This window comes from Coregonus clupeaformis, chromosome 18, assembly GCF_020615455.1.
Source record: "Coregonus clupeaformis isolate EN_2021a chromosome 18, ASM2061545v1, whole genome shotgun sequence".
Classification (NCBI taxonomy): domain Eukaryota; kingdom Metazoa; phylum Chordata; class Actinopteri; order Salmoniformes; family Salmonidae; genus Coregonus; species Coregonus clupeaformis.
The window spans coordinates 13304524-13448702 of NC_059209.1; the positions used below are offsets into that span (position 1 = coordinate 13304524).

Genomic DNA, 144179 nt, shown 5'->3' on the forward strand with positions numbered 1-144179 from the left:
TGTGGGTGTTTGAGGGAGAAAAACACAGAGGAGAGCCAACCAGTAAAAGCACAGCCCCCTTCATTATTGACACATTGTGCCGGCAACATCAAAGAGCCATTCCAGACTGAGGTCAGGAGGACTTCGAGAGTTAGGTGTTAGCCAGACTAATTATTAACTGCAATGGAAAAGCAATTGTTTGTCTGCTTTACTACAGATTGCCCAGGACCTCTCAATTTTAAACCCAGACTGCTTGGGGAAACTGAGAACTCGATCGCGGTCATCAAGGACAAACATTTTTGCTTTGCCAGCTGAGAAAAGCAGGCCCAAGATCTTCTCTTCGAAGTGCAGGTATAGTTTGAAATGACCCTGCCTCAGATGCTCATTTATTTTTTGCTTGAAACAATCAAGTTATTGACTAATAAGTAACATCGCTTTAAGACTTCTGCCAGTGGTCCTGCCAACACCAGTCTACAAGATTGTCAGGAAGACATTCTGACCCACCTTTGAAGAGTCCAGAAATACCTTCATTGACTTGCAGCCTGTAAGTTTAAATAGTGGATAGGCATAGGGAGATTGATGAGGAAATTAGATAACATTTGTAAACCTTGAATGAAAGGAACAGCATTCCAAAATTGGTTAACTGCACACTCCAATACATTGTTGTGTAAATGAACCTATGAGCCTCAGCCCCAAATGAATGGAAGATGTAGGCATCAAACAGGGATTGTGTGTTTATATTGATGTAAATGGCTATAAAATATACAAAATAAAGTGTGTGTGATGGCATTGTCAGTGTGCCTCCATGCTTTGCACAAGTCCTCATATTCTAAAATCGAATGATTTATATCTAACAGGTTGGGACCAACATGGTTGAGTACCTGCGCCAGGCGAAGGTGACCAGAACCTACCCATTTGTGTTGGCTCTTGGGGACTGCTCACAGGTGTTTACAGTCATTAGTGAAGAGGCATTGGAGCAAGGTACATTGCTTGGGGCACTGGATGTGTGTTTCAAGTCCTATTACAGTGCATTCGGAAAGTATTCAGACCCCTTGACTTTTTCCACATTTTGTTACGTTACAGCCTTATTCTAAAATTGATTAAATAGTTTTTTCCTCATCAATCTACACACAATACCCTATAATGACAAATCAAAAAATCAAAAACTCTCCAGAGATGTTAGATCGGGTTCATGTCCGGGCTCTGGCTGGGCAAATCAAGGACATTCAGAGACTTGTCCTGAAGCCACTCCTGCGTTGTCTTGGCTGTGTGCTTAGGATCGTTGTCCTGTTGGAAGGTGAAACTTCGTCCCAGTCTGAGGTCCTGAGCGGTCTGGAGCAGGTTTTCATCAAGGAATCTCTCTGTACTTTGCTCCATTCACCTTTCCCTCTCCTGACTAGTCTCTCAGTCCCTACCGCTGAAAAACATCCTCACAGCATGATGCTGCCACCACCATGCTTCACCGTAGGGATGGTGCCAGGTTTCCTCCAGACATGACGCTTGGCATTCAGGCCAAGGAGTTTCATCTTGGTCAATTGAATTTACCACAGGTACCACTGAACAATGGTGGATAAGTATCTGCTCTTATATGTAGTTAGAATTAATAGATCAATGGATGGATAAGCCATGAGTGTTTCTCTGATTCAGAGGGGTTGGGTTAAATGCAGTAGACACATTTCAGTAGAATGCATTCAGTTTTGCGACTGACTAGGCATCCCCTTTACCCTTCCCCATCATATTACAATGCTAATATGCTCTTAAGGTACTATTTATAGCCCTGTTAAATTGACTTTGTTTGTTTTTGTGCCTGCTTTTTGCCTACTGTAGCGAATGTGCTTGTTTGCCTTTAGTTCAACTACTGTTGCACATACATCTTTGTATATTTGTATGATTAATATATAATGACATTTGTTGTTCAAGCTGGGCTGAAGCGCATTCCGCTATACTTTTATTCTATTACAACAATTTATTTTAAATACAAATGTTATATTTCGGGAACTGTGAAAAGTGCTTTTTGAATTAAGTATAGTTATTACTTAAGTAATGACAGTCATTAGTCCATGTCCTTAGTAGAGTGACCTTCAAACGTTATATTTTGCACTTGTTCTCTGTGTAACAATGTTTTGATACGACCCAAATGTAGACCATTATTGTATGGCAAAGCAGTGTGATTTGTATGTGCTGTCACCTAAGATAGCTGAAGTGTGTCAGTGAATGTGAATATCTATTGATTTGCACTGGCACTGTCTGATGACAGATCTGAGTTAAAACCACTTCAGAAACACATTGTCACACGCACGCATGCTTTGTTTTTATGAGATTGCAATCTGAGTGTGCACATGAAGTTCAGCTGAGGCTTTATTCTGATGTTTGGACTGTTTGGTTCATGAAATAATATAAATCAATCATACTTTATGAAATCTTATTATGAAATAATACATACTTAGAAAATAGGGATTTGTTTCAATGTGTTGTTTAAAAAAAGTATATATTCTTGTACATTGCGGACAATTCTCTGACGTGCTGTGATGTATGTTCTGAAATGTAAGCAATACTAATTATTAGAAATTCAACATTCAATTCCATTGAAAATTACATAGGGCTGTGAATAATGTAGCTTGTTCCTGAGCTCGCGGACGAATGGTTATTGCCTCTTTTCCTGCTGGAGGTACTGCATGTTGGTTCCAACCTTAAAGTAACAACAAAGAAAGTTAGCAGGTCTGTTAGAAAATGCCTTTGTCAAACCATCTGGATAAGGGCATTTCTGTGCTGCACCAGAAACTCTAAATGGGAAGATGGGAAACTCCATTCAATTCATATTATTATATTCCTCTTTCATTTACAAATCTCATGACGTGACTATGAGACATGGTTGTATCTAGGGTGATTTGTATTTATCTGAGCCTGCTGGTTGAAATAACGATTGAGGTAGCTACAGAATGTAATCTAACTGAACACTTATCTACTACAAACTCATTTAAATTACAATAAATAAAGGTTAACTTACTTGTTTGTCGCTGTCCATTGGCAGCACAAGTGGGCATTTGATTTGCAAATTCATCACATGATCAGTGTCTCGTCAGCAACACAAAAAAGTACTTCCTGGGTCACGGAATTTCTGAAATGTTTAAAATAAAAGTCCCCCACGTTACAGTAGGAAAATGTCAACCATTCATGATGTATGAAAAATAACTGTGTAAACATTAACAATGATTCATATTTGTTTTGTTCATATTGAAGTGTCATTTGCATAAAATGTGGGTTTTAAGACATGTTCCAAGGTCAAATAAATGCCCCCCAATGCGAATCACTGTATATGGAATACATATTGGCTTGGTGTGAGAACTATACTGGGTGCCACTGTAAGAGTATTGTAGGGAATACTCAGTAGGGTCTGTAGAATGTATATATAGGTGTCATTTCACGGGGCTCTGAATAATACGGAGTGTTGCTGGCCTTTTACTCCACCCATTCCCTTGGCGGCTGAATCACATCACATGTGCGCTACTTACTGAACTACAGAAAACCCGCTAACCAAACAACAGTGCAGGGCATGCTCTCAAGGGCAACTACACTCAAAAATCAATGTTTCTTAGATTTTTCCCAGACCTCAAAAGTCATCCTCTAACATGGTTTAAGCATTGTTGTGAAGTTTTTGCTATTTTCTTCATTACCGTGCTGATGATTTTAAGTTTATTTTTCTGTTAAGACATGTTGTTTAGTTTTTTTCTCTGAGAAATAAGTTAATTTCAAGTTATGTGATCTAATTTGCATATTCATACTGAGTTTCAGAGAATTGTTCCCAAAAGTTCAGAAGTTACCGCAAATTTACCACAACAGTTTGCCCCAAAAATTATTAGCATGTTAAAAAATATGAGCTTGCTGCAAATTTGTGACAAATTGACCAAAGCTTTGACAGAAATGTTTGACAGAAGCCTGTTTTTTCAGTAAGGGGAGTGGCATCCTTAAGGAACGTATTAGGGAAAATCTGTGGAGAGTTAATATATTAATAAAAACATCCTTAAAGCAGTTAAATGTAATGTGAAAATGTAGATTTCCACCCAAATAGACATACCTAAATAGACATACCCAAAATTATTTATCATGAGAGGGCCATAAACAATACCTAGTAATGCTTATACTGCCATTCTGGTAAAATACAATTATAAATTGCAGAGGTGTAGTCACTTTTGAGCACACAAGTACACAGTACAAATATGAAAATTCATACAGTGCTGTGAAAAAGTATTTGTCCCCTTTTTTTCTTTGCTCCTTTGTCCATGAGCTGAAGCTGAACCGCAGCTGGGTCATGCAGCAAGACAATGATCCAAAACACACAAGCAATTCTACATCAGAATGGCTGAAAAGCAACAAATATACCCTTTTGGAATGGCCTAGTCAAAGTCCAGAACTAAACCCAATGGAGATGATGTAGCACAGGGGTGTCAAACTCATTCCACGGAGGGCAGAGTGTCTGTGGGTTTTTGGTTTTTCCTTTAAATGAAGATCTATACAACCAGGTGAGGGGAGTTCCTTACTAATTATTGACCTTAATTCATCAATCAAGTACAAGGGAGGAGCGAAAACCCGCAGAAACTCTGCCCTCCATGGAATGGGTTTGACACGTGTTGAAGCAGACCTGAAACAAGCAGTTCATGCTCGAAAACCCACAAATGTTTCTGACTTAAAGCAGTTCTGCATGGAAGAGTGTGCCAAAATTTCTCCACAGCGATGTGAGACTGATCAACAACTACAAGAAAGCGTTTGGTTGCAGTCATTGCAGCTAAAGGTGGTGCAACCAGTTATTGAGTGTAATGGGGTAATTACTTTTTCACACAGGGGCATTGGGTGTTGCATAACTTTGCTAAGTAAATCAATGAAATAAGTATACAAATGTTGTTGTTCACTCATGTTCCCTTTATCTAATATTAGGTTTTGGTTGAAGATCTGATAACATTCAGTGTAACAAATACAGTGGGGGAAAAAAAGTATTTAGTTAGCCACCAATTGTGCAAGTTCTCCCACTTAAAAAGATGAGAGAGGCCTGTAATTTTCATCATAGGTACACGTCAACTATGACAGACAAATTTAGATTATTTTTTCCAGAAAATCACATTGTAGGATTTTTAATGAATTTATTTGCAAATGATGGTGGAAAATATGTATTTGGTCACCTACAAACAAGCAAGATTTCTGGCTCTCACAGACCTGTAACTTCTTCTTTAAGAGGCTCCTCTGTCCTCCACTCGTTACCTGTATTAATGGCACCTGTTTGAACTTGTTATCAGTATAAAAGACACCTGTCCACAACCTCAAACAGTCACACTCCAAACTCCACTATGGCCAAGACCAAAGAGCTGTCAAAGGACACCAGAAACAAAATTGTAGACCTGCACCAGGCTGGGAAGACTGAATCTGCAATAGGTAAGCAGCTTGGTTTGAAGAAATCAACTGTGGGAGCAATTATTAGGAAATGGAAGACATACAAGACCACTGATAATATTCCTCGATCTGGGGCTCCACGCAAGATCTCACCCCGTGGGGTCAAAATGATCACAAGAACGGTGAGCAAAAATCCCAGAACCACACGGGGGACCTAGTGAATGACCTGCAGAGAGCTGGGACCAAAGTAACAAAGCCTACCATCAGTAACACACTACGCCGCCAGGGACTCAAATCCTGCAGTGCTAGACGTGTCTCCCTACTTAAGCCAGTACATGTCCAGGCCCGTCTGAAGTTTGCTAGAGTGCATTTGGATGATCCAGAAGAGGATTGACTCCTGAGTGGCGCAGTGGTCTAAGGCACTGCATCGCAGTGCTAACTGTGCCACTAGAGATCCTGGTTCGAATCCAGGCTCTGTCGCAGCCGGCCATGACCGGGAGACTCATGGGCGGTGCACAATTGGCCCAGCGTCGTCCAGGGTAGGGGAGGGAATGGCCGGCAGGGATGTAGCTCAGTTGATAGAGCATGGCGTTTGCAACGCCAGGGTTGTGGGTTCAATTCCCACGGGGGGCCAGTATAAAGAAAATATGTATTCACTAACTGTAAGTCGCTCTGGATAAGAGCGTCTGCTAAATGATTAAAATGTAAATGTAAAATGATTGGGAGAATGTCAGATGAAACCAAAATATAACTTTTTGGTAAAAACTCAACTCGTCGTGTTTGGAGGACAAAGAATGCTGAGTTGCAGCCAAAGAACACCATACCTACTGTGAAGCATGGGGGTGGAAACATCATGCTTTGGGGCTGTTTTTCTGCAAAGGGACCAGGACGACTGATCCGTGTAAAGGAAAGAATGAATGGGGCCATGTATCGTGAGATTTTGAGTGAAAACCTCCTTCCATCAGCAAGGGCATTGAAGATGAAACGTGGCTGGGTCTTTCAGCATGACAATGATCCCAAACACACCGCCCGGGCAACGAAGGAGTGGCTTCGTAAGAAGCATTTCAAGGTCCTGGAGTGGCCTAGCCAGTATCCAGATCTCAACCCCATAGAAAATCTTTGGAGGGAGTTGAAAGTCCGTGTTGCCCAGCGACAGCCCCAAAACATCACTGCTCTAGAGGAGATCTGCATGGAGGAATGGGCCAAAATACCAGCAACAGTGTGTGAAAACCTTGTGAAGACTTACAGAAAACATTTGACCTGTGTCAAAATGCCGGCCATTTTGTATACATCTGGCCCTTCATTGGACACTGTGTTAACAAACCTCCAAACGAGCTTCAATGCCATACAACAATCCTTCAGTAGCCTTCAACTGCTCTTAAACACTAGTAAAACTAAATGCATGCTTTTCAATCGAACGCTGCTAGCACCCGCCCACCCGACTAGAATCACCACTCTCGACGGGTCTGACCTAGAGTATGTGGACAACTACAAATATCTAGGTGTCTGGTTAGACTGTAAACTCAACTTCCAGACTCACATAAAGAATCTCCAATCCAAAGTTAAATCTAGAATCGGCTTCCTATTTCGCAACAAAGCCTCCTTCACTCATGCTGCCAAACATGCCCTCGTAAAACTGACTATCCTACCGATCCTTGACTTCGGCGATGTCATTTACAAAATAGCCTCCAACACTCTACTCAGCAAATTGGATGTAGTCTATCACAGTGCCATCCGTTTTGTCTCCAAAGCCCCATACACTACCCACCACTGTGACCTGTACGCTCTTGTTGGCTGGTCCTCACTACATGTTCGTCGTCAAACCCACTGGCTCCAGGCCATCTATAAATCACTGCTAGGCAAATCCCCGCCTTATCTTAGCTCATTGGTCACCATAGCAGCACCCACCCGTAGTCTGCGCTCCAGCAGGTATATCTCACTGGTCATTCCCAAAGCCAACACCTCCTTTGGCCGCCATTCCTTCCAGTTCTCTGCTGCCAATGACTGGAACGAATTGCAAAAATCTCTGAAGCTGGAGACTCTTATCTCCCTCAATAACTTTAAGCATCAGTTGTCAGAGCACCTTACCGATCACTGCACCTGTACACAGCCCATCTGAAATTAGCCCACCCAACTACCTCATCCCTATATTGTTATTTATTTTGCTCTTTTGCACCCCAGTATCTCTATTTGCACATCATCTCTTGCACATCTAGCATTCCAGTGTTAATACTATTGTAATTATTCTGCACTATAGCCTATTTATTGCCTTACCTCCATAACTTGCTACATTTGCACACACTGTATATATATTTTCTGTTGTATTTCTGACTTTATGTTTTTTTTTTACCCCATATGTAACTCTGTGTTGTTTTTATTGCACTACTTTGCTTTATCTTGGCCAGGTCGCAGTTGTAAATGAGAACCTGTTCTCAACTGGCTTACCTGGTTAAATAAAGGTGAAATAAAAAAATAAAAAATTGCCAACAAAGGGTATATAACAAAGTATTGAGAAACTTTTGTTATTGACCAAATACTTATTTTCCACCATAATTTGCAAATAAATTCATAAAAAATCTGGATTTTTTTTCCTCAATTTGTCTGTTATAGTTGACGTGTACCTATGATGAAAATTACAGGCCTCTCTCATCTTTTTAAGTGGGAGTACTTGCACAATTGGTGGCTGACTAAATACTTTTTTTCCCCCACTGTATATTTACCAGTTGTACACTCATTCTCCGAGAGTCGGGGTTTTTGTTTGGGGGATGTGTGTTGGCACGAGTCGAGGGATGTAAAAAAAAAAAAAAATCCCACTGTCAGCGACATCTCTCTGCCACTTGCTGAGGTAGATGTCATGGGCGGAGTTTCCCATTCGTCAGAGTGGTGAGTGAATGCGCTGCTAAGGCAGCAAATCCGTGGGAGCAGGCGAACATAATGAGCATACATGAATCATTCATGATTGCACTCATTCATAGAGGTAGGTGCGATTAGAACTCGGATCAAGAAGCTTTCTAAGCGTTGATCAAAGCTGGGAACGCAATAATAAGTGGGTCAACGATAATTAACCAAATAGAAAAGGTGAGTAAACGCTATTTCACAAATAAAAAGGAGCGTAAACTGAGTTTACCCTCTACTACATCCCTGGATTGGTCTGGCAAAACCATATATAAACATCAAAATCCTGCCAGGCAGGTTTGAATCTACATTTGCCCGGCATTTTAGCTATCGATGTGACGTTTGGCAGCGCCTAATCAGTCAGTTCTGTACCTGCCTGGGTAAGTGGCAGTGTGGGTGAAATGAGCGAGCTTGCCTGGCAACCAGAGTGCGAAACACGTGAGGAAATAAAACTCAGTAGTCTGCCTGGAAATTAATTCACAAGACCAATAAAGGTTTCTAATCTTTTTTATATTAACATATTTGATCATTTTCTGTTCTCCTCTCATTGTAATTCAAGTACTTTTCAAGTACCAACTTGAGAAAGTGTCTGATTTTCAAGGTATTCCAGTACTTGAATTTCAGAGTGCCAAATTCAAGTACTTTAAGCACCTCAAGCACCTTGTGCGAACCCTGCCTCCAGCAACAGTTAAATCTTAAATCTGTGTCAGCTACTTTAGGGGTACACAAAATAAATGCTGGCTCATCCTTATTTACAATGTTTTGCCTCGCGGGCAAAACATTTTAGTGGCCTCCCTCTTGACAGCGGAGAGAATAAAACATACTTTTTGAAGTTAATTTCCTGCAATTATACACATTTTGCCATGGGGCTGAAATAATTTTAAAATTGTATAACTAGAGGACTCCTGATAACTCCAGGAGTGATACGTATACTTGTTTTTGTCTTTATCTGTTGTGGTCTAGTACTGTCTTTTTGCTAGCTAGGGCCATCTACTTTAAGTGCTGCCTGTCTTCCCTGTGGCCTACTTGGTGTATGAACTGCTGACTGCTCACAATTTGCAGACAGTTGTTGACACATCAACCAGGATTAAGGGGCAATTTGTGACTTGTTTTGGTAATCAGTGGCTGTATTGGAGGGGGAGTGGTTTCATCTCTCCTAGGCAATCAGCAATTAGTGTTAGTAATTCAGTCTCGCCTGGTTTCTCAGCGGCAGCTGTAAGTGGCGGTCGCGTCGCAAAACTCAGACCGTCACCGAAAGAAAGACTGATCTGCCAAGTTATTTGAGGAAGGCTCCACACCACTCTCTCACTTGAGTATCTTACCTAGTTATTTTCAGATCTCATCTTTGCTGTTTTTGTAGCTTTGGCAACTATGTGTGTGTTTTCCATCCCAGTTCGCTCCTCTCCCTGTAGGCTTTACAGACGCTCCCCACCCCTTGGCTGCTCCTCTCCCTGTAGGCTTTACAGACGCTCCCCACCCCTTGGCTGCTCCTCTCCCTGTAGGCTTAACAGACGCTCCCCACCCCTTGGCTGCTCCTCTCCCTGTAGGCTTTACAGACGCTCCCCACCCCTTGGCTGCAACCCTTCTAATAGTGTACACTGCGCACACAACTCATGCGGTCAAGAACGCTGAGTTCATCTCAGCCTATGCTGCCCTTCAGTCCCTTGACTTTTTGGCCCTGACGGAGACATGGATCACCCTAGAGAACACTGCTACTCCAGCTGCTCTTTCTTCATCTGACTACGTTTTCTCTCATTGAGAAATCTGGTCGTTGCGGTGGTGGCACAGGTCTACTAATTTCTCCTGGAGATTTTCTCTTTTCTCCCTCTCTCACCTGTCCATCTCCTCATTTGAATTCCATGCGGTCACTGTCACTTGTCCGCTCAAGCTTAACATTGTCATCGATCGCCCACCAGGTGCCCTCGAAGAGTTCCTCAATGAGCTTGACACCTTGATAAGCTCATTTCCTGACAATGGCTTTTCCTTTTATGTCTACCTTTCCTCCAACCCTAACCATTCAGCCCCTACCCAGATGGTCATGCGTAGGGCTGTTACGGTTACCGTATTACCGCCACACCGGCAGTCACGAGTCATGAGGAAAGTCAAATTCCACGTGACCGTTTAGTCAATTAATGATTCATTAGGTTTCTCTAAGCTCTGATGCTGCTGATGGTCATTAGTAGCCTACCAAACTTGCTAACTGCCTGGTAGTCAGCACTCTATTGTCCCTCTAATCCCTCTGACATCAATGCAAATGCCATCAAAAATCTAATCAAACACCTCATGACAGCCCATGAGCTGATGTTGTGCAAAATTTCTATAGGCTATGCAATTGCACGACAAACAGAGTGATGGCCTCTATTTAAAAGAGGATGCCATCAGCTTTCTATAGGCTAGACCTACTATATTTATTTCTCAACTTTCCTAATATTAAGCAATTGCTTCTCTTTACAACAGGAATATATAGCCTACCTGGCTGGCATGAAAATGAACCATGGGAAAAGCATCCTCCATTCGCTATTTAAGTGCATAGATTACGTTTTTTTTTGTACCCTGTCCCTGTTTCAATACAGTTGCATGATAGTGGTCCATTCTAAGTCAAAACAAATTTCACACATATATTATTTAGTATATGTAACCTGGCCTATAGGTTTGTATCACAACTAAAGTGGCCAAATAAATTCTTAAAATTAATTACATTAATCCACTTTACAACGGGTGTAGAGCCTAACTGGAATACATACGCAGCGTGTGGGTTTCAAGTTTGGGGAAGATAATTTACCATAAAAATGCACCTTTATAATAAAAGCATTACATGCATTACAAGGTGTTTTCCCGCTAATTGTTTGCATTTTGGAACATTCGCGCTTATAGCCTATGGCCGTGTGCGCATTGCTGCGCATATAATTTGAAGAAATAGCCTAATAGTTTATCAACATTTTAAGCTAAACGTTCTGATCTGTTGCATCAGCCTCAATGCTTTTAAAAGGTTTTTTGATGCTAGTGGTTGTACTAATTTGGGATCTATCACATCCCACAACTGTACCAGACTATGCCTGGAATATTTCTCTCTCGCACAGAATAGGTCAACTTTTGTAATACGGGGTATAGTAGATTGACATAGGCTAGTGCTTTTGCTGTTTGTTAGGCCTACTCATCTTGTTGGCTGACGAAAAGTAAATGTGGACAGTTCTTCCAACATATTCAATATGCGCTTCGGAATTAGATAAGTTGCGTCCCCGATGTGTCTGTCTTCACTTTTAGCCTGTGAGAAGGACCCGATCACGTGACGGGCATTGGCTAATAAGAATTGAGATATCTGAGAGAGCCATGTGAGTTAGAGGTGTTTCGGGGACACGCAGCCGGGAGAAAGGAATAATAATTACTATATTCAGCCCAAGGGCACAACGGCCACTGGCCGCAAAAGGCATGGATTTTTTTAGGGGGCATTACGGCCACACAAAGGGGATGCCGCCAGGAAATTCATGTCAAATTGTGAATGAGAGACTGATGAAGTGTGTGCAGCCTGCGCAAAAAACGAATCGGAGTTCATGCCTCTCATGCGACTTTTTTCAAATCATCATTAGAGTCATGCAGCCTTAGAATATATTAAAAATCAAAACATAGCCCAACGTTTGTATCACAACTTAAGTTGCATAAATAACTAATTAAGCAAATAGGAGGACCTGTTTATTTGTTAACCACTCAACACAGAATAGCCGCATATGCTCACTCCCTCAAATCGTTTAGAGAATTATATTCTTCATACTATAAAATAATATAAAATAATGCCACCTAATTCTAAGCAAATCTTGTCTGCTAAATGAACTAGTGTAGCCCAGAGCCATATGGCATAGCCAGATCAGGGCCTAACATAAGCACAACTCAGAGTATGCTATTCTGTTCTTCTGAAAAAGGTCTAAAGAAAATGTAGTCTGTGTAGGCTATATTAAATGGATTTATTTGACTTTCTAAACTGTAGATGTTCCAAAGGTCTGCATCAGTGGCTTGTAGGCTATGTGTGGAAGCCAGGAGATGCTAAATGTGTTTATGTTAATTAACGGTCAATTACAGTGAGACCGGCAGTTATTTGCTTGACAATCACCGGCTGACAAAATGTAATGACCGCCACAGGCCTCGTCATGCGCCATCGCAATCTTCTCTCTCTCTCTATCATCATCCTATCATCTCTCCCTTCTGCTAAATCCTTCTCCCTCCTGTCTCCTGATTCTGCCTCTTCGACCCTACTCTCCTCCCTTTCCGCATCCTATGACTCGCACTGTCCCCTTTCCTCCCGGCCGGCTCGGCCCTCCCCTCCTGCTCCGTGGCTTAGTGACGCATTGCGAGCTTACAGAACAGGGCTGCGGGCAGCTGAGCGAAAATGGAGGAAAACAAAATTTCCGGAGGACCTATCATCCTTTCCCTCCCTCCTCTCTACCTTCTCATCCTCTGTATTCGCTGCTAAAGCCACGTTCTACCACTCTAAATTTCAAGCTTCTGCCTCTAACCCTAGGAAACACCATCACCTTCTCCTCCCTCCTTAATCCTCCAACCCCTCCCCCTCTGCGGACGACTTTGTCAACCACTTTGAAAAGAAGGTTGACGACATCTGCTCCTCATTCCCTATTGAGTCCACTGGTCTCATTCACGCAGAACTACCATACGCCTTGACCTCTTTCTCCCCTCTCTCTCCAGATGAAATCCTGCGACTAGTGAGGTCTGTCCGCCCGACAACCTGCCTGCTCGACCCCATCCCATCCTCCAGACCATTTCTGGAGACCTCCCATTCCTCACTTCCCTCATCAACTCACGCTTGACCACTGGCTGTGTCCCCTCTGACTTCAAAATGGCCCGAGTCGCTCCCCTCCTCAAGAAACCAACACTCGACTCATCTGACATCAAAAACTATAGACCTGTATCCCTTCTTTCTTTCCTTTCCAAAACACTTGAGCGTGCGGTCTCTGATCAAATTTCTCGATTTCTCTCTCAGAACGATGTTCTTGACCCTAACCAGTCAGGCTTCAAGACGGGTCACTCAACCAAGACAGCTCTTATCTGTGTCACGTAGGCTCTCCGCCCTGCCAAAGTTGACTCTCTCTCCTCTGTTCTCATCCTCCTAGATCTATCTGCTGCATTCGACACCGTGAACCATCAGACCCTCCTCTCCACCTTCTCAAGGCTGGGCGTCTCAGGCTCTGCACACTCTTGGATTGTATACTACCTGGCAGGCCGCTCCTACCAGGTGACGTGGAGAGGATCTGTGTCTGCACCACATACTCTGACTACTGGTGTCCCCCAGGGCTCAGTTCTAGGCCCTCTCCTCTTCTCTCTATACACCAAGTCACTTGGCTCCGTCATATCCTTACATGGTCTCTCCTGTCATTGTTATGACACTCAACTTCTCCTTCCCACTTTCTGACACCAATCTCTGCATGCCTGGCAGATATCTCAACTTGGATATCGGCCCACCACTTCAAGCTCAACAAGACGGAGCTGCTCTTCCTCCCGGGGAAGGCCTGCCCGCTCAAAGACCTCTCCATCATAGTTGAGAACACAATGTTGCCCTCCCAGAGTGCAAAGAACCTTGGCTTGACCCTGGACAACACCCTGTCGTTCTCTGCAAATATCAAAGCAGTGACTCGCTCCTGCAGCTTCATGCTCTACTACATCTGTAGAGTTCGACAGTACCTCTAACAGGAAGCGGCGCAGGTCCTAATCCAGACACGTGTCCTCTCCTGTCTGGACTCCTGCAACTCACTGTTGGCTGGGCTCCCCGCTTGTGCCATCAAACCCCTGCAACTTATCCAGAACACTGCAGCTGCCTGGTTTTCAACCTTCCCACGTTCTCTCATGTCACCCCGCTCTTCTGCACACTCCACTGGCTTCCAGTCAAAGCTTGCATCCACTACAAGACCATGGTGCTTACCTACAGAAATGCAAGAGGAACAGCCCCTACCTTCAGGCTATGCTCAAACCCTACACCCCAACACGAGCACTCCGTTCTGCCACCTCAGTACTCTTGGCCCTCCCACCCCTACGAGAGCGCAGCTCCCGCTCAGCCCAGTCCAAGCTCTTCTCTGTCCTGGCAACCCAAAGGTGGAACCAGCTTCCCCCTGAAGCTAGGACAGCAGAGTCCCTGCCCATCTTGCAAAAATCTTCCCTATCTTTTCAAACAGTACCTTAAATTATCCTCCACCTCACCTCGAACCCCCCCCCCCAAAATAAAAATAAAAATAATAATGAACCAGCACTTGCCCCCCCCCTTTCTAGCGCTGACTCTACTGATAGCTACTTCACTGAGGAAACATGTATTTTCTATGCCTGTGATATATGGTTGTCCCAACTAGCTATCTTAAGATGAACGCACTGTAAGTAGCTCTGGAGCGTTTGCGAAATGACTAAAACATTTTTTTTTAAAGATAATTAATTTCCTGCAATTCCACACATTTTGCCATGACTTATGCCATGTCAATAAGATATCTGAGTGAGTAACAAAATAAACGGGGGCACGTGCCCTTCGTGAGCAGTTGGTAATTTGGTCATGATTACTACAAGTATAGATACACTATACAGTGCATTCGGACAGTATTCAGACCCCTGGACTTTTTCCACATTTTATTATATTACAGCCTTATTCTAAAATGTATGAAAATGTCCCCCCCCCCCCTCTACACACAATACCCCATAATGGCAAAAACTGGTTTTTATACATTTTTGCAAATGTATTACAAACAAACTGAAATATAACTTTTACATAACTATTGAGACCCTTTACTCAGTACTTTGTTGAAGCACCTTTGGCAGCGATTACAGCCTCGAGTCGTCATTCTTCTCTGCAGATCCTCTCAAGCTCTGTCAGGGTGGATGGGGAGCGCCGCTGCACAGCTATTTTCAGGTCTCTCCAGTGATGTTAGATCGGGTTCAAGTCCGGGCTCTAGCTGGGCCACTCAAGGATATTCAGAGACTTGTCCTGAAGCCACTCCTGCGTTGTCGTGGCTGTGTGCTTAGGGTCGTTGTCCTGTTGGAAGGTGAGCCTTCGCCCCAGTCGGAGGTCCTGAGTGCTCTGGAGAAGGTTTTCATCAAGGAACTCTGTACTTTGCTCCGTTCATCTTTCCCTTGATCCTGACTAGTCTCCCAGTCCCTGCCACTGAAAAACCTCCCCACAGCATGATGCTGCCACCACCATGCTTCACTGTAGGGATTGTGCCTAGTTTCCTCCAGACGTGACGGTTGGCATTCACATCAAAGAGTTCAATCTTGGTTTCATCAGACCAGAGAATCTTGTTTCTCATGGTCTGAGAGTCCTTTAGGTGCCTTTTGGCAAACTCCAAGCGGGCTGTCATGTTCCTTTTACTGAGGAGTGGCTTCTGTCTGGCCACTCTACCATAAAGGCCTGATTGGTGGAGTGCTGCAGAGATGGTTGTCCTTCTGGAAGGTTCTCCCATCTCCACAGAGGAACTTTGGAGCTCTGTCAGAGTGACCATCGGGTTCTTGGTCACCTCCCTGACCAAGGCCCTTCTCCCATGATTGCTCAGTTTGGCCGGGCGGCCAGCTCTAGGAAGAGTCTTGGTGGTTCGAAACTTCTTCCATTTAAGAATGATGGAGGCCAGTGTGTTCTTGGGGACTTTCAATAGTGCAGAAATGTTTTGGTACCCATCCCCAGATCTGTGCCTCGACAAGATCCTGTTTTGGAGCTCTACGGACAATTCCTTCGACCTCATGAATTGGTTTTTATATAGACAGGTGTGTGCCTTTCCAAATCATGTCCAATCAATTGAATTTACCACAGTTGGACTCCAATCAAGTTGTAGAAACATCTCAAGGATGATCAATGGAAACAGGATGCACCGGAGATCAATTTCGAGTCTCATAGCAAAGGGTTTGAATACTTATGTACAGTGGGGAGAACAAGTATTTGATACACGGCCGATTTTGCAGGTTTTCCTACTTACAAACCACGTAGAGGTCTGTCATTTTTATCATAGGTACACTTCAACTGTGAGAGACGGAATCTAAAACAAAAATCCAGAAAATCACATTGTATGATTTTTAAGTAATTCATTTGCATTTTATTGCATGACATAAGTATTTGATACATCAGAAAAGCAGAACTTAATATTTGGTACAGAAACCTTTGTTTGCAATTACAGAGATCATACGTTTCCTGTAGGTCTTGACCAGGTTTGCACACACTGCAGCAGGGATTTTGGCCCACTCCTCCATACAGACCTTCTCCAGATCCTTCAGGTTTTCGGGGCTGTCGCTGGGCAATACAGACTTTCAGCTCCCTCCAAAGATTTTCTATTGAGTTCAGGTCTGGAGACTGGCTAGGCCACTCCAGGACCTTGAGAAGCTTCTTACAGAGCCACTCCTTAGTTGCCCTGGCTGTGTGTTTCGGGTCGTTGTCATGCTGGAAGACCCAGCCACGACCCATCTTCAATGCTCTTACTGAGGGAAGGAGGTTGTTGGCCAAGATCTCGCGATACATGGCCCCATCCATCCTCCCCTCAATACGGTGCAGTCGTCCTGTCCCCTTTGCAGAAAAGCATACCCAAAGAATTATGTTTCCAACTCCATGCTTCACGGTTGGGATGGTGTTCTTGGGGTTGTACTCATCCTTCTTCTTCCTCCAAACACGGCGAGTGGAGTTTAGACCAAAAAGCTCTATTTCTGTCTCATCAGACCACATGACCTTCTCCCATTCCTCCTCTGGATCATCCAGATGGTCATTGGCAAACTTCAGACGGGCCTGGACATGCGCTGGCTTGAGCAGGGGGACCTTGCGTGTGCTGCAGGATTTTAATCCATGACGGCGTAGTGTGTTACTAATGGTTTTCTTTGAGACTGTGGTCCCAGCTCTCTTCAGGTCATTGACCAGGTCCTGCCGTGTAGTTCTGGGCTGATCCCTCACCTTCCTCATGATCATTGATGCCCCACGAGGTGAGATCTTGCATGGAGCCCCAGACTGAGGGTGATTGACCATTATCTTGAATTTCTTCCATTTTCTAATAATTGCGCCAACAGTTGTTGCCTTCTCACCAAGCTGCTTGCCTATTGTCCTGTAGCCCATCCCAGCCTTGTGCAGGTCTACAATTTTATCCCTGATGTCCTTACACAGCTCTCTGGTCTTGGCCATTGTGGAGAGGTTGGAGTCTGTTTGATTGAGTGTGTGGACAGGTGTCTTTTATACAGGTAACGAGTTCATACAGGTGCTGTTAATACAGGTAATAAGTGGAGAACAGGAGGGCTTCTTAAAGAAAAACTAACAGGTCTGTGAGAGCCGGAATTCTTACTGGTTGGTAGGTGATCAAATACTTATGTCATGCAATAAAATGCAAATTAATTACTTAAAAATCATACAATGTGATTTTCTGGATTTTTGTTTTAGATTCCGTCTCTCACAGTTGAAGTGTACCTATGATAAAAATGACAGACCTCTACATGGTTTGTAAGTAGGAAAACCTGCAAAATCGGCAGTGTATCAAATACTTGTTCTCCCCACTGTAAATAAGGTATTTCTAAAAAATAAAAAAAATATCCTCAGTTGCAACACTCACTACCGAGTCCCAAACTGCCTCTGGAAGCAACGTCAGCACAAGAACTGTTCGTCGGGACCTTCATGAAATGGGTTTCCAAGCATAAGATCACCATGCGCAATGCCAAGCGTCTGCTGGAGTGGGTTAAAGCTCGCCGCCATTGGACTTTGGACCAGTGGAAACGCATTCTCTGGAGTGATGAATCTGTGTTTGGCGGATGCCAGTTGCATAGTGGCCACTGTAAAGTTTGGTGGAGGAGGAATAATGGTCTGGGGCTGTTTTTCATGGTTCGGACTAGGCCCCTTAGTTCCAGTAAAGGGAGATCTTAACCCTACAACATACAATGACATTCTAGACGATTCTGTGCTTCCAACTTTGTGGCAACAGTTTGAGCAAGGCCCTTTCCTGTTTCAGCATGACAATGCCCCCTTGCACAAAGCAAGGTCCATACAGAAATGGTTTTCTAGATCGGTGTGGAAGAAGTTGACTGGCCTGCACAGAGCCCTGACCTGAACCCAATCGCTAGGCCACTGAACCCAATCGAACACCTTTGGGATGAATTGGAACGCCAACTGTGAGCCAGGCCTAATCGCCCAACATCAGTGCCCAACACTCACTAATGCTCTTGCGGCTGAATGGAAGCAAGTTCCCGCAGCAATGTTCCAACATCTAGTGGAAAGCCTTCCCAGAAGAGTGGAGGCTGTTATATACAGTGCCTTCAGTAAGTATTCACACCCAATGACTTTTCCCACATGTTATGTTACAGACAGAATTTATAATGGATTAAATCAATATTTAATAGTATACACACACACACACAATACCCCATAATGTCATTTAAAGTGGAATTATGTTTTTCAAAATTAATAAAAAGCATTCAACCCCTTTGTTATTACTGTGTGTAATATTAGTGTTGAATTTTTTTTGACTTTCATCTCAGTCAAGCAGTGAATTTTAAACACAGATTCAACCACAAAGACGACAGAGGTTTTCCAATGCCTAGGAAAGAAGGGCACCTATTTGTAGATGGGTCAAATTTTTTAAAGCAGACATTACATATCCATTTGAGCATAGTGAAGTTATTAATTACACTTTGGATGGTGTATCAATACACCCACTCACTACAAAGACACATGCGTCCTTCCTAAAAAGGCATCCTGGTTCAGTCTGCTTTCCATCAGACACTGGGAGATGAATTCACCTTTCAGCAGGACAATAACCTAAAACAGAAGGCCAAATCTACACTTGAGTTGCTTACCAAGACAGTGAATGTTCCTGGTCGAATTACAGTTTTGACTTAAATCTACTTGAAAATCTTTAATTTTTAATGGCAAATGTTGCACAATCCAGGTGTGGAAAGCTCTTAGAGACTTACCCATATTCTACAAAGTATGGACTCAGGGGTGTGAATACTTATGTAAATTAGATATTTCTGCATTTCATTATCAATAAATAAGCAACAAAACCATGTTTTCACTTAGTCATTATGGGGTATTGTGTGTAGATGGGTGAGAGAAAAAAATCTATTGAATCAATTTTGAATTCAGGCTGTCAATGGGTATGGATACTTTCTGAAGGCACTATGATGTTTTTTTGGGGACCCAGAGCGACCGGGGGCCCTAAGCGTCCGCTTATGCCCAGGGCCGGCCAAGTGCACTACTTTTGACCAGAGCCTTATGGTCAAAAGTAGTGCACTATGTAGGGAATAGGCTGGCATTTCGGACACACCCATTCTCTTTCGAAACACATGACCATCTGCCGCAATTCGACAGACTTCTACAACTTTTTTTGCTAATGTGTTTTAATGCACGAGTGAGTGAATGAGGGCATGCATTTCGCTAATTGATTAATTTAAGAATGACAGACCTGTAAACACATAACACTTATGCTTTTTTTTTTCTGGCAGAAAATGTGTCATTACATTTGCTGTCCACATCATCATGTCCTTTCATATCTGGAAAAAATAAAATAATGCTTCTGAAAGAAGAGGTAAATTCATACTCAATCTTGGAGTTTAGATTTAATTGAAGCAGGGTACACAGCAACAAAGAAAACGGGTAGGGAGATTGACAAATCATTATACTTCATACCGGTGCAGTTAACTTTTTAACAGTACAAAAATAAAGATTCTATATTTTCACCACAAAAGCTTTTGTGGCAAATTACTTTGAGTCAAAGAGTAGAGAAAGCATAGAAATAAACTAGTGAGAATATATATTGCCTCTATTCATGTTTATGGCATATAAAACTTTACACTTAAGGTATCTAAATCACACTGTATGCTACAGAACGATGAACTTGTTAGTCCAGTGATATGGCTCTCTGGGTATCTCTGCAGTTAAGCTAATTTGCCATTGAAAAGGCAGCAAACATTTCAAAACAGGAATGTGCTTTACAATAGCCCAAATGGTATCAACTGCCCCAGAAACAAAAAAATTACTCTACTTTTAAATACATCATTAGCTGTGCATATGAGAAAACATTTCTAAAAAAATCTGAGGATACAGTATGCCTTGTCATTAGAAAATATAGTAGAGACAGTAATCATGTAACAAATCATAGCATACATTCTTGCTCACACAAAAACAATCATGTTAGCGAGTAACAGAGTGTACTGGTTGGGATATTGTGGAAGCTAGCGGGTACACACTTACATTTGCCATACAAAAACAAGCATTTTTAACAAGTAGAATGAAAGAGAGGCTTAGCAGTCTTGAGCACAGAGCGTATACTGGGTTTATATTTGCACTTGGTGAGAGATGCAACATCAAATTTCGAAACATATTTACCATATTTGAGCAGTGAATACAGAAAATTGGGAGAGCATCCATGTGAAAACTACACAAACAATCCTTATTCAACAAATATACTTAAATACCCATGTACATAAGGATACTACATACATAAGATTAAATCAAACTCATAATAATAACCCCACTAACAGATCAATTTGATAAGCATTTATTACACTTAGGCTTAAACCTAAGATTTCTAATGTAGGAATAAGAACTCATATTTGTCAACATATTTGTCTCCAAACCGAAATGAGATATTGCACCTCCCTGAACAGAAAACAAAACAATAACACAGAAGAATAACAGGATTAAATAAGAAATTAGACACCATACCAGGAATTTAGTACAAAAGAAAACCTATTTTCCAACAATAATACATTACATTTCAATCTCTAAACATAAAACAATTTCTACGTAAAAACACAAATCAACAGAAGCACAAACACATGCTTAAAACATTATAGTTCACAAAAACAAAAACTGCCATTACAATCAATACTCAAGACTGCTAAGCCAATACCATTTTATTGCTAAAACTAGACAAAATAGATTATACTGCATTTTGTTCAAAGCCACATCGATACATTTTAAGTTCAAGTTTGATAAAAAAAAAAAAATTGTTAATCTCAAGACCAGAGGGTATTCCAAATTGCCCAGTAAAATATCAGTTTTTTCAGGTAAAAAAAAAAGAAAAAAATATGTTAATTATTTTTTGTTATTCTATAGCTAGTACATTACAAAAAGGAAAGGTAAGCCGCAAAGTGTTGAAAATATACTTTAGAAACCTCAATAGTACTGTTAATAGTTCTGTTTTCATCATCTCAATGATTCCAAAATCTTCATTAGATGGGCGTCCACTCTAATGCTCCTGAAAGATATTACAAAGAGGAAAATGTTATGTAGTTTACCATGCATTAATTCATGCAACAGCACACACCAATGTAAACTTTTCAAGACTTGGCTTTAACATATACAGTGCCAAGAGGAAGCGGCGGCATTACAGAGGCAAGAAGGGGGGATCCTGGCGAGATTAAGGCAAAGGGAAAACCGGCCACCTCCCCTCCATTCTACTGGCCTCGATAATAAGACGGATGACCTCCGATTGCCGATTTGCTAACAACAGGACTCTCGAAACTGCAATATTCTTTGCTTTTCTGAAACATGGCTCTTGGACAAGATACCCCCCATGGATATCCAACTCAATGGATTCTCCATTCACTTGGCAGACAGGACAGTGGAGTCGGGGAAATCGAGGCGGGGAGGGGTTTGCCTCTACATCAACTCCAACTCCAGTGTGGTGGAAGTGTCGACCACTGTTCACCGGTCTTGGAATACCTGATGGTCAAATGCCGACCCTTCTACCCACCGAGGGAGTTTTCAGCTGTTATCGTGACTGTTGTATACATTCCACCTGAGGATAAGATAAATAACAAGCTGGCACTTAACGAACAACCAGAGGCTGCTTTTCTAGCTGCCTGCGATTTTAATTCTGCGTCACTAAAACACGTGATGCTCAACTTTCATCAACATGTCTCCAACGCCACTAGGGGCGATAAAGTCCTAGACCACTGTTATTCTACCCACAAGCAAGCATACAAGGCCCTCCCTCGTCCGCCATTCGGCAAATCAGATCATGACTCCGTACTCCTGCTTATGAGAAGAAATTCAAACAGGAAGTACCCGTGACTCACTCCGTTGAGGAATGGTCACCAGAATAAGAGATTATGCTACAGGACTGCTTTACTAGAGCTGACTGGAATATGTTTCGAGACGCCGCCGATAACATTGACGAGCTAACCACCTCAGTTACTGGCTTCATTAGAAAATTTATTGGCGACGTTGTCCCCACGGTGAGGGTTCGCTGCTTCCCCAATCAAAAACCCTGGATTAACACGGAGGTTGGCGCTAAACTAAAGGACAGGGCTACCGCACACAGAGCTATCATAGACAACTCTGAGGCTACCACCGTGGACAGGAAAAAGTACAATAAGTCCCGCTATGACCTCCGCAGAGTCATCAAACGAGCAAAAGGACAATATAGGAATAAGGTCGAATCATATTACACAGGCTCCGACACCCGCTGTATGTGGCAGGGGCTACAGTCCATTACGGATTACAAAGGAAGACCCAACCGTGAGCTGCCCAACGATGCCTCTCTACCAGACAAACTCAATGCATTTTATGCACGCTTTGACAACAAAATCGTGCCGGGTGTGAGGGCCGTCACCGACCCAGAGGATTGGGTGATGTCGCACGCCGAGGCCGACGTGAAAAAGTTATTTAATCAGGTCAACACCCGCAAGGCCGCAGGGACCGACGGTATTCCAGGGCACGTTCTCAGAGCATGCGCAGAAAAGCTGGCAGGCATATTCACAGTAATACTCAACCTCTCCTTGTCCCAGTCTGTAATCACCACATGTTTTAAGATGACCAGCATCATTCCTGTCCACAAGAACTCTAAGGCTTCATGCCACAATGACTACCACCCTGTAGCACTAACTTCTGTAATCATTAAGTGCTTTGAGAGGCTGGTTATGGCACACATTAACTCCACCATCCCAGACCCACTCCAATTTGCATACTGCCCCAACAGATCCATCTCTGGCCTGCTGGCTCCCCTTCCTCTGCGGAAGCATAGCTCCCGCTCAGCCCAGTCAAAGCTGTTCGCTGCTCTGGCACCCCAATGGTGGAACAAGCTCCCTCACGACGCCAGGACAGCGGAGTCACTCACCACCTTCCGGAGACATTTGAAACCCCACCTCTTTAAGGAACACCTGGGATAGGATAAAGTAATCCTTCTACCCCCCCCAAAAAAAAATAAATAAAAATAAATTAAAAAAAAGTATAATTGTAAAGTGGTTATCCCACTGGCTATAGGGTGAATGCACCAATTTGTAGTCGCTCTGGATAAGAGCGTCTGCTAAATGACGTAAATGTGCCCTTGAGCAAGGCACTTAACCCTAATTGCTCCTGTAAGTCGCTCTGGATAAGAGCGTCTGCTAAATGACTAAAATGTAAATGTAAATGAAATGTAAAAATCCATAGATGACGCAATCTCAATTGCTCTCCACACTGCCCTCACCCACCTAGATATGAGGAATACTTATGTGAGAATGCTTTTCATTGACTACAGCTCAGCGTTCAACACCATTGTCCCCTCCAAGCTCATCACCAAGCTTAGGACTCTGGGTATGAACACCTCCCTCTGCAACTGGATACTGGACTTCCTGAAAGGCCAACCCCAGGTGGTGAAGGTAGGCAACATCACCTCCGCCATGCTGACCCTCAAGACAGGGGCCCCACAGGGGTATGTGCTTAGTCCCCTCCTGTACTCCCTCCTGTTCACCCACGACTGTGTGGCCACGCATGGCTCCAACACCATCATCAAGTTTGCTGACGACTCGACGGTGGGAGGCCTGATCACCGGCGAAGATGAGTCAGCCTACAGGGAGGAGGTCAGTGACCTGAACAACAACCTTTCCCTCAACGTCAGTAAGAGCAAGGAGCTGATCGTGGATTACAGGAAAGGGGGGGGCGAGCACGCCCCCATCCACATCGACAGGGCCGCAGCGGAGCAGGTCTAGAGCGTCAAGTTCCTTGGTGTTCAAATCACTAAAGACTTAAAATGGCATGACAGCGCCTCTTCCCCATCAGGAGGTTGAAAAAGTTTGGCATGGGGCCTCAAATCCTCAAAAAGTTCTACAGCATTGAAAGCATTTTGACTGGCTCATCACTGCCTGATATGGCAACAGCACCGCCCTCAATCCCATGGCGCTACATAGGGTGGTGCGGACAGCCCAGTACATAACTTGGGCCGAGCTCCCTGCCATCCAGGACATCAACATCAGGCGGTGTGGTAGGATGGCCTGGAAAATCGTTAAAGACTCCAACCACCCAAGCCATACACTATTCTCTCTGCTTCCGCACGGCAAGCGGTACCGGGTGTATCAAGTCTGGCACCAACAGGCTCTTGAACAGCTTCTATCCCCAAGCAATAAGACTGATAAATAGCTAACAAAATAGCTGCATGGACTATCAGAGTTAACCCTGTATCCTCACTGACCTTTAATTTTTGTCTCTATGCACAATCACAGGGCCCTACACACTCACTCATTCCATCATCTGCTCACTTTACCACAGGTGGACTCCAATCAACATGCACATACATTTATACTGACTCTACACACACCCACTCACATACAAGCTGCTGCTACTCTGTTTATCTTATATTCTGATGCCTAGTCACCTTACCCCTATACATATCTACAGTGCATTCGGAAAGTATTCAGACCCCTTCCCTTTTTCCACGAAAACAAGTTAATACATTTTTGCAAAGGTATAAAAAAAAAAACTGAAATAGCTTATTTACATAAGTATTCAGACCCCTTTGCTATGAGACTCAAAATTGAGCTCAGGTGCATCATGTTTCCATTGATCATTCTTGAGATGTTTCTACAACTTGATTGGAGTCCACCTGTGGTACATTCAATTGACTGGACATGATTTGGAAAGGCATACACCTGTCTATATAAGGTCCCACAGTTGACAGCGCATGTCAGAGCAAAAACCAAGTCATGAGGTCGAAGGAATTCTCGAGGCACAGATCTGGGGAAGGATACCAAAACATTTCTGCAGCATTGAAGGTCCCCAAGAACACAGTGGCCTCCATCATTCTTAAATGGAAGAAGTTTGGAACCACCAAGACTCTTCCTAGAGCTGGCCGCCCGGCCAAACTGAGCAATCGGGGGAGAAGGGCCTTGGTCAGGGAGGTGACCATCTCTGCAGCACTCCACTAATCAGACCTTTATGGTAGAGTCGCCAGACGGAAGTCACTCCTCAGTAAAAGGCACATGACAGCCCGCTTGGAGTTTGCCAAAAGGCACCTAAATGACTCTCAAACCATGAGAAACAAGATTCTCTGGTCTGATGAAACCAAGATTGAACTATTTGGCTTGAATGCCAAGCGTCACGTCTGGAGGAAACCTGGCACAATTCCTACGGTGAAGCATGGTGGTGGCAGCATCATGCCGTGGGGATGTTTTTCAGCGGCAGGGACTGGGAGACTAGTCAGGATCGAGGGAAAGAGGAACGGAGCGAAGTACAGAGAGATCCTTGATGAAAACCTGCTCCAGAGCACTCTGGACCACAGACTGGGGCGAAGGTACACCTTCCAACAGGACAACAACACTAAGCACACAGCCACGACAACGCAGGAGTGGCTTCAGGACAAGTCTCTGAATGTCCTTGAGTGGTCCAGCCAGAGCCCGGACTTGAACCCGATCTAACATCTCTGGAGAGACCTGAAAATAGCTGTGCAGCGACGCTCCCCATCCAACCTGACAGAGCTTGAGAGGATCTGTAGAGAAGCGTGATTCACCACTCTAGCCAACGCTTGGCATCGCGCATGGTGATCTTAGGCTTGTGTGCGGCTGCTCGGTCATGGAAACCCATTTCATGAAGTTCCCGACGGACAGTTCTTGTGCTGACTGTTCTTGTGCTGACGTTGCTTCCAGAGGCAGTTTGGAACTCGGTAGTGAGTGTTGCAACCGAGGACAGACTATTTTTAAGCTTGTGAGGCCTACCACTTCGCGGCTGAACCGTTGTTGCTCCTAGATGTTTCCACTTCACAATAAGAGCACTTACAGTTGAACGGGGTAGCTCTAGCAGGGAGCTAGACGGTGCCACGTTGAAAGTCACTGAGCTCTACAGTACGGCCCATTCTACTACCAATGTTTGTTTACGGAGATTACATGGCTGTGTGCTTGATTTCATACGCCTGTCAGCAACGGGTGTGGCTGAAATAGCCAAATCCACTAATTTGAAGGGGTGTCCACATACTTTTGTATCTGGGGAAGGGTATAAAACTATTTCTAGAATGTTGGAAGTTTCCAAGAGAACAGTGGTCTCTATAATTGGAAAAGGGAAAAATATGGAACTACCCAAACTCTGCCTTGAGCTGGTCTCTGACCAAACTGAGTAACTGGACAAGGAGGACCTTGGTCAGGGAGATGACCAAGAACCCAATGAGCACTCTGACAGAACGACAGAGTTCATTGGCTGAGATGGGAGAACCTGCAAGAAGGACAACAGTCTCTACAGCACTTCACTAATCTGGGCTTTATGGGAGAGTGGCCAGACGGATGCCACTCCTGAGAAAAAGGCACATGACAGCACGTCCAGAGTTTGCAAAAAGGCACGTACGTGGTCTGATGAGACAAAAATTGAACTCTTTGGCCTGAATGCAAAGCACTATGTCTGGAGAAAACCAGGCACAGCCTATCACCCTTCAACACTATCCCTACCATGAAGCATGATGGTGGCAGCATCATTCTATGGGGATACTTTTCAATGGCAGGGACTTCAAGACTGGTAAGGATAGAGGGAACAATGAATGGACCCAAATACAAGCAAATCCTTGATGAGAACCTGCTTCAGAGTGCAAACGACCTTAGACTGGGAGGCGAAAATGTACGTTCCAAAAGGACAATGACCCCAAGCATACAGCCAAAGCAACTGCTGGAATGGCTTCAGAACAAGAATGTGAAAGTCCTTGAGTGGCCCAGCCAAAGCCCAGATTTGAATCCCATTGAAGCTGTTCACCGCCGCTCCCCATTTAACTTAAGAGTTTGAGAAAATCTGCAAGGAAGAATGGGAGAAAGTCCCCAAATCCAGATGTGCAAAGCTGATACAGACATACCAAAGACGACTCAAAGCTGTAATCACCGTTAAAGGTTTCTACAAAATATTGACTCAGGGGTGTGAATACTTATGTAAATGTGTAATTTCTGTATTTCATTTTCAATACATTTGCTAAAATGTCTAAAAACATGTTTTCACTTTGTCATTATGAGGTATTGTGTGTAGTCAATTTATTCCATTTTGAATTCAGGCTGTAACACAACAAAATGTGGAATAAGTCAAGGGGTATGAATACTTTCTGAAGGCACTGTATGTTTACAGGCAGAGCTGTTTAGAGGCAGAGCCAGCACTTTTAAGAGGCAGAGAGAGCTGTTTAGAGGCAGAAACAGAGCTATTTAAAGACCGAGGCAGAGACGGAGAGGTTTAGAAGCATAGCTGTTTAAAAGCAGAAAAGGCCGTTTAGAGAACGAGAAGCGAGAGACCGAGCTGTTTTGAGGCAGAGACAGAGCTGTTGAGAGAGAGGCATATACGAAGCTGTTTAGGTCATGTTTAGAGAACGTTGTTTAGAGGCAGAGAGAGCTGTTTAGAGGCAAAGATCACAGTTTAGAGAGCTGTTTAAAGCCATTGTGAGTATACGTTTGGCTGTGTTGTACATTACCTGAAGACCTGGGCCCTGGGTTGCCTGTGCACCCGGCCAAAGGTACGCTCCCTGCTGCCTGTAATACTCTGCCACAGCCGCACTGTATTCTGGGAGTGAGCTCTGTTGCTGAGATGTCTGACCTTTTTTGGGCACAAGCGTAAAGACATTGTGAGAAAACAGCATCAAATAACGCTATCACAATCCTAATTGTAACCTTGACTATGTCGAAAGACAACTGACCAAATGAATGAGCCTACTGTTTCTTATAATAATCCTCCCATGCTTTGCTGTAGTCATGGACAATACTCTGAGCTTGGGTATTTTGGCCTGCAAACAGAAAGGGCCATTAAGGTGGACATGGAGAATCATAATCATTGCATTATCTGCAATGTCTCCTACTGGGGATATACTGCGCTAAAAGCTGAACCTCAAGCTTTGATGCAGTTGCACTAAATTGCATGTCACAGTAAAGCAAAGATACTGGTAGCAAAACTCTGAATATTGCATTTGTTCGAAAAGTCATGTGGGTAAGACAGGTTTGGACTGTCTCACGAGCACTTGCCTAGCTTTTTATAATACTGCTCCCATGCTTTAGAGTAGTCCATCTGGCCTGCCTGGGGTCCATTGTGACCTGTACCCAAATAATACAACATTGTATTAAATATATGACAAATACCAGTGTATTTAAGATGGACTCTGTAACATTTGGGGATATTTTCTTGCTATACAGCCTTTGGCCCAAACCTGTCAGAAGTCACTTGATTCGGGAATAATAGTAAACTGTTATGTTTTTAAATTTTCCTCAGTCAATTTGCGACGGAGGAAAATGTTCCTTCTGTCAAATTTTTTTGTGTTATTTGTAGAACATTTCTGTTTCTCCTACGCAATTGGTTCAAGCCATAGTAGACTACCCCTTTCAATTGGTTTACAAGCAAAAGAGGAGTGGATGAACGATAATGTGTACCTACTAGACCTGGTTCATTCTAGGGCTGCATGATTCATCCAATTCACATCGAAATTGCGATATTAACATGTGCAATATCCATCTCGCAAGAGGCTGTGTGCGATATTTTGAAACACCACTCAGCCGCGTGCAACATGTTTCTCCAGTTTACTCGTTGTTACTTATGATTCTTCAGATGCTCGAGTGGTCTCTCGCTGTCCTCTGGTTTCCACTAGTTACCACAACCACAGTCAAAATCGGCTATATTGTAAAAATTAATGAAAACAAATATTTGCTTTTTAGTCTTAATTTAAGGTTAGGCGTAAGGTTAGCAGTGTGGTTAAGGTCAGGGTTAGGTTTAAAATCAGATTTTAAGAAGATCAATTGTAGAAATAGGTGGGGTTTATGATTTTGTAGCTGTGGTAACTAGTGACCCTGTCCTCCTGCGCCCACTTCCAACACACACCAAGATCGCCCCCTGCTATTCAAGCAGGCAGTACAGCTCCTGACTGTCCAAAGTTATATTCACACTGTCCGCATGCTGTTCTTATATTAATGCATGCAGTATTGCAAACAGATATATCCAATTTAAGTGAAAACAATGCAGCTTTCCAATTGCTTCTTAATCTGCATCTACATGTTTTCTCCTATTACTTTGTGAATCTTACTCTCTGCAAAAAGCTTGTTAGTTGAGTTACTTTTTTTTTAGCAAGCTGTATCTAGCCGCTAATGCTAATTGGACTGAGCTAAACTAATTTTGTATTTATTTATCCCTTATTTTACCAGATAAATTGACTGAGAATACATTCTCATTTACAGCAACGACCTGGGGAATAGTTATAGGGGAGAGGAGGGGGATGAATGAGCCAATTGGAAAGCTGGGTATGATTAGGTGGCCATGATGGCCAGATTGGGAATTTAGCCAGGACACCGGGGTTAACACCCCTATTCTGACGATAAGTGCCATGGGCTCTTTAGTGACCAGAGTCAGGACACCCGTTTAACTTCCCATCCGAAAGACGGCACCCTACACAGGGAAATGTCCCCAATCACTGCCCTGGGGCATTGGGATATTTTATTTTAGACCAGAGGAAAGAGTGCCTCCTACTGGCCCTCCAACACCACTTCCAGCAGCATCTGGTCTCCCATCCAGGGACCGACCAGGACCAAACCTGCTCAGCTTCAGAAGCATGTCAGCAGTGGGATGCAGGGTGGTATGCTGCTGGCATAAAGCAACATGGCTAGCTCACAAACGTTAGCTAGCTAATACTGACTGGTACCAGTGGTAGTGTAGATCTGAATGTGCAACGACATGTTCTGAACGAAACTCCTCCTCCTTGGCTTTTTCATTCATTGTCATGCCAAACACTGTATTCCAAGTGCCCACTGTATTCCAAACATAGAACTAGAAAATGATATTTCCTTAAGTAAACGTGTGCTTGCTTTTCTTGAAGTATGGTTGTGAACAAAAGTTGTCATGGGGTTTAAAAAGCTTTGTAGTAGTTGTAGTAGTAGTGGTGGTAGGCTAATGACTGCAGTAATTAACCAATCCTAACCTAAACCATTAAGGGGGAAATGCTAACCTGACCCAAGCTCAGCATCTAGGGGCAATTTTACCCTACAACTTCTACTTCACTGATTACTGAGCTGATGAAATACCCTGGACAAATCAAACTCTGACGATCTGCTTGTATGCATTTATGAGTCTTAACTTCTTACATTTGATAGATATTTGTAAGACACTGAAATTAGCCAAATGTTGCAGAGTCCATCTTTATATGTCTATTTCATATAAACTCAGTGCAAAATTCTTTCAAAACTATGTTTAAGCTGAGGAAATATCGATATCAAGATATTCCTGTAGAGTTTTAGCCTGATGGAACCAGCCTGATCGCTGCGTTCACCCTTCGGTTTCAATGGTGAACGCAGAGATCAGGCTGGTTCCACCAGGCTAGCAGAGTTGATGTTAATTGCAAAATACAAGACAGGGTTGCCAAATGTTTACGGGCTGTGCTTATGACGAGCTGTAGCGGAAAAGGTGACTTACTGGGGTCCTGCTGGCCTTGAGGCTGCCATGTTTGATAAGTAGTCCCCCATCCTCCTGTCATGAAGGTCTGGGCTCCACTGCCACAACTTATCAAGACAGAAAGCAGACAGAGTTACAGCAACACAAAGAAAATGCATATAGTAGACAAAAAAAACAACAGGGGCGAACAGAAAGTGTGACTTACTTTTGATGAGTTGCGGGGCCTTGAGAGAAAGGGCTAAACCCAAAATTACCGTTGCTCACTATTCCTGAGCCCTGAAAAAACCCAGATACATTCAACAGTGTTAACCAAAGTAAATAACTCCAGGTTGAATTAGTTGAAATCAAGGCTGTATTTATTTAGTCGACTAACAGTTAATAATTAAAATGTTTAGACATTTCATGCAATTTGCCTAGGTTGCCCTGTTTACTAATTGAGACTTAGTCTTCTGACTTAACACTAGAACCGCGAGGCCTTTCAGCCGATAAGTATCCACTAGAGAATGTTGGCGGGTGGCGTCATTAGCATACGCCTGGCCTCGATGGACCCCCATTTCAGCCAATGACGGGTCAACATTCTAACAGTCTAATAAACTCATTTCATATACAGTGCATTCAGAACGTATTCAGACCCCTTGACTTTTTCCACATTTTGTTACGTTACAGCTTTATTCTAAAATGGAATAAAAAAAAATCCTCATCAATCTACACAAAATACCTTATGACAAAGCGCAAACAGTTTTTTTTTTTTTTTTGCAAATGTATAAAAAACAAAATGTATAAATACCTTATTTACGTAAGTATTCAGACCCTTTGCTATGAGACTCGATAATTGATCTCAGGTGCATCCTGTTTCCATTGATCATCCTTGAAATGTTTATATACCTTGATTGGAATCCACCTGTGGTAAATTCAATTGATTGGACATGATTTGGAAAGGCACACATCTGTCTATAAGGTCCGACAGTTGACAATGCATGTCAGAGAAAAAACCAAGCCATGAGGTCGAAGGAATTGTCCGTAGAGCTCCGAGACAGGATTGTGTCGAGGCACAGATCTGGTGAAGGGTACCAAAAAATGTCTGCAGCATTGAAGGTACCCAAGAACACAGTGGCCTTCATCATTCTTAAATGGAAGAAGTTTGGAACCACCAAAAAAAAAAAAAAAAAACTCTTCCTAGAGCTGGCTGCCCGGCCAAACTGAGCAAACGGGGGAGAAGGGCCTTGATCAGGGAGGTGACCAAGAACCCGATGGTCACTCTGACAGAGTGCCAGAGTTCCTCTCTGGAGATGGGAGAACCTTCCAGAAGGACAACCATCTCTGCAGCACTCCACCAATCAGGCCTTTATGGTAGAGTGACCAGACGGAAACCACTCCTCAGTAAAAGGCACATGGCAGCCCGCTTGGAGTTTGCCAAAAGGCACCTAAAGGACTCTCAGACCATGAGAAACAAGATTCATTGGCCTGAATACCAAGCGTCAAGTCTAGAGGAAACCTGGCACCATCCCTATGGTGAAGTATGGTGGTGGCAGCATCATGCTGTGGGGATGTTTTTCAGCGGCAGGGACTGGGAGACTAGCCGGGATAGCTCAGTTGGTAGAGCATGGCGCCTGCAAAGCCAGGGTTGTGGGTTCGTTTCCCACGGGGGGCCAGTATGAAAATGTATGCACTAACTGTAAGTCGCTCTGGATAAGAGCGTCTGCTAAATGACTAAAATGTAAAATGTAATGAACGGAGCAAAGTACTGAGAGACCCTTGATGAAAACCTGCTCCAGAGCACTCAGGACCTCAGACTGGGGCAAATGTTCACCTTCCAACAGGACAACTACCCTAAGCACACAGCCAAGACAACGCAGGAGTGGCTTCGGGACAAGTCTCTGAATGTCCTTGAGTGGTCCAGCCAGAGCCCGGACTTGAACCTGATCGAACATCTCTGGAGAGACCTGAAAATAGCTGTGCAGCGACGCTCCACATCCAACCTGACAAAGCTTGAGATGATCTGAAGAGAAGAATGGGAGAAACTCCCCAAATACAGGTGTGCCAAGCTTGTAGCAACATACCCAAGAAAACTCGAGGCTGTAATCGCTGCCAAAGGTGCTTCAACAGAGAACTGAGTAAAGGGTCTCAATACTTAAATAAATGTGACATTTCAGTTTTCTAAAAATCTGTTTTTGCTTTGTCATAATGGAGTACTGTGCGTAGATTGATGAGAACAAAATAATAAAAATCATCAATTTTAGAATAAGGCTGTAATGTATCAAAATGTGGAAAAAGTCAGGGGTCTGAATACTTTCCGAATGCACTGTATGCTATCAGAAGAACAATCATTTGTTTGTGTTTATGAAGGTTTTTGGTTTAAAAAAACTAAAAACCACTAGTTCAAGAGTTAAATCCATCAAAGAAATCCGTTATAATTTAGTTTGGCAGGTCTAAAGAAACATTGTGGAAGTAAGAAAATGTATTTAAAAAATCCACAGCATATTTTAAGTAGATTATGTTACTAGTCCTTGCTTAGTAGCCTGAGCAATGCTGTCGTGTGAGTGCTCATGTGCTGAACGCATGGACAATGCGGTTATTCTTGGAAAAAGTGATGTTTGGAAATAGAGCTACACCTCTTGAATATTGAGAGTTATTTGACAAAGGTAAGTGTCAAAGAATCTGCAGAATATGCTCTCTGATACCATCTAGAATAAGTTTTACCTGCATGTGACTCTAGAGGAGGATTTGATAAAGTGGTGCTCCTTTCCCTGCCTCTGTCAATTCCAAGCTGCATCTCTTCATGTACAATTTGACAACTGATAATATTGTCACTCAGACTATTGTCAATTTAATCTTGTCTTTAGGCTATCTCTTATTAAGTGTGAAATTAGTTTTGGTTTTGTTTAGGTGTAGTTTTAAATGGGACAGCTGCGCAGGATGTCTGGCATCGTTCGCTCATCAACTCGGATAGAGTCAAGGATATGTTTTGCATTATTCTAAAGGCCTACTGCAACATGTAGCATGTTTCCCGTACAACATATTTGATTAGTAATAGAGTTATAGTAAATAATACAGTCCAGTAACAACATCTTTATACAAAGAAAAACTTAAGAGAATGATATCAACCAACAAGGCGCGCAGTCAAATTACTTGCTATAAACATGAGCGCCAATGCTGATAAATAGGCATAACACAAATGTAAAGAATCAATAGCATAAAGAAATAGTCGTGAAAATATATTTTCATGACAAGATATGAAAACAAGTAATTTATTGATTGTATCGGACCCTGTACCTGTGCCGTAACGCATGAATCAATCTCATCTCCTCTATGCTCTCGATTTCAGTCACAATGGACACAATTCTTCATCATCACACTATTGTTCTATATGAAGTCACCTCTTCACCCTCTTTATCTTTCATTATAGCCCAATTTAAATTCAACTGTGAAGTAATGTGCACAATTATCAGTTTCTATCGCCCATTCATTCAGTGAGGAGAGAAAGACGTTAGCGCCTGGCTAAGTACCAACGTCCTACAGCGCATTTGTCTTGGCCCGTTAAGGTCTTACTTTTCTGTTTGTGATTAAAGAATTCTGACAACTGAGCAATGTAAAATACAAACATTTAGGAAAAGTCAGGGAAGGAGCAGGACGTAGCATTTTTGACACTTTTTTTGGGGTACAGAATCAAACGTCAGTGGCCATTGGCCTACGGCAGTTCTAGTGTTAAAGGCACTTGACTTGGGGGAACTTTTTCAAACAACTACTTACTCCGATCTTGTCGTCGATGAGCTGGCGTGCTAGTTCCATCTGTTGCGGGGTGCCTCTGATGGAGAAGATGCGGACATTGGGGTCGGTGTTGTGAGGGGGGTTCCTCTGCAGCTCCACGTGGGCTCCAGACTGCTGGTTGATGCTTTTGATGGTATCTCCACCTGGACAGACACCACAAAACATCACACCACATGTGACCACTGACGGCTGGGAATAACATATCCTTTGTCATCGCCCTTGCTGTTTTGTGTGCAATAGGGTTGGGCCGATATACGATAATATTGAGTATCGTCAAAATTTGACCTTGACGTTATATAGTTGAGATATCGTAATGTGCAAGACGATTCTCTAGTTTTATCAGCTGGGCTGTATCAATATGTAAAAAATTAAGTCTAAATGAATTAACTAGTTCTTATTTTATTGCTTTGAGAGTATTTTAAATGAAAAGCAACCATAATATCATAAATAAGCACAAAAATAGCACAGAGTAGTATTATTTAGTCATTAAAGGAAAATACCACTCAAAAACTATATATTTTGGTATTTGTTTCATTAGTCCACTGTTGATACAGTCCCAACATATTTTGCATATCATCAATCAAGTTTTCAAGATATAAAACTTTCAAAATATAGAAAATTCAACAGTATGATGCGTTTTGCAAACTTGATTGCTGACATGCAAAACATTTTGGGACTGTATCAACAGTGGACTAATGAAACAAATACCAAAATATACATTGAACAAAAACAAACGCAACATGTAAAGTGTTGGTCCCATGTTTCATGAGCTGAAATACAAAATCCCAGAAATGTTCCATAAACACAAAAAGCTTATTTCTCTCAAATGATTTGTACAAATTTGTTTACCTCACTGTTAGTGAGCATTTCTCCTTCGCCAAGATAATCCAGCCACCTGACAGGCGTGGCATATCAAGAAGCTGATTAAACAGCATTATCATTACAGGTGCACCTTGTGCTAGGGACAATAAAAGGCCACTAAAATGTGCAGTTTTGTCACACAACACAATGCCACAGCTGTCTCAAGTTTTGAGGGAGCATGCAATTGGCATGCTAACTGGAGGAATGTCCACCAGAGCTGTTGCCAAATAATTTAATGTAAATTTTTCTACCATAAACTGCCTCCAACGTCATTTTAGAGAATTTGGCAGTACGCCCAACTGGCCTCACAACCGCAGACAACATGGAACCAAGCCAGCCCAGGACCTCCACATCTGGCTTCTTCACCTGTGGGATCGTCTGAGGGGGGTTGCTGAGGTGTATTTCTGTCTGTAATAAAGCCCTTTGTGGGGGAAAAATATATTCTGATTGGCTGGGCCTGGCTGCCAAGTGGGTGGGACTATGCCCTACAAGGCCCACCCATGTCTGCACCCCTGCCCAGTCATGTGAAATCCATAGATTAGGGCCTAATGAATTTATTTCAATTGACTGGTTTCCTTATATGAACTGTAACTCAGTAAAATCTTTGAAATTGTTATATGTTACGTTTATATTTTTGTTCAGTATAGTTTTTTAGTGGAATTTTCTTTTAAAAAGGTGCACTACGCAGAAATCACTCCATTTCCTGGTTGCAAAAATTCTAATGTTTGTCTATTTAATATGCCATTTAGCAGACGCTTTTATCCAAAGCGACTTACAGTCATGCGTGCATACATTTTTGTGTTTGGGTGGTCCCGGGGATCGAACCCACTACCTTGGCGTTACAAGCGCCGTGCAGCAAAAAAAAGATTCCTCTCACTGTCAACTGCGTTTATTTTCAGCAAACTTAGTGTAAATATTTGTATGAACATAACAAGATTCAACAACTGAGAAATAAACTGAACAAGTTCCACAGACGTGACTAACATAAATTGAATAATGTGTCCCTGAACTAAGGGGGAGGGGTCAGTCCCCTGTAGCTCAGTTGGTAGAGCATGGCGCTTGCAACGCCAGGGTTGTGGGTTCGTTTCCCACGGGGGGACAGTATGAAAATGTATGCACTCACTAACTGTAAGTCGCTCTGGATAAGAGCATCTGCTAAATGACGTAAATGTCAAAATCAAAATTAAGTCAGTATCTGGTGTGGCCACCAGCTGCATTAAGTACTGCAGTGCATCTCCTACTCATGGACTGCACCAGATTTAACAATTCTTGCTGTGAGATGTTCCCCCACTCTTCCACCAAGGCACCTGCAAGTTCCCGGACATTTCTGGGAGGAATGGCCCTTGCCCTCACCCTCCGATCCAACAGGTCCCAGACGTGCTCAATGGGATTGAGATCCGGGCTCTTCGCTGGCCATGGCAGAACACTGACATTCCTGTCTTGCAGGAAATCACGCACAGAACAAGCAGTATGGCTGGTGGCATTGTCATGCTAGAGGATCATGTCAGGATGAGCCTGCAGAAAGGGTACCACATGAGGGAGGAGGATGTCTTCCCTGTAACGCACAGCGTTGAGATTGCCTGCAATGACAACAAGCTCAGTCCGATGATGCTGTGACACACCGCCCCAGACCATGACGGACCCTCCACCTCGATCCCGCTCATTCCTTTGACGATAAATGCGAATCCGACCATCACCCACAAGTCCTGACAGGACTTTTTGCCAGTCCTGTCAGGTCCAGCGATGGTGGGTTCGTGCCCATAGGCGACGTTGTTGCCGGTGATGTCTGGTGAGGACCTGCCTTACAACAGGCCTACAAGCCCTCAGTCCAGCCTCTCTCAGCCTATTGCGGACAGTCTGAGCACTGATGGAGGGATTGCGCGTTCCTGGTGTAACTCGGGCAGTTGTTGTTGCCATCCTGTACCTGTCTTGCAGGTGTGATGTTCAGATGTACTGATCCTGTGGAGGTGTTGTTACACGTGGTCTGCCACTGCGAGGACGATCAGCTGTCCGTCCTGTCTCCCTGTAGCACTGTCTTAGGTGTCTCACAGTACAGACATTGCAATTCATTGCCCTGGCCACATCTGCAGTCCTCATGCCTCCTTGCAGCACGCCTAAGGCACGTTCACGCAGATGAGCAGGGAACTTGGGCATCTTTCTTTTGGTGTTTTTCAGAGTCAGTAGAAAGGCCTCTTTAGTGTCCTAAGTTTTCATAACTGTGACCTTAATTGCCTACCGTCTGTAAGCTGTTAGTGTCTTAACGACCGTTCCACAGGTGCATGTTCATTAATTGTTTATGGTTCATTGAACAAGCATGGGAAACATTGTTTAAACCCTTTACAATGAAGATCTGTGAAGTATTTTGGATTTTTACTAATTATCTTTGAAAGACAGGATCCTGAAAAGGGGACGATTCTTTTTTTGCTAAGTTTAAATTTTCCATAACCAAAAATACTGTATTTTCAGCAGTTTGAAGCTGGTGTACAAAACCGAAGGTAAAAGACACAAAAACCTAAACTTTGGAATGGTTGCTGGCCTGCTTCTCTAACCGAAGCTAGCTGAGAATGAACATTTAAACGAAAGAAAACTGCTAAATTATAATGCTATGTCAGAACATAAAAAGTAGGTTACTTGAATATCAAAGAGATCTCCTTTAATGCCGGCCGTACAATACACAACTTCCAAAATCCTAAGAACGCTGAGCCTCTCACATTAAACGATCGTCTTTCCTGTAGTTTGTCTTGCCAATGTAGTGGTACGCAATGTGGCACAGACGGGGGGGGACGACACACACACACTACAAGATTCTTCACTTGGTCGTGAGGAATCTCGATACCACGCTGACTTGCAAAAACAATATGATTATGTGATTAGATGTTTAATGTAGCTCGCACGAGCTGTGGCTCAAAGTAGCCTCAAACGTTTTCAGTCAGACATTAACACTTGCCATACAGAGTTGAAATATCTGGCCAATACATTTTGAATTGAATAACATTGCTTGTGAACTTCAGAGCTGTAACGATCTGACACTTTCGCTCTGCTCGAGAGCCTACACATTCTGGTTAATGCAATACAACGTCATCTCACTGGCTTCTTCTCTGGCGAGCTCTCATTGTCTGTTGCTGATCACCGTTCTCAAAAAATATCGGGACGTCTGGGATGGCTCAAAGACGGAATAGGTATCCCTCAGATCGAGTCTCTGGGCCGCTCACATTAAACAAGCGTTGGTGACGGCCGCGCGCCCCAAGTAGGCATGGGTATTTTGTCTCCGATCTCCCGGTGTAGGACAGATAAATCGGAGCCAAAATCATGTAATGTACACCCGGCTTTATATGAACATTGTCCAAACATTGAGGAAGGTGCAGCTTCTTTTTGGATGTGGTAAAATATTTGCAGGCAAATATATTATCTAATAGAGTATGAACCGACCAAAAAAGCAACCAATAACATTTCTAACGAAAATCCTAAAATATAGTAAGAAACCTTTGCCTAGTTGGTTAAAATCATATGATGCACACCAGATGATAACATTAGTCTCTGGATCATGTCATCGGAAACACATCTTCTATCATTTTAACTACAAAACATAGAAACCTGACATTTTCACATACTGTATGTTGACATTGCAGTGGTGCTGGAGATGATGAATTTGATGTAATAAAATAAAAAATATTCCACTCTATGAGGCTAATATGATCAACTAGTCCTTCACATGCATTCATAAACACTACACAAAAAAGGTGCATTTCTAATATTATGAAACAATGGCCGAGATGTCTGGAGTTTGTAACAAGATGTACTGAGGTGTAAGGGAATGTTGCACGCTTATAAACTAAAACAGAAAGCAAAACAAAAAGTCCACACCTCTCCACGTCTCAATTTTCCCTTTACAACCGTGAAAATTAGCGACAAAAATGAAAGGCACTTCCCGCCAGGCCGACATAAAGGTTGTCTGTTGAGTGCCACCAGTATATGTGGTGTCTGCAGCTCGACCTCTGTGTGTGGGGAGCAATTACATGTCAGGCCAAACAGAACCAAAAAATTAATTAATCTGTATCCCTTTTTTTGGGGGGTTTCGCAGTCTGTGGCTCTGAGGCGGGCAGGCATTCACAAATCAGTTCACCCTAGTGCCAAGTCCTACCAAAGACCCCAGAGGGCCAACCGTTTCCCTCCACCTCCACTTTTTTTGGAGGTGGGGGGGGGTAATTCATTTTCGTAATGGAAAAATGCTTTCAGTGTAACATTTTAAACGACTAAAACCAGCTAAAAAGTATTTAGAAAAGGTAATGGACCTACAGTACCAGTCAAAAGTTTGGACACACCTACTCATTCAAGGGTTTTTCTTTATTTTTACTATTTTCTACATTGCAGAATAATAGCAAAGGCATCAAAACTATGAAATAACATGTATGGAATCATGTAGTAACCAAAAAAGTGTTAAACAAATCAAAATATATTTTATATTTGAGATTCTTCAAAGTAGCCACCCTTTGCCTTGATGACAGCTTTCCACACTCTTGGCATTCTCTCAACCAGCTTCATGAGGTAGTCACCTGGAATGCATTTCAATTAACAGGTGTGTCTTCTTAAAAGTTAATTTGTGGAATTTCTTTCCTTCTTAATGTGTTTGAGCCAATCAGCTGTGTTGTGACAAGGTAGGGGTGGTATACAGAAGATAGCCCTATTTGGTAAAAGACCAAGTCAATATTATGGCAAGAACAGCTCAAATAAGCAAAGAGAAACGACAGTCCATCATTACTTTAAGACATGAAGGTCAGTCAACACGGAACATTTCTTCAAGTGCAGTCGCAAAAACCATCAAGCGCTATACTGAAACTGGCAATCATGAAGACCGCCACAGGAAAGGAAGACCCAGAGTTACCTCTGCTGCAGAGGATAAGTTCATTACAGTTATTGCAGCCCAAATAAACGCTTCACAGAGTTCAAATCACAGACACATCTCAACATCAACTGTTCAGAGGGGACTGTGAGAATCAGGCCATTGCTGCAAAGAAAGCACTACTAAAGGACACCAATAATAAGAGGAGACCTGCTTGGGCCAAGAAACACAAGCAATGGACATTAGACTGATGGAAATTTGTCCCTTGGTCTGGAGTCCAAATTTGAGATTTTTGGTTCCAACCGCCACGTCTTTGTGAGACGCAGAGTGGGTGAACGGATGATCTCCGCATTTGTAGTTCCCACCGTAAAGCATGGAGGTGGTGGTGTTATGGTGTGGGGGTGCTTTGCTGGTGACACGGTCTGTGATTTATTTAGAATTCAAGGCACACTTAACCAGCATGGCTACCACAGCAATCTGCAGCTATATGCTATCCCATCTGGTTTGGGCTTAGTTGGACTATCATTTGTTTTTCAACAGGACAATGACCCAACACACCTCCAGGCTGTGTAAGGGCTATTTTAACAAGAAGAAGAGTGATGAGTGCTGCATCAGATGACCTGGCCTCCACAATCCCCCGACCTCAACCCAATTGAGATGGTTTGGAATGAGTCGTACTGCAGAGTGAAGGAAAGGCAGCCAACAAGTGCTCAGCATATGTGGGAACTCCTTCAAGACTGTTGGAAAATCATTCCAGGTGAAGCTGGTTGAGAGAATGCCAAGAGTGTGCAAAGCTGTCATCAAGGCAAAGGGTGGCTATTTGAAGAATCTCAAATGTAAAATATATTTTGATTTGTTTAACACTTTTTTGGTTACTACATGATTCCATGTGTTATTTCATAGTTTTGATGTCTTCACTATTAATCTACAATGTATAAAATAGTAAAAATAAAGAAAAACCCTTGAATGAGTAGGTGTGTCAACTTTTGACTGGTAGTGTATATATTCTTTAAAAGAACAATCTTTATGAACTAACAATCACCAAAATAAAAGCTAGACAAATTCCAAAAACAATGAATGTAACAATGTAGATTTTGTTACGTTTTAGTAAAAGAACACAGCATTAGCCATGGCAAAATGCATAGAATTACAGGAAATTAGCTTCAGAAATGCAAAATGTTCTATCAGCTGCATGGCAAAATGTGTAGAATTGCAGGAAATTGGCTTTAAAAAGGCCCCCCAAAACTTCTACACCGCCAAGATGGGGGCCTCTAAAATGTTCTCTAAAATTCAGCCACGCCGACGTGCTGACCTTGCTCCCTGCCACGCCCACCACCTAAGCCCCTTGTGATCCAGAAAAAACCCTGCTCGAGTATGGACCGCTGATGTCCGAACATCAATTACATGTTTGTTCACTTTTGGGTGATACGCCGTCGACCCCAGTTGACCCTGAGCTGAAAAGGCTGCAGAAAGTGTCTCCTCCTCCCGCTGCCTCTTCCCCAGTGTTAATAGACCCCGGGCCCATTAACACATTGTCAACCAAATGTAAACATCTGCATTATTGAAACATTATATTATTATTCCTGTCAGAAGGAGAGAGAAATAAAAGACACTGACTATCTATATTATATATTAATATAACTATATTATATTGGTTAGTGGAGATATGGTAGTGTCCAGACGGAAGCCACTCCTCAGGAAAAGGCATATGAATGCCCGCTTGGAGTTTGCCAAAAGGCACCTAAAGACTGGCTGTCAGAAGTATTACAATGTAAATTTACTTTTAATCCGTCTGTCTGCATATTTCAAGACATGGCATATGAGGGTGCATTGAGATACCCAATGGGTTGGATGATAGTTTCTCATCAATTATCTTGAAAAAACATTTACTTAAAAACTGGAAAATCAACCAATCTTCCATCGTTAACACAACGGAAAGGTCAAAAGCTTTATTATCTAAATGTTGAAAGTGCATGTGCGACGGAGAGAAACAAAATGGTGCAGTTTGAGGCCATGTGGCGGAGAGTGATACTGGCGCTGGAGATGAGGGTGTGAGCAGGTGGGTCTGGGCAGGGGTGATGTTGTGGATGTTTGCGTACGTCCGTATGTTGTCGTTTGTACAGTGCATTCGGAAAGTATTCAGACCTCTTGACTTTTCCCCCCATTTTGTTACGTTACAGCCTCATTCTAAACTGGATTTAATAAATAAAAAATCCTCAATCTACACTCAATAACCAATAATGACAAAGCAGAAACAGGTTTTTAGAAATTGTATCAAATGTATAAAAAATATGTAAAGAAGGTATTTCTGTTTATTAAGTATTCAGACCCTTTGCTATGAGAATCGAAATTGAGCTCAGGTGCATCCTATTTCCATTGATCATCCTTGAAATGTTCCTACACCTTGATTGGAGTCCACCTGTGGTAAATTCAATTGATTGGACATGATTTGTAAAGGCACACAACTGTCTCTATAAATGTCCCATAGTTGACAGTGCATGTCAGCGCAAAAACCAAGCCATAAGGTCGAAAGAAATGTTCGTAGAGCTCCGAGACAGGATTGTGTCGAGGGACAGATCTGGGGCAGGGTATCACAAAAGGTCTGCAGCACTGGGTCCCCAAGAACACAGTTGCCTCCATCACTCTGAAATGGAAGAAGTTTGAAATCACCAAAGACTCTTCCTAGAGCTGGCCGCCTGGCCAAACTGAGAAATCGGGGCAGAAGGGCCTTGGTCAGGGAGGTGACCAAGAAACCGATGGTCACTGACAGAGCTCCAGAGTTCCTCTGTGGAGATGGGAGAACCTTCCAGTAGGACAACCATCTCTGCAGCACTCCACCAATCAGGCCTTAATGTAGGCACATGACAGCCTGCTTGGAGTTTGCCAAAAGGCACCTATAGGACAGACTATGAGAAACAAGATTATCTGGTCTGAGGAAACCAAGATTGAACTGTTTGGCTTGAATGCCAAGCGTCACGTCTGGAGGAAACCTGGCACCATCCCTACAGTGAAGCATGGTGGTGGCAGCATCATGCTGTGGGGATGTCTTTCAATTACGCATTTAATCAATTTAGGGTCTTGAAGATGCGCTCTGTTCATTCTCCATATTCTGTCGCAAATGTATTTTCTGTTGGGTGTATTTAAGCATGATTCCGGAGAATGATTCCGGAGAATGATCCCGGAGAATGATCCGACATCACTATGTCATGGATTTTCTAACCCAGTAAATGATTCAGAGCACGTTCAATATTAGTAAACAGCCTCCTTCGGCCGTGTGTTGAGATGTAAGGGGAAAGGGTGTATTCTTATTTATCAGGATGACTACACCTCTGCTGTTACTACAGTAGGTGGCAGCATAGGCCTCCCCAATCCAACTCCTCTTTAAATATTCAATTTCTTCTTTTTTGAAATGTAACTCTTGCAGGAAAACTACATCTGCTGACAATATCTTTATGTGTTCAAGAATCATGCTTTTTTTTCCCCCATCATGGAGCCCGTGCACATTCCACGTAATAAGTTGGATTTTGTTGGTATTTACTTGTATAAATCAAAGTTAACCTTGTCTGTTCCGTCTATCATTGAAGAACCTGATAAAACATTTTAGCATTTATGAGGGCATTGGGCATTCCATGAATTGGTAGAGTCATAGTATGAATACATAGTTATTGTATACATTAGATATATCGAGCATGTGATCATGTGGGCTGACATTTAACAGAAAACACCCAAAAAACAAAGAAAGTAATTATTTGTGCCTTTTAAGCTCCAACTTCTCTCCTAATGTACCAAAAGTCTGTGGATTATGTCATTGTATACTCTACAAAAATATAAAACGCAACATGCAACAATTTCAAAGATCTTACTGAGTTACAGTTAATCTAAGGAAATCAGTCAATTGAAATAAATAAATTAGGCCCTCGCGTTGACAAGCTGAATGCACCGAGCTGTCTCTTTAAACCACTAGCACACAGCTCAGTCACCCATGCATACCCCACAAAACATGCCACCAGAGGTCTCTTCACAATCCACAAGTCCAGAACAGACCATGAGAGGCGCACAGTACTACATAGAGCCATGACTACATGGAACTCTATTCCACATCAGGTAACTGATGCAAGCAGTAGAATCAGATTTAAAAAACACCTTATGGAACAGCGGGTACTGTGGAGACACACACACACAAACGCTAGCACACGCACACTACACACACGTACATTGTAATATTGTTGTATGGTGGTATTATACATTTTGTATTGTAGATATGCAGTGGTGTAATAATGTTATATGATGTACTGTTTTATCTTTTGTTTTGTGTGATATCAGTGCCTTAATCTGTTTGGACCCCAGGAAGAGTAGCAGCAGCTAACGGGGATCCCTAATAAATACAAATACTCAAGCTAAGCTTGTCCCTACCTCCCAAGTTCCTCTAATATCAGCTTGACCACGTAGCTGGAAAGGTCTCCTCTTTCCACGTCATCCGGTAAGGACAATATTTTCATGTTGTTTAGTCTCATTCTGTTTTCTTGCTGGTCCAATTCATCAAGTTTGCAACTTTGTTTCCAGAAGGACAATTTTGTTGTCTTGTTCGTTCATGCGCATGTCTATGTGCATGTCTGACATAATACTAAACTTTGAGCTAATCTACTTTAACAGATTGTAGAGCAGTTTGTTTATTTTGGTGAGTATTTTAGCTATGTTTTCCTGGATATCATTTAGCTGTTCATTACTCTTTCTTGCATCTCCAAGTTGCTCCTTGTCTTTTCCTCGCTGAATGAATGACGTCAATGAATGGCCGATAGAAACTGATGTACCTGACTTCACAATTTAATTTGCATGAACTGAATGATGACAATGAAGAAGAGGGTGATTGAATTTAGAACAATAGTGTAAGAATTGCTCTTCCTCTGTCCCACGCGCACAACAGCTCACAACCGGGAAAAGACAGCTCTTTTTATTTCTACTTTGTCAGAAGAAGCTGTAACTGGACTGTAGCCTATTACTTACAATAACTGCTAAACAATTTTTATTGTAAGAGAAATGGAAATGTTCTGTTTTATTCCATTATATTCTTACTGTAAAATATACACTCGGTGGCCAGTTTATTAGGTACACCAATCTAGTACCGGGTCAGACCACACTTTGCCTCCAGAACAGCCTGAAGTCTTTGGGGCATGGATTCTACAAGGTGTCGGAAACGTTCCACTGACACGATGGCATCACGCAGTTGCTTCAGATTGGGTGGCAAACAACCCGTTCCATCTCATCCCAAAGATGCTCTATTGGGTTTGGTCAGCAACAATGTTCAGATATGCTGTGGTGTTCAATCGTTGCTCAATTGGTATCAAGGGACCTAACATGTGCCAGGAATACATTCTCCACACCAGTACACCACCAGCCTGTACCGTTGACACCAGGCAGGATGGTTCCATGGACACATGCTGCTTACGCCAAATCCTGACTCTGCCATCAGCATGACGCAATAGGAACCGGGATTCGTCGGACCAGGCCATGTTTTTCCACTTCTCAATTGTCCAATGTTGGTGACCGCGTGCCCACTGGAGACACATCTTGTTTTTAGTTGATAGGAGTGGAACCCGGTGTGGTCGTCTGCTGCAACAGTCCATCCGTGACAAGGATCGACAAGTCACTCTTTTGCCCATTCGAACGTTCAATCGAACAGTAACAGAATGTCTCGATGTCTGTCTGCCTGCTTTATATAGCAAGCTACGGCCACATGGCTCACTGTCTGAACAGGGTGTATAAATAAAGTGGCCACAGTATGCGTTTTGACTGAATATACGGTAGTGATGCCTGCTAAATGAACAAGTTGATGGCACAGCCATTTAGCCTCTGCTACTAAGCAAAGATAAATAAAACTCAAAACATGTTATTCTGTTCTTTTGAAATACATTGTCTTAGTCATGTTTTTTATGCCCTTCATAAGTGAAAGCCTCATATGAAGCAGACGATGAGGAGTCATTCTTTGCTGATGTGAAGAAGAAACAATAAAAGAGTAGAGCGAGGAAAAACCGACAAGCAACATTGTGGATACGGAGGGGTAAAAGGTTACCAGAATGAAATCAAATAATTCCTAATGAATAATCCAAATGCGTGTTGCGAGCTTGTCATTTTACCAACACACCTATTAGCCTACAGCGTTAATTTTTCATCAACAATGTCGAGTACAGGCATATTAAGGCTATAAAAAGATACCCCCTGAACTGTAGGCCTACATTTTTTATATTTCACCTTTATTTAACCAGGTAAGCCAGTTGAGAACAAGTTCTCATTTACAACTGCGACCTGGCCAAGATAAAGCAAAGCAGTGCGATAAAAACAACAGAGTTACATATGGGGTAAAACAAAACATAAAGTCAAAAATACAACAGAAAATATATCTACAGTGTGTGCAAATGTAGCAAGTTATGGAGGTAAGGCAATAAATAGGCTATAGTGCAAAATAATTACAATTAGTATTAACACTGGAATGATAGATGTGCAAGAGATGATGTGCAAATAGAGATACTGGGGTGCAAATGAGCAAAATAAATAACAATATGGGGATGAGGTAGTTGGGTGGGCTAATTTCAGATGGGCTGTGTACAGGTGCAGTGATCGGTAAGGTGCTCTGACAACTGATGCTTAAAGTTAGTGAGGGAGATAAGAGTCTCCAGCTTCAGAGATTTTTGCAATTCGTTCCAGTCATTGGCAGCAGAGAACTGGAAGGAATGGCGGCCAAAGGAGGTGTTGGCTTTGGGGATGACCAGTGAGATATACCTGCTGGAGCGCAGACTACGGGTGGGTGTTGCTATGGTACATACTGTAGGCCAGGGTTCTTCAATTCCGGTCCTGGAGGGCCGAAACACCTCTGTTTTTCATCCTCTCCTTCTAATCAGGGGCTAATTCAGACCTGGGACACCAGGTGAGTGCAATTAACTACCAGGTAGAAATAAAAAACAGAAGTGTTTCGGCCCTCCAGGACCGGAATTGAAGAACCCTGCTGTAGGCAGTAAAATCTGAGGAATAATGTACCTGGTAATCTAATTTAATTTACTGTGGCCTTAAAACCTATGGGTTTAACCTTCTGAATAAATGATTATATTGACAAAATAAGGATAATTGTTTTTATGAATACAGACAGTAGGCGGTTATTCCAATGAATTAAGAACGATATCTTTTTATTTTCACAATGCAACGAGGCACATTGACTCAAAATCGCTTTGAAAGAGTCTTCCAATTACCGAAAGCCTATAGCTGACATAAAAAAACCAAGATATTTACATTCAATATTGTTTAGATAACTTTTTAAAAACTCCCAGAATCAAATATAGGCTGCAAAAATCCTACATTTATTTAGTATAGGCCTACTCAAACTTCTACCTGCTGCTGGTTTAAACTAAGTTTCTACTGGTTTAAACTGTAAGCCTAAAGTTTACGGCCTGCGTATGGTCTATGAAAGAAAGCCTGAATTAGACAACAAATAAAGCTACTAAAACAATAACTTTAGGCAAAGTAGACAATTTAATTAGCAGACCTATTCGGTCCCGCGTTAAATGACGTGCAGCTTATAAAGGCTTCATAAACACTACATAAGTGTTAGAAATCATCTATAACCAAATATCATGCATTATAAAGGGTTCAAGAATGTGATAACTGACATTACACCAACGTCAAATGTGACATAACCCACTGTCAAATATGACAAACCTGTGCTTTATAAAGGGTGGCATAAGCACCTCTTAATAAAGGCCTTATAAATCATATTAAATTGAGGATTCACAAAGCAGTTATAACCCAGTCATGCATCTTGGTAAAGCATTGCAACGCCAGAATATTGGGTTTGATACCTGTGACCACCCAGATATGACCTTTTAAAATCTGTTAATATTTTTTGCCTACTTCTGTATTTTTTACCCCTAAATTCAGTTTTCTTAGTTTTTCCAGGTTTCGGCTTTCCCCGATTTCAACAACCCTGGTTTATGTCACAGGAAACCTCAAGCGAATTGACCACTGCTCCAAGTCAGCCAGAACCAACCCATAAAGTTGCACCACAAGTGAGGGGTTACATTTTACTCTCACAAGCTTTTCGGATTTCAACGCGTTAGAATTTGTAGACCTTATATCTTACACCTTAGATCAGTGTTACACACCTCTGGCTCTTGAGTACCCCAACATCACATATTTTTGTTGTAGACCCGGACAAAAAAAGCCTGACAGGCAACCACTGCTGCAGGTAAAATGTGATGTTTCGCAATGGACAGTCTTGGATTCTTTGGGAGTTTGGGAGAAGCTAAATCTTTGTAGGCTTGGTGAAAGTTACACAATTTCACTATTTTCGGAGTAAATCTTGTCACTGTGCATACTTTGTAATCGTATTTTCAGTAAAGGTAGACACCAGGAAGACTTAGTGTGTAAATCTTATGCGGAAGTGAGAAAATTGTTAATTGCCGTTTAATTTCTCCTCAGGCACACCCAGGTACAGTATGGTTTTCCTAAAACAAACCAAAGCCTGGGTTGCTAAGAAAATGTACGAGCCAACAAAACAGACCTTCCAGGTCGATTTGGTAGAGTGTGTGCTGAAAAGACGGGAGGACAAGACAGTGGTGTACAAGGACCCGCTCTCCCATGTACAACTTCCAAGACGACCACCCAAAAACATAGCCAGTGTTCCAAGACCATACAAGGCCTTGACTGTAGCTGCAAACCGATCCCAATTCCTGCCCCTTACCACTGTAGCACGAAAAGGAGAAAATAATAATAATCACAGCCACCACACAAATGCTAATCAAAACCGGGTTAGGCCAACTTGGTTGTATTTTTATTTATTTACAGAATAGTCGCAAACTACTCAAGTCAATGTGGCACACATCAAGTTTCCATATTTTTTATGTGACATGCACAAGTACAGTGAAATGCCTTTCTTACAAGCTTTTATCCCAACAATGCAGTAATCAATATCAGTAGTTTGCCACTTTAAGAAATGGAACACTAGTCACTTTAATAATGTTTACATATCTTGCACTACTCATCTCATATGTACAGTATCTCACAAAAGTGAGTACACCCCTCACATTTTTGTAAATATTTGAGTATATCTTTTCACTGAAGAAATGACACTTTGCTACAATGTAAAGTAGTGAGTTTACAGCTTGTATAACAGTGTAAATTTGCTGTCCACTCAAAATAACACAACACACAGCCATTAATGTCTAAACCGCTGGCAACAAAAGTGAGTACACCTCTAAGTGAAAATGTCCAAATTGGGCCCAAAGAGTCAATATTTTGTGTGGCCACCATCATTTTCCAGCACTGCCTTTACCCTCTTGGGCATGGAGTTCACCAGAGCTTCACAGGTGTACTGTGACTAGGCATCAGGACATATGATAGAGTAGCAGCAGCATATATGATGGTTATATATATGTGTGTGTGCGTGTTGTGTGTGTGTGAGTAAATGAAGTGAGTGTGTGTGTTGGAGGGACAGTGTGCGTAAGCATGTTGTTCACACGAGACTTGGTAATAAAATAATGCCTTTTGTCAAGATTGAAGCTGCTTTTTCCATACATCACACACAACTGTGGCTACTGCACCACTACCTATGCAACAACAACTACCTCTTATTTGACTAAACTGCAATGTACCCACCTGACCTACTATAAGCGATATTATTATATATTTTACTGTTCAAATCCAGTCACTGTCCTACAAACCACCATCTAGCTAGCCCATGCTACTGTATTACACTGATACTGTAGAGAATCCCCTCTGAACCCTCTCTTTGACCCTGGGAGTAAGGGAGAGTTTGTGACCATCTCTGGAACTCTCCTAGAAGGCTCCCTAGTAACCTCCCTAACAACAGAGGTGTGAATTGCAATCTACTGCAAGACAAAACTCAGGCTCTGGTTGGAAGATGGTAAACTACTTGATGCAGCCTGATAATCACAAATGTCTCCCTAACTCCCAGGGTCAGCAAGATGGTCCAGAGGGAATTTTCTACAGATACTGTCAATATATTATTACGTATTTCATCTGTGAAATAAAAGTCATACATATTCCTCAATTGGAAATGTTAAAGTCTACAATGTATTATTTGAAGGGATTATACTGCTTTTGGTCTTGTTAGCACAGGTGTCAATGGGGATTTTTCAAGGCTATGTGTTGCATGTATAGTAAGGACTATTTGATCTTCTACACATTGGCAGCTAAAAGTAGAATTGCAGTATACAAACCAAAAAAAATACGAATGAGAAAAGGAGATATAGAAACTAGGGGAAGGGAAAGGTGATGAGCCATCGGTGGAAGGTTGTTCAAAGGATTCTGAAGACGTCATCTGCCTTCTTGAATCCAGCGTAGACATCGGCGGGTGAGGGGTAGTTGTTGCGGATGGTGCTGATGACGTAACTGGGTAACACTTGTTCGCCTTTCAATCCCCATTCCAAGACCACTCTGTAAGCCTCAAGTCTATATTGCCGAGAAAATAAATGAGAAAAAAAAAACAAGTCAGCACACTGTGCGAAAGCAGAATAATACTAGGTAGGCCTATTAATGAACATATGGGTGACTAATGACATATTTGACACAGACTATGAATACCGTAATGCTGTGAAGTCCATTTATAAAATAAAATTAACTATCGGTACTTACTTTATTGACTGCAGGCCATTAGGTCCCTCTGGCCGAGGTCTCTTCTTCCAGTTTATTTTTGGCACATGGAAAAAAGTTTATATAACTGCTGGGTTTATGAAGGCTGGAAAATCATTGTCACTGGTTACACAGAGTAGGGTGGGGGCTCGCGGGTCAACGTTGTCTCGTCACCAGACAATTCTAGATTTTTCACAGCTGGCATAAGCAGGTCCCACTCTGTGCAGCAAAGACACTCGTCTTCAGTGGGCATCACTTGGCATTGCCCACAGGTACACCACCAATTCCCAGGTGTCCTGAGTCAGGTGTCAGCTGCTCCGTTTCTCGCTCTCATTTCTCTGTAATCCTCCATCTGTTGAAGCTCCTCGTCTGTGTATTCCGGTTAAAATAAATACGGCATGTCTGCAAATTTGAACATTGCCTCCTCGTATTCACACGTTGGTAGCATAGTAGTTTGAAAGAAAAAATAATTAGTTAGCTTGGAAGATTTATCGATCGATCGACATCTAGCTAGCAGCTCAGTGTTTACAGTGGACATGTTGTGGACAGGCTAGTGTGCTTCTGAAACACAACCCCGTAACTTACACGTGCACAGTAGCCACTGAGGTATTGGAAGTAGCGAGAGGAACAAGGGAGTAGACGCATGCACGCCAATATGCGCACGCTGGAAAAATTGTCAAAGACTCCAGCCACCCTAGTCATAGACTGTTCTCTCTGCTACCGCACGGCAAGCGGTACCGGAGCGCCAAGTCTAGGTCCAAGAGGCTTCTAAACAGCTTCTACCCCCAAGCCATAAGACTACTGAACATCTAATCAAATGGCTACCCAGACTATTTGCATTGCCCCCCCACCCCTCTTTTAAGCTGCTGCTACTCTGTTTATTATCTATGCAGTCACTTTAATAACTCTACCTACATGTACATATTACACCAATTACCTTGACTAACCGGTGCCCCCACACATTGACTCGGTACCCCCTGTATATAGCCTCGCTATTGTTATTTTTACTGCTGCTCTTCAATTATTTGTTACTTTTATTTCGTATAATTTTTTTTATATTAATTTTTTATTCTTTCTTAAAACTGAATTTTTGGTTAAGGGCTTGTAAGTAAGCATTTCACTGTAAGGTCTACACCTGTTGTATTCGGTGCATGTGACAAATAAAATTTGATTTGATCGGTGTGGAATAGTGTGCTTGTATACAACTTTTTATATCTTTTAAACTTAAAGTATTAAAAAAATGTGTCCTCGTTTTTGTCCTCAATCCACTTTGACCACTTTGCAACAACTTAGACAGCTTTACACCTACACAAATCTGCTGTTTGAACTAAACAAATATATATTCTGATAAACATTTACAGCTGTTTTAGTAACTGAATCAACAACATTTTCTATAACTTGTTTTTCAAACAACTGCGGTTTTGACCACTCAACCAACAAGTTAGACAAAACGTTGTTTTTTAAAGCATGAAATCTCGCTCTACTTCTCTGCTATTCAAATCTGTTTACGGATCCAAAATATCCGCTACGGATCTAATACAGCTGTTTTAGAAACTGCGTTACCACATTTTCTAACTTTTTCCAAACAACTGCCGTTTTGACCACTACACAGACTAAAACAGAGGGTATGAAATCTTCCCCTAATTTTCTGCTACTCAAATACGAAAACGGATTAGGAATAGCGTCTACCAACCAGTAGATAGAGCGGTTTTAGTAACCCATCAACTGCTCTCTTTCTAGCAGCATTAAGTCATGTCAGAAGCTGGCAGATTAATTATTTACCAACAACAGCTGCAAATTCCAATGTAACTACACCACATTTTCAAGTTCACTTTCCTTGCTATGTCTAACACTGTCATGAATCTAGAAAATAAGTTTTGTGGGTCAGAGTGCAGTATTTAGTTAATATTAATGCACAAACGTACTGTATGTTAGCATGATTCTCACACTTGCTTTAGCCATAAGGGAGCAGTGTTGCCAAGGCAGGAGAGAACGTCTTCATAGCTCTTCAAATTCCCATGATTTGTCAATGTGTTTCAGACCGAACAGCTAGCACTAAGATTTAGAATGCTTTCCCGGTCTGGGCGACCTAGAATGAAAAAGAGAATATTTCTAATGCTCACTAGCTTCGTCCTCCTTCTAAGGATCATACTCCGTGCTCTAAATAACTCAACTGGCTAGTTTGCCTGTCTCTAAAGAGGAGGGCGTGCTGACTGCAACACAACTACTGACCATAACCACACAACTACTGACCACAACCACACAACTACTGACCACAACCACACAACTACTGACCACAACTACACAACTGCTGACCACATTTGGTGACCACGACCACACAACTTCTGACCATATCTAGTGACCATAACACAACTTCTGACCACAACCACAAAACAGCTGACCACATCTAGTGACCACAACCGCACAACTACTGACCACAACCACACAACTCTTTACCACAACACACCTGCTGTCCATATCTAGTGACCACAGCCACACAACTACTGACCACAACTACAAAACTACTGTTACGAGAATTTCTCTCTCTAATTCAACCTAAGCTTGAATCATTACCAGAGGTTGTAAGGCTCTGGTTTTAATCATCAATGATTCAAGGTCCACAACCCACAAGGATTATCTGTATCTTTATTCATGGAGAGCTCTCGCGCCCAAAACACATACTGTTTTATACTCCTTCCACACAAAGGCACTTTTGCTCCGCCCACCTCTAGGAGGCCCCCTGTAACCCGTTTCCTCAGTCCCCTTCACCCTGGAATGTTTAGTCCCGCCCCCCTCTGTTAGTAGGTTGACAATACATTATAATTCTAACACTTTTTTATACTGTATTTGGGGTGAAATCCTTTAGTCATTATTCTTAAAATACAAATTAATCTAACAACTACTGACCGCTCAACTACTGACCACAACTACACAATGTCTTACCACAGCCACACACCTGCTGATCACATCTAGTAACCACAACCGCACTAATACTGCCCACAACCACACACCTGCTGAACATATCTACTGACCACATCTACTGAGCACAAAACTACTGAGCACAACCACTGACCAGATCCATAAATATTTACCACACAACTACTGAACCACACAACTACAGACCACACCCACACAACGGACCAAAACTAGTGACCACAGTTACTGACCACAATCACTCAACTATTGACCACTCAACTACTGACCATAACCACTGAACACGACTTTTGACCACAACTACTGACCACAGCTACTGCACACAACTACTGACCATAACCACACAACTACTGACCAAAACCACTTGACTGAGGGAGACAACATCTTCATAGCTCGAAAAATTCCCAAGATCTGTTTCAGACCGAGCAGCTAGCACTAAGATTTCGAATGCTTCCCCAGTCTGGACGACCTGGAATGACACAGAGATTTCTAATGCTCACTAGCTTCGTCCATCTCAGGATCATGCTCCGTGCTCTAAATAACTCAACTGGCAAATTTGCCTGTATGTAAAAAGAAGGGCAGGCTGTACCCCTCTGATTGGATAGACCAAGCTTTCTCCGTTCACTCAATAACTTCACATCGCACTTGCTTCCGTTTTCACATGCAACAACTGTAGTTTAGACCACAAACACTCTCTAAAAAAAAATATATATATATATATGTATCTCGGTAGAACCAAAAAGGGTTCTATTGCTTCCTTCATATATGGCACCCCTAAAGGTTCTATATATACACTGAACAAAAATATAAACGCAAAATGTAAAGTGTTGGTCCCATGTTTCATAAGCTGAAATACAAGATCCCCGAAATGTACCGTACGCACAAAAAGCATAGGAGTATTTCTGTCTGTAATAAATCCCTTTTGGTGGAAAAACTAATTCTGATTGGCTTGGCCTGGCTCCCAAGTGGGTGGAAATTGTTGCGTTTTTATTTTTGTTGAGTTTAGAACCCTTTTGTAGGGTTCTTTGATCAGAACCCCAGGGGTTCTTCTTCACTCACCCAAAATAGGTTCCATTTAGGACCCTTGGGTTCCATATAGGGTTCGATATGGAATCAATTTCAGTTCTATATAAAGATCCTTAAGGGGTGCCATTGGTGAAGCAAGCATATAACCCTTTTTGAATCTTTCCAAAACTTTTTTCGCCCCCCCCACCCCCTCCCTAAGACTGCACACAACTATTTACAACACAACTACTGAACTACACAACTACTGACAACTACTGACCACAACTACTTACCAAAACTACTGACCACAAAGAAAAAACTACTGACCACACAACTGGTGACCACAACTACTGAAAACAACTCCTCACCACTACGGACTAGGGATGGGCATTTGAAATGATTTCACTATTAGAATAGTATAATTAAAGTTGTAAAAAATTAACTTCAGCAAGCCCCACAACTTTACTTGATACATGCCATCTATGGACCAATGTCTCCCAACGCAACTTTTTCTAGGCTAGTATGTCAAATATGGCAGCTAAGGACCAATAAACATTCACTTGGTTTGGCACATAAATTCACATAGATCAGACACAGATATTCGCATTGTAATAAAACTTGGTGCACATGTTCCAAACACTGTCAAGACTCAACATATGCAAGCACATTCCGATCGACCACACGGTGGCGCTATAACGGGCACATTTTTATATCTCTTGATCTGTTCGAATGATGGAATTCGGCATACACGCTCAGGGAGGTGAGTCTAGCTAACCTGTAAAAGTATGGTTTAGTTTGGCCACATTGTGGCGCTGTTGGACAGGAAAAAACATTCATGCAATCTCATTGGCTCATAGCAGCCATATTGTTTCAGCTAGAGTCTTGGAAAATAGTGTGTTTGAAGATGTGCATTCAAAGATGCTATATACCAAATTTAGTGCCAATCGGTTCTGGAGAAAACGTGTAAAGTAGTAAACATCATTGAAAATGGTCCAAAATACACCAAAAGCATATCATATTGCATGATCAGTTTGATTTTGAGTTGAGATATTTGGCAAGTGTGGTAAATAGTACAGAAGTAATTCATCATAGGGCAATGTGCCACATTTTTCCTGATGGTGGCACATTGGGCACACACCTGAACCCTGGCAACGCTGCTTGCAGCTTTAATTAATAGGTGTCTTTATGTGGAAACGAGTCCTATATCCACCTAACCTGAAAGGACGCTCAGCAAGGAAGAAGCCACTGCTCCAAAACCGCCATACAAAAGCCAGACTACGGTTTGCAACTGCACATGGGGGCAAAGATGGTACTTTTTGGAGAAATGTCCTCTGGTCTGATGAAACAAAAATAGTTTGGCCATAATGACCATCGTTATGTTTGGAGGAAAAAGGTGGATGCTTGCAAGCCGAAGAACACCATCCTAACTGTGAAGAACGGGGGTGGCAGCATCATGCTGTGGGGGTGCTTTGCTGCAGGAGGGACTAGTGCACTTCACAAAATAGATGGCATCATGAGGAAGGAAAATTATGTGGATATATTGAAGCAACATTTCAAGACATCAGTCAGGAAGTTAAAGCTTGGTCGCAAATGGGTCTTCCAAATGGACAATGACCCCAAGCTTACTTCCAAAGTTGTGGCAAAATGGCTTAAGGACAACTAAGTCAAGGTATTGGAGTGGCCATCACAAAGCCCTGACCTCAATCCTATAGAAAATGTGTGGGCAGAACTGAAAAAGCGTGTGCGAGCAAGGAGGCCTACAACCCTGACTCAGTTACACCAGCTCTGTCAGGAGGAATGGGCCAAAATTCACCCAACTTATTGTGGGAAGCTTGTGGAAGGCTACCCGAAACGTTTGACCCAAGTTAAACAATTTAAAGGCAATGTTACCAAATACTAATTGAGTGTATGTAAACTTCTGACCCACTGGGAATGTGATGAAAGAAATAAAAGCTGAAATAAATCAATCATTCTATCCACTATTATTCTGACATTTCACATTCTTAAAATAAAGTGGTGATCCTGACCTAAGACATGGCATTTTTACTAGGATGAAATGTCAGGAATTGTGAAAAACTGAGTTTAAATGTATTTGGCAAAGGTGTATGTAAACTTCCGACTTCCAACTGTACATATCGGTTGTTTTGCTCTAGGCTGCCCACAAGCCTCATCTGAAGGTAGCCCGGTACCAGTTTTAAAGTATGTATGGTTTAGTGACAACAAAAAAGGGGGTTAAATATTGGTAAAAAAATCAAAAACAATCCTGATCTACTTATATCTCAGATATAGCACAGACACTTCAAAACCAACTTCCTTTTGATGTATTTTTATATGTTTTTATGGTGAGTTTCTCCCATTCTTCTCTGCAGGTCCTCTCAAGCTCTGTCAGTTTGGATGGGGAGCATTGCTGCACAGCTATTTTCAGGTCTCTCCAGAGATGTTCGATGGGGTTCAAGTCCGGGCTCTGGCTGGGCCATTCATGGACATTCATAGACTTATCCCGAAGCCACTCCTGCGTTGTCTTCGCTGTGTGCTTAGGGTCTTTGTCCTGATGGAAGGCGTACCTTCGCCCCAGTCCGAGGTCCTGAGCGCTCTGGAGCAGGTTTTCATCAAGGATCTCTCTGTACTTTGCTCCTGACTAGTCTCCCAGTCCCTGCCGCTGAAAAACATCCCCACAGCATGATGCTGCCACCACACTTCCCTGTAGGGATTGTGCCAGGTTTGATCCAGACGTGATGCTTGGCATTCAGGCCAAAGAGTTCAATCTTGGTTTTATCAGACCAGAGAATCTTGTTTCTCATGGTCAGAGTCCTTTAGGTGCCCTTTGGGAAACTCCAAGCGGCTGTCATGTGCCTTTTACTGAGGAGTGGCTTCCATCTGGCCACTCTACCAAAAAGGCCTGCTTGGTGGAGTGCTGCAGAGATCGTTGTCCTTCTGGAAGGTTCTCCCATCTCCTCAGAGTGACCATCGGGTTCTTGGTCACCTCCCTGACCAAGGCCCAGCTCCCCCAATGCCCAGCTCCCACGATTGCTCAGTTTGGCCCGGCAGCCAGCTCTAGGAAGAGTCTTGGTGGTTCTAAACATTCATTTAAGAATGATGCAGGCCACTGTGTTCTTGGGGACCTTCAATGCTGCAGAAATGATTTGGTACCCTTCCCCAGATCTGTGCCTCGACACGAATCAAATTGCCATCAATAAAATGCAATTGTGTTTGTTGTCCGTAGCTTATTCCTTCCCATACCATAACCCCACCGCCGCAATGGTGCACTCTGTTCACAACGATGACATTAGCAAACCGCTCACCCACACAATGCCATACACGTGGTCTGTGGTTGTGAGGCCAGTTGGACTTACAGCCAAATTCTCTAAAACGACGGAGGCGGCTCATGGTAGAGAAATGAACATAACATTTTCTGGCAACAGCTCTGGTGGACATTCCTGCAGTCAGCATGCCAATTGCACACTCCCTCAAAACTTGAGGCATGTGTGGCATTGTGCTGTGTGACATAACTGCACATTTTAGAGTGACTATTTCATTGTCCCCAGCAAAAGGTGCACCTGTGTAATGATCATGCTGTGTAAATCAGCTTCTTGATAATGTGATAGAACATTTTATCATGTGAAGACAGCCTTGAAAATGTTAATCTTGTTTTAGTGTCATAAATAATCCTTAGATCCTGCCTGTGCTTGGTAAAGGGGTTAACTGTTAATAAACAATGATTCATTTAAGATTGACTTTGAGTGTCCCTGTGTAGAATTTCCACGACAATATGCCACACCTATCAGGTGGATGGATTATCTTGGCAAAGGAGACATGCTCACTGACAGGGAAGTAAACAAATTTGAGAGAAATACTTTTTTTATTTCAGCTCATGAAAAATGGGACCAACATTCCACATAGTGTGTTTATATTTTTGTTCAGTGTAGTAAAACAACAGTCTAGCTGTGTTTCTCGCTCTCCCCTCGAGAGGTCCCCTGTAGCTCAGTTGGTAGAGCATGGCGCTTGCAACGCCAGGGTTGTGGGTTCGTTTCCCACGGGGGGCCAGTATGAAAAATGTATGCACTCACTAACTGGAAGTCGCTCTGGATAAGAGCGTCTGCTAAATGACTAAAATGTAAATGCAAAAATGTATAGAACAGTAAGTGGATTAATTTGTCATCTCGCTCGACCCTCCCCCCCCTCCCATAGCCAGGTTCTGACAAGTCTACATTTAGTTTTCACTCTGCGATAAAAAACCTACACATATCAGTGGTCGATAACAAAAAAGTAGCCGAGAGCCTGACTTCCCATTCATTTATGTAGCAAATAAGTAGTGAAACACAGTTGTTGAGTATAACTTTCAGTAACATTTAGTAAATTACTGTCATCTGGTGGCGACTAGAAACATAATAACACCTATTTCAATTGATGGACTCGTGACTTGACTCGTTACTCTCCCTTTGGCGACTCGGAATCGACTCGGACTTCAGCCATAGGGACTCGTGACTCGACTCAGACTCGAGAACAAGGGACTTGGGACTCGACCTCCAAGTTTAGTGTCGACTACAACACTGCAGTAGGCTATTTGGAATATGAAACAAATGAACTAGGCCTATATGAACTTGTTTCAGATCTCCATCCCTGACCTAATCCATCAAGTTAAGTCTGACTACTAGGCTACCATTTATTCAACATGCCTCGTCATTGGTGAATTGACTTATCACAGCCTACTGCTGACATACAGCTATAGCAAGAGGATAGATCAAGAGCTGATTAATTAACATAGGCCTACTAATCTTTAACAGTCTAATATAACTTTCTGTGAAGGACAGTATTAGCGGAACAGCTCTCTCTGCCATGTCTGTTTCCATCCGCGCACTGAACTACCACAACACTGCATGTGTTTCCTTGCTCGTCAATGCTACTATCATTGCATAGATCAAATCATGTGCGGGCAAGAAAGTGTTCTCGCTTCGTTGACTAAACGCTGTAGTTAACTACCTTTGTCGTAATGACGCCCTAGCTAAGGCACTAACTACAAAATAATAGCAAAGACAGTACCGTATTAAGATAGGCTAAAACTGCTTCTCCAATAGAAATCCCCGATCACACTTGTAGGCAATGTCATGGCGACGTTGGCTAGCTAAGCTCATGCGTAGAAACAAGTCGTCGGGTCTAACGGTCGTCTCTTGCCGAACTAAGCGTGTGCAGGCCGTCAAATCAAAGGGCATTCCATCGATATAAAGTTGTTTTTGACTAAAATGAAAAAGTGTCAGTTTGTCACTTTCACAAGGTTGAAGCAACAACATGCTTAAAACTACTTAAGGCATTGGCTCAAATCTAGGTTGTGCCAGTTTGGACTGGAACATCACAAGCGTTCCCGGCAGGTTTGCGATTTTGCGCCTCTGGGTTTAGAAACTCTGTGACAATAGTGGTTATGTGCTTGACTAACGCATAACATTTTGGAAATTGTATTTGGCAAACAGTTCATTCTCAATTTTCCTCACACAACACTGGTATCAACGGACTGTGGAGAGTTGCCATCCAGCTCGAGGGAGAAAAATAGTTATACGACTACGGGGGCGGTAGAGAGAAATGTGGTGGTGTTTTTGTCTTACAGTAACATTATACTATTATATTCGGTTCTGTCATGTAGAATACTATCATTATGAGATCTTGAAGACATTGATACAACTTTGATCTAACTTTATTAAACAAGCACCATTCGCATGAGTAGTCTGTTCTCTACGCGTCTCCCGTCAAACCACCCACAACACAAATACCCCCGTCACTCACTAAATGGTCAATGACTTTTAAATAGCAGGCAATAGAGTGAGCATGAATAGCAAATTTGACAGTCATTCCCTCATTCAAGTCCATCGCCTGGCAAACAGCTCTGATTAGAAGGACCACGGCAATCTTCCAGATGATTGAGGGCTGTTATTATGAGACTCAAACAATTCATGTCACATTACTTTACACTCATTATCCCCCTCATTAGGCACCGAATATCACTTTTAAAAGCCATATACATGAGTGCAGGGGGAGATGGGGAGCGAGCGAGACACTGTGGCCATCCAGTTGCTTCTGGCATAGACTTCCTATGGGATTGATGCACGTTGCGAAAGTGGTCTGGAACTGGTCTGAGTGGAGCGGGGAAAACTGAAAACTAGCTGTTATTGGCAGAGGGGTTTGGAACTCTTTCTTATTCCTCTATTAACTAATTGTCAGGAGAGAGTTTTGGCCTGCCTGGTGATGTCAAAACTTCATCCCACCAAAACAGGCAGAAATTTCAGGCGGTCTTTTCAAACAGCTCTTACACTAAAAGTGCATTATTATAATTTCCACAGTATTATTCCAACCTCAGTGTGGAAGTATATATAAAAACACAGGAAAATCACATTTTTGACTGCACTGGGCCGCAATAAAAACCCAATACATTTTTGTAGGCTTCAGATGAACATAAATGTTGCTTAGGCCTACATGTGCTAATAACACATCCAATAATTACAGCATCTGGCTAAAATATGAGAAAAGTTGTGTAAATACACAATCCATATTTTCTATAATAGTTCCATATAGTTAAGGGAACTTCGGACATCTCAGTGTTCCGCACATCATCCACTTGTGTTTGGAGCTCAGAGGTTCTACGCTGCCCTAGTATGCTTTGAACACTGAGGGACTGAGTTGCAGTACCTTTGCCGATCACCAGACCACACTTGTCAGCGGGTATTGTGTAGGTGACCTCCTGCAGTCCCCCTGGTGAGCCCATGCCCCAGTCCCCGCGGCCTCGTCCCCTTCCTCTTGGTCCTCCAGAGCCCCCAAAGCCATCGCGCTCCTGCTCCAATCACACATAAGATAACTTTATTATTCACATGGGGAAATGTTGTTTGCAGCTCTGTTCATACGTTAAAACATGTCATCAAGCGTAGACAATGGACATATCAAGACAATTGCAGACAAATTCAATGAGAATATAAAAAGTGAAGTTCATGAGTGATTCATAATGATAAACATGCAATTAATTATATTCAAACGTTTTACATACAGCAAGGAGACACTCACCAGCTAATACAGACATTATACCCCGGGAGCATAACCCAAGCATGAAGTGGCATTATTTTACAATGTCCTTGTGATATATCATAGGTAATATATTCGATACAGTATCTTTTCAATCCTGTTTATTGCAAACGTGTAATTTTGCTTGAGGTTGTCCGCACTTACAAAGAACCAAACGTATGACTAATCTGTTAGCTGTATTTGACTAGGAGTTGCAGTACTTATTTGCAGATCTATATGGTAATTGTCTTGTATTGGCCACCTGAGCGATACATGCCAGAAAACAAGCAACATGGGACGAGTCCCAAAATGGCACACTATCCCCTACATAGTGCACTACTTTTGACCAGAGCCTTATGGGCCCTGTCAAAAGTAGTGCACTATGTAGGGAATAGCCTGTCATTTGGGATGCGACCATTGGTCAAGAGGCAGCTTGCGGTAAAATAAATTGACTGGAAAATAAGGATCACGAGTGGTACGTGTGCTTGCTTGGTGTGTGTTGTGCCAAGTGTGTGTTTGCTTGCTGTGGTGCGTTTGTGTGTACACTACTTATGTGGAATGTGTGTGTTCTTTGCTCTGAGTGTTTACTTGAGAGGTATTTGCTTGTTCTGTGTGTGTGTGCATACCTGTGCTGTTTGGATGAGCTCGTTGATGAGATGGACAGCGTGCTGACACCTGTCTGGTTGTCCCATCACTTGGGCTATGCGCTCTGGGCTGATGCCATCATCTGGTGGTGGGAGGAGGGAGCAGGGTCAGCACTAAGCCAACAGTGGTGACTGACAGCAGGAGTGCATTCAGCTCGATTCAACATTTGCTACGTTGCATGACGGTTTGTCCTGAACAACACGTTTCCCCAAAACGGTGCACGCCGTTCTTCAACAGTCTTTGAGGTGCATTTGCTCCCGTTTGGTTGGGTTTAGTTTATTAGGATCCCCATTAACTACTGCACATTGTGTGCAGAAGCTAACAAAAAACTGGTGGGTGTGGTGAGGGGTGGCCTGATAAATACGGGTGTGACCATTTGAAAATCGCAAAACTTGTGTAGCACACCATACGCTACTCACCTTCTGGGCTACCATAATCACAACGTTTTTCAACTGGTCGTTCAGTTTCCGTAGAATTGATCACATCGTTTTGTCATATTGAACACACCCAAGATACGGCACACACCGACACAAAGAATCAATGTGCTCTTTCCACATACATACTTGGTTATGGTATGATACGAGACAGGGAAAATTGCATTCCCCCGATATAATTACATCTCTACAGTGAAGAGAAACCCTCCTCCATATGACATATCTGACATACAGTATGTAAAATCAAATGCGCGCACGCACCTGGTTTGAATTGGATCCTCACTCCAGAATCCCCCTGGATCTTCTTGATCATCTCACCACTCCGGCCAATGATGATCCCCACTGCAAACCTGGGCACAGCCACCTAGACGGAGGGAAAAGGTCAGAAGCACGTGAGCTCAAACATCAAGGGTGTGTTCAAAATGACACCCTAGTCATGGGTTGTGAAATTCACTGGACATCCTGTACATGCACATTGCATTCTTACATCCAAAGTACTTCCGCCCAATCTTGACGCAAAGTCGTTGCGGCCGCTGCGGAAGTCTCCCTGGTCTTTGTCGCGGATGATCTCGATCACCAACTCCCGAGCTTGCTATGGGGAGAAGAAAATGAGATTCGGGTGACGGTGTTTGTGTGCACCGTGGCCGTCAATGCTCCCCGTCATGCAGCAGTCTAACAGTAGTTGCCCTGTATAACGTTACTCAGCCCCCCACCCCTCCCTCACCTGGACCTTGTAGGGATCCCCAGTGATTCTCAGGGGTTTGTCCGCCCCGGTGGGCATGGGGCCGTCCTGGATCATCATCATCTTCACTCCTATTCTCTCCTGACACACACAGACACACACGGTAAACACGTAGTAGATCCCGTTCCTGAAAGCGAAGACTCGCGTCCAAGTCTTCTGTTTCCCTCTAGGACACTCAAAAGCCGTACAAGGCTCATAAGAACAGAGTGTGACAAATCCACACAGAATGAATAGGGGAAATGAATTGATTCTCTAAAGAACATCATACAAAGATTTCTTAATCATTATACCTGAGGTTTTCCTGAACTTTCGAATACATTTCTGATGCATTTTAATCACTTCAAAGCATACTTCCTTCAGACTGAAATTTCACTCTGTTATTTATAACTTTTGAGTTAATGGCAATAAGCCCAGATTTTTTTTTACTCATCAAAATCGTTTCTTATACCACCAAGTATCCTAAAATAGACAATGAAACGGGTTTATGGTCCATGTTATACTGTCTTCAGAAAAAACGATGTTAGAGCGTTCAAATGACTAGACAGCAATGCAATGCATTTTGCAAATAGTGAGGCCCTTCTGTTGCAGAGACAGTAACATTTTCTATTTTAACAGGCTTTGGAAGTTGAAAAAAGCCCTGAATATAAGGCTGCTGCTTTTAGAATTGCCTAACTAAATGAACCAAACGGCCTTCTTAGGGCAGCCAATATGAACTCCATGTAAAAATGTAAATGTCTAAAATGTGAACTTGAGAAATATTGCTTTGATAGCCTAATCATCCGTTTAGATTTTATGAAGCAATTTGACTGTGTGACCTCCCCAACCCCTCATCTCCAATTGGTATGGTGGCTTGCCCAGTGAGGTAGTTTCACAAAAGTGGCTCCCTCAGAAATATTAGTGACTACCACTGACTTGGGCTGTGGCTGTCACAAAATTTGGTCAGCCGGTGATTGTCAAACAAATAACTGTCTGTCTCACGGTAATTGACCATTAATTAACAAACGCATTTAGCATCTCCTGGCTTCCACACATAGCCTACAAGCCACTGATGGAAACCTTTGAAACATCTACATTTTAAAAAGTCTAATAAATACATGTAATATAGCCTACACCTTCACAATAAATCCATTATTTATTTTAGACAGGTCTAAAGAAAAATTGATTTGAAGAAATGGTAGTCTATTTCAGAAGGACAGAACAGCATACTCAGCGTTGTCCTTATGTTAGGTCCTAATCTGGCTATGCCAAATGGCTGTGGGCTACACTCATTTAGCAGACAAGATTTTCTTAGAAATCCGTGCCATCATTTTAAATTATTTTATAGTATGAAGAATACAATTGAGCAAAGCTGAATAAAATATAAATAATTTTCTCCAAACTATGAGGGAGTGCGCACATTCGGCTATTCTGTGTTGAGCGGTTAACAAAGAAATAGGTACTCCTATATGCTTAATTTAGAGTTATTCATGTAACGTTAGGTATTCTACAAAAGGGCTATATGTTTTGATTTTTAATATATTGTAAGGCTGCATGATGTAACTAATGATTATTTTTTCTTTAACGAGTCCGACGTGAGGGATATACTGCTTTATCGGAATGGGCCCAAATCCCCGTCATTTGCATGAAGAAAAGACAGAGAAAAGGGGAGCGGAGGTCGGGCTGCCTTCTGAGAATTCGTAGGCGAGTGAGTAAACCTCCACTACCATCCGTTCTATTGGCCAACGTGCAATCATTGGAAAACAAAATGGATGATCTACGATCAAGAATATCCTACCAACAGGACATTAAAAACTGTAATATCTTATGTTTCACTGAGTCGTGGCTGACGACACGGATAATATAGAGCTGGTGGGATTTTCCATGCATCGGCAGGACAGAGAAGCTACTACGTCTGGTAAGACGAGGGGCGGAGGTGTGTGTCTATTTGTCAATAACAGCTGGTGCGCAATGTCTAATATTAAAGAAGTCTCATGGTATTGCTCGCCTGAGGTAGAATACCTCATGATAAGCTGTAGACCACACTATCTACCAAGAGAGAGTTCTCATCTATGTTATTCATAGCCGTCTATTTACCACCACAAACCAATGCTGGCACTAAGACCGCACTCAACGAGCTGTATAAGGCCATTAGCAAACAAGAAAATGCTCATCCAGAAGCGGCTAGTGGCCGGGGACATTAATGCAGGCAAACTTAAATCCGTTTTACCTAATTTCCGTACCAGCATGTCACATGTACAACCAGAGGAAAAAAAAAAAAAACCTCTAGACCACCTTTACTCCATACACAGAGACACATACAAAGCTCTCCCTCACCCTCCATTTGGCAAATCTGACCATAATTCTATCCTCCTGATTCCTGCTTACAAGCAAAAACTGAAGCAGGAAGTACCAGTGACTCGCTCATTACGGAAGTGGTCAGATGACGTGGGGCTCTGACGCTCGTCGGATGTGGCAGGGCTCTAAAACTTTTACGGACTACAAATGGAAACCCACCCGAGAGCTGCTCAGTGACGCGAGCCAACCAGACGACTGTGTGATAACGCTCTCAGTAGCCGATGTGAGCAAGACCTTTAAACAGATCAACATTCACAAAGCCGCGGGGCCAGACGGACTACCAGGACGTGTACTCAAAGCATGCGCGGAACAACTGGCAAGTGTCTTCATTGACATTTTCAACCTCTCCCTGACCGAGTATGTAATACCTACATGTTTCAAGCAGACCACCATAGTCCCTGTGCCCAAGGAAGTGAAGGTAACCTGCCTAAATCATTACTGCCCCGTAGCACTCATGTCGTTAGCCATTAAGTGCTTTGAAAGGCTGGTCATGGCTCACATCAACAGCATCATTCCGGATACCCTAGACCCACTCCAATTCTACACTAGTTCATTTAACAGATTTGCTCAGAATTCCGTGGCATTATTTTTATAGTATGAAGAATACAATTGAACAAAGCTGAATAAAATAGAAAGGATATTTTCTCCAAACGATTTGAGGGAGTGCGCACATGCAGCTATTCTGTGTTTAGCAGTTAACAATTAAATAGGTACTCCTATATGGGTAATTTAGATTCATCAATGTAACTTTAGTTGTTCTATCAACATTGGGCTATATGTTTTGATTTGCAGTTAACAATTAAATAGGTACTCCTATATGGGTAATTTAGATTCATCAATGTAACTTTAGTTGTTCTATCAACATTGGGCTATATGTTTTGATTTTTAACACATTGTAAGGCTACGACTAATGATAATTTGAAAAAAGTAACTTAAAAAAGGTATGAGCTCTGCTTTGTTTTTTGCGCAGGCTGTACACACCATCAGTCTCTCATTCACAATTTGACAAGCACTTGATAATGACTCGATTTTCACGGCGGCATACCCTTTGTGTCGCCGTAATGCACCCAATTTTTGCGGCCAGTGGCCGTTGTGCCGGAGTGCTGCGTTGTGCCCTTCTCCCTGAGTGCTCTGCGCTCCAAAGCACCTCTTACTCACATGGCTATCCATCACGTGATCGGGTCTTTCTCACAGGCTAAAAGTGAAGACAGACACATCGGGGACACAACTGCGCGCGTCCTTATCCAATTCCGAGGTGCATATTGAAGATATTGGAAGAACAGCCCACATTTACTTTTTGTCAGCCAACAAGATGAGTAGGCCTAACGAACAGCAAAAGCACTAGCCTGTGTTAATCTACCATCTCCCATGGTACACATGTTGACCTATTCTATTCTGTGCGAGAAATAAATATTCCAAACATAGTCTGGGACAGTTGTGGGACGCGATAAATCCCAAACTCATACAACCACTAGCATCCCAAAAACGTTTTTACGCAATGTGGCTGACTCAACAGATCAGAAGGTTTAGCTTTAAATGTTTATAAACTATTAGGCTATTTCTTACAATTATGAGCACAGCAATGCGCACACGGCAGTAGGCGATTAGCGCAAATGTTCCATTAGCGGTAAAACACCATTATCAAAAGTGACCTCAAATGCGATTATTCATGTAATGCTTTTATTATAAAGGTGTATTTTTATTGGAAAAATTCTTCCCCAAACTTGAAACTCACGCGCTGCTTACGTATGCCGTTTAGACTCTGCACCCCTTGTAAAGTGGATTAATGTGCCTAATTTTAAGAAGTTATTTGGCTACTTTAGTTGTGATACAAACCTTATCAAAACATATACAGTACCAGTCAAAAGTGGACACACCTTCTCATTCAAGGGTTTTTCTTTATTTTTTAAAATATTTCCTGCATTGTAGAATAATAATGATGACATCAAAACTATGAAATAACACATACAGTGGGGAAAAAAAGTATTTAGTCAGCCACCAGTTGTGCAATTTCTCCCACTTAAAAAGATGAGAGAGGCCTGTAATTTTCATCATAGGTACACGTCAACTATGACAGACAAAAGGAGAATATTTTTTCCAGAAAATCACATTGTAGGAATTTTAATGAATTTATTTGCAAATTATGGTGGAAAATAAGTATTTGGTCAATAACAAAAGTTTCTCAATACTTTGTTATATACCCTTTGTTGGCAATGACACAGGTCAAACGTTTTCTGTAAGTCTTCACAAGGTTTTCACACACTGTTGCTGGTATTTTGGCCCATTCCTCCAAGCAGATCTCCTCTAGAGCAGTGATGTTTTGGGGCTGTCGCTGGGCAACACGGACTTTCAACTCCCTCCAAAGATTTTCTATGGGGTTGAGATCTGGAGACTGGCTAGGCCACTCCAGGACCTTGAAATGCTTCTTACGAAGCCACTCCTTTGTTGCCCGGGCAGTGTGTTTGGGATCATTGTCATGCTGAAAGACCCAGCCACGTTTCATCTTCAATGCCCTTGCTGATGGAAGGAGGTTTTCACTCAAAATCTCACGATACATGGCCCCATTCATTCTTTCCTTTACACGGATCAGTCGTCCTGGTCCCTTTGCAGAAAAACAGCCCCAAAGCATGATGTTTCCACCCCCATGCTTCACAGTAGGTATGGTGTTCTTTGGATGCAACTCAGCATTCTTTGTCCTCCAAACACGACAAGTTGAGTTTTTACCAAAAAGTTATATTTTGGTTTCATCTGACCATATGACATTCTCCCAATCCTCTTCTGGATCATCCAAATGCACTCTAGCAAACTTCAGACGGGCCTGGACATGTACTGGCTTAAGCAGGGGGACACGTCTCGCACTGCAGGATTTGAGTCCCCGGCGGCGTAGTGTGTTACTGATGGTAGGCTTTGTTACTTTGGTCCCAGCTCTCTGCAGGTCATTCACTAGGTCCCCCCGTGTGGTTCTGGGATTTTTGCTCACCGTTCTTGTGATCAGTTTGACCCCACGGGTGAGATCTTGCGTGGAGCCCCAGATCAAGGGGAGATTATCAGTGGTCTTGTATGTCTTCCATTTCCTAATAATTGCTCCCACAGTTGATTTCTTCAAACCAAGCTGCTTACCTATTGCAGATTCAGTCTTCCCAGCCTGGTGCAGGTCTACAATTTTGTTTCTGGTGTCCTTTGACAGCTCTTTGGTCTTGGCCATAGTGGAGTTTGGAGTGTGACTGTTTGAGGTTGTGGACAGGTGTCTTTTATACTGATAACAAGTTCAAACAGGTGCCATTAATACAGGTAACGAGTGGAGGACAGAGAAGCCTCTTAAAGAAGAAGTTACAGGTCTGTGAGAGACAGAAATCTTGCTTGTTTGTAGGTGACCAAATACTTATTTTCCACCATAATTTGCAAATAAATTCATTAAAAATCTTACAATGTGATTTTCTGGATTTTCTTTTCTCATTTTGTCTGTCATAGTTGACGTGTACCTATGATGAAAATTACAGGCCTTTCTCATCTTTTTAAGTGGGAGAACTTGCAGAATTGGTGGCTGACTAAATACTTTTTTCCCCCACTGTATGGAATCATGTAGTAACCAAAAAAGTGTTAAACAAATCAAAATATATTTTATATTTGAGATTCTTCAAATATCAAGGCAAAGGGTGGCTGACAGCTTTGCACACTCTTTGCATTCTCTCAGGTAGTCACCTGGAATGCATTTCAATTAACAGGTGTGTCTTCTTAAAAGTTAATTTGTGGAATTGATTTCCTTCTTAATGCGTTTGAGCCAATCAGTTGTGTTGTGACAAGGTAGGGTTGGGTATACAGAAGATAGCCCTATTTGGTAAAAGACCAAGTCCATATTATAGCAAGAACAGCTTAAATAAGCAAAGAGAAATGACAGTCCATCATTACTTTAAGACATGAAGGTCAGGCAATACGGAAAATGTCAAGAACTTTGAAAGTTTCTTCAAGTGCAGTCGCAAAAACAATCAAGCGCTATGATGAAACTGGCTCTCATGAGGACCACAACAGGAATGCAGAGGATACATTCATTAGAGTTACCAGCCTCAGATATTGCAGCCCAAATAAATGCTTCAGAGTTCAAGTAACAGAGACATCTCAACATCAACTGTTCAGAGGGGACTGTGTCAATCAGGCCTTCATGGTCGAATTGCTGCAAAGAAACCACTACTAAAGGACACCAATAACAAGAAGAGACCTGCTTGGGCCAAAAACCACGAGCAATGGACATTAGACCTGGAGTCCAAATGTGAGATTTTTGGTTCAAACCGCTGTGTCTTTGTGAGACGCGGTGTGGGTGAACGGATGATCTCCACATGTGTGGTGTTATGGTGTGGGGGTGCTTTGCTGGTGACACTGTCTGTGATTTATTTAGAATTCAAGGCACACTTAACCAGCATGTCTACCACAGCATTCTGCAGCAATACGCCATCCCATCTGGTTTGGGCTTAGTGGGACTATCATTTGTTTTTCAACAGGACAATGACCCAACACACCTCCAGGCTGTGTAAGGGCTATTTTACGAAGAAGGAGAGTGATGGAGTGCTGCATCAGATGACCTGGCCTCCACAATCCCCCGACCTCAACCCAATTGAGATGATTAGGGATGAGTTGGACCGCAGAGTGAAAGAAAAGCAGCCAACAAGTGCTCAGTACATGTGGAAACTCCTTCAAGACTGTTGGAAAAGCATTCCAGGTGAAGCTGGTTGAGAGAATGCCAAGAGTGTATAAAGCTGTCATCATGTTTTGATGTCTTCACTATTATTCTACAATGTAAAAAAAATAGTAAAAATAAAGAAAAACCCTTGAATGAGTAGGTGTGTCCAAACGTTTGACTGGTACTGTAGGCCTATGGGGTAGGCTACATGAGGTGTGCGACTATAATTAGAAAAAGTCGCAAAGAAAAGGCCTTGTTTCTTGCCTAATGCAGGGCATCATTCACAAGTGATAGTATATAATTCACAAGTGATAGGCTAATATTGTCACCCATCAGACTATTATTCTTTATTTAGTATATGTAAAGACAAGATTAAATCAAATGTGTGAAATTTGTTTTGATTTAGAATGGACCATTATCATGCACCCATCAAAAAACAGGGTCAGGGAAAAAAAAAAAAGTAATCTATGCACTTAAATAGCGAATGGAGGATGCTTTTCTCATGGTTCATTTTCATGTCAGCCAGGTAGGCTATACTCCTGTTGTAAAGATAAGCAATGTGCTTAATATTAGGAAAGTTGAGAAATAAATACAGTAGGCCTAGCCTATAGAAAGCTGATGGGAAGCTCCTCTATCTTTATTTGAGGCCATCACTCGGTTTTCTCGCGCAATTGCATAACCTATAGAAATGTTGAGCAACATGAGCTCTCATGAAGTGTTTGATTAGATTTTCGATTACATTTGCATTGACGTCAGAGTGATTAGAGGGACAATAGAGTGCTGAGTACCAGGCAGTTAGCAAGTTTGGTAGGCTACTAATGACCATCAGCAGCATCAGAGCCTAATTACCGTGACTAAACGGTCACGTGGAATTTGACTTCATGACTGCCGGTGTGGCGGTAATACGGTCACCGCGACAGCCCTACCACAGAGTGACACTAAGTAGGGTGCGTATGGACAAACAACAATCCTTTGCTCACAAACCTTGTGGGCCTCATGTTAGTCCATACGAGGGAAGAAAGGAAAATAGTGAACATCATAACTACTTGATAATTACAGAGAAGACTGTAGAAACTAGAAAATGAGATTTCCTAAAGAAAATGTGTGTCTTGCTTGTCTTGAAGTATTTATGGTTGTGAAAAAAAGTTGTAGTTGGGTTAACAAAAACCTGTGTAGGCCTAGTAGCAGTAGTGGTAGTGCTGCAGCAATAATGGTAGTAAGGTGAATGCACCAATTTGTAAGTCGCTCTGGATAAGAGCGTCTGCTAAATGACGTAAATGTAAATGTAGTAATTGGGCTAGTTGTGGCATTATTATAGAAGGCTAGAGGGAGTATAGCCACAGAGATCCTATTACATTATTATTTTTTCTCTAGGAAGACATACCTGCAGTTGCTTGATGGTGTCCCCTCCCCTTCCGATGACCAGGCCCACTTTGCTGGCTGGGATGAGCATCTCCTGGACTGAGCTGTTGCTCTCAGCCTCGCTGTGGAACCCGGGGCCGTTCCGACAGCGGTCCACTATCTGACCAAGCATTCTCTTGGCCTGCCTGGTGGAGTGCAAAAAGTTGTATATCAATGAACTATACAGTGCCTTGCAAAATAATTCATCCCCCTTGGCGTTTTTTCCTATTTTGTGGCATTATAACCTGAAATTTAATTTTTTGGATTTCATGGAATGGACACACACAAAATAGTCCAAATTGGTAAAAAATGAAAAAGAAAAAAATAACTTGTTTCAATACATTCTAAAAAATAAATTACGGAAAAGTAGTGCGTTCATATGTATTCACCCCCTTTGCTATGAATCCCCTAAATAAGATACGGTGCAACCAATTACCTTCAGAAGTCACATAATTAGTTAAATAAAGTCCACCTGTGTGCAATCTAAGTGTCACATGATCTGTCACATGATCTCAGTATATACACACACCTGTTCTGAAAGGCCCCAGAGTCTGCAACACCACTAAGCAATGGGCACCACCAAGCAAGCGGCACCATGAAGACCAAGGAGCTCTCCAAACAGGTCAGGCACAAAGTTGTGGAGAAGTACAGATCAGGGTTGGGTTATAAAAAAAGATCAGAAACTTTGAACATCCCATGGAGCACCATTAAATCCATTATTAAAAAATTGAAAGAATATGGCACCACAACAAACCTGCCAAGAGAGGGCAGCCCACCAAAACTCACGGACCAGGCAAGGAGGGCATTAATCAGAGAGGCAACAAAGAGACCAAAGATAACCCTGAAGGAGCTGCAAAGCTCCACAGCGGAGATTGGAGTATCTGTCCATAGGACCACTTTAAGCCGTACACGCCACAGAGCTGGGCTTTACAGAAGAGTGGCCAGAAAAAAGCCATTGCTTAAAGAAAAAAAATAAGAAAACACGTTTGGTGTTCACCAAAAGGCATGTGGGAGACTCCCCAAACATATGGAAGAAGGTACTCTGGTCAGATGAGACTAAAATTGAGCTTTTGGGCCATCAAGGAAAACGCTATGTCTGGCGCAAACCCAACACCTCTCATCACCCCGAGATCACCATCCCCACAGTGAAGCATGGTGGTGGCAGCATCATGCTGTGGGATGTTTTTCATCGACAGGGACTGGGAAACTGGTCAGAAATGAAGGAATGATGGATGGAGCTAAATACAGGGAAATTCTTGAGGGAAACCTGTTTCAGTCTTCTAGAGATTTGAGACTGGGACGGAGGTTCACCTTCCAGCAGGACAATGACCCTAAGCAAACTGCTAAAGCAACACTCGAGTGGTTTAAGGGGAAACATTTAAATGTCTTGGAATGGAATGGCCTAGTCAAAGCCCAGACCTCAATTCAATTAAGAATATGTGGTATGACTTAAAGACTGCTGTACACCAGCAGAACCCATCCAACTTGAAGGAGCTGGAGCAGTTTTGCCTTAAAGAATGGGCAAAAATCCCAGTGGCTAGATGTGCCAAGCTTATAGAGACATACCCCAAGATACTTGCAGCTGTAATTGCTGCAAAAGGTGGCTCTACAAAGTATTGACTTTGGGGGGGAGTGAATAGTTATGCACGCTCAAGTTCTGTTTTTTTGTCTTATTTCTTGTTTGTTTCACAAGAAAAAATATTTTGCATCTTCAAAGTTATAGGCATGTTGTGTAAATCAAATGATACAAATCCCCCAAAAATCCATTTTAATTCCAGGTTGTAAGGCAACAAAATAGGAAAAATGCCAAGGGGGGTGAATACTTTCGCAAGCCACTGTAGATGATGTAATGTATTATCACCGAAACCAATGAAATATTGTACTATCATTGCCTACTATGACTGTCCTACAGTGTCAAAACATTATCTGAGTGGTCCACAATGTGGTTTTTAAAACCATATTATGTATTGTCAAAACAGTAATATTGTGGAGTGACAGTTAAATATATATTTTTAACTAATTCCAATAGGGTTACAGTTGATACAGTGCGCATCTATAAACTGTCAATAAGGGGACTTTCCACATAATGTTGGGCCATCAAATGCATTAGGGTCCACTCAAGACGGAAACATTGTTATTTTCAAAATGACAAAGGATGTCGACGGTACTTTACTGCCACTAAGTTTATAGAATTTGTCACGTTCAACAGTCTCAATCTAGAAACTCACTCAATGCTCTCAGGGGTTCCAGTGAGGGAGCAGGCTCTGTCCATCATACCTCCACTCTCTACCATGACAAACAGACATTACAGTCAGCATCATGTACAGAACAGCTGGCATACAGTTAAAGGAGTCAAGTTTTCAAGATAGATCCAGTATTGAGCAAAAACAGTCATGATAATCCATTTTGCATTGCTGACATCGCTTCTAGCTAGCTGACAACTCTCATACTATACAGTACTAGTCAAAAGTTTGGACACACCTACTCATTCCAGGTTTTTTTTGTAGAATAATAGTGAAGACATCAAAACTATGAATTAACACATAAGGAATCATGTAGTAACCAAAAAAGTGTTAAACAAATTATCCAAATAGCCACCCTTTGCCTTGATGACAGCTTTGCACACTCTTGGCATTCTCTCAACCAGATTCATGAGGCAGTCACCTGGAATGCATTTCAATTAACAGGTGTGCCTTGTTAAAAGTGAATTTGTGGAATTTATTTCCTTAATGCGTTTGCGCCAGTCAGTTGTGTTGTGACAAGGTGGGGGGGGGGGGGTAGTATAGAGAATATGGTCTTTTACCAAATAGGTCTAAGTCCATATTACGGCAAGAACAGCTCAAATAATCAAAAAGAAACGACAGTCCATCATTACTTTAAGACATGTAGGTCAGACAATCCAGAAAATGTGAAGCACTTTGGAAGTTTCTTCAAGTGCAGTCGCAAAAACCATCAAGCGCTATGATGAAACTGGCTCTCATGAGGACCGCCACAGGAAAGAAAGACCCAGAGTTACCTCTGCTGCAGAAGATAAGTTAATTAGAGTTACCAGCCTCAGAAATTGCAGCCCAAATAAAGTGCTTCACAGACACATCTCAACGTCAACTGTTCAGAGGGGACTGCGTGAATCAGGCCTTCATGGTCAAATTGCTGCAAAGAAACCACTACTAAAGGACACCAATAAGAAGAAGAGACTTGCTTGGGCCAAGAAACACGATCAATGGACATTAGACCGGTGGAAATCTGTCCTTCGGTCTGGAGTCCAAATTTGAGATTTTTGGTTCCAATCGTTGTGTCTTTGTGAGACGCTGTGTAGGTGAACAGATGATCTCCGCATGTGTAGTTCCCACCGTGAAGCACGGAGGAGGTGCTGTGATGGTGCTTTGCTGGTGTCACCATCTGTGATTCATTTAGAATTCAAGGCACACTTAACCAGCATGGCTACCACAACATTCTGCAGTGATATGCCATCCCATCTGGTTTGGGCTTAGCGGGACTATCATTTGTTTTTCAACAAGACAATGACCCAACACACCTCCAGGCTGTGTAAGGGTTATTTGACCAAGAAGGAGAGTGATGGAGTGCTGCATCAGATCCCCCAACTTCAACCCAATTGAGGTGGTTTGGAATGAGTTGGACTGCAGAGTGAAGGAAAAGCAGCCAACAAGTGCTCATCATATGTGGGAAGTACTTCAAGACTGTTGGAAAAGCATTCCAGGTGAAGTTGGTTGAGAGAATGCCAAGAGTGTGCAAAGCTGTCATCAAGGCAAAGGCTGGCTACTTAGAAACAACTCAAATATAAAATATATTTTGATTTGTTTAACACTTTTTTTGGTTACTACATTATTCCATATGTGTTATTTCATAATGTTGATGTCTTCACTATTATTCTACAATGTAGAAAATAGTTAAAATAAAGAAAAACCCTTGAATGAGTAAGTGAGTCCAAACTTTTGACTGGTACTGTATGTTGCTGAGATATTCAATTAAAAGCAATCTGATATTGGTTATTATATCATATGACAAGGACTGGAAGGTTGGAAGTGTGTGTAGTCACAGACATAACTGCTTACCAGAGGCAATTTGAATCTTACACCCCGACTCCAGCTGGATTCTCGTAATTTGTTCTCCTCCTCTGCCTATGACTAAAATAAATGGGAGGTGAGAAAAATAGAAGTGGGATGGGTGTAGAGAAAATAGTTCAGGTAATGTGTCAGACAAAATAAATCAATTTAGTCAACTGGTCGATTGTTTGGTCGATAGGCTGTTGGTTGCCCAAGATTTTTTTAGTCGAGCAGTCGCAAATAGACTTGTTTCTTTCATGGCACATGACTCCAGTCTGATTTGTGCCTGGCTTAGTGGACTAATCCATTGACGAGGCCGTGGGATGATGCCACAATCCAAGAAGGGGAGTGTGGCTAAAATGCACAAGCCACGTCTCTCTCCAGAATGAGTTCTCTGCCGCCATTTCCTTCGCATTCATTGTGTGAAATGTTTGCCCTTTGATTGTACAGTCGTAGTCAAAAGTTTTGAGATTGACACAAGTATTGGTCTTCACAAAGTTCGCTGCTTCAGTGTTATGAGATATTTTTGTTAGATGTTACTATGGTATACTGAAGTATAATTACAAGCATTCCATAAGTGTCAAAGGCTTTTATTGACAATTACATTAAGTTTATGCAAAGAGTCAATATTTGCAGTGTTGACCTTTCTTTTTCAAGACCTCTGCAATCCGCCCTGGCATGCTGTCAATTAACTTCTGGGCCACATCCTGACTGATGGCAGCCCATTCTTGCATAATCAATGCTTGGAGTTTGTCAGAATTTGTGGGTTTTTGTTTGTCCACCCGCCGAGGATTGACCACAAGTTCTCAATGGGATTAAGGTCTGGGGAGTTTCCTAGCCATGGACCCAAAATGTCGATGTTTTGTTCCCCGAGCCACTTAGTTATCAATTTTGCCTTATGGCAAGGTGCTCCATCATGCTGGAAAAGGCATTGTTCGTCACCAAACTGTTCTTGGATGGTTGGGAGAAGTTGCTCTCAGAGGATTTGTTGGTACCATTCTTTATTCATCTTTTGCAGAATATTAGTCTGTCCCTGATGTTTTTCCTGGAGAGAAGTGGCTTCTTTGCTGCCCTTCATGACACAAGGCCATCCTCCAAAAGTCTTCGCCTCACTGTGCGTGCAGATGCACTCACACCTGCCTGCTGCCATTCCTGAGCAAGCTCTGCACTGGTGGTGCCCCGATCCCGCAGCTGAATCAACTTTAGGAAACGGTCCTGGCGCTTGCTGGATTTTCTTGGGTGCCCTGATGCCTTCTTCACAACAATTGAACCTCTCTCCTTGAAGTTCTTGATGATCCGATAAATGGTTGATTTAGGTGCAATCTTACTAGCAGCAATATCCTTGCCTGTGAAGCCCTTTTTGTGCAAAGCAATGATGACGGCACGTGTTTCCTTGCAGGTAACCATGGTTAACAGAGGAAGAACAATGATTTCAAGCACCACCCTCCTTTTAAAGCTTCCAGTCTGTTATTCTAACTCAATCAGCATGACAGAGTGATCTCCAGCCTTGTCGTTGTCAACACTCTCACCTGTGTTAACGAGAGAATCACTGACATGATGTCAGCTGGTCCTTTTGTGGCAGGGCTGAAATCAATCAATCAATCAATCAATTTTATTTTATATAGCCCTTCTTACATCAGCTAATATCTCGAAGTGCTGTACAGAAACCCAGCCTAAAACCCCAAACAGCTAGTAATGCAGGTGTAGAAGCACGGTGGCTAGGAAAAACTCCCTAGAAAGGCAAAACCTAGGAAGAAACCTAGAGAGGAACCAGGCTATGAGGGTGGCCAGTCCTCTTCTGGCTGTGCCGGGTGGAGATTATAACAGAACCATGCCAAGATGTTCAAAAATGTTCATAAGTGACAAGCATGGTCAAATAATAATCAGGAATAAATCTCAGTTGGCTTTTCATAGCCGATCATTAGAGTTTAAAACAGCAGGTCTGGGACAGGTAGGGGTTCCATAACCGCAGGCAGAACAGTTTAAACTGGAATAGCAGCAAGGCCAGGCGGACTGGGGACAGCAAGGAGTCACCACGGCCGGTAGTCCCGACGTATGGTCCTAGGGCTCAGGTCTCTCAGTTGGCTTTTCATAGCCGATCATTTAGAGTTGAAAACAGCAGGTCTGGGACAGGTAGGGGTTTCGTAGCCGCAGGCAGAACAGTTGAAACTGGAATAGCAGCAAGGCCAGGCGGACTGGGGACAGCAAGGTGTCATCATGCCCGGTAGTCCTGACGTATGGTCCTAGGGCTCAGGTTCTCAGAGAGAAAGAGAGAACGAGAGAATTAGAGAGAGCATACTTAAATTCACACAGGACACTGGATAAGACAGGAGAAGTACTCCAGGTATAACCAACTAACCCCAGCCCCCGACACATAAACTACTGCAGCATAAATACTGGAGGCTGAGACAGGAGCGGTCCGGAGACACTGTGGCCCCATCCGAAGAAACCCCGGACAGGGCCAAACAGGAAGGATATAACCCCACCCACTCCGCCAAAGCACAGCCCCCGCACCACTAGAGGGATATCCCCAACCACCAACTTACAATCCTGAGACAAGGCCAGTATAGCCCACAGAGGTCTCCACCACAGCACAAACCAAGGGGGCGCCAACCCAGAACAGGAAGATCACGTCAGTAACTCAACCCACTCAAGTGACGCACCCCCTCCCAGGGACGGCATGAAAGAGCACCAGCAAGCCAGTGACTCAGCCCCTGCAACAGGGTTAGAGGCAGAGAACCCCAGTGGAGAGGGGAACCGGCCTGGCAGAGACAGCAAGGGCTGTTCGTTGCTCCAGCCTTTCCGTTCACCTTCACACTCCTGGGCCAGACTACACTCAATCATATGACCTACTGAAGAGATAAGTCTTCAGTAAAGACTTAAAGGTTGAGACCGAGTCTGCATCTCTCACATGGGTAGGCAGACTGTTCCATAAAAATGGAGATCTATAGGAGAAAGCCCTGCCTCCCGCTGTTTGCTTAGAAATTCTAGGGACAATTAGGAGGCCTGCGTCTTGTGACCGTAAGCGTACGTATTGGTATGTGCGGCAGGACCAACTCGGAAAGATAGGTAGGAGCAAGCCCATGTAACGCTTTATAGGTTAACAGTAAAACCTTGAAATCAGCCCTTGCCTTAACAGGAAGCCAGTGTAGGGAAGCTAGCACTGGAGTAATATGATCAAATTTCTTGGTTCTAGTCAGGATTCTAGCAGCCGTATTTAGCACTAACTGAAGTTTATTTAGTGCTTTATCCGGGTAGCCGGAAAATAGAGCATTGCAGTAGTCCAATCTAGAAGTAACAAATGCATGGATCAATTTTTCTGCATCATTTTTGGACAGAAAATTTCTGATTTTTGCAATGTTACGTAGATGGAAAAAAGCTGTCCTTGAAACAGTCTTGATATGTTCGTCAAAAGAGAGATCAGGGTCAAGAGTAACGCCTAGGTCCTTCACAGTTTTATTTGAGACGACTTTACAACCATCAAGATTAATTGTCAGATTTAACAGAAGATCTCTTTGTTTCTTGGGACCTAGAACAAGCATCTCTGTTTTGTCCGAGTTTAAAAGTAAAAAGTTTTCAGCCATCCACTTCCTTATGTCTGAAACACAGGCTTCTAGCGAGGGCAATTTTGGGGCTTCACCATGCTTCATTGAAATGTACAGCTGTGTGTCATCCGCATAGCAGTGAAAGTTAACATTATGTTTTCGAATAACATCCCCAAGAGGTAAAATATATAGTGAAAACAATAGTGGTCCTAAAAGCGGAACCTTGAGGAACACCGAAATGTACAGTTGATTTGTCGGAGGACAGACCATTCACAGAGACAAACTGATATCTTTCCGACAGGTAGGATCTAAACCAGGCCAGAACTTGTCCGTGTAGACCAATTTGGGTTTCCAGTCTCTCCAAAAGAATGTGGTGATCGATGGTGTCAAAGGCAGCACTAAGGTCTAGTAGCACGAGGACAGATGCAGAGCCTCGGTCTGACCGCCATTAAAAGGTCATTTACCACCTTCACAAGTGCAGTCTCAGTGCTATGATGGGGTCTAAAACCAGACTGAAGCATTTCGTATACATTGTTTGTCTTCAGAAAGGCAGTGAGTTGCTGCGCAACAGCTTTTTCTAAAATTTTTGAGAGGAATGGAAGATTCGATATAGGCCGATAGTTTTTTTATATTTTCCGGGTCAAGGTTTGGCTTTTTTCAAGAGAGGCTTTATCACTGCCACTTTTAGTGAGTTTGGTACACATCCGGTGGATAGAGAGCTGTTTATTATGTTCAACATAGGAGGGCCAAGCACAGGAAGCAGCTCCTTCAGCAGTTTAGTAGGAATAGGATCCAGTATGCAGCTTGAAGGTTTAGAGGCCATGATTATTTTCATCATTGTGTCAAGAGATATAGTACTAAAACACTTAAGTGTCTCTCCCGATCCCAGGCCCTCGCAGATCTGCGCAGATCCAGGACAGCTAAGCCCTGGAGGAATACGCAGATTCAAAGAGGAGTCCGTAATTTGCTTTCTAATGGTCATGTTCTTTTCCTCAAAGAAGTTCATGAATTTATCACTGCTGAAGTGAAAACCATCCTCTCTTGGGAATGCTGCTTTTTAGTTAGCTTTGCAACAGTATCAAAAAGAAATTTTGGATTGTTCTTATTTTCCTCGATTAATTTGGAAAAGTAGGATGATCGAGCAGCAGTGAGGGCTCTTCGGTACTGCACGGTACTGTCTTTCCAAGCTAGTCGGAAGACTTCCAGTTTGGTGTGGCGCCATTTCCGTTCCAATTTCCTGGAAGCTTGCTTCAAAGCTCGGGTATTTTCTGTATACCAGGGAGCTAGTTTCTTATGACAAATGTTTTTCGTTTTTAGGGGTGCAACTGCATCTAGGGTATTGCGCAAGGTTAAATTGAGTTCCTCAGTTAAGTGGTTAACTGATTTTTGTCCTCTGACGTCCTTGGGTAGGCAGAAGGAGTCTGGAAGGGCATCAATGAATTTTTGTGTTGTCTGAGAATTTATAGCCACGACTTTTGATGCTCCTTGGTTGGGGTCTGAGCAGATTATTTGTTGCGATTGCAAACGTAATAAAATGGTGGTCCGATAGTCCAGGATTTTGTGGAAAAACATTAAGATCTACAACATTTATTCCATGGGACAAAACTAGGTCCAGAGTATGACTGTGGCAGTGAGTAGGTCCAGAGACATGTTGGACAAAACCCACTGAGTCGATAATGGCTCCGAAAGACTTTTGGAGTGGGTCTGTGGACTTCTCCATGTGAATATTAAAATCACCAAAAATTAGAATATGATCTGCTATGACTACAAGGTCTGATAGAATTCAGGAAACTCAGAGAGGAACGCTGTATATGGCCCAGGAGGCCTGTAAACAGTAGCTATAAAAGTGATTGAGTAGGCTGCATAGATTTCATGACTAGAAGCTCGAAAGATGAAACGTCATTTTTTTTTGTAAATTGAAATTTGCTATCGTAAATGTTAGCAACACCTCCGCCTTTGCGGGATGCACGGGGAATATGGTCACTAGTGTAACCAGGAGGTGAGGCCTCATTTAACACAGCAAATTCATCAGGCTTAAGCCATGTTTCAGTCAGGCCAATCACATCAAGATTATGATCAGTGATTAGTTCATTGACTATGACTGCCTTTGAAGTGAGGGATCTAACATTAAGTAACCCTATTTTGAGATGTGCGGTATCACGATCTCTTTCAATAATGGCAGGGAATGGAGGAGGTCTTTATCCTAATAAGATTGCTAGGGTGAACACCACCATGTTTAGTTTTTGCCCAACCTAGGTCGAGGCACAGACACAGTCTCAATGGGTATGGCTGAGCTGACTACACTGACTATGCTATTGGCAGACTCCACTAAGCTGGCAGGTTGGCTAACAGCCTGCTGCCTGGCCTGCACCCTATTTCACTGTGGGGCTAGAGGAGTTAGAGCCCTATCTATGTTGGTAGATAAGAGGAGAGCACCCCTCCAGCTAGGATGGAGTCCGTCACTCCTCAGCAGGTCAGGCTTGATCCTGTTTGTGGGTGAGTCCCAGAAAGAGGGCCAATTATCCACAAATGTTATCTTTTGGGAGGGGCAGAAAACAGTTTTCAACCAGCGATTGAGTGCTGAGACTCTGCTGTAGAGCTCGTCACTTCCCCTAACTGGGAGGGGGCCAGAGACAATTACTCGATGCCGACACATCTTTCTAGCTGATTTACACGCTGAAGCTATGTTGCACTTGGTGACCTCTGACTGTTTCATCCTAACATCGTTGGTGCCGACGTGGATAACAATATCTCTATACTCTCTACACTCGCCAGTTTTAGCTTTAGCCAGCACCATCTTTAGATTAGCCTTAACGTCGGTAGCCCTGCCCCCTGGTAAACAGTGTATGATCGCTGGGTGATTCGTTTTAAGTCTAATACTGCGGGTAATGGAGTCGCCAATGACTAGGGTTTTCAATTTGTCAGAGCTAATGGTGGGAGCCCTCGGGTCTCAGACCCCGTAGCGGGAGGAGTAGAGACTAGAGAAGACTCAGACTCAGACTCCGACTCGCTACATAATGGGGAAAACCGGTTGAAGGTTTCTGTCGGCTGAATGGCGACACCGGTTGAGCATTCCAACAGTATTTCCCTCCAGAAGCCATGAGAAAGTTGTCCGGCTGCGGGGACTGTGCGGGGGATTTATACTAACGTTACTGTCTGTACTTGCTGGTGGCACAGACGCTGTTTCTTCCTTTCCTACACTGATATTACTCTTGCCTAACGATTGCGTCTGAAGCTGGGCTTGTAGCACAGCTATTCCGCCGTAAGGCGAGAATTCTCCTGTATATTATGAGTACAGCGACTGCAATTAGAAGACATCATGTTAATGTTACTACTTAGCTTCGGCTGTTGAAGATGTTGATGAACCATGTCCAGATGAAGCGTCCGAGTGAAAAAAGTTGAATAAGGGAAAAAAAGTTGCGATGGAAAAAAGGAAAATAACGTAAAGTTGGCAGCTAAACGCGCAGGAAAAGTGACTCTTCTGTCTCGGGATAAACGTCCGGGGTGAAAAAAGTTTAACGAAAAAGATGAGTGAGGACAAAACTAAAAAGTTGGTAAATTTGTTGAACACAGAGATTAATTAAACGTTTATTAAAAGTAAAACGTGAATAGTTTGGCAGGTAGCCAAGTAGCAACAAACAGCAGAGCAGCACGGAGACAACAAAAGCAACATAACGTGAAGTTCTAAAGGCTACACATCAAACCAGCCTAAACAGAAACAAGATCCCACCAGTGGAAATGTTTTTTGGGGGTTTAAGTTCATTTTCAAGGCAAAGAGGGACTTTGCAATTAATTGCAATTCATCTGATCACTCTTCATAACATTCTGGAGTATATGCAAATTGCCATCATAAAAACTGAGGCAGCAGACTTTGTGAAAATTAATGTGTCATTCTCAAAACTTTTGACCACGACTGTAGGTGTCTATCAATTCCTCATTACATATACAGTATCACCAGTAGTAGCCTACATTTACTGTTAATTCCCATAATTTCTCATCTACAATGTTTATTTGGTTACGGTAATTTCTGTTAATGCATTTAATATAGGCATATTATTACAGTCGTTTACCGTTCTCCTTGTCAGTGTAGACACGTTGTTTGCATAGCTCACAACCTATGCTACACTTGTGAGTAACAAGTTTAAGTTTAATTCATTCCATTTACGAGTTGTCAATTTATTCTTTGTCTTTTGTTTGGAGCGCTCCTGTCAATGTTGAGTAAGGACGCGCACCTGATTATGCATATAGAAGTAGGCCTAGGCTACCTAGCCTGCACGCAAATGTAGGTCTATAAATGTGCCCATTTGGGGATGTCTGATGGTATTTCTGATTGTGTTAAAGCTGCAATACCAAATGAATGTAGAAATCTGTGTTATAGATCTGTTACTCTCATTGAAAGCAAGTCTAAGAAGAGGTAGATCTGTTCTTTGTGCTTTATTTCTATGCTTCCCGTTCTTAAGTTTCGTTTTTGCATCTTTTACTTTCGGTTTTGTACACCAGCTTCAAACAGCTGAAAATACAATATTGTTTATTTGATTTGATTTCTTCTGGTTAGGCAATCTTTATCTCCGGCTCCCTCAAGTAATTTGCGTGTCTTCCTTAATTAATCAAATAGCGTGTTTAAAGCATCAAAACAAGCACAGTATATATATAGTTGATTTTATTAAAAACAGGCTATATATGGAAAAATACAAATTTTAACATTTCGACCAATCGATTGGTCAAAAGAATATGACGACTCTCGGTCGACCATTTTTTTGTCGTTGTCAGGGACAACACTAATTAATACAAACTTTAACATAATTCTAAATAAAGCATACAAGGACAAAAACATCCCAAACCACATAGTGTACCTCCCATAACATGTACTTACTGAATCCAACCATTCTATCAGGCACTTTAAAGTCTTCTGTCATAACAGCCCTAAATGACAAGAGGGTGGGTGAAAAGAATCAAAATATATAAAATAAAAAAGGGACCATTAAATAATATACATGTTTGTGCACAGTAGCACATGCGCTGGTGAGTAGAATCATATTGTAGAAAGGCCAGCAGATTTGTCAAATTATTACTTTCCATCACTCCATTCAACAATATGAACTACACTGAACAAAACTATAAACGCAACATGTAAGGTGTTGGTCCCATGTTTCATGAGCTGAAATAAAAGATCCCAGAAATTGTACATACGCACAAAAAGCTTATTTCTCTAAAATGTTGTGCACAAATGTGTTTACATCCCGGTTAGTGAGCATTTCTCCTTTGCCAAGGTGTGGTATATCAAGAAGCTGATTAAACAGCACGATCATTACACAGGTGCACCTTGTGCTGAGGACAATAATATGCCACTAAAATGTGCAGTTTTGTAACACAACACAATGCCACAGATGTCAATTTGAGCGTGCAATTGGCATGCTGACTGCATGAATGTCCACCAGAGTTGTTGCCAGAGAATTTAATGATCATTTCTCTACCATAAGCCGCCTCCAACATCATTTTATAGAATTTGGCACTACGTCCAACCACAGACCATGTGTACTCGTCATGTGGGCGAGTGGTTTGCTGATGTCAACATTGTGAACAGAGTGCCCCATGGTGGCGGTGGGGTTATGGTATGGGCAGGCATAAGCTACGGACAACGAACACAATTGCATTTTATCGATGGCAATTTGAATACACAGAAATACAGTGACGAGACCCTGAGGCCTATTGTGAGGCCCATTTATTTTTAAGGTATATGTGACCAACAGATGTAGATCTGTATTCCCAGTCATGTGAAATCCATAGATTAGATCCTGATGAATTCATTTCAATTGACTGATTTCCTCATGTGAACTGTAACTCAGTAAAATCTTTGAAATTGTTGCATGTTGTGTATATATTTTTGTTCAGTATATGTAATACTTAAGACTTCTCTATATTTGCAAACAAAACAGTTATGCTGAGAACAAATCATTATCCGGTCTAAGTACTTCAGCGCTATCCCGCTGGGGATCAAGTGTTGTGTCTTTGGGTTGGATAGTGAGCTAAAATGAAGTGGAGGAGGGGGAGTCATCGCACAGATTTCTCAATCAATAACTATTTACAGTGTCAATACAGTGGGTAAATTGGTGCTGGCTACAGGCTTACCTTTGATGTACCATGGCTCCCAGCTGGTTACCTACTGTGAGGGAAGGAGACAAGAGCCAACCAGGGAAGGGACCAGAGCCAGATGGAGATGCAGTGGAGAGGAGAGAGAAAAGATTAGAAGTATTAACTTTCTTCCCCTTTTTTATTGCCTGCACACATGTCAAAGAGCCCAATTGCAGGTGTTATGTGCTTGGGCAGAGGGTGAAAATGATATGAGATGGATCCGTCAATATTTTATACAGCTGGATGGCGTAGCAAAGTCTGTGTGTGCAACACACCACCCCACTATCAACCAATCAAATTTATTTATAAAGCCCTTTTTACATCAACAGATGTCACAAAGTGCTATACAGAAACCCAGCCTAAAACCCCAAACCAGCAAGCAACGGTGGCTAGAAAAAACTCCCTAGAAAGGCAGAAACCTAGAGATGAACCAGGCTCTGATGGGTGGCCGGTGCCCTTCTGGCTGTGCCGGGTGGAGTTTATAACAGCACATGGCCATTAAGGCCAGATCTTTCTCCAAGATGTTCAAACATTCATAGATGACCAGCAGGGTCAAATAATAAGCACAGTGGTTGCAACAGGTCAGTACATCAGGAGAAAATGTCACTTGGCTTTTCATAGCCGGGCATTTAGAGGTTGAAATAACAGGTGCGGTAGAGAGAGAGAGTTGAAAACAGCAGGTCTGGGACAAGTTAGCACGTCCGGCGAAACAGGTTAGGGTTCCATAGCCGCAGGCAGAAGAGTTGAAACTGGAGCAGCAGCACGACCAGGTGGACTGGGGACAGCAAGGAGTCATCAGGCCAGGTAGTCCTGAGGCATGGTCCTAGGGCTCAGGTCCTCCGGGGAGGAGGGAGAGAGAGAATTAGAGGGAGCATACTTAAATTCACAAAGGACACCGGATAAGACAGACTGACCGTAGCCCCCCGGCACATAGACTATTGCAGCATAGATACTGGAGGCTGAGACGGGGGGGGGTGGGGTTGGGAGACACTGTGGCCCCTTCCAACGATACCCCCGGACAGGGCCAACAAAGATTTTAACAGGATATAACTCCACCCACTTTGCCAAAGCACAGCCCCCACACCACCAGAGGGATAATAACAGACAACCAACCAACTACCCTGAGACAAGGCGGAGTATAGCCCACAAAGATCTCCTCCATTGCACGAGCCAGAGGGGGGCGACAAACTGGACAGGAAGATCACGTCAGTGACACAACCCACTCAAGTGACGCACCCCTCCTAGGGACGGCATGGAAAGCACCAGTAAGCCAGTGACTCAGCCCCCGTAATAGGGTCAGAGGCAGAGAATCCCAATGGAGAGACTGGAACCGGCCAGGCAGAGACAGCAAGGGCAGTTTGTCGCTCCAGTGCCTTTCCGTTCACCTCCGCACCCCTGGGCCAGACTACACTCAAATCATAGGACCTACTGACGTGATGAGTCTTCAGTACAGACTTAAAGGTCGAGACAGAGTCTGCGTCTCTCACATGGATAGGCAGACAATTCCATAAAAATTTAGCTCTATAGGAGAAAGCCCTGCCTGCAGCTGTTTGCTTAGAAATTCTAGGGACAATAATGAGGCCTGCGTCTTGTGACCGTAGCGTACGTGTAGGTATGTACGGCAGGACCAAATCGGAGAGATGGGTAGGAGCAAGCCCATGTAATGCTTTGTAGGTTAGCAGTAAATCTTGAAAATCAGCCCTAGCCTTAACAGGAAGCCAGTGTGGAGGCTAGAACTGGAGTAATATCATCACATTTTTTGGTTCTAGTCAAGATTGTAGCAACCGTGTTTAGCACTAACTGAAGTTTATTTAGTGTTAATCCGGGTAGCAGTAGTCTAATCTAGAAGTGACAAAAGCATGGATTAGCTTTTCTGCATCATTTTCAGAGAAAGCATTTCTGATCTGTACAATGTTACGAAGATGGAAAAAAGCTGTCTTTGAAATATTCTTGATATGTTCGTCAAAAGAGAGACCAGGGTCCAGAGTAACGCTGAGGTCGTTCAGTTTTTTGAGACGACTGTACAACCATCAAGATTAATTGTCAGATCCAACAGAAGATCTCGGTTTCTTGGGACCTAAAACTAGCATCTCTGTTTTGTCTGAGTTTAATAGTAAAACATTTGCCGCCATCCACTTCCTTATGTCTGAAACACAGGCTTCCAGGGTAGGCAATTTTGGGGCTTCACCATGTTTCATCGAAATGTAGAGCCGTCTGTCATCCGCATAGCAACGCAACAATGAAAGTTAACATTTCCGAATGATATCACCAAAGAGGTAAAATATACAGTTGAAGTCGTAAGTTTACATACACTTCGGTTGGAGTCATTAAAACTCGTTTTTCAACCACTCCTCACATTTCTTGTTAACAAACTATAGTTTTGGCAAGTCGGTTAGGACATCTACTTTGTGCATGACACAAGTCATTTTTCCAACAATTGTTTACAGACAGATTATTTCACTTATAATTCACTGTATCACAATTCCAGTGGGTCAGAAGTTTACATACACTAAGTTGACTATGCCTTTAAACAGCTTGGACAATTCCAGAAAATGATGCAATGGCTTTAGAAGCTTCTGATAGGCTAATTGACATAATTTGAGTCAACTGGAGGTGTACCTGTGCATGTATTTCAAGGCCTACCTTCAAACTCAGTGCCTCTTTGCTTGACATCATGGGAAAATCTAAAGAAATCAGCCAAGACCTAAGAATAAAAGTTGTAGACCTCCACAATTCTTGTTATTAATTCTGGTTTATCCTTGGGAGCAATTTCCAAACGCCTGAAGCTACAACGTTCATCTGTACAAACAATAGTACGCAAGTATAAACACCATGGGATCATGCAGCCGTCATACCACTCAGGAAGGAGACGCGTTCTGTCTCCTAGAGATGAACGTACTTTGGTGCGAAAAGTGCAAATCAATCACAGAACAGCAGCAAAGGACCTTGTGAAGATGCTGGAGGAAACCGGTACAAAAGGATCTATTTCAACAATGAAATTAGTCCTATATTGACATAACCTGAAAGGCCACTCAGCAAGGAAGAAGCCACTGCTCCAAAACCACTATAAAAAAGCCAGACTACGGTTTGCAACTGCACATGGGGGACAAAGCTTTTTGGAGAAATGTTCTCTGGTCTGATGAAACAAAAATAGAACTGTTTGGCCATAATGACCATCGTTATGTTTGGAGGAAAAAGGGGAAGGCTTGCAAGCCGAAGAACACCATCCCAACCGTGAAGCACGGGGGTGGCAGCATCATGCTGTGGGGGTGCTTTGCTGCAGGAGGGACTGGTGCACTTCACAAAATAGATGGCATCATGAGGAAGGAAAATTATGTGGATATATTGAAACAACATCTCAAGACATCAGTCAGGAAGTTAAAGCTTGGTCGCAAATGGGTCTTCCAAATTGACAATGACCCCAAGCATACTTCCAAAGTTGTGGCAAAATGGCTTAAGGACAACAAAGTCAAGGTATTGGAGTGGCCATCACAAAGCCCTAACCTCAATCCTATAGAACATTTGTGGGCAGAACTAAAAAAAACGTGTGCGAGCAAGGAGGCCTACAAACCTGACTCAGTTACACCAGCTCTGTCAGAAGGAATGGGCCAAAATTCGGCTACCCGAAACGTTTGACTCAAGTTAAACAACTTAAAGGCAATGCTACCAAATACTAATTGAGTGCATGTAAACTTCTGACCCACTGGGAATGTGAAGCTGAAATAAATCAATTCTCGCTACTATTATTCTGACATTTCACATTCTTAAAATAAAGATATAATCCTAAATGACCTAAGACAGGACATTTTTACTAGGATTAAATGTCAGGAATTGTGAAAAACTGAGTTTAAATGTATTTGGCTAAGGTGTTTGTAGACTTCCGACTTCAACTGTATAGTGAAAACAACAGTGGTCCTAAAACGGAACCTTGAGGAACACCGAAACGTACAATTGATTTGTCAGAGGACAAACCATTCACAGAGACGAACTGATATCTTTCCGACAGATAACATCTAAACCAGGCAAGAACTTGTCCATGTAGAACAATTAAGGTTTCCAATCCCTCCAAAAGAATGTGGTGATCGATGGTGTCAAAAGCAGCACTAAGGTCTAGGAGCATGAGGACAGATGCAGAGCCTTTGTCTGATGCCATTAAAAGGTAATGTACCACCTTAACAAGTGCAGTCTCAGTGCTATGATGGGGTCTAAAACCAGACTGAAGTGTTTTTTATAAATGTTTTGTCTTCAGGAAGGTAGTGAGTTGCTGCACAACAGATTAGATATAGGCCGATAGTTTTTTACATTTTCTGGGTCAAGGTTTGGCTTTTTCAAGAAAGGCTTTATTACTGTCACTTTTAGTGAGTTTGGTACACATCCAGTGGATAGGGGGCATTTATTATGTTCAACATATGAGGGCCAAGCACAGGAAGTAGCTCTTTCAGTAGTTTAGTTGGAATAGGATCCAGTATGCAGCTTGAAGGTTTAGAGGCCATTACTATTTTCATGAATGTGTCAAGAGATATAGGATTAGAAAACTTGAGCATCTCCATTGATCCTAGGTCTTGGCAGTTTTGTGCAGACTCCGGACAGCTGAGCTTTGGAGAAATACGCAGATTCAAAGAGGAGTCCGTAATTTGCTTTCTAATGATCATGATCTTTTCGTCGAAGTTGTTCATGAAGTTCACTAGGAGATGAGCCTATGACAGGTATAAAGTTGGATGTGCTAGCTAACCCACTCAAATGTCAATAGCATATTAGACAGGCCTCCCCCTGGCCAGAACACAATAGGCCAGAGGACAACGCTTGGGACGGCACCGAGTCCAGCTTATCCTTCACCATTAACAAACCAGAGATAATAATTGGCTACAACAGGCCGAAAACAACTGGATGGAGAAGCCGAGCGGGCTCATCTGAAATGCAATGTGTCATGTAACAGCCCAGATGAGTAAAGGCTACACTACCCCACTACTTTTTTGATGACTAAACCAGAAAATTATTAGCCAAAGTAAAAAAAAGAAAAAAAAGAGCCTTGATAGTCTAATTGAAATGCTTTGGGATGTTGGCAATGAGGCCCTTTATCTACTTCCCCAGAGTCAGATGAACTCTTGGATACAATTTGTATGTCTCTCTGTGTCCAGTATGAAGGAAGGTAGAGTTAGTTTCGCAAGCCAACGCTAATTAGAGTTAGCGCAAATGCTAGTTAGCAACTGTCGTAGCACTAGCTAGCAACTTCCTTAAAAATGCACGCAGAGACAAAAATAGTATCCAGGAGTTAATCGGACTATGGGGAAGCAGATAAAGGGCCTCATTGCCAAAATCCCAAAGTATCCCTTTAAAGTCTTTACTTAATGTATTGAGTACCAGTTTCAAGTTGATGGACACGTAAAATCTGATTTGTCAATAACTCAGCCATCTTTTGACAAATCCCTTACCTTTTCTCAAACTAAGTTAAGACGTACCATGGGCCTACATTCCATTTGTACCCATTAAAGTATCCCTTTAAAGTCATTACTTAATGTATTGAGTACCAGTTTCAAGTTGATGGACACGTAAAGAAGCTTTTTGAAGTATTTTTAGTATATGCCTCTAATGGTATAGTGTGGCCATCTTTTAATTTTTTATAACCTTTATTTAACTAGGCAAGTCAGTTAAAAACAAATTCTTATTTCCAATGATGGCCTACCCCGGCCAAACCCAGACAATGCTGGACCAATTGTGAGTCCTATGGGACTCCCAATCACGGCCGGATTATGATACAGCATGGATTCGAACCAGGGTCTGTAGTGATGCCATTGAATGCATACACGTTAGTTTCTCAAACGCTTTAGGGCCTGTTGTGATGAGTCCAAAGACTACATTCGGAGTGAATCTGACTTTTAGTCCATGAGAAGATTGTTTATGATTATTTAAAGCATAACATAGCCAAAAAAAGTTAATTTTTAATAGTTTTCTTATTTAAGATATAAATGCCAAATGTAACATGGTTCATCATGGCAATGTCTTTGATGGCCCTAAAAAGTTCCAAGTTGATAGGCCATTGTGGAGTGGATATTCATGGACACGTAAAATCAGATTCCCTGATTTATCAATGACTCATCCATCTCTTAACCAATCCCTTAGCTTTTCTCAAACAAAGTAAAGAGCTGTACCATGGGCCTACATAACGAATTTGGTGTTTTTTGGAAACATTTCCAAGATGGAGGAAAATCTATCCTGACGGAACCATAAGGTCCGTGAGGCAAATGTGTTCCGCATGAGGAAAAACACCTACATACAAAGTTTCAAGTCTCTAGTTCAAACGGGGCGACGGATATCAGGGTTTAAGTGAAACTGCACCCCCTATAGGCCAATCGGCGGCATTCTTTTTGACCAAGTTACTCATGGCCTGTAGTTTGTGTGCCATTTTTATTTTTTTGGTTACCAATCTATGCTGGAGTTATTTGACCATGTCAAAAAAAAAAAAAAAAGATTTCAGACAATAACAATACGTAACAGCTTCGCTTAGCCTGATGACACAAAATTATTCCACTGCTCTGTCGTTCGCTACATACTTTAGTCTGAGACTGCCATCATTGAAGTCGTTTGTGGTACAAAACAAAGTCATCAGCGATTGGATCGTCTCTAACCAAAGTATCAAAGCCAATGATGAATTTTAAAACAGCGGCTTTACCCACATGTTCTTGCTCTGGGCCAACCCATCGGTTCCTGGACTAATCAGACAGCCCCAAATGTGTTTGCATTGGGTGAAGGGTCAGGGAGGTACTCAAGATCCATACTCATTGCAGAGAAGAAACTAAAGTCTGTGGGCGTGGCGGAGCATTTGGCCGGAGTAAGGGTAGCTGGGCAAAGCGTCGCTGTGAATCCCTAATAATACATCTGCAATTTACATTTACGTCATTTAGCACACGCTCTTATCCAGAGCGACTTACAGTTGTGAGTGCATACATTTGCATAATAGTCCCCAGTGAGAATCGAACCCACATCCCTGGAGTTGCAAGTGGCCCCGTGTAGCTGAGTTGGTAGAGCATGGCGCTTGCAACGCCAGGGTTGTGGGCTCGATTCTCACGGGGGGCCAGTATGAAAATAAAAAAATGATGTATGCACTGGATAAGAGCGTCTGCTAAATGACTAAAATGTAAAATGTAAGTGCCATGCTCTACCAACTGAGCTACATGGGACTACAATAACATGCAACTACTATTTTGTTTCTTTTAATCATCAAAACTATATTCTAAATTGGACAGACTTCACATTTAGTTTTTATTTTACAGTAGTGCCTCACACGAAAGGCAGCTTAGGCCTAAGTGCTTTATTAAGGTTTAGCATTGAAGCACACCAGCAGTCATGTATTTCAAAGATTGACAGGAAACAGACAGTAATCCAGTCGGGTGTCATTGGTTACAGTCAGCTCCAGTAGGACCACATTTAAACAGTATTTCATCTTTCCACTCAGTATGGATCTTCCCACGATCAGCCTTGAAGGCCCCCAAAACGGACACATAGAAATAGGTGACTTTGGGGAGCAGCGGAATAGTGCCACCATAGGAATGGCCATTTCAAGTGGAACTGACAGTACTTTAAATACTTTGCAGATATGAAACAAACTGATTGCTAATGCCTGTAAACACAAAGTGCACTTCAAAGTGAATGATGGCAGGCTCATGTGGCAATGATTATTTGCATAAAGGCCTACTGTAGCTCTGATTGGCTATGGCACACTCTGGTCCTGGACAAGGGATTGTTTTTATTAGGTTTTATTTACTGCCGTGTCTAATAAGGGTCCAAACGCATGGCCACTTTCCCACTCTATATTGCTTCCGAAACATTCTAAGAATTTATGAAAACATGAAAATGACCATGTCTAAGTGCTCACTTGTCCGAAAATGTCAAAAAAGGTGTTATTCTTCCTGGGGAAGTACAGTATATGAACAGATTTTAATACGATTTCATGTTGCTAAAACGCTGTCAGTTCCACTTTAAATCCACCTGGGAATTGCCAGGGACCTCACAATATGATATCACAATACTTACAGTGAGGGAAAAAAGTATTTGATCCCCTGCTGATTTTGTTCGTTTGCCCACTTACAAAGTAATGATCAGTCTATAATTTTAATGGTAGGTTTATTTGAACAGTGAGAGACAGAACAACAACAAAATCCAGAAAAACGCATGTCAAAAATGTTATAAATTGATTTGCATTTTAATGAGGGAAATAAGTATTTGACCCCCTCTCAATCAGAAAGATTTCTGGCTCCCAGTTGTCTTTTATACAGGAAACGAGCTGAGATTAGGAGCACACTCTTAAAGGGAGTGCTCCTAAATCTCAGCTTGTTACCTGTATAAAAGACACCTGTCCACAGAAGCAATCAATCAATCAGATTCCACACTCTCCACCATGGCCAAGACCAAAGAGCTCTCCAAGGATGTCAGGGACAAGATTGTAGACCTACACAAGGCTGGAATGGGCTACAAGACCATCGCCAAGTAGCTTGGTGAGAAGGTGTCAACAGAAGAAACACAAAAGAACTGTCAATCTCCCTCGGCCTGGGGCTCCATGTAAGATCTCACCTTGTGGAGTTGCAATGATCATGAGAACGGTGAGGAATCAGCCCAGAACTACACGGGAGGATCTTGTCAATGATCTCAAGGCAGCTGGGACCATAGTCACCAAGAAAACAATTGGTAACACACTACGCCGTGAAGGACTGAAATCCTGCAGCGCCCACAAGGTCCCCCTGCTCAAGAAAGCACACATACAGGGCCGTTTGAAGTTTGCCAATGAACATCTGAATGATTCAGAGGAGAACTGGGTGAAGGTGTTGTGGTCAGATGAGACCAAAATGAAGCTCTTTGGCATCAACTCAACTCGCCGTGTTTGTAGGAGGAGGAATGCTGCTTATGACCCCAAGAACACCATCCCCACCGTCAAACATGGAGGTGGAAACATTATGCTTTGGGGGTGTTTTTCTGCTAAGGGGACAGGACAACTTCACCGCATCAAAGGGACGATGGACGGGGCCATGTACCGTCAAATCTTGGGTGAGAACCTCCTTCCCTCAGCCAGGGCATTGAAAATGGGTCGTGGATGGGTATTCCAGCATGACAATGACCCAAAACACACGGCCAAGGCAACAAAGGAGTGGCTCAAGAAGATGCACATTAAGGTCCTGGAGTGGCCTAGCCAGTCTCCAGACCTTAATCCCATAGAAAATCTGTGGAGGGAGCTGAAAGTTCGAGTTGCCAAACGTCAGTCTCGAAACCTTAATGACTTGGAGAAGATCTGCAAAGAGGAGTGGGAAAAAATCCCTCCTGAGATGTGTGCAAACCTGGTGGCCAACTACAAGAAACGTCTGACCTCTGTGATTGCCAACAAGGGTTTTGCCACCAAGTACTAAGTCATGTTTTGCAGAGGGGTCAAATACTTATTTCCCTCATTAAAATGCAAATCAATTTATAACATTTTTGACATGCGTTTTTCTAGATTTTTTTGTTGTTACTCTGTCTCTCACTGTTCAAATAAACCTACCATTAAAATTATAGACTGATCATTTCTTTGTCAGTGGGCAAACGTACAAAATCAGCAGGGGATCAAATACTTTTTTCCCCCTCACTGTAGGTGCCGATACGATATGTATTGCGATTCGATACTACAATTTTGAGATTTGATGTTCCAAACATTTTTCACTATATGTCTGCTGCAGAGACACAGAGCATGAGAAAACAAGCTTTGATCAGTCAGGGAAATAAGTGCTGAAAACATGTTGGCTCACTATTTAAAAAGTAGATTGAGAACAAGCTATAGGATGAAAAATACCTGAGTTTTACAGTTGCAAAAAATAATAATATATATATATGTTTTTACAAATTGATACTTGGAGTCAAATTTTGCTATGTCGTCCAAAAATAACATTGCGACATGTGTATACATTTTTTCCCCCATCACTACTGTTTAACACCTTCCCCTTTTCGCTCACTGCAGGGTTGGTGTTTGGGATCTCAATAGCAAGCCTCTAGCTCTGCTTTTCTTTTGGTCCATTAGACAACTTCCATATATTTTCAGTCTCAAAGTCCTTTATATGCTGATTAAATTGGATGGAAGTGTCTCTAAACTGTTGCCTTTGTTTTATCACCTTAGTACCAAGTCAAAAGTTTGGACACACCTACTCATTCAAGGTTTTTATTTTTACTATTTTCTACATTGTAGAAGAATAGTGAAGACATCAAAACTATGAAATAACACAATCATGTAGTAACCAACAACAAAAAAGTGTTTAAAAAAAACAAAATATATTTTATATTTGAGATTCTTCAAAGTAGCCACCCTTTGCCTTGATGACACCTTCGCACATTCTTGGTATTCTCTCAACCAGCTTCATGAGGAATGCTTTTCCAGCAGTCTTTAAGAAGTTCCTACATATGCTGAGCACTTGTTGACTGCGTTTCCTTCACTCTGCTGTCCGACTCATCCCAAACCATCTCAATTGTGTTGAGGTCGGGGGATTGTGGAGGCCATGTCATCTGATGCAGCACTCCATCACTATCCTTCTTGGTAAAATAGCCCTTACACAGCCTGGAGGTCTGTTGGGTCCCACTAAGCCCAAACCAGATGGGATGGCGTATCGCTGCAGAATGCTTTGGTAGCCGTGCTGGTTAAGTGTGCCTTGAATTCTAAATAAATCAGTGTCACCAGCAAAGCACCATCACACCTCCTCCTCCATCCTTCACGGTGGGAACTACACATGCGGAGATCATCTGTTCACCTACACAGCGTCTCACAAAGACACAACGATTGGAACCAAAAATCTCAAATTTGGACTCCAGACCAAAGGACAAATTTCCACCGGTCTAATGTCCATTGCTCGTGTTTCTTGGCCCAAGCAAGTCTCTTCTTCTTATTGGTGTCCTTTAGTAGTGGTTTCTTTGCAGCAATTCGACCATGAAGGCCTGATTCACACAGTCCCCTCTGAACAGTTTATGTTGAGATGTGTCTGTTACTTGAACTCTGTGAAGCATTTATTTGGGCTGCAATCTGAGGCTGGTAACTCTAATGAATTTATCCTCTGCAGCAGCGGTAACTCTTGGTCTTCATTTCCTGTGGCGGTCCTCATGAGAGCCAGTTTCATCATAGCGCTTGATAGTTTTTGCGACTGCACTTGAAGACACTTTTTTGGTTATTACATGATTCCATAGGTGTCATTTCATTATTCTACAATGTAGAAAATAGTCAAAATAAAGAAAAACCCTGGAATGAGTAGGTGTGTCCAAACTTTTGACTGGTACTGTATGTTGAAACAGAACACGAAACGCTAAAGTTGGATAAAAACATTTCAAACTGCGAGGTACACCTTCACCACTTTGTGGAAAACAAGCATTAACACTTGGACTTAAAATAGGTTCAAACATTTCTGTTCCAAAATATTGCAAACTTTTACTATAGCCTTTTATGGTATGTGTTTAGAACCCAAACAGGGTGCTAAAGTTAGAAATTTGTTACGATAACCTACGAAACATTTGAGTCCTGTGATTAATCGTTCATGGACTCAGTTGGAGGTAAGAAGAAGGTTAAAACATTGTGAAAACCACAGGAAACTATCCCTTTTAAAATCGCCGGCAGGAGAGAAATTGAGGTTACCTCCGTCTTCCACCGAACGCTTCTGGCCCCCGTAGCCATACATGGAGGGGTCTACAATCTGCTCATTCCCCATTTTTGCTGCCATCTGAAAGATGAGGAAAAGAATAATAATTACTTCACAGATTTTCTATACAACAGTTAAACCATCCACTGTAGTTACAATGTGAGAAACATTTCACGTAAATGGCTTATTACATTACGTTTTCCCAAATTGCTAGTGCTACGACCACATTACATTTGACATTTTAGTCACTTACAGTAGCAATTAGGGTTAAATGGATACTTCAAGATTTTGGCAATGTACCTTTATCTACTTCCCCAGAGTCAGATTAACTCATGGATATCATTTTTATGACTCCGTGTCTAGTATGAAGGAAGTTAGAGGTAGTTTCGCGAGCCAACACAAACTAGTAGATACCCATAGACTTACAGTCATTGCTCTAACGCTAGTTAGCATTTGTTCTTGAAACTACCTCCAACTTCCTTCATACTGGACACAGTAAGGCTGTCCCCGACAAAAAATAACTTTGTTGATCAAGAGTAGTCTGTTCTTCGACCAATCGATTATATATAGACACATCCTATGTGTTTTAATCAAATAAACTATATGCACTGAGCTTGTCTGATGCTTTAAGCACACTGTTTGATGAAATAAGTAAGACACAAATGACTAGAGGGAATCCAACGCAATTGAAGTGAACTCAGACTTGCTGCGCTAGGTTTTTAAAAAATGACAGCGATTGACTGTGTAAACTAGCACCCGTTGTCTCGTTCTCCTCCCTGCTGCAGCGACCACCACAGATCAAGTGTTTATCGCGCTGTCTGTGTTGCTGAAGCTGCAACATAATTACAGCCATTTCTGACTGAAAAGTTCTGTTACTGAAATCCCTAATTTGTTTAGGAAAAACATTCCCTATTCCCTCAACCCTTGCTGTTTACGTGACACATGCACGTGAACAATAGGGCCTGACCTATAACATATCATAACCACATCAATAAATTGGTTATAATAAACAGATGTCTCATATTGAGGGAGCGTGCAATTGGCATGATGACTGCAGGAATGTCCAACAGAGCTGTTGCCAGAGAATTTTATGTTCATTCACGTCGTTTTAGAGAATTTGGCAGTACGTCCAACCGGCCTCACGAACGCAGACCACGTGTAATCACGCCAGCCCAGGACCTTCACATCCAGCTTCCCTTTTGTGGGGTAAAACTCATTATTATTGGCTGGGCTTGGCTCCCCAGTGGGTGGGCTCCCAAGCGGGGGGGCCTATGCCCTCCCAGCCCCACCCACAGCTGCGCCCCTGCCCAGTCATGTCAAATCCATAGATTAGGGCATTATTTATTTAAATTGACTGACTTTCTTCTATAACTGTAACTCAGTAAAATCTTTGAAGTTGTTGCATGATGCGTTTATATTTTTGTTCAGTATAATTTTTCTGACCGTTGGAACAATGTAAACACTAAATAAATAAGCATACCAGAGAGTCTGCTTTAACTTTTTTTGTTAAGCCTTTATTACAGCAAAGACTAAAAACAGTTGCATTCATTTGTGAATGCAATTTCGGAAATAGAACGGTGTATTTATTGTTTACGCTATTAATTGAAGGTCCGCTATGTTATTTTAAAACTAAAATGCTTGATTACAGTAGCCAGAAGTTACGGCCTTAAGACTAAACAGGATGCGCTCTTAGGCCTACAGGATGGTGGTTATACAAGGCTGCTATACTAAGCCTACTAATTATAATGACATTACTTAATAATAATAATAATAATAATATTATTATAATAACAATGATAATAGTTAGACTTGCTAAATGAATAAAAATAGTAATAAGGATATCAAGAAAAAGGAGGGTTACTATTACTATTATTTAAAAAATTAGGACAATTTGGAACAGTGTAAACACTAAATCAAAATGTTTTGTTTTTTCCCCCCTTATTTAACTAGGCAAGTCAGTTAAGAACAAATTCTTATTTACAATGACGGCCTACACCGGCCAAACCCGGACGACGCTGGGCCAATTGTGCGCCGCCCTATGGGACTCCAAATCACGGCCGGTTGTGATACAGCCTGGAATCGAACCAGGGGGTCTGTAGTGACGCCTCAAGCACTGAGATGCAGTGCCTTAGACCGCTGCGCCACTCGGGAGCCCAATTATAAGTACCAGAGAGGCTGTTCTAACAGGGAAAAGAGTGTAAAGCCTTAATTTCAGCATAGCAAAGATTATGGAATCAGCAGGCCATTAAAGAAACACTCAGTCAACAGAAGCAGGATATCTTATTTCTATATATATATATATATATACACATACACTACCAGCCAAAAGTTTGGACACACCTACTCATTCAAGGGGTTCTCTTTATTTTTACTATTTCCTACATTGTAGAATAATAGTGAAGACATCAAAACAATGAAAAAACACATATGGAATCATGTAGTAACCAAAAAAGTGTTAAACATATCAAAATATATTTTAGATTCTTCAAAGTAGCCACCCTTTGCCTTGATGACAGCTTTGCACACTCTTGGCATTTTCTCGACCAGCTTCAACTGGAATGCTTTTCCAACAGTCTTGAAGGAGTTCCCACATATGCTGAGCACTTGTTGACTGCTTTTCCTTCACTCTGCTGTCCGACTCATCACAAACCACCTCAATTGTGTTGAGGTCGGGGGATTGTGGAGGCCATGTCATCTGATGCAGCACTCCATCACTAGCCCTTACACAGCCTGGAGGTCTGTTGGGTCATTGTCCTGTTGAAAAACAAATAATAGTCCCACTAAGCCCAAACCAGATGGGATGGCGTATCGCTGCAGAATGCTGTGGTAGCCGTGCTGGTTAAGTGTGCCTTGAATTCTAAATAAATCACAGTGTCACCAGCAAAGCACCATCACACCTCCTCCTCCATCCTTCACGGTGGGAACTACACATGCGGAGATCATCTATTCACCTACACTGCGTCTCACAAAGACACAACGATTGGAACCAAAAATCTCAAATTTGGACTCCAGACCAAAGGACACATTTCCACCAGTCTAATGTCCATTGCTCGTGTTTCTTGGCCCAAGCAAGTCTCTTCTTCTTATTGGTGTCCTTTAGTAGCGGTTTCTTTGCAGCAGTTGATGTTGAGATGTGTGTGACTTGAACTCTGTAAAGCATTTATTTGGGCTGCAATTTCTGAGGCTGGTAACTCTAATGAACTTATCCTCTGCAGCAGAGGTAACTCTGGGTCTTCCTTTCCTGTAGCGGTCCTCATGACAGCAAGTTTCATCATAGCGCTTGATGGTTTTTGCGACTGCACTTGGAAGAAACTTTCAAAGTTCTTGAAATGTTCCATATTGACTGACCTTCATGGCTTAAAAGTAATGATGGACTGTCGTTTCTCTATGCTTATTTGAGCGGTTCTTGCCATAATATGGACTTGGTATTTTACCAAATAGGGCTATCTTCTGTATACTACCCCTACTTTGTCACAACAAAACTGATTGGCTCAAATGCATTAAGGAGGAAAGAAATTACACAAATTAACTTTTAACAAGGCACACCTGTAAATTGAAATGCATTCCAGGTGACTACCTCATGAAGCTGGTTGAGAGAATGCCAAGAGTGTGCAAAGCTGTCATCAAGGCAAAGGGTGGCTATTTGGATAATTTGTTTAACACTTTTTTGGTTAATATATGATTCCGTATGTGTTATTTCATAGATTTGATGTCTTTACTATTATTCTACAATGTAGAAAATAGTAAAAAGAAAAGAAAAACCCTGAAATTAGTAGGTGTGTCCAAACTTTTGACTGGTACGGTTTATGGATGATTTATAAGGCCAGGCACATTTAACAGTTAGGCCATTGATTATAGACCTACTTAAGTTGGGGTTTCCTCTCTCCTCACTTTTCTTAGACAATTAAGGCAAGGGCTGTTTTCTTGTCTACTCATTCTGTTGCTGCCTCCACCACATTGTTCTCAACACCAATATGCTGGTTAACTTTGCTATGATGCACATACACCAAAAGTATGTGGACATCTGCTCGTCGAACATGTAATTCCAAAATCATGGGAATTCATATGGAGTTGGTCCCCCCTTTGCTGCTATAACAGCCTCCACTCTTCTGGGAAGGCTTTCCACTAGATGTTGGAACATTGCTGCTGGGACTTGCTTCCATTCAACCACAAGCATTAATGAAGTAGGGCACTGATTTTGGGCGATTAGGCCTGGCTCGCCGTCTGCGTTCCAATTCATCCCAAAGGTGTTCGATGGGGTTGAGGTCAGCTCTAGCTGGGCAGAACTTTGACGAACTGACTTGTTGGAAAGGTGGCATCCTATGACGGTGCCACATTGAAAGTCACTGAGCTCTTCAGTACGGGCCATTCTACTGTTTGTCTATGGAGATTGCATGGCGGTGTGCTCGATTTAATACACCTGTCAGCAAAGGGTGTGGCTGAAATAGCCGAATCCACTAATTGGAAGGGGTCTCCAAATACTTTTGGCCATGTAGTGTAGCAACATGGTCAAGGAAAAGGCGCCAATTCAACAGCGCACTGATGTGTTTCAGATCCGCGGACACTATCCAACGCGGGAGAAAGCACATTTGTTATAAAACAATATTTTATTAGAACCATTGTTCTTACGTAATATAACCATATACAATTTCAGTAGCACGTCTTAAAGTGATGGACTGTGCCATCCCCTCAGCATCCACAACATATTAGTACTCAGACAGGCACAAATGAGACAGGTGTCTTGTACACCATGGAGAATTTTTTTTTTTTTAAATACTATCGACCAGCCGACTAAATGGCGCCAGCACTAAGACAGACATAAAAACGGTATCCACAAGTTAATCTTCCTCTAGGGAAGTAGATAAAGGGTATCGTTTACAAAATCCCAAAATATGCCTTTAAGTGCCTTTGCTCAAGGGCACAGACAGAATTTTCATCTAGTCGGCTCAGGGATTTGAAACAGCGACCTTCCGGTTACTGGTCCAATGCTCTTAACCTCTAGGCTACCTGCGCACAACATGTCAAGCAAATGCAATATCTGTAGGTCAAAAGCACCATGAGCGCTAGGGCTATTATCTGCTTAACAACAACAATACGCAGTTGACCCAGACTCACCGGCAACTGAAATGTCTAAACCAGTGGTAACCAACCTTTTCTTTTTTACATGACTTTTAAAAAAGTACATGAACCTAATAAAAACTATTTTGTAGGAATGAGGTTTGTGCAGTAGGCCCGAATACATTGTCACAGCATATTACCTGCCATATTGTTATTCTCAGACCATATTATATTTCAAAACTAAAGCTTTGATAAAAAACTAGATCAGTTGGTGTAGCACTTGCGAGGCACAGCTGAGCATAAATTTTAATTATTTGCTTTTTTATTTTACTGGACTGATGTTACCTGCTTCTGATGGTCATGGTGCTTTCAAGACAACTTGGAACTCGGGGGGGGGGGAAACGTGGTCAAATCATAACTTCAGGTCGGAAAGTCGGCTCTCTTGAAAGATTTGGATGACCGTTAAAAACATTTTTCCCCCAGTCGGATCTAGTTTTTTTCTCCAGTTCCCAGTTGTCTTGAACGCACTGAAGTCAGAGATTTGCAAGTTGTTTTGAACACAGCATTAGTCTCAGCAATCGCGCTGACCGGTTGATGACCACTGGTCTCAACCAAATAGCCTAACCTTGAGAAATCAAATGACAACAAATCCATGCAAAAAAATAAGAGTTAAACAATGTATAGAATAATTCTCGCTCATATTCCCCCTCACATGCTTTAAAAGCCATGGGGACGTTGTAAGTGTGGAAGATTTAATCATGTATCATCCGAGCTTTGAGTTGCCTATGTATGCAGATCTACCATTCCCCTTCCAAATAAATTGTCAACTTCAGATGATTTTGAATCTTTTAGGGGCTGAGTTATCACCTCCCCATGAGTTTTGGGGATAAAGAGCTAGTTGGTGAGCATTATGTCAAACAATGTAATAGAGGGGTCAACCAATCAAATCTAAATAATGTATATTTTGCATGAGAGGGAGCATTGTAATATCTAAGTTTATCCCAAACCTCTATATAGCACAAACAATTGCCACGTTAGTTATAGTAGCTTGCTAGTAAAACGTTTTTATCATCCGAAAGACACCTTTGTCTTATAAGGTCAAACATAACATAATACTGAATTAACCTACTCATACATGCTCCCTAATCGGGTTCCTAACTAGACACCACCCGCCCCCCCAAAGTGCATATCTGGTGCCAGTTACATAATGGAGCTACAAACTTTGACACTGTCTCAACAGGGGAGGGAGGGGCAATTGGATCAATGTTGTCTACCTAGAACTGGGGAAAAAGATGGATAACGTAATCTGTTTAAAAACGTGTGGGTGGGTTTGGAACCTTTGCCTACTTGTCACAGATTGTTATGGGTTTCAACCCCAGAACTTCAGTGACTGAACAACAGGTTGCATGTGGACACGTGTAGCTAGCTGGTTGGCTAACTAGCGGGATTAACATAAAGTCACTTGAAGACACTAACACGGTTAACTACATAAAAGCATTGTTTCCTGTCGTGCCCTGTTGCAGCCAAAATGAACAAGCGCGAGGACGCATTGCGAACTCGAAACTATTGTGGTTGTCAACTAGCTTAGCATGCTAGCTAGCCGGCTAAGTAACGTTAGCTGACTAGCTAGTTTGTTTTTCATGAGCGCATAGCACAAGCTGGTTGTGATGGGCGAGTTAAAATAAGTGTTTTCGTCGTTTAAAAGGCTTAGTTCAACCTCAATCGATTCCTTTGCGAGTTTTTCTACTGTTATTACCTGTCGAGCCCGATGTAAAGCGTCGGCGAAGCCGTCAGCTTTTATTCCGGGCTGAGCCACGGAGGCCTGTCCCTGCACCAACTCCGCCATCATCATCATCATCCCCAGACTTCTCAGCTGTTGTTTGTACAATCCGCTTCCGCGTTCGGTCACGTGGAAAAGCACTGCACTGCAAGGTTGTCACTAGTTACCACAGCCACAAAGTCAAACGGCTATATCAAGTACAGTACAGTATGAAGATAGGCTAAAACTGCTTCTCCAGTAGAAATCCCCGATCACACTTGTAGGCGATGTCATGGCGCGACCTTGGCTAGCTAAACTCATGCGCAGAAACACGTAATCGGGTTAAACGGTCGTCTCACGCCGAACTGCGCATGTGCAGGCCGACAAATCAGGAAGCCTTCGATATAAAGTTATTTTTTACTAAAAACGTGTCAGTTTGTCACTTTGAGGAGGTTGGAGTAATAACATGTTCAACTACTTAAACCATTGTCTCGAATCTAGGTTGTGCCTTTAGAATTTGAGAAAATTAACAACTAAGGAAGAATGTTTCACTAATCGTTGACTTTTCTAACCCCAAACAACGGCCTGGTCAGCTTGGTCTGATTTGCAAACGTTCCAGAAAGCCTCGAGCCAGATATTTAACCGGATGTATAATTGCGAAGCATCCGGTTGGCGTTTCCACTCACTACCAAATATGGTGATGAGAGGAAGCCCATTGGCCGGCAGTGGGAGAAGATGGATTTTGGCCGAAATTCTGCACATTTTCTCATCGATGAAACATTTGATCGCCATTCAGTTTTCTGTTTCCAAAACTGTAATCTGTAACACACAGAGTGGACTGCATTTTGTAGACTTTACCCTGTCCCAAAGTTTTAACAAATGGTGTTGTTTGGAAGAAGTACAAGAGCGAATTGAGTTATTGCACACGCGCACTTCACCGAGTAGGCGTTCCCTAATTGAAATATGTAAATAAATGCTAGAACGCGCCAATAGGATCTCGCTAGCTCGTTCTTGTCTCTGCCCACCTCCTTGCTTCTTCTACCCACTATGATTCATTTGCTCCCATTGGAAACGAAAGGCTCCGGTCTGTCCATATTCGGTCAATTATAAAAATGTTGGCTATATCGTAAATATTAATGAAAACAAAAATGTGCTCTTTTTTTTTTTGTCTTAATTTAAAGTAAGGGTTAGGTATAAGGTTAGCAGTGTAATTAAGGTTAGGGTTTTAAATAAATTATGGGTTTAGCCAAAATTAGGACTTTGTGGCTGGGTTACTAGTGATGACCGCACTGCTTCTACACTGCAAGTGACTTCAACCAAAGATGATCAACTATTATATTAACAAGATAGCCAAGTGATCACTCTTACAATGGACATATATGTCCTCATGGTGAGGAGGAGGAGTCATTCATTTTCTGTATTCAGGTTCACTCAAACATCGTTTTAACCTTTGTTTTACTATTGACAGTTACTGCTGATTTCAGGATTGTATATCGATTTGCTCTCCTTAAATATAAGTCATCTGATTTATTAGTTTAAGTCTCTGAATTGTTTAATAAAACTTTTCACCACCAGCTCCTGATATCAGGGCATAACAACTAGTCTCCTGAATTAGCCTAGTGTGCATGTGCGCCCAGCTGGCCCACATGCGCACTAGGCCAGAACTCGTTTTCCCTGGCTAAACTAGCTGGCTTGCTGAACTATGCTAGTTTTCATCCTCATTGCCAAACTTCATAAATACTGCACCCTCAACTTCAAAACTCCTTGCTAGTTATATAATCATGTAACTAAGAAATTTGCTGGAAACTAAAATTTTTGTTGAATAGTCATGGTTCGAGATATCTGTCGTAAGACGACAGCGGCGAAGGATATCATTGCTTAACACTGTGATAAACCGTTGTGGATGTGGTGGAGGAGTCAAGCGCAGGAAGCAGAGGTTTAGTCCAACAAGACTTTTAATAGTCTCAAATGCAATGGTATAAACCCCGACCTCGATAACACGAAGAGGCGAGGGAAAATTACGCACACGCGTAAAACACTAAACATAGAAAAATGATACGGAAAACAAACACGTATCATATACAAAATAGGCAACGGAAAATAACAACACACAGTTACCATAGAGCAAAACAAGGAACTTATAAGACACGTAATCAACACTCAAACAGACACAGGTGTGACAGACAGACAAAAGCAATCAAACACAGAAACATAGAGCGGTGGCAGCTAATATTCCGGGGACGGCGAACGCCGAAGCCTGCCCGAACCAGGAGGAGGAGCAGCCTCGGCCGAAACCGTGACAGTACCCCCTTGACGCTGCGGCACCAGCCGCGGCCGACTCCCGGCCTCGGGGACGGCCAGGAGGACGCGGACCCGGGCGCGTGGGATGCCCATGGTGAAACTCAGTCAGGAGGGATGGATCGAGTATGTCCCCCTGGGCACCCAGCACCGTTCCTCCGGACCGTACCCCTCCCACTCCACGAGATACTGGAGACCACTCCTCCGGCGCCTCGAGTCCAGGATGGTCCGGACCCTGTACGCCGGGACCCCTCGATGTCCAAAGGGGGCGGAGGGGTCTCTCCTATCTCATCTTCTTGGAGTGGGCCAGCTACCACCGGCCTGAGAAGAGACACATGGAACGAGGGGTTAATATTTTTATACTCAATTGGCAGTTGTAACCTGTAACACACCTCGTTCAATCTTCTCAGGACTTTGAAGGGCCCCACAAACCGCCCGACCCAGCTTCCGGCAGGGCAGGCGGAGGGGCAGGTTTCGAGTCGAGAGCCAGACTCGATCTCCCGGTGCGTACACCGGTCCCTCACTGCGGTGGCGATCGGGCGCCGCCTTTTGTTGACGGATGGCATGCTGCGGATGGACATGGGCAGCGTCCCACGTCTCCTCCGAGCGCCGAATCCACTCGTCCACCGCAGGGGCCTCGATCTGGCTCTCGTGCCACGGTGCCAGGACCGGCTGATAACCTAAAACATACTGGAAAGGTGTTAAGTTGGTGGAGGAGTGGCGGAGAGAGTTCTGGGCCATCTCTGCCCAGGGGATGAACCTCGACCACTCCTCCAGCCGGTCCCGGCAATAGGACCTCAAAAACCTACCCACATCCTGGTTGACACGTTCCACCTGCCCATTACTCTCTGGGTGGTACCCCGAGGTAAGGCTTACCGAGACACCCAACCGTTCCATGAACGCTCCCCAAACTCTGGAAGTGAACTGGGGACCTCGGTCAGACACAATATCCTCGGGGACCCCATAGTGCCGGAAAACATGGGTGAATAGGGCCTCAGCGGTTTGTAGGGCAGTAGGGAGACCCGGCATGGGAAGGAGACGACAGGCCTTAGAAAACCGATCCACAACGACCAAAATGGTGGTATTCCCCTGGGAGGGGGGAAGGTCTGTTACGAAATCCACCGATAGGTGGGACCATGGTCGTTGTGGAACGGGCAGGGGATGTAGCTTACCCCTGGGCAAATGTCTAGGCGCCTTACACTGGGCACATACCGAGCAGGAGGAGACATAAACCCTCACATCCCTGGCTAACGTTGGCCACCAGTATTTCATGCTAAGACAGTGCAATGTCCGGCCAATACCTGGATGTCCAGAGGAGGGTGATGTATGAGCCCAATAAATAAGTCGATCCCGAATCTCGAGCGGAACGTACGTCCGCCCCACAGGACACTCGGGGGAGTAGGGTCGGCACGCAGTGCCCGCCGATTTCTGAATCGACCTCCCACACCACCGGAGCCACCAAACAGGACTCCGGCAGTATGGAAGTAGGCTCGTTGGACCTCTCCTCTGTGTTATACCGCCGGGACAGGGCGTCTGCCTTACCATTCTGGGACCCAGGGATGTATGTGATCTTAAAAACGAACCGGGTTAGGAACATGTTCCACCTAGCCTGACGAGGGTTCAATCTCCTAGCTGCCCGGATGTACTCCAGGTTACGGTGATCCGTCAGAATGAGGAAAGGGTGTTGAGCCCCCTCAAGCCAATGCCTCCACACCTTTAGGGCCTGGACTACGGCTAACAGCTCCCTGTCCCCGACATCATAGTTACTCTCCGCCGAGCTGAGCTTCTTGGAGTAGAACGCACAGGGGCGGAGTTTAGGTGGCGTGCCGGACCGTTGTGATAGAACTGCCCCAATACCAGTCTCGGACGCGCTCTACCTCAACCTGGAATGGTAAAGAGGGATCCGGATGCGCCAGCACAGGAGCCGAGGTGAACAGGTTCTTAAGTTTGACAAATGCCCTGTCCGCCTCAGCCGACCACTGCAAGCGAACCGGACCCCCCTTTAGCAGGGGACGTAATGGGAGCTGCAACCTGTCCAAAACCCCCGAATAAACCTCCGGTAGTAATTAGCAAAACCCAAGAACTGCTGCACCTCTTTTACAGTGGTTGGAGTTTGCCAATTACGCACGGCCGATACCCGGTCTACCTCTATCTCCACACCAGACGCGGACAACCGATAACCTAAAAAGGAGACGGACTCCTGGAAAAACAGGCATTTCTCTGCCTTGACATACAAGTCATGCTCCAACAGTCGTCTCAACACTCGGCGTACCTGGGCTACATGCTCGGCTCGAGTAGCAGAGTACACTAGGATGTCGTCAATGTAAACTACTACTCCCTGCCCATGTATGTCCCGGAAAATCTCGTCAACAAAGGATTGGAAGACTGAAGGAACATTCATTAAACCGTATGGCATGACGAGATACTCGTAATGACCCGAGGTGGTGCTAAATGCTGTCTTCCATTCATCCCCCTCCCTAATGCGTACCAGATTGTACGCGCTCCTGAGATCCAACTTTGTGAAGAACCGTGCTCCGCGTAATGACTCCGTCATCGTCGCAATCAGTGGAAGTGGGTAGCTGTATTTAACTGTGATCTGATTGAGACTACGATAATCAATACACGGGCGCAATCCCCGTCCTCTTCTTCACAAAGAAGAAACTCGAGGAGACTGGGGGAAGTAGAGAACCGTATGTATCCCTGTGCCAAGGACTCGGCTATGTATGTCTCCATAGCCGCAGTTTCCTCTTGAGACAGGGGGATACACATGACTCCGGGGAAAAGCCGCTCCGGTCTGGAGATTTATCGCACAGTCCCCCTGTCTATGAGGAGGTAGCCGTGCTGCCCTCGATTTGCTAAACACGAAGTGCTAAATCCTCATACTCGGGGGGAATGCGCAGTGCGGGCACTTGGTTCGGACTCTCTACCGAGGTCGCCCATGGAAACACCTAGACATCTCCCACACACTGGGCAGACCACTCCATAAGAGCCCTCTGTTGCCACGCTATGGTAGGATCATGGGTGCTTAACCAGGGAAGACCCAACACCACTGGGTACGCAGGAGAGTCAATCAGATAGAACTGAATGATTTCCTCATGACCCCCTGCGTCGTCATAGTCAGTGGCGCTGTGACCTCCCTGATAAGGCCCGACCCCAACGGCCGGCTGTCTAATGCGTGGACAGGAAATGGATTGTCTACCGGCCGAAGGGGAATCCTTAACCTACTACAAAATGCCCGATCAATAAAGTTCCCAGCTGCGCCTGAATCTACTAGCGCCTTATGCTGGGAATGAGGTGCCACCTGTGGAAACCTTACAGGAATACTCATGTGACCAACAGAGAGCTCTGGGTGAGTGGGGGCGCCTACTCACCTGGAAATGACTCCCCAGTGCGTGGCCTGCTGTCACCTCCCCCAGGGGACCCTCCCCAGCACCTGGCCGCAGTGTGTCCTCCACGACCGCAGGTGGTGCAGGGGATGGCCCCCCTCGGGTTCCCTCTCCTCCTCTCTCTAGCGCCAGCACCCCCTAGCTCCATGGGAATCGGCTCGGGGGTGCTGGAGGGTGGACTGGACGACCCCCACTCGGGACGTCCGCGGGTAGCCAGCAGGGTATCCAGACGGATGGAAATGTCCACCAACTGGTCAAACGACAGGTTGGTGTCCCTGCAGGCCAGCTCCATATGAACGTCCTCTCGTAGACTACATCGGTACTGGTCGATGAGGGCCCTCTCATTCCACCCCGCATCTGCCGCTAGTGTCCGGAACTCCAGTGCGAACTCCTGTGCGCTCCTCTTCCCCTGTCGGAGGTGGAATAGACGCTCTCCCGCCGCTTTCCCCTCAGGGGGATGATCGAAGACAGCCCTGAAGCGGCGGGAGAACTCCGCGTAGGTGATGGTAGCGGCGTCTATTCCCCTCCATTCGGCGTTGGCCCATTCCAACGCCTTGCCGGAGAGACAGGAGATGAGGGCGGAGACGCTCTCGTATCCCGAGGGCGCCGGGTGTATAGTGGCAAGGTACAGTTCTACCTGCAGGAGGAATCCCTGACACCCGGCTGCAGAACCGTCATATGCCCTCGGGAGTGAGAGCCGAATGCCACTGGGTTCCGGTACTGAGAGAGGAGGACTGGCCGTTGGTGAGGTGTGTTGTTCTGTGATAAACCGTTGTGGATGTGGTGGAGGAGTCAAGCGCAGGAAGCAGAGGTTTAGTCCAACAAGACTTTTAATAGTCTCAAATGCAATGGTATAAACCCCAACCTCGATAACACGAAGAGGCGAGGGAAAATTACGCACACGCGTAAAACACTAAACATAGAAAAATGATACGGAAAACAAACACGTATCATATACAAAATAGGCAACGGAAAATAACAACACACAGTTACCATAGAGCAAAACAAGGAACTTATAAGACACGTAATCAACACTCAAACAGACACAGGTGTGACAGACAGACAAAAGCAATCAAACACAGAAACATAGAGCGGTGGCAGCTAATATTCCGGGGACGGCGAACGCCGAAGCCTGCCCGAACCAGGAGGAGGAGCAGCCTCGGCCGAAACCGTGACAAACACGGATCCAAGTTCAGTTTTGAGATTCACCGGTGTCATAGGCGTAGGGTTAGCTGGACGTTTCTGACTGGTCTTGGAACTGTGACAACAGGCAGCCTCTCCCCAGTTGGCTCAATGGGATATGTAGTGATTTTGCAAACACAGCCAGATATGTAACTGGGCTGTGCGGTGCTTCGAGGGCTGGCTAGCAGAGAATAAAAAAGTTGTTGACTTCAAAACTGTCACTAAGGAAGAGTTTAACATTCTTCTCTGACAGTTTTATGGAAATGTATTATAAAAAATATTATAACAACGCATTCTCTCTCTCAGATACACCGCTCTCGCATATAACAAGGCCACAAAGAATCATCTGGACCCAAGGGAGAGGGGCAGGGAGTCCAAAAGGGGATTCATGTTCGAGCAGCCAGGGAACCCACTATGCCCGGTGGCATCACTGTAGAAATATCTATCGAAATGCCTGGAGAACGCCCTTGCATTTTATCTCCACCCAAGGAGAGGAGAGTGTATCTGGGACTAGATCTGGTGCCTGTCAGAGCCGATGGGCGTGAACTATCTGGCAGCACTTCTACCCAAGATCTGCAGGGCAGCGGGAACAACTACATACACAAATCACAGCATCAGGACCACGACAGTCCAGAAACTGGCCAATGCTGGTTTAGAAGCGAGGGAGATTATGTCAGTGAGTGGGAATCAGTGCGAAGGTTTGCTCCATAGCTACTGGCGTCCCTCACTGACAGACAGAAAACGCTGGAGTACCATCCTGGCCGAAAACAAAGAGAACATTGCAGCACCATCAACACCCAAAAGGCTGAAGCAAGGCCACAGAAGTAGTAGCAAAGACTCCGACAGATATTTCAACTAATGCACCATCCAGGGGAATGTACAGATAAATGTGACATACAATAAGTAGCTATAGCTATGTCAGCTGTGGTGGATAACAAAGAGAATGTATGGTTTCATTTATTAAAATCAGCTCAAATGAATGTCATGGATGGTCTGTCTTTTGTCTGAACAGTGTCCTGACAAAAGAGCACATTTTCTCTGCCAGGCAAAGTCGCGCATCATAAGCTGATTGTTATGGATGCATCCAAATAAATGTAACTACAAAACAGCTTAAACAAATGGAAATGCAGCTACTTTGCTGGCTGTTATTCTGGCGGAACGTTTTGACGTAACTGTAAATTAGCCGTAGTTGGCTAGCTAGCAAGCAAGGGATAAGAACGTTGCCAGCCAGTATGTTAATGACATTTAGAACGAATGACTGGGTCGCGTCTATAGATACAGAACAAAAAGACAATGACTGGGTCGCATCCATAGATACAGAACAAAAAGAACGAACGACTGGGTCGCATCTTTAGCAACCATATATTTGTGTCGGGACTATATTTACATTTACATTTTAGTCATTTAGCATACGCTCTTATCCAGAGCGACTTACAGTTAGTGAATACATTTTTTTTTTTATACTGGCCCCCCGTGGGAATTGAACCCACAACCCTGGCGTTGCAAACGCCATGCTCTATCAACTGAGCTACATCCCTGCCGGCCATTCCCTCCCCTACCCTGGACGACGCTGGGCCAATTGTGCGCCGCCCATGAGTCTCCCGGTTGCGGCCGGCTGCGACAGAGCCTGGATCTATATCTTGTGGAAGGATGAAATAGTACGAATAAATTAATCGAAATAACATTTTGAATGAAAATATGTAAATAATTATATGAATATGGTGGTAACCCGTTTTATAAAGGTGATAATGCCCTTGAAGCCGATGATTGTTGGATATATTGGCACGGTTTGTCAGCCCTTGACTTTGTCTCAGGCCTAACAACACCCGTGACAATATATCCAACAAACACTGGCTTCTCGGGCATTATCACTGTCACGCCCTGATCGAGAGAACTCTTGTTGGTTGGGTCAGGGTGTGAGTTTTCTGTTGAGATCTATGTTAGTTTATTTCTATGTTGTAGATCTAGGTTGATATTTCTATGTTTGGCCGTGTGTGATTCCCAATCAGAGGCAGCTGTCGCTCGTTGTCTCTAATTGGGGATCATACTTAAGTAGCCTGGTTGCCTACCTTAGTTGTGGGATCTTGACTCATGTTTGGCTTGTTAGTGTGTAGCCATTGTTTGATCTTCACGTTACGTTGCTTTAGTTGTTTTGTCAAGTGTTTATCGTCATTAATAAATATGTACGCATACCATGCTGCGCCTTGGTCTGACCCGTCTCTCAACGATCGTGACAGAAGATCCCACCAAACAAGGACCAAGCAGCGTACCCAGAAGGAGAAAACGCCTGGGACTCAACAGGAGGTAACCTTAGTAGATGTCCTCCTCGGTTGGGGGAGAATAACGGAGGAGGAGGCCGTCCATTACCGGGAGGCAATGAAGGAGAGTGTAGCCGATAAGGGACCCTGGGCGAAGGAGGAAGCCCGGGTAGGGGTAGGAGAGGATCAACGGTCACGAAGACAGCCTGAGAAGCAGCCCCAAGAAAATGTTTGGGGGGGGGGGCACACGGGATGGATGACGAGGCAGCAGGAGGCCGTGAAAGGGCTGACTATAGAGGAGGAGGCCGCTATTTTAGAGGTCCTCCAAGACCTGCGGATCGAGAGTTTAAGAGAGGAGGCCACCACATTATGGGGGCTGATATGGAGAATAGAGCAGGAGAGCTCCCTTAAAGAGGAGGCGCTGCAGGAGGCCCGTAGGGAGAAGGAAATAGTGGAGGCATGGAGAGAGGAGCTGGTCAGGCAACAAAAGGAGCGTGTGTTCATTGAGGAACATAGGTATGCGGAGATACGCACTGTGTCGCCAGTGCGCATTCACAGCCCAGTGCGTCCTGTGCTAGCGCCCCGCACGTGTCGTGCGAAAGTGGGCATCCAGCCAGGATGGGTTGTGCCTGCTCAACGCTCCTGGTCTCCAGTGCGCCTCCACGGTCCAGTATATCCTGCGCCAGTCCTACGCACTGTGTCGCCAGTGCGCGTTCACAGCCCAGTGCGTCCTGTGCCAGCGCCCCGCACGTGCCGTGCGAAAGTGGGCATCCAGCCAGGACGGGTTGTGCCAGCTCTACGCTCCAGACCTCCAGTGCGCCTCCACAGCCCGGTACGGCCTGTGCCAGCTCCTCGCACCAAACCAGTGGTGCCTGTCGCCAGCCCGTTACGCCCCGTACCTGCTCCCCGCACCAAACCAGTGGTGCGCGTTTCCAGTCCAGTACGGCCCGTACCTGCTCCCCGCACCAAACCAGTAGTGCATGTTGCCAGCCCGGTACGCCCCGTACCTGCTCCCCGCACCAAACCAGTGGTGCGCTTATCCAGTCCGGTACGCCCCGTACCTGCTCCCCGCACCAAACCAGTGGTGCGTGTTCCCAGTCCAGCTACGATCAGCTGCTCCACTCCGGAGCCAGAGCATTCCGCTCCACCGGTGCCCAGTCCAGATCCGGTCAACGGCTCCACTCCGGAGCCAGAGCAGTCCGCTCCACCGGTGCCGAGTTCAGCTCCGGTCAGCTGCTCCAGTCCAGTGCCAGAGCAGTCCGCTCCACCGGGGTCCAGTTCAGCTCCGGTCAGCGGATCCACTCCGGAGCCAGAGTAGTCCACTCCACCGGTGCTAAGTCCAGCTCCGGTCAGCGGCTCCACTCCGGAGCCAGGGCAGTCCGCTCCACCGGGGTCCAGTTCAGCTCCGGTCAGCGGCTCCACTCCGGAGCCAGGGTAGTCCGCTCCACCGGGGTCCAGTTCAGCTCCGGTCAGCGGCTCCACTCCGGAGCCAGGGCAGTCCGCTCCACCGGGGTCCAGTTCAGCTCTGGTCAGCGGCTCCACTCCGGAGCCAGGGCAGTCCGCTCCACCGGGGTCCAGTTCAGTTCCGGTCAGCGGCTCCACTCCGGAGCCAGGGCAGTCCGCTCCACCGGGGTCCAGTTCAGCTCCGGTCAGCGGCTCCACTCCGGAGCCAAAGCTGTCCACTCCACCGATGCCTAGTCCAGCTCCGGTCAGCGGCTCCACTCCGGAGCCAGAGCAGTCCGCTCCACCGGTGCCCAGTTCAGCTCCGGGCAGCGGCTCTACTCCAGGCCCAGACGTCAGCCCCTCTCCAGGGTCGGGGCCTCCCACACCAGGGTCCAGACAGGGCTTGGTGCATCGTGGTCTGACCCGTCTGTCAACGATCGTGACAATCACTTAAATAAAGAGTGCATTATCTATACATAGTCACTATAACTCTACCTACATGTACATATTACCTAAATTACCATGACTAACCTGTGCCCCCGCACATTGACTTTGTACCGGTATCCCCTGTATATAGCCTCGCTACTGTTATTTTACTGCTGGTCTTTAATTATTTAATTTTTTACTAATCTAATTTTTACTTAACATTGTTGGTTAAGGGCTTGTAAGTAAGCATTTCACTGTAAGGTCTACACCTGTTGTATTCAGCACGTGACAAATACAATTTGATTTGATTCGGAAAGTATTCAGACCCCTATGACTTATTACACAATTTGTTACGTTACAGCCTTATTCTAAAATTGATGAAATTGTTTTTTTCCATCATCAATCTACACACAATACCCCATAATGACAAAGCAAAAACAGGTTTGTAGAAATGTTTGCACATTTATTACAAATAAAAAACGGAATTTACCTTTACATAAGTATTCAGGCCCTTTACGCAGTACTTTGTTGAAGTACCTTTGGCAGCGATTACAAACTCAAATCTTCTTGGGTATGACGCCGCAAGCTTGGCACACCTGTATTTTGGGAGTTTCTCACATTCTTCTCTGCAGATCCTTTCAAGCTCTGTCAGGTTGGATGGGGAGCATCGCTGCACAGCTATTTTCAGGTCTCTTCAGAGATGTTTGATGGGGTTCAAGTCCGGGCTCTGGCTGGGCCACTCAAGGACATTCGGAGACTTGTCCCGAAGCCACTCCTGCTTTGTCTTGGCTGTGTGCTTAGGGTCGTTGTCCTGTTGGAAGCTGAACCTTCGCCCCAGTCTGAGGTTCTGAGCGATCTGGAGCAGGTTCTCATCAAGGATCTCTCTGTACTTTGCTCCGTTCATCATTCCCTCGATCCTGACTAGTCTCCCAGTCCCTGCCGCTGAAACACATCCCCACAGCATGATGCTGCCATCACAATGCTTCACTGTAGGGATGGTGCCAGGGTTCATCCAGACATGATGCTTGGTATTCAGGCCAAATAGTTCAATCTTGGTTTCCTCAGACCAGAGACTCTTCTTTCTAATGGTCTGAGAGTCCTTTAGTTGCCTTTTGGCAAACTCCAAGCGGGCTGTCATGTGCCTTTTACTGAGGAGTGGCTTCCATCAGTCACTCTACCATAAAGGCCTGATTGGTGGAGTGCTGCAGAGATGGTTGTCCTTCTGGAAGGTTCTCTCATCTTCACAGAGGAACTCTGGAGCTCTGTCAGAGTGACCATCGGGTTCTTGGTCACCTCCCTGACCAAGGCCCTTCTCCCCCGATTGGCCAGCTCTAGGAAGAGTCTTGGTGGTTCCAAACTTTTTCCATTTAAGAATGATGGAGGCCACTGTGTTCTTGGGGACCTTCAATGCTGCAGAAATTTGTTGGTACCCTTCCCCAGATCTGTGCCTCGACACAATCCTGTCTCTGAGCTCTACGGACAATTCCTTTGACCTCATGGTGTAATGAATACTCGGACAGAGTGGTAAGATCCAATCGCAGAATAGCGATGCTTTATTAGAGTACAGACAAGGGAATAGCTTAATCGTGGTCGGGCGGGCTGTGGTCAAAACCGGGCCAGGCATAGACAGGCAGAGGTACAAAAGGAGCGGGCTTAGTCGTAGTCGAGGTCACAGGCACAGGATCAGAGAACGGTAATCACTGGGGTAGACAAGTAGAGGATTAAGCAATTCGGGGAGTCAAACAACAAGGCACAGGTCGGATACACGGGTAATCAAAACAACAAACTCTCTCTCTCTCTCTCTCTCTCTCTCTCTCTCTCTCTCTCTCTCTCTCTCTCTCTCTCTCTCTCTCTCTCTCGGAACAAAACGCTTAGCAAGTCACAATGGAACAATACCTCGCGCCGACTGAGCTTCTGAGCACACCTTAAATCCTACACTAATTACTGACAGGTGTGCTCAGAACTCAGGTGAACCAGATCGAGTCTGATGACTCCCCCTCTCAGTAGATCGGGGATGTGTCAGACTCTGTCTAGATCCTGCCAACCCCCGATCCCTTACACATGGCTTGGTTTTTGCTCTGACACGCACTGTCAATTGTGGGACCTTATATAGACAAGTGTGTGCCTTTCCAAATCATGTCCAACCATTTGAATTTACCACAGGTGGACTCCAATCAAGTTGTGGAAACATCTCAAGGATGATCAATGGAAACAGGATGAACCTAAAGCAGTGGTGATTTTAGCATGTAAATCTTGGTGGGGCCAGAAAAATTATTGGGGGATGCATGCTAGCAAAGCCACTACACAACACTAAACAATACATTCATTACACTATAACGGTGACAAGCGGTGCCCACAAACTGTTAGGGCCTACATAATGCTGTCCCAACAGCAGAGTCCCAACAGCAGTCCCGACACCTTAACATTACTACACCTGGTTATCAGCAGAGCCTTGTCTGGCAGCGAAACAGTTCATTCAGCCTAATTTAATGCCTTTAAAAAAACATACCTGATATGGCTGACTTGCTTAAACAAATGTGGTTTCTACTGACATTTGATATGTACAACCTATGGCATAAGGGGATGGCAAGCGGATAAGAGGCAATCCGTAATTTTGATTAAGACATTAATGAGTGAGCTAGGACAGACGTAGTCAATATAACTATTAGTTTGGCACTTTTGAAATGTACAGCGACAGAATTCAGAACATGGGCTGTTCTTACAGTGTTCTCCCTGTACACCAAGTCAGAACCATAGGATAAATAAAGGGGGCATATAAGCAGACAATGGAAACCAAGTGAAGGGCCACATACTATATGCGTGACAAAACATGTGAAGCCTTTATTCATTTTCACATTGACACGCAACTACCAGTGTACTGTAGGTGTACATATGCTTGCAGAACAATTATACTCTTGTACCATCTCTACCCTTGTTTTTTGTGAACAAATGTCCGTATATGTGGTGAGCGAAGTCAAGCGCAGGACACCGAGCTACTGGCAGACGTACTTTACTACACAGTAAAGGAACATACAAAACAAAACCTCCTAACAGGGAGGAAACAATCTCATACAAACAGCAATGCCGACCTTACGGAAAACAATCACACACAATAACCAATGAGAGACAGGGGGTATTAAAGGGAATACAATGTAACATAATGGGAAACAGGTGTAAACAATAAAGACCAAACAAGACGACCACCGAAACATAGATCGGTAGCAGCTAGTACTCCGGGGACGACGAACGCCGAAGCCTGCCCGAGCAAGGAGGAGGAGCAGCCTCGGCTAAATCCGTGACAATCACAGACACAGTCAAACACACACACAGATCCTGCATCTCTACCCTTGTAAAGTACAATCAAACGTACAGTCACAATATGCAAACTTAAAAAAATATATATATTATATGACTGGAGACATGCAAATCATTCAGTGAGCCATAGAACTGGTTTATTGTTGCTGTTTTGTACTTCTCCTTCAAAGCACTGTCACATTGGATGTCGATGAGCTCCGATTGTGTGTCTGGTGGTGCTTTCTCACTGTCGAAAGACAGGGGGCATGATACAAGCTCCAGCTCAGTCTCAATCTTGGTGAAGTCTGAGAAGCAGTGGCAAAACTCAGCATGCAGGTCGATCAAAGTGCGTTCAGTGCGAACAGTGTGGGAAAATGAACGAGAGACCAGCTGCTCATTTGTCTGGAGAATGTCGTGTATTAGGATTATGCCTTTGTTAAATGTTTTTCATGAAGAAATGGAATGTTGTTTATGTTAGGTCAAATGTGGCGTTTGTGGGGTGACGCCCCAGGGGAGACTGGTGATTGGCCAGAAGAGGGAGCACCCATCTTTTTGCATTGTTTATAAGTAGGGGCTAGACAAAGAAAGGGCAGAACGGCCATTGCAATCTGGGACGCCGTTCTCCGGGTGTCATGACATCTGTCACTTATGCTGAAGCTTGTGATATGAATAAACCTTATGATCCAAGTTCAGTATGAGCAGACTCCTTTGTTTATCAGCAATAATTGCCAGCATTCACCCGATACGACAAATGGCGCCCAACGTGGGGCTGGTCTGCATCTCTCCTCTGTTTCATTCAGCCGCCAAGCTAACTCGGTCTGAAGTGCCAGAAAAGGGTGAGTTTTCCTCACAGCTTTGGAGATTGTTAGTTTGGATGCTATGTGATTGTACACTGGAGGAATGTACCATTACGACCGTGCCTCGTGTGGCGTTATTGCTGATAACTGGGGGTCTGGCTAATCATTATAAAAAATTTAAAACAGCGCAAAAGTGGGTAGAGCTTATGGATTGTTTATAGAGATGTGTTGCTTGAATAGTAAGTCAAGAACAATCGGGGCCAAGATATGTATACAAGTTAGGACATTGCAGGATTTGATAAGCCCTCGGAACAAACGAGGCGACCGCATGGTGGGCCATTAAAATCCTGGTAACGCGTTAGGGGTTTCAGGTCAGTCAGTCTTGGACTGGAGTTTGGGTGTAGATTTAGTGGGGGTTGCTTGCCCATCTTCTATTCGACGGGATATCTGCTTGGGGGGGACCGCTCATAAAATATCCAGAACTCACGGCAGCCTAAAGTTAGGACAAAGGAAAAAGTAATTAAAGACGCAATGTCGGGTGCATTGTTTTCATGCTACATGGTGCATACAGGCTAATGCTAATGCTAAATGCTAATATGCTGCATGCTAACATGTGACCGTAGAGGTCCACTGCGATGGGAGAAAGCCTCTTAAATTATGTTTGTCTGTGGAATTTCGGTTCTATGTTTTGTGAGCGCTGTTAAATGTTGTTTGACTATGAGGGAAAACGGAGGTACAGCAGGACTGTTAACCGTCTATTTGGGGTTGGGGAGAGATCTAAGAATCTCCCTTCCACGGTGAAAAAGTATTTTTGAATGTATCGCGCATGCGTGGGATTTTACTAAACAACACATCTGTTACGCGGCAGGGGGAGACAGAGAAATAGCCACAGACAAGAGATATTTGGACACGAATCTTCTAATCGTTAAAGTAACTGTTGTTCGAAAATGAAACTATTTGTTGAGATGTAGTGAATTTATAAATTAGATATATGTTGGCGGACTATAATAAATTAAATTAAAAGACGATTAAAATAAATAAAAAGTAAATAAAAATGTTTTTGAGCGATCTATTTAGTCCTGAATTAAGTCTTAAAGCGAATGTGAGTGGGGGAATATTGAATATGGTTGAAGTAACTCAGTATTGCATTAACTACTAAAATCTTTTCCTGTGTCTCTGTTCTTTTGTCATATGAGAGGAGCAATAGGACGATACGACAGGAGAGAGGGAGAGAAAGAGAAGGGGTGCTGACGTACACGTCACGTGACGCGACAGAGGATCGAGTCAAGGGTTTGAGACTGGTCTGGTTACAAAATCTTCCCCTACAGGATGTTTGATGTTATGACAATTTCACATAGGCTTGGCAAATTCATTAAAAATTGCATTTGGGAGGCTCTGTGCATCACTGGGTTGATTGGAGTTGTGTTGGGAATCAAGGACTGACATTATTCTGTAAAATAAAGATAATTAGGTGCCTATAGAGCAAGGGGGTTTATGGGAATTGTAGTAATGGTAGGGTTACAGGCTTTGTTTATGGGTATTGTAGTCGGAAGTTGACTACTTGCATTTGATGGGTTGTGGTAAGATAGCCACCACTAATTGATAAATTGGTGACATAGGATGTAGAAATAAAAATTGGTTTTAATTATTCATAATTTTTAATTGATTTTTTAATAGATTTTTTATTTTAATTAGAAATGGTTTTTGATTTAAAAAAAAGTTAATTGATTTTTTCATATTCATATTATTATATTTTTTTTTGGGTTGTTTGGTTTATATTAATAATTAAAGGGGGGAAGCCATAGGCTATATAGTCTAAAATAAAATAATTCACGATAAAGGAATATAAAAGGGTTGTTATAATGGGGAGAAACGACAGCAAGGCTATGAAGGTGATTACACCGGTTGATATAGGGAAAAAATAGTAATCCTTTAACTAAAGTAGTGTTAGGTTATCCGGCAAATGAAACAAAAGTTGCCCTTCATTCTCAAACAAAAACTGATAAAATATTCCAACGATAAGATAAACAAAGGTATAGAGAAGGTGACAGGAAAACTAATGGCAGAAGTTAGTACACCTTTCTCACAAACGGATTCAGCAAAAAGACACCCACCTTACGAGAAGGAAGTAGAGCTTAGGGATGTTTATCCTCAGCTTCCAGTGATCATCCAGCAGAGTGATTGTTGCATCAGAGATGAAGATGAATAATAGATAGAGGACAAGCAGAAACGACCAGAAAGATGAATCCAAAACTCCAGAAGGAAGAAAATGAGATGTCTGGAAGAGAAGAGTGAGGTTAAGGAAGATGGAACTTGAAGAAGATGATGAAGATGAAGATCAGAGTGATTGAGAAGAGATCATGGGTGGATATGACTCTGTGATCAGAAGGAAGTTGGCAAGAGAGGAAAGAAGGATACTAGAGATTTGATCTCTGATGGAAGTTGAAGGAAGAAGGATACAAGAGATTCGAGTTCAGATGAAGACAGCGATAAAGAGGAGACTAAAGGTGCTGTGTATTCAAAAGGAGTTTATCCTACAAGGACTGGCACAGAAGAAAAGTAAGAAGATGATGGAAGATGATATTTTGAGGACAGAACTTAGAATATAAGCTTTTGAAGAATCCTGATATGTCAACAACAAAGAACAGGATTAAGAAACTCAATCATACAACTGGTGGAGAAGAGAAGCTTTGGTTATGAAGAATCAGAGTGAACCAAATCAACAATCACTGCTACAGCTTCAACTGAACAATATCAAATGCAATTGTACCAGCCACCAAGGGGGGTACCAGGTGTTCCATATCCACAGCCAGTTTCTGGACAGACACAGAATTGGAGAGGAAGAGGACGAGAAGGCTTAGAAGGAGGAGGAAGATTTCAGCTACACTTACAGCAACTTTCAGAAGACTGTTATAATTGTGGACAGGTTGGTCACTTTACCTGTGAGTGCAACAAGTCAGGAGGAAACAACAGAGAACATTTTTAAGGAAGATACAGGGGCCAGTCAAGATCACCTGTTCTCCAGGTGAACCCTAAGGATTCTAGAGTGCCTAGAAGATACGAAGGGGGGTGTCAGCTGATAGCACCGATTAGAGAAGAAGAGAAAATATCTAACAATTGAAGTAAAACCAGAGGACTATGAGAAGTGATAGTGAATAGTGAATAGTGGAAAAGCTTTCTATCTGTGTTCAGCCTAAAGAGGTTAAACATCTCATTATGTAAAATCAACTAATTAGGATAGGGATTTGAGGTAGTACAACAGCTAATTACTCTTAAGGAACCAATTGAGCTCTGCTATAAAAATCAAAGAGAAATTAAAATAGACATACTAATATTAGAACATATACCTATTGCATTGTTGGGAAGAGATGCATGGTGTAAATTGAACTGTACAATAAGATGTACACTAGACGGATGTCTGGTAGAAGATTTTAAAAAGTAGGGTTTTTGGGAATCATATTGGCTTAAAAAGATAATATCATAGGAAGGATGATAATCTATTAGACTGCCTATTAGACAATCTGTCTGGAAAAATAAAGTTAAAAGGGGTGACTGTTATTCTGGGTTACATTCTTACACCAAGGGATTTCAGGCTAGGCTAAAAGGTGTTTAGTCGTTTGCCAAGTCTGTGTGTAAAGAAGTCAGAAGCAAGTGGGGACTTTCCCAATCACATATTCTAAAAATTAATGGTAAAGGAATTTTGTGAATAAATCAGTGGAAAAGGTTTTTAAAGGTTAGGAGAAAAGATTAGATTAAAATAAGTTAGGAGAACTAGGTTGAAGGAACTCTAAGACAGTAAGCTAAGTTTCAAAGTTAGTAGTAAGAGAGAGAACAGTGGTGAAGGACATTTTAGAGTTTAGTGGGAAGATATGGTAGGAGTTTAGATCTGTTAGGAGCAGATGCATTGAGAAAGTATGTGTTGCTGAATGATAAGAGAAGATTGAGGGTGATTGAGTATCTATATTTACAGTTCCCAGCAGGGAGATCAAGGTCATTATAGGTGTATTTTTTATAATCAAAAGTTTGAAAGTCAGGGATTAGAGGTAGGACTGAGAGTTGGAAAAAGTGACACTAGTGGTGACAGATGGAAGTACAAGCAAAGACTTCAAAGCTTTGGGGAAAATGGATGAAGTAACTAAGGACATTAACACTTCAGTCTATTAAAACAACAGTGGGAAGCAATTTAACTCTTTCAACATTGATAGTTATTAAAGCCATAAATATATCGCATTCGATTACAAGGGAACCAATAGCTCCAGCACCAATTTTAGAAGAAAAGACTGTTATTAAGGTTAGGAGGGGTGAGACAGCTCATCTTCCGTGTAGCTGTGAGAGATGGAGTGGGGGAGGGGACGTTCCTCCCACATGGAGAGATAATTATGGAGAAGAAGTATTGTTATCAGGACCAGATGTAGAAGCGGTGCCCCCTAGTCAAAGAAAGTATATTTTGTACAACAATATGGAGTGGAAGAGGGTTATGAGTGACTGTTCACTTATTTTGCGTAATGATAAGAGAAGATTAGGGAGAATATGTGTACTTATCTAGTGCAAGCATTAAAATTTGTTCCGGTTAAGAATTATTGGTTAAAGGGCTATGTAATTCGTAAAGTGGCGCTTATAATGGAAGATTTGAAGTCTGTTGAAGTTTCCGCAGTCACCAAAGGAGGTCAGGAGAAGTATATTATTACAGTAGCCACTCCAACAGTAAATAATGCACATAGGATATCGGTAGCTTTCCCACTAGAAATAATTAAGGTTAATACATCAACTAAATCAACTACTTTAATGGTAACTTTGGAAAGGGATTAATGATACGATGGCAATAGCAAATGTAGGAAGTATGACACCGACAACAACTTTTCTGAAATTAAAGGGGGTAGCAAGAAGGACTCAGGGGTTTATGGTACGAATTGGAGAGTGCTGTCAATGATAGTACGAACAGGGTTAAAATAGGAAAGCAGATAGTAGTAGAGAACAATATAGATTCATCTGAAATAGTGAAGGATACTATCATGGAGGTACAGGATGAGGTCTTTGATTTTAATGACAGACAAGGAGAGGTATCTGATCAGTACCGCTCGTTAGGGAAGAGAGAAACTATATGCATGTGGTTTGATTCTTCTGTTGTAAAAATTTGAGATAGATCAGGTAGGAATCTTTGGTTCCAGCAGCTCATTCTGTAATATCAGTGAGGAATCTTGAGGGTCCATGTCTGTTGAGAATTCCAGCCAAACATTTTAGAGACGGTCGCTCGACCTCTATCAAGTATGTGTCAATCTTATGCTTTGTCATGACTGTGGTATCAGCAACAATCAGTAACCGATAAAATAATGTCGTTGTCAAAACATTTGTTTAAGCCTAGGGTTAGGTGGTATTGGGTTAAGTGAATTAACTTGTGTGCATTTGTTAGATGGGAAGGAAACTCAGGTAACAGCAAACCCTGAAACATTGGAGGTGAAAGCAGTGAGGGCTAAAAGTTGTTTTGTTCTAATAAAACATATGATGTAAGGGGTATGTTTATGGGAATATCAGATTGTGATGATTATATGATAACTTTGGGTATGCATGACCTTAAGGGTAGTAATGAGAAATATGTTACTTTTTATGTACCAGGTAGTAAGAAGAGCAGGACTTTGATGGTGAAAGATCAGCTTTTGCCTGTCAATGTAACTATTGGGAATTTTAGAGATATTTGGTGGGTTTGTGGTGATAAAGCATATATATTCTTACCCTATGGATGGACAGGATGTTGTTACATGTCAACGTTGAAGCTTCCATATGAGGTTTCTACCATTATAAGAGGGGTACCACCGGACACAGATAAATCTAGGGTTGGAAATAGGATGAAAAAGACATGGAGACATGTCATAGTCTTCAAGCCTATCATTGAAGGATGAGTCCAAGAGAGAAGGGGGGACTTTTTCCATGGTATGGTGTAACATTTGGGAAGATCATATTGATAATATTAGTTATACTTTGAGTCCAGATAGTTCAGATAGTATCACTATGCGTTAAAGAATATAAGGGATGCATTTGGTATATCTGAAGGAGCTGGAGGGTCAGCGAAGACTTGGTTGCAAGATCAGGTGGGCCCAGTAGGGGCAGTGATGGTTCAGATTTTAGTTGCAGCTTTGATAGCACTGTGTGTGATGTTTGTAATTTGTTACTGACCTTTGAGAAAGCTATGATATTGAGATAGGTTGGAGAGTGATGCCTGGAGACAACACTCAGATGCCGGTGTTGACTGTTCCTGATCTGGATGAAGATGGACAAGTAGAACTGGATGGATAAATATCCTTTTTGATTATTTGATCATTTTTCAAAAAATCTTTCTCCAATATTAGTGTGATTTTAGTATGATTTTATGAATCAAAGGGGGAAGTGGGTTAATGTGATTCATACATCATTTATGTATCATTTTTATATTCTTAGTTGATATTGATGTTTAATTTGAAAGTGTTGTTTTGCAAAAGATACTGTTTGGTCTTTTCTTTTCTTCCAGAAGCATTTGGGGGAACATGTAGAGATTGAAATACTCAAACAAGGACAATATGAAGGGACAATATGAAAGGACAATGACTGGAGGAGATGGAACAAGAAAGGTGTGGAGAGATTCCGATTCCATCATCAACAATACATTGGAAGAGGAGACTACGGGGGAGATGAAGTGTAGTGGACTACATTCCAGTGTCTGCAATGAAATATAGACATATTTGCATGTATAATACATAATTGTGTCATATTCTTAGGTATAAATTTTTGTAGAAGGATATTTGATGTTATTGAATACATGTGAGGATCTTAGATGTTTTTGTTTATTTCGTTGATGCTTAGGGACAGGGAGTCTAGGCAGGGAGAGGTCCACTGTAGGGTCCAATGGGTTGACCAGCCTTAGAGTGGATATTTTTTGGATAGTATTTTGTTTGCAGGGGCTTACATGTGTATTTAATTGCATCATAGTTTCAAATGCATTTACATGGTTTATGAGTTTATCTGGAGTATCTAGGTGGTTGCCTGGGGCAGAGGGACCGTGAGAGAATTTTACTGTCTTGATTGATGGATGGATTTGGAACGAAGGTTGCCGGACAGTTTTTCGCTCTCACACTCCATAAAGATTTGTTCATATTTCATAGTAATGTATTCACACTTCATAAACAGTTATTCATATTTCATAGAAAGGTATTTACACTCTAGAGGAGAATGTTTTTTGGTTTAATGTTAAAGATACTCAATAAGATACATTGTTACTTGTCATAATCCTATTCTGTTTGGTTTCGAGACTTTTAGTTAGTCTCGAAGGGGGGAAATGTCGTGTATTAGGATTATGCCTTTGTTAAATGTTTTTCATGAAGAAATGGAATGTTGTTTATGTTAGGTCAAATGTGGCGTTTGTGGGGTGACGCCCCAGGGGAGACTGGTGATTGGCCAGAAGAGGGAGCACCCATCTTTTTGCATTGTTTATAAGTAGGGGCTGGACAAAGAAAGGGCAGAACGGCCATTGCAATCTGGGACGCCGTTCTCCGGGTGTCATGACATCTGTCACTTATGCTGAAGCTTGTGATATGAATAAACCTTATGATCCAAGTTCAGTATGAGCAGACTCCTTTGTTTATCAGCAATAATTGCCAGCATTCACCCGATACGACAAGAACAACATAAGTCTGACCTTGAATGCCTTCACGTTGGAATACAGTTCATGCACAAAATCACAATTTCCCTGCAGTTTCACATTTAGTTCGTTCAGATGCCCCAATATGTCCACACCGAAAGAAAAGTCGCCCAGCCAGTCTGTGTCTTTCAATTCGGAGAAGTCGTCAGCTTTACCAACCGTATCAAAGAACATACCTACAATGTCTTGCAAAAGTATTCATCTCCCTTGGCGTTTTTCCTATTTTGTTGCATTACAACCTGTAATTTAAAATGGATTTTTATTTGGATTTCATGGAATGGACATACACAAAATAGTCCAAATTGGTGAAGTGAAATGAAAAAAATAACTTGTTTCAAAAAAGTATAAAAAATCAATAACGGAAAAGTGGTGCGTGCATATGTATTCACCCCCTTCGCTAAGAAGCCCCTAAATAAGATCTGGTGCAACCAATTACCTTCAGAAGTTACATAATTAGTTAAATAAAGTCTACCTGTTTGCAATCTAAGTGTCACATGATCTGTCACATGATCTCAGTATATATTTACACATGTTCTGAAAGGCCCCAGAGTCTGCAACACCACTAAGCAAGGGGCACCACCAAGCAAGTGGCACCATGCAGACTCTCCAAACAGGTCAGGGACAAAGTTGTGGAGAAGTACAGATCAGGGACTTTGAACATCCCACGAGGCACCATTAAATCCATAAAAAAATTGAAAGAATATGGCACCACAACAAACCTGCCAAGAGAGGGACACCCACCAAAACTCACGGACCAGGCAAGGAGGGCATTAATCAGAGAGGCAACAAAGAGACCAAAGATAACCCTGAAGGAGCTGTAAAGCTCCACAGCGGAGATTGGAGTATGTCCATAGGACCACTTTAAGCCGTACACTCCAAAGAGCTGAGCTTTACAGAAGAGTGGCCAGAAAAAAGCCATTGCTTCAAGAAAGAAATAAGCAAACACGTTTGGTGTTTGACAAAAGGCATGTGGGAGACTCCCCAAACATATGGAAGAAGGTACTCTGGTCAGATAAGACTAAAATTGAGCTTTTTGGCCATCAAGGAAAACGCTATGTCTGGCGCAAACCCAACACCTCTCATCAACCCGAGAACACCATCCCCACAGTGAAGCATGGTAGTGGCAGGATCAGGGGATGTTTTTCTACGGCAGGGACTGGGAAACTGGTCAGAATTGAAGGAATGATGGATGGCACTAAATACAGGGAAATTCTTGAGGGAAACCTGTTTTAGTCTTCAAGGGATTTTAGACTGGGACGGAGGTTCACCTTCCAGCAGGACAATGACCCTAAGCATACTGCTAAAGCAACACTCGAGTGGTTTAAGGGGAAACATTTAAATGTCTTGGAATGGCCTGGTCAAAGCCCAGACCTCAATCCAATTGAGAATATGTGGTATGACTTAAAGATTGCTGTACACCAGCAGAACCCATCCAACTTGAAGGAGCTGGAGCAGTTTTGCCTTGAAGAATGGGCAAAAATCCCAGTGGCTAGATGTGCCAAGTTTATAGAGACATACTTGAAGAGACTTGCAGCTGTAATTGCTGCAAAACGTGGCTCTACAAAGTATTGACTTTGGGGAGGGTGAATAGTTATGCACGCTCAAGTTTTCAGTTTTTGTTGTATTATTTCTTGTTTGTTTCACAAAAATTAAAATATTTTGCATCTTCAAAGTGGTAGGCATGTTGTGTAAATCAAATGATACAAACCCCCCCAAAATAAATTTTAATTCCAGGTTGTAAGGCACCAAAATAGGAAAAATGCCAAGGGGGTGAATACTTTCGCAAGAACTGGGTACAGAGAGCATAGAGCTATAAGAGAATGAGCAGTGGATATACAAATATACTGTACAGTGGGTATACAGTGGATGTACACATTTACAGTGTTAGTACAAATATACTGAACAAAAATAAAACACAACATGTTGGTGCCATGTTTCATGAGCTGAAATAAAAGAGCCCAGAAATGATCCATACGCAGAAAGCTTATTTTTCTCAAGTTTTTGGCACAATTTGTTTACATCCCTGTTAGTGAGCATTTTACCTTTGCCAAGATAATCCATCCACCTGACAGGTGTGGCATATTGAGAAGCTGATTAAACAGCATGATCATTACACCTTGTGCTGGGAACAATAAAAGGCCACTCTAAAATGTGCAGTTTTGTCACACAACACAATGCCACAGATGTCTCAAGTTTTGAGGGAGCGTGCAATTGGCATGCTGACTGCAGGAATGTCCACCAGAGCTGTTGCCAGATAATTAAATGTTGATTTCTCTACCATAATCCACCTCCAATGACGTTTTAAATAATTTGGCAGTACCTCCAACTGGCCTCACAACCGCAGATTACGTGTAACCAATCCAGCCCAGGACCTCCACATCTGGCTTCTTCACCTGCGGGATCGTCTGAGAGCAGCCACCCGGACAGATGATAAAACTGTAGGTTTTTACAACTGAAGAATTTCTGCACAAACTGTCAGAAACTGTCTCAGGGAAGCACATCTGCATGCTCGTCGTCCTCACCAGGATCTTGACCTGACTGCAGTTCGGCGTTGTAACCGACTTCAGTGGGCAAATGCTCACCTTCGATGGCCACTGGCACGCTGGAGAAGTGTGCTCTTCACGGATGAATATCGGTTTCAACTGAACCGGGCAGATGGCAGACATGGCGTCGTGTGGGTGAGCGGTTTGCTGATGTCAACCTTGTGAACAGAGTACCATATATTTCCATATATGAACTGTAACTCTGTTAAATCTTTGAAATTGTTTCATGTTACGTTTATATTTTTGTTCAGTGTATATCTAAATGCAGAGAGATGAACAGAGTGCAAATGCAGTTATTTTGTGAACAGTTCAGAGATGGCTTGATGCTGTGTGCAGCATAGAATGCATAATTAGTCTATATGGGCCAGATGGCTGGTTGGTGAGGGCCACAGCCCAGGGAAAGAAACTGTTCAGGTGGCGGGAAGTTTTGGTCATGATTGACCTAAACTGCCTGCCAGAGGATCATTTTTGGAGGGGTCAGCGATGGTCTTTCCTGCATGCTTCCTTGCCCTGGAGTCGTACAGGACCTCAACTCAAATGTTATTTGTCACATGCGCCAAAAACAAGATACATTTTAGCAGATGCTCTTATCCAGCGCAATTAGGGTTAAGTGCCTTGCTCAAGGACACAAGGACCTTTTGGTTACTGGCCCAACCTCTTAACCGCTAGGCTACCACCCAGCCCAGGTGTACAACAGGTGTAGACTTTATCTTGAAATGCTTACTTACAAGCCCTTTCCCAACAATGCAGAGTTAAAAAGTATGAAAATTAGCAAATGGAAATAGAAAATAGTAACACAATAGATAACAATAACGAGGCTAGTGAGGAAAAAAGTATTTGATCCCCTGCTGATTTTGTACGTTTGCCCACTGACAAAGAAATGATCAGTCTATGATTTGAATGGTAGGTTTATTTGAACAGTGAGAGACAGAATAACAACAACAAAATCCAGAAAAACGCATGTCAAAAATTTTATAAATTGATTTGTATTTTAATGAGGGAAATAAGTATTTGACCCCCTCTCAATCAGAAAGATTTCTGGCTCCCAGGTGTCTTTTATACAGGTAACGAGCTGAGATTAGGAGCACACTCTTAAAGGGAACGCTCCTAATCTCAGCTTGTTACCTGTATAAAAGACACCTATCCACAGAAGCAATCAATTAATCAGATTCCAAAGTCTCCACCATGGCCAAGACCAAAGAGCTCTCCAAGGATGTCAGGGGCAAGATTGTAGTCCTACACAAGGCTGGAATGGGCTACAAGACCATCGCCAAGCAGCTTGGTGAGAAGGTGACAACAGTTGGTGCGATTATTCACAAATGGAAGAAACACAAAAGAACTGTCAATCTCACTTGGCCTGGGGCTCCATGCAAGATCTCACCTCGTGGAGTTGCAATGATCATGAGAACGGTGAGGAATCAGCCCAGAACTACATGGGAGGATCTTGTCAATGATCTCAAGGCAGCTGAGACCATAGTCAACAAGAAAACAATTGGTAACACACTACACCGTGAAGGACTGAAATCCTGCAGCGCCCGCAAGGTCCCCCTGCTCAAGAAAGCACATATACATGCCCGTCTGAAGTTTGCCAATGAACATCTGAATGATTCAGAGGAGAACTGGGTGAAAGTGTTGTGGTCAGATGAGACCAAAATCGAGCTCTTTGGCATCAACTCAACTCGCCGTGTTTGGAGGAGGATGAATGCTGCCTATGACCCCAAGAACACCATCCCCACCGTCAAACATGGAGGTGGAAACATTATGCTTTGGGGGTGTTTTCCTGTTAAGGGGACAGGACAACTTCACCGCATCAAAGGGACGATGGACGGGGCCAGGTACCGTCAAATCTTGGGTGAGAACCTCCTTCCCTCAGCCAGGGCATTGAAAATGGGTCATGGATGGGTATTCCAGCATGACAATGACCCAAAACACACGGCCAAGGCAACAAAGGAGTGGCTCAAGAAGAAGCACATTAAGGTCCTGGAGTGGGCTAGCAAGTCTCCAGACCTTAATCCCATAGAAAATCTGTGGAGGGAGCTGAAGGTTCGAGTTGCCAAACGTCAGCCTCAAAACCTTAATGACTTGGAGAAGATCTGCAAAGAGGAGTGGGACAAAATCCCTCCTGAGATGTGTGCAAACTTGGTGGCCAACTACAAGAAACATCTGACCTCTGTGATTGCCAACAAGGGTTTTGCCACCAAGTACTAAGTAATGTTTTGCAAAGGGGTCAAATACTTATTTCCCTCATTAAAATGCAAATCAATTTATAACATTTTTGACATGCGTTCTTCTGGATTTTTTTGTTGTTATTCTGTCTCTCATTGTTCAAATAAACCTACCATTAAAATTATAGACTGATCATGTCTTTGTCAGTGGGCAAACGTACAAAATCAGCAGGGGATCAAATACTTTTTTCTCTCACTGTACAAGGAGTTCCAGTACTGAGTCAATGTGTAGGGGTACGAGATCGTTGAGGTAATATGTACATGTAGCTAGGGGTAAAAGTGACTATCTAATCACCATAGATAATAAACAGAGTAGCAGCAGCGTATGTGAAGAGTGTTAAAGTGTGTGTATGTGTGTGTGTGTGTGGTGTCAATATGCATGTGTGTGTGTGTGTGTGTGTGTGTTGGAGTGCCAGTGTAAGTACACTACCAGTCAAAAGTTTGGACACACCTATTCATTCAAGGGTTTTTCTTTATTTTTGCTATTTTTTATATTGTAGAATAATATATTTTGATTTGTTTAACACTTTTTTGGTTACTACATGATTCCATGTGTTATTTCATAGTTTTGATGTCTTCACTAATAATATGATAATAATATGCCATTTAGCAGACACTTTTATCCAAAGCGACTTACAGTCATGCGTGCATACATTTTTTGTGTACTTATGTCATGCAATAAAATGCAAATTAATTACTTAAAAATCATACAATGTGATTTTCTAGATTTTTGTTTTAGATTCCGTCTCTCACAGTTGAAGTGTACCTATGATAAAAATGACAGACCTCTACATGCTTTGTAAGTAGGAAAACCTGCAAAATTGGCAGTGTATCAAATACTTGTTCTCCCCACTGTATGTCTCAATTGTCTCAAGGCTTAAAAATCCTTCTTTAACCTGTCTCCTCCCCTTCATTTACACTGATTGAAGTGGGGACTGCGGTTGAAAGTTAGCCGGCTGGCTAAAACAAGCACTTTTACTGAAACATTCATTAATGTGCACTGTCTCTGTAGAAAACAAAAATAAACTCAAAAAGTGACATCAATAAGTGATCATAGATTTCACCTGGATTCACCTGGTCAGTCTATGTCATGGAAAGAACAGGTGTTCCTAATGTTTTGTATACTCAGTGTACGTTCATACTGGGTAACAATTAGGTATTTCATTGCTTTGAACTAGTAGATAGCTCAGCTTGATCATGTGTTGTTCCTTCTCTCTTTCTAGAAGCAATCAGTTACAAGGCAAAAAGACAGATTGAGGCCTTCAATCAAACTGAGGACAGAACATTTGTGTGCACCAGACAAGTCAAGGCTTCTTGCATGTATGGCTTTGAGATGTACATTAACAATAATTAATTATGGAAAGATAATATGAATTGCTATATTAGGCATAACTAGGGCTGTTGCGGTGACCATATTACTGCCACACCGGCAGTCATGACCGCAGTAAAATCCCACGTGACCATTGAGTAATCTCCTTTTGTGCTATCTGGACATGTGTTGTTAGTATCCAACTCCCTAATGATCATCAAGTCACTGATGGTGTCACGATCGTCGGTAAGAGATGAGGACCAAGGCGCAGCGTTGCAGACGAACATACTCTTTATTTAGTGAATACACGATCAAAACAACAAAACGATAACGTGACAGTTCACGGTCTAACACAAACCAACTAGAAACAAGATCCCACAAAACCAACGGGAAAACAGACAGTTTAAATATGGCTCCCAATCAGAGACAACCAGCAACAGCTGACACTCGTTGCCTCTGATTGGGAGCCACTCTGGCCAACATAGAAATAGCACCCATAGAATACACCATAGAACCAAAACACATAGAACTTACACACCCTGGCTCAACATACAAGTGTCCCCAGAGCCAGGGCGTGACAGTACCCCCCCCTAAAGGCGCGGACTCCGACCGCGTCAACTAAATACCACAGGGGAGGGACCGGGTGGGCACTCCGCCTTGGCGGCGGATCCGGCTCCGGGCCTGATCCCCACTCCCTCTCCAACCCCCCAAAGTACCCCTGGTCCGGTCTGGCCCCGCTGACCGGAGCTGGACTGCACACTGGTGGAGCGGATTGCTCTAGCTCCGGCGTGAAGCAGCTGACCGGTGCCGGACCAGGCACCGGTGGAACAGGCACGGGCCGTGCCGGACTGACGACGCGTACCATAGGCTTGGTGCGGGGAGCAGGAGCGGGCCGGACCAGATTGGCGACGCACACCACTGGCTTGGTGTGGGGAACAGGCACGGGCCGTGCCGGACTGACGACGCGTACCATAGGCTTGGTGCGGGGAGCAGGTACAGGCCGGGCCGGGCTGGAGACGCGCACCATAGGCTCGGTGCGGGGAGCAGGAGCGGGCCGAACCGGACTGGCGACGCACACCACTGGCTTGGTGTGGGGAACAGGCACGGGCCGTGCCGGACTGACGACGCACACCACTGGCTTGGTGTGGGGAACAGGCACGGGCCGTGCCGGACTGACGACGCATACCATAGGCTTGGTGCGGGGAGCAGGTACAGGCCGGGCCGGGCTGGAGACGCGCACCATAGGCTCGGTGCGGGGAGCAGGAACAGGCCGGACCGTACTGGGGACACACACCACTGGCCCTATGCAGGGATCAGGAACGGGCCGGACCGGACTGGTAACACACCCCAGTACCTCTCGCCGTGCCTCCACACTTTCCTTCCCCTCTTCGACCAGTGGCCCCCGTAACCTGGCGGCCTCCTCTGCCAACCCGCTGGGCTGCTCTGTCGCGGTCTCCTGCTGCCCCGTCGTCCACGGCGTTAGCCCCCCCCTAAAAATTTTATGGGCTTCACTCCTACCCGTGGACCAGGTCTCCATACTCTTTGCCAGCCTTTCGCCCTTCTGCTTCCACGTCAAGCCCCTCTCTTCCTCACATGGCTTGACCCAGTCGAGGAGGCGAAGGAGATCCGCTAGAGATCTCTCAGGCGATGGCTCCTGGACTTGCTGCTTGGTCCAGTCTTGGTGGGATCTTCTGTCACGATCGTCGGTAAGAGATGAGGACCAAGGCGCAGCGTTGCAGACGAACATACTCTTTATTTAGTGAATACACGATCAAAACAACAAACCGATAACGTGACAGTTCACGGTCTAACACAAACCAACTAGAAACAAGATCCCACAAAACCAACGGGAAAACAGACAGTTTAAATATGGCTCCCAATCAGAGACAACCAGCAACAGCTGACACTCGTTGCCTCTGATTGGGAGCCACTCTGGCCAACATAGAAATAGCACCCATAGAATACACCATAGAACCAAAACACATAGAACTTACACACCCTGGCTCAACATACAAGTGTCCCCAGAGCCAGGGCGTGACAGATGGCCTGGTACTCAGGGCTCGATTGTCCCTCTAACCGCTCTGACGTCAAAGCAAATGCAATCGAAAATCACTTCAAACAGATAATCAAAACAGTATGTGCTTTTAAAACTCACCTCACTGTGATTGATCAATTTGAGGAAAGAAGTTCAACAACAGGTTGAAACTGAGTGGAAAACATGTTCTTTGTGGATATTGTTTCAAAGCCTAACACAACGAAATGGACAGCACTTTCTTTGTAAGGTGATGATTCATTTAATATATACAGTTGAAGTCTGAAGTTTATATACACTTAGGTTGGAGTCATTAAAACTACATTTTCAACCACTCCACACATTTCTTGTTAACAAACTATAGTTTTGGCAAGTCGGTTAGGACATCTACTTTGTGCATGACACAAGTAATTTTCCAACAATTGTTTACAGACAGATTATTTCACTTATTATTCACTGTATCCCTATTCCAGTGGGTCAGAAGTTTACATACACTTTAAAGAGCTTGGAAAATTCCAGAAAATGATGTAACGGCTTTAGAAGCTTCTGACAGGCTAATTAACATCATTTGAGTCAATTTGAGGTGTACCTGTGGATGTATTTCAAGGCCTACCTTCAAACTCAGTGCCTCTTTGCTTGACATCATGGGAAAATCAAAAGAAATCAGCCAAGACCTCAGAAAAACAATTGTAGACCTCCACAAGTCTGGTTCATCCTTGGGAGCAATTTCCAAACGCCTGAAGTTACCACGTTCATCTGTACAAACAAAAGTACGCAAGTATAAACACCATGGGACCACGCAGCCGTCATACCGCTCAGGAAGGAGACGCGTTCTGTCTCCTAGAGATGAACTAACTTTGGTGCGAAAAGTGCAAATCAATCCCAGAACAACAGCAAAGGACCTTGTGAAGACGCTGGAGGAAATAGGCACAAAAGTATCTATATCCACAGTAAAACAAGTCCTATATCGACATAACCTGAAAGGCCGCTCAGCAAGGAAGAAGCCACTGCTCCAAAACCGCCATAAAAAAGCCAGACTACGGTTTGCAACTGCACATGGTGACAAAAATCATACTTTTTTGAGAAATGTCCTCTGGTCTGATGAAACAAAAATATAACTGTTTGGCCATAATGACCATCGTTATGTTTGGAGGAAAAATGGGGAGTTTGCAAGCCGAAGAACACCATCCCAACCGTGAAGCACGGGGGTGGCAGCATCATGCTGTGGGGGTGCTTTGATGCAGGAGGGACTGGTGCACTTCACAAAATAGATGGCATCATGAGGAAGGAAAATTATGTGGATATATTGAAGCAACATCTCAAGACATCAGTCAGGAAGTTAAAGCTTGGTCGCAAATGGGTCTTCCAAATGGACAATGACCCCAAGCATACTTCCAAAGTTGTGGCAAAATGGCTTAAGGACATCAAAGTCAAGGTATTGGAGTGGCATCACAAATCCCTGACCTCAATCCTATAGAAAATGTGTGTGCGAGCAAGGAGGCCTACAAACCTGACTCAGTTACACCAGCTCTGTCAGGAGGAATGGGCCAAAATTCACCCAAGTTATTGTGGGAAACTTGTGGAAGGCTACCCAAAACATTTGACCCATGTTAAACAATTTAAAGGCAATGATACCAAATACTAATTGAGTGTATGTAAACGTCTGACCCACTGGGAATGTGATGAAAGAAATAAAAGCTGAAAGAAATTATTCTCTCTACTATTATTCTGACATTTCACATTCTTAAAATAAAGTGGTGATCCTAAAAAACATTTAAAAAACTGATTTAAGATGTATTTTGTCCATAATTGGTCTAGTCTATAGGCTACTCCCAAATAAAACAATTATAGTAATCGCCTTTGACTGTGGACTATTTTATTATGCATACTGGATGGACTGATTACCTTATACTATGCTCCAAACGTTCAATCCATCAGTCTGGTAGAGAACGTATAGGCCTAGGCGATGCTGTTGGTTCATTCATTGTGCAGGGCGGCTTATAGAGTTAGCCTACAATTATAGTGCATTTGTATTTAATTTTGAATAGCCTAGTAATAGGGCATTTGTGTATTTTCATAGTTAATAGGCTGGCACATACCTTTAGCTACAGAATATCTCACCATCGTGCGTTTCCATCTCCTCCCCTATCTCCTTCATTCCTTTCTCAAGCGCGCAGAGAAAGGGGCTGTCAACAGTTTAATGAAATATGTTTAGTTGTGAACACATGTTACTATTGCTGTTCCCAAACAGATTTCACTTCGTTTCCCAAATTAAGCACTGGGTAGCTGCAGGAACAGGGTTGGAGAGCCCATGGCATACAGAGTGTGGGTGGAATATCACTTGTCGTGCAGTGAGAGGCTGCATGCTCCTCAAACACTGCCCTGTTCCTGCCCATTTGGTAATGGGCCATTCTAAATCTAAACACATTTTTACGTATTAGTAAAGACCCGATTAAATTGAGCATAGTCTGAAGGGTGAAAATATGATCACTTGATGGGAGAACAGCATGTGTATCCTGAGGCAAAGAACAGCGCGCAAGCTTTTTTTGTGACTTTCTCAAATCATCAATTGCCTATAGTCACATCATGCAGCCCATATATGTTTTGATTTCTAAGACATTCTAAGGTTTGTATCATTCACAACTAAAGTTGCCAAATAACTCTAAATATAGCATATATGACCTGTTTCAAAGGATCACTTTTATGCTCAACATAGCCACTTCATGGAATGGGGTAAATATCCTTTCTATTTTATTCAGCTAAGTTCAATTATCTTCTTCTTTCCATAAAATCATATAATATAAAATAATGGCACACAACTTATACACATATCTTGTCTGCTAAATGAACAAGCCTACAGCATAGCCAGAAAACAAAAAACGTTGAAACTCAAGAACTCAGATACCTGTGTCAACAGCTAGCTAGCTAGGTTGCAATGGAGCCGATTCACCTGGAAGAGCTAACAAACATTTCCAGCGCTGTAGAAGCTGTGTTTATTACGCTCTTGTCCGGGACAATATTGACAATCCAGAGTTCCAATGCTGCAATTGTTTGCTAGGTGTGGACTACAGGAATGAGGTGGCGATGCTTAGCAAACAAATCTAAATTCGGCGCGAATTTATGGGGAAAACGCAAATTGGAACTTTCTTATTCTCAACTCCTATGGCAGGACGCGGCTCGGACCTAATGGCTGTTTCCCCGCCTTGTCATCTGGCCCTATCCAAATGGCCTGTGCTACCTGGAACTTACCTGCCAAAGAAGTCGTCTCCATCTACTTCTACTCCTCCATCCTGTAGTTAAGTAGACAGAACTGTGTTCCAATCAGCTCTGGTCCAACATGGAAACCGAAGGCAGGGGCATGCTGCTAAGCGGACGGGAGTGATTGCGAGATGTTCGGAGCAGATTGACATAAGGAATAGCTTTGCTGCACTGGTGCCTGATCTACCTGCACCTTCATCGCTGGGACTGCCTGTGTCTGCAACAGCGGTGCTAACTCCAACTACGCTGACTCCAGCAGCAGCTTCATCGTCGAGTTTGGCTCCTTTCCCTCTCTTTGGATCTGACAGGGAACTGCCTGATGTGAGAGGTCAGGACCTATCGCCGGGAGTAGCGGTTGTACGCTATCCTGCTTCCCGTGGGCCCGTGAAAGGCTCAACAAATTGTGTGAGAGGTGGGAATGGGCGGACTTCTCAATTCCCTTCTACGGCCATTGCATTCAATGGTGAGAAATGTCTGTCCCTGGAGCAAAAACGTTGTGCTATCCAGGAGAACGAGTACAGGACATCAATAAGGTGCTCCCAAACACTTTAAACCAGCATCAGGAAATGTAGTCTATCCCAGCTCATGTGGGATTCAATGATATTATGAAGGGCAGCTCAGAACAGCTGAAGATTAATTCTGAAGAACTGATTGGGTCACTGCTTGACACCAACAAACATCCTATGATTTCTGGCCCTCTGCCCTCCCTAGATCGTGGCACTGAATGGTACAGCGGACTTTTAGCCCTCCATAACTGTGGGTGTAACATTTATTGATAATTGTGATAACTTCTGGAAAAACAAAGATAATTTTATAAGGAGGATGGGATCCACCCAAACCATTCCTGGATCCTTTCACAGCATTATAAGGCTGCATTGAAACAATGACTTATCAATGACCCAAGCCCAGCTAATTTAATCCCTACCATTGTGTCGCTGAGTTGTCATAATGCTTCAGCAAATGTACATTATCCCAGGGGCTCTGGAAGACACAAATGTATGTAACCTAATTTGTGTCCCTCTTACTGCCCTGAATGCCTCTGCTGATCCTACAGCTATTGCACGCAGTAATCATGTGCCTTTGAACCAGAGTTATACTGTTAGCACTGAGGCGGTGTGCCCTGCACTAACATAAATAACCTGAGCTTGTCTACCTCTGCTAAGCTTCCCAGTAAAGCATGAAAAATAATCACGCATCCCATAAAAGTGTTAAAAATAGCCCATGTTAACATATGTAGCTTAAAAAACAAGGTTCATGAAATCAATAATTTGATAGTAACAGATGACATTAATATTCTGACCGTTGTCTAAATCCTTTGAAACAATACCTGGGAATGCCGACCGTAGAGAATTTTCTTCGGTTATAGTCATGGCCGTGTATATCCCCCCTCAAGCCGATACCATGACGGCCCTCAAATAACTTCACTGGACTTTATGCAAACTGGAAACCACATCCTGAGGCTGCATTTATTGTAGCAGGGGAGTTTAACAAAGCAAATTTGAGGACTAGGCTGCCGAAGTTCTATCAACATATCGACTGTTGTACTCGCGCTGCTAAAATCCTCAACCATTGCTATTCAAACTTCCGAGATGGTTATAAGGCCCTCCCCCACCCTCCTTTCGGCAAATCTGACCACGACTCCATTTTGCTTCTCCCTTCCTATAGGCAGAAACTCAAACAGCAAGTACCCATGCTAAGGACTATTCAACGCTGGTCTGACCAATCGGAATCCACGCTTCAAGATTGTTTTGATCACGCGGACTGGGATATGTTCCGGGTAGCTTCCAAAAATAATTTAGACGAATACACTGAAAGAGTGACTGAGTTTATCAGGAAGTGTATAGGTGATGTTGTGCCCACTGTGACTATTAAAACCTACCCTAACCAGAAACCGTGGATAGATGGCAGCATTCGCGCAAATCTAAAATCGCGAACCACCGCATTCAACCATGGCAAGGTGACTGGGAATATCGCAGAATACAAACAGTGTAGCTACTCACTCTGCAAGGCAATTAAAATGGCAAAACATCAGTATAGAGACAAAGTGGAGTCGCAATTCAACGGCTCAGACACGAGACGTATGTGGCAGGGTCTACAGACAATCACGGACTACAAAAAGAAAACCAGCCACGTCGCCGACACCGACGTCTCGCTTCCAGACAAGCTAAACACCTTCTTCGCCCACTTTGAGGATAACACAGTGCCACTGACGAGGCCCACTACCAAGGACTGTTGCCTCTCCTTCTCCATGGCCGACGTGGTTAAGACATTTAAGCATGTTAACCCCCGCAAGGCTGCCTGCCCAGACGGCATCCCTAGCCGCGTCCTCAGAACATGCGCAGACCAGCTGGCTGGTGTGTTTGTGGACATATTCAATCTCTCCCTTTCCCAATCTGCTGTTCCCACATGCTTCAAGATGGCCACCATTGTTCCTGTACCCAAGAAAGCAAAGGTAACTGAACTAAATGACTATCGCCCTGTAGCACTCACCTCTGTCATCATGAAGTGCTTTGAGAGACTAGTCAAGGATCATATCACCTCTACCTTGCCTGTCACCCTAGACCCACTTCAATTTGCTTACCTCCCCAATAGATCCACAGACGATGCAATCGCCATCACACTGCACACTGCCCTATCCCATCTGGACAAGCGGAATACCTATGTAAGAATGCTGTTCATTGACTATAGCTCAGCATTCATAGTACCCTCCAAGCTCATCATTAAGCTCGAGGCCCTGGGTCTGAACCCCGCCCTGTGCAACTGAGTCCTGGACTTCCTGACGGGCCGCCCCCAGGTGGTGAAGGTAGGAAACAACATCTCCACTTCGCTGATCCTCAACACTGGGGCCCCACAAGGGTGCCTGCTCAGCCCCCTCCTGTACTCCCTGTTCACCCATGACTGCGTGGCCAAGCACGCCTCCAACTCAATCATCAAGTTTGCAGAGGACACAACAGTAGTAGGCTTGATTACCAACAATGACGAGACCGCCTACAGGGAGGAGGTGAGGGCTCTGGGAGTGTGGTGCCAGGAAAATAACCTCTCACTCAATATCAACAAAAAAAGGAGATGATCGTGGACTTCAGGAAACAGCAGAGGGTGCACCCCCCCCCCCTATCCACATCGGCGGGACCGCAGTGTAGAAGGTGGAAAGCTTCAAGTTCCTTGGCGTACACATCACCGACAAACTGAAATGGTCCACCCATGCAACAGAGCCTCTTCAACCTCAGGTGGCTGAAGGAATTCGGCTTAGCACCTAAAACCCTCACAAACTTTTACAGATGCACAATTGAGAGCATCCTGATGGACTGTATCACCACCTGGTATGGCAACTGCACCACCCACAACCACAGGGCTCTCTAGAGGGTGGTGCAGTCTGCCAAACGCATTACCGGGGGTAAACTACCCGCCCTCCAAGACACATACAACACCCGATGTCACAGGAAGGCCAAAAAGATCATCAAGGACATCAACCACCCGAGCCACTGCCTGTTCACCTCGCTATCATCCAGAAGGCGAGGTCAGTACAGGTGCATCAAAGCTGGGACCGAGAGAATGAAAAATCTCAAGGCCATCAGAATGTTAAATAGCCATCACTAGCACATTAGAGGCTGCTGCTGCCTATTGAAATCACTGGCCGTTTTAAGAAATGGAACACTAGTCACTTTAATAATGTTTACATATCTTGCACTGCTCATCTCATATGTATATACTGCATTCTATTCTATAATATTCTACTGTATCTTAGTCCATGCCGCTCTGTCATTGCTTGTCCATATACAGCTGCGGAAAAAATTAAGAGACCACTGCAAAATTATCAGTTTCTCTGGTTTTACTATTTATAGGTATGTGTTTGGGTAAAAATTACATTTTTGTTTTATTCTATAAACTACTGACATAATTTCTCCCAAATTCCAAATAAAAATATGATCATTTAGAGCATTTATTTGCAGAAAATGACAACTGGTCAAAATAACAAAAAATATGTAGTGTTGTCAGACATCGAATAATGCAAAGAAAATAAGTTCATGTTCATTTTTAAACAACACAATACTAATGTTTTAACTTAGGAAGAGTTCAGAAATCAATATTTGGTGGAATAACCCTAATTTTCAATCACAGCTTTCATGCGTCTTGGCATGCTCTCCACCAGTCTTTCACATTGATGTTGGGTGACTTTATGCCACCCCTGGCGCAAAAAGCAGCTCGGCTTTGTTTGATGGCTTGTGACCATCCATCTTCCTCTTGATCACATTCCAGAAGTCTTCAATGGGGTTCAGGTCTGGAGATTGGGCTGGCCATGACAGGGTCTTGATCTGGTGGTCCTCCATCCACACCTTGATTGACCTGGCTGTGTGGCATGGCACATTGTCCTGCTGGAAAAACCAATCCTCCGAGTTGGGGAACAATGTCAGAGCAAAAGGAAGCAAATTTTCTTCAGGGACAACCTTGTACGTGGCTTGATTCATGCGTCCTTCACAAAGACAAATCTGCCCGATTCCAGCCTTGCTGAAGCACCCCCAGATCATCACCGATCCTCCACCAAATTTCACAGTGGGTGTGAGACATTGTGGCTTGTAGGCCTCTCCAGGTCTCCGTCTAACCATTAGACGAACAGGTGTTGGGCAAAGCTGAAAATTGGACTCATCAGAGAAGATGACCTTACTCCAGTCCTCTACGGTCCAATCCTTATAGTCTTTTGCAAACCTCAGCCTGGCTCTTCTTTGCTTCTCATTGATGAAGGGCTTTTTTCTAGCTTTGCACGACTTCAGCCCTGCCCCTAAGAGCCTGTTTCGAACCGTCCTCGCCGTGCACTTCACCCCAGCTTCCATTTGCCATTATTTTTGTAGGACACTTGATGTCATCCTATGGTTGTTGAGTGACATTCGAATGAGTTGGTGGTCATCCCGGTCAGTAGAGAGTTGTTTTCACCCTCTGTCGGTCTGTAGCTTGGTTGTCTCCAATATCTGCTGCTTGACCTTGTTCTTATGAACCGCCATTTTTACGGATGGAAGCAACCTGACGCTCACTGTATCCCTCTGCCAGTAAAGCCAGAATTGAACCCTTCTTTTCCTCACTCAAAACTTTCCTTTTCAACTCTTTTGGCATGATCAATAGATATTTTTTGATTAATATTACTTTTGAGGTACTATTAGCACTGTTTTTGCCATCCAGCTGGTCCTATTGCAAGAGGATAGTGATGACCACAGCAGTGGTTTTTATACTTTTCCTTGTTAAATAAGATTTGGTTCATGTGATCACCTAATCAGTACCTAATTCAGTAGAATGAGGTGTGCCTGTGTTGGAATTCATCAGACACTGGAATAGAATGACTGTCATACATGTAGAGATGCTGATTTAAGAAGAATTTGCAGTGGTCTTTAGATTTTTTCAACAGCTGTATGTATATATTCTTAAATCCCATTCCTTACTAGTTTTGTGTGTATTGGGTATATGTTGTGAAATTGTTAGATATTACTGCACTGTCGGAGCTAGAATTCTGCCAAACAAGCCCTCGTAAAACTGACTATCCTACCGATCCTTGACTTCGGCGATGTCATTTACAAAATAGCCTCCAACACTCTACTCAGCAAATTGGATGTAGTCTATCACAGTGCCATCTGTTTTGTCTCCAAAGCCCCATACACTACCCACCACTGTGACCTGTACGCTCTTGTTGGCTGGTCCTCACTACATGTTCGTCGTCAAACCCAC

At 43.2% G+C, this 144179-nt stretch overlaps 1 protein-coding gene and 1 long non-coding RNA gene across 6 annotated transcripts in view; one reads left to right on the top strand and one right to left on the bottom strand.

The window, feature by feature from the left end:
• Positions 1-1062, top strand: part of LOC121587237 — a 2976-nt gene extending 1914 nt beyond the window's left edge. Inside the window, exons 3-4 of one of the 3 annotated variants that reach the window (XR_006004019.1) lie at positions 197-523; positions 837-1062. This is a non-coding gene — a long non-coding RNA (uncharacterized LOC121587237). Of the gene's footprint in view, positions 1-196 lie in introns of all 3 variants that reach the window. The other 2 variants (XR_006004018.1, XR_006004017.1) reach the window with 2 other exon arrangements.
• Positions 1063-19782: 18720 nt separating this feature from the next.
• LOC121587471 (far upstream element-binding protein 3-like) lies at positions 19783-104594 on the bottom strand. 3 transcript variants are annotated; one of them, XM_041904424.2, is made up of 18 exons: positions 104345-104594; positions 97527-97611; positions 85892-85925; positions 84636-84685; positions 76227-76298; positions 74382-74439; positions 72137-72299; positions 63726-63824; positions 63489-63593; positions 63263-63365; positions 62549-62649; positions 61557-61698; positions 34586-34746; positions 31041-31111; positions 30857-30942; positions 28429-28497; positions 27885-28006; positions 19783-21455 (listed from the first exon to the last, which is right to left on the bottom strand). In XM_041904424.2, the coding sequence occupies exons 1-18, from the start codon at positions 104444-104446 to the stop codon at positions 21447-21449; spliced, it is 1632 nt and encodes a 543-aa protein (XP_041760358.1). In that variant the 5' UTR covers positions 104447-104594; the 3' UTR covers positions 19783-21446. The 3 variants fall into 3 exon arrangements, with proteins under 3 accessions (XP_041760358.1, XP_041760359.1, XP_041760360.1); XM_041904425.2 differs by lacking the exon at positions 28429-28497; XM_041904426.2 differs by lacking the exons at positions 27885-28006; positions 28429-28497.
• Between the last annotated feature and the right edge of the window lie 39585 nt (positions 104595-144179).

Excerpts from the sequence above, each read along its gene's own strand:
- LOC121587471 (XM_041904424.2), bottom strand. The coding sequence starts at position 104,446 with ATGATGATGATGATGGCGGAGTTGGTGCAGGGACAGGCCTCCGTGGCT. Across the intron at positions 76,299-84,635 it reads TGATAGAATGGTTGGATTCA|TCATAGGCAGAGGAGGAGAA; the intron begins GTAAGTACATGT and ends CATTTATTTTAG. Across the intron at positions 34,747-61,556 it reads TGGTCTGGTGATCGGCAAAG|GTGGAGATACCATCAAAAGC; the intron begins GTACTGCAACTC and ends GTGTCTGTCCAG.